General features: G+C 41.6%; 3 protein-coding genes and 1 non-coding gene across 10 annotated transcripts; 3 read left to right on the top strand and 1 right to left on the bottom strand.

Annotated features, from left to right (window-relative positions):
- Positions 10,881–12,412, top strand: GJA8 (gap junction protein alpha 8). Its single transcript, XM_005677754.2, has one exon. The coding sequence runs from the start codon at positions 10,881–10,883 to the stop codon at positions 12,213–12,215; it is 1,335 nt and encodes a 444-aa protein (XP_005677811.1). The 3' UTR covers positions 12,216–12,412.
- On the top strand, positions 23,749–68,798 carry LOC102188370 (Golgi pH regulator). Of its 3 annotated transcripts, XM_005677751.2 has the most exons (14): positions 23,750–23,944; positions 32,596–32,655; positions 34,207–34,310; positions 40,539–40,645; positions 41,198–41,299; positions 47,325–47,445; positions 48,090–48,170; positions 52,543–52,652; positions 54,571–54,659; positions 55,814–55,906; positions 63,634–63,729; positions 65,267–65,356; positions 67,784–67,849; positions 67,982–68,798. In XM_005677751.2, the coding sequence occupies exons 1-14, from the start codon at positions 23,903–23,905 to the stop codon at positions 68,186–68,188; spliced, it is 1,368 nt and encodes a 455-aa protein (XP_005677808.1). In that variant the 5' UTR covers positions 23,750–23,902; the 3' UTR covers positions 68,189–68,798. The 3 variants fall into 3 exon arrangements, with proteins under 3 accessions (XP_005677810.1, XP_005677808.1, XP_017901494.1); XM_005677753.3 differs by lacking the exon at positions 63,634–63,729 and having other exon boundaries at positions 23,749–23,944; positions 67,982–68,637; XM_018046005.1 differs by lacking the exons at positions 23,750–23,944; positions 34,207–34,310 and having other exon boundaries at positions 67,982–68,637.
- On the bottom strand, positions 69,378–121,467 carry PDZK1 (PDZ domain containing 1). Of its 5 annotated transcripts, XM_005677746.3 has the most exons (10): positions 121,320–121,465; positions 120,509–120,632; positions 82,795–83,006; positions 81,788–82,034; positions 79,741–79,877; positions 78,709–78,904; positions 76,331–76,527; positions 72,216–72,440; positions 71,239–71,532; positions 69,378–69,860 (listed from the first exon to the last, which is right to left on the bottom strand). In XM_005677746.3, the coding sequence occupies exons 2-10, from the start codon at positions 120,555–120,557 to the stop codon at positions 69,807–69,809; spliced, it is 1,611 nt and encodes a 536-aa protein (XP_005677803.2). In that variant the 5' UTR covers positions 120,558–120,632; positions 121,320–121,465; the 3' UTR covers positions 69,378–69,806. The 5 variants fall into 5 exon arrangements, with proteins under 5 accessions (XP_005677803.2, XP_005677805.2, XP_005677807.2 ...); XM_005677748.3 differs by lacking the exon at positions 120,509–120,632 and having other exon boundaries at positions 121,320–121,467; XM_005677750.3 differs by lacking the exons at positions 120,509–120,632; positions 121,320–121,465 and adding an exon at positions 118,343–118,361.
- Positions 75,754–75,825, top strand: TRNAY-AUA. Its single transcript has one exon. It is a non-coding gene; the product is annotated as a tRNA-Tyr (tRNA).

A 121,896-nucleotide genomic window follows, 5' to 3' on the forward strand; every position in this document is an offset into this window, starting at 1 on the left:
TGGGAGAAGGCTATAGAAAGAACATTCTGGGTACCAGGACTGAGATGATCAATTCTAGTAGCGGGGGCTACCTCCAGCAGTCTCAGAATCACCTGAAGGGCTTGTTAAAACAGTTTGTTGGACTCTCACCCCAGAGATTCTGATTCAGTAGATCCAGGCTTGGTCCAGGCTTGAGAGTCTGCATTCCAGAAAGTTCGCAGGCAATGCTGATGTTGCATGCTTAAACTATAGTGCTGATGCTAAAACTACAGTTTCAGGCCCACTGCCCTAGAATATCAATAACTGCTCCCACACCAGTGAATTTTAGGCGGCAGCAGCCTCTTTCCCTACCCCTCCGCTGAGATGTTGTCTCTGCGAGCCTCTCTCGGGCACCTAGAATGCCAGGACGCCCCCTAGGCTCACCCCTGGCCAGCCAGTGGCCACTGTCTGCGGCCTGTGCTCGTCTTGCGAAGATGATGGGGCAGCCGAGAAGAGCCCAAGACTTTGAGCAGGGAGGGGGAGGAGATGAAGAGAAACGCCCAGCCCCGACCCTGGCCCGGGTCCTGTCTGCTCTGTGTGCTCAGCACAAGGATGGGAAGTGTGTCCCTCTTCTGCCTAAGCAGATTGGGAAAGATAACTTTGTTAGCAGAAGAAGCCGGTCTGAGGGGTCGTGCTCTACAGAACTGGCACAATCTGCTCTCATGCATGAGCTGCTCTGCTCAATAGAGAGCCCGGCCTTGTCCTGACAGCTCGTCTGTGCGTCTGTGAGGGAAATCCTCTCCCCAGTGAAAGTGCCCCCGATCCACCCTCCACCCAACCCTTTGCCCCTCAGGGCACAGGAGCCCTTGAACTTCAGCCGAATAGCTGTGATGAAGAATTTCTGTCTGATGACCAAGTTCGCCAGGGAGGAGGCACAGAGAGAGCCATGTGGATAACAAGCAGCAGCAAGTATTGATCCCAGTGCTGGTGAAGCAAGGGACCCTTGACCTCATTCCAACAGTATCCAAACCTTCCTCTTAACAGTGGGAATATGTATCCTGATAGCTCAGACGGTAAAGAATCTGCCAGCAATGCAGGAGACCTGGGTTCCATCCCTGGTTCAGAAAATCCTCTGGAGGAGGAAATGGCCACCCACTCCAGTATTCTTTCCTGGGGAATTCCACGAACAGAGAAACCTGGCAGGCTGCAGTCCATGGGGTTGCAAAGAATCGGGCACGACTGAGCAACTAATATATACATTTATCATGAGCTTCCTGAATGCCAAATACTGAACTCAGTTTTACGCACGTTGCTTTATTTGATCACTGCAACTCTTTTTCGGTGGATATGGGTTCTCATTTTTCATAAGGAAAAACTGAGGCGGAGACATGGAAGTCACTGACACAAGCTTAGGCCGTGTGCTAGTGGCAACACTGACACAGTCTCATTCCAAACCTTGGCATCATGGCTAGTCAGTCTCCTACAAGATGGAGGCCCCATCCCAAGGCCTGCTCTGCGGGGTGGGGGCTGGGAGGCCAGACTCCCACGGTCCCGTCTCCTTGAGCAGATCTGCACGTGGTAGCATCCCATCGGGGCCTGTGCCTTATGCATCTTTGTGCTCCCAGCACAATGCCAGGCAGAGTGACAGCTGAGCAAAAAGTATGACGGCTCAGTCACTTTGCTGTACCCCTGACACTAACACAGCATTGTAAATCGGGTATACTATAAAATTTTCTTTAATTTCTTAAAACCTATAAGGGCAGAGAATCAGAAAAAATAGATTTATATGTATGTATGACTGAATCACTTTGCGGTACGCCTAAAACCAACACAACTGTGTAAATCAACTATATTCCAATATAAAATTTTTAAAGTTTTTTAAAAATGTGTAAGGAAAAATAATCTTCAAAAAAATTTATTTATATGTATGTATGACTGAATCATTTTGCTTTACGTCTAAAACCAACACAACCACACAAATCAACTACATCCCAATATAAAATTAAAAAATCTATAAGGGAAAATAATTTGCAAAATATAGATTTATATGTATGTATGACTATGACTGAATCACTTTGCTGTATACCTGAAACTAACACAACATTGTAAACCAACTATCCTAAAATTTTTTAAAAATTGAAATAAAAAAAATTTTTTTCAAGTGTGTAATGGAAAGGAAGGGCAAATTTGCACATCGGATGCTGTGTGGGATCTCGTCTCTTGGTGGTGTTGTAGTTTTAAAGACATGCACGCGAACAAACCATATGTGGACAAATAATTAAGAGACAAAAATTTTCATTTCCCAACAATTTCTGTCCTTGCCTACTCTGATTCAGCCCCTCGGGCCTGTTGCTATGGCTGACAGCCTTCCCTCAATACCCCACAGCTCCATCCCTTCAAAGCAGACCTTTATAGTCTGTTCAAACCTTATGTTCTCAGTAAGTTCTGTGTCAGTACCACCTCCCCTCCCTCTGACTCTCCCAATCCCTCGACTTTGTCATATTTTTTTCATATCTAGTAGCACTTATCAGCTTCTAATCTACTAAGTGATTCCCTGGCTTTTTGTATTTAATGAGTATTATCTGCCTCTCCCACAAAATATAAGCTCTGCTGTGACAGGGATCTTTGTTTTATTCACCAAAGTGTCCTGAACATCTCAGAGGGTAGGAGCTCAACAAACACTTGTTGAATGAATCTCTGAACGTTGCCCACTAACTCAGAGCCAGGCCTAAGATGCTCAGGAAAGGGACCCAATTTACCCACAAGGTCTGGTCCTAGGGTTCTTAGAGGCTCATTCCCCCTCACACCTTAGCAGCTGGAAGGGAATAGATGTGTGTATATGTTCGTTTCTCAGTCATGTTCAACTCTTTGAGACCCCATGGACTGTAGTCCATTCCACTGTAGCCTGTGGAATTCTTCAGGCAAGAATACTGGAGCGGGTAGCCATTCCCTTCTCCAGGGAAATCTTCCCAGACCAGAGATCGAATTTGAGTCTCCTGCACTGCAGATGGATTCTTTACTATCTGAGCCACCAGGGAAGCCCAGAGGGGAGGAGATACATGTCCCCCAATTGCAGTCACTGGGATTGACTGAGGACGATCTCCTCTGGCCCATGTAACCACTTGCCCTTCTACTCATGCCCAAGCTCACCTGCTTCTCCCTAAAGAACCCTCTGCTTATATGAGACACGGAGGCACCAGAGCCATGGACAGTGCCTGAACCTCAGAGCTGCAACAAAACATCAGAGTCATTTCCACACCAAGCCTGAGTTTCCTCATCTGTAAAATGAAGGCAGTTGGAGTCAGTGATCTCTTCTGGTCTTTCCCAGTTCTGACACTTCCTGCAGGAAGAGGGGAGTGTTGGACCTTGATCAAGGTACACTTTGAAACAAACCAATTCAGGTCCCAGGAGTGCAGGACACAGCCATACTCGGAGCAAGAAGAGATCACAGCAAACACGACCAACAAGTGAACAGGGATTCACAGCATTGCATGGGCTAGATAAGCAGCCGCCATCATTATAGAAGGTTCTCTTTACCAAACAAAAAGGCAGGTATTATCCTATTTCACAAATGAGGAAACTGAGACTCGGAGAGGCCAAATAAACTGCCTACAAACAAGAAGCAGAAGAGCCACACCCAGAGCCAGGTCTCCTGACTACAAACCCCACAATCTTTGCACACATGTAACTGCTTCATTATTTCCAAAATGCAGCCTGCTAGAAAATGCCACCATTGAATTATTTAAAATGTTAATAATCTATTCTAAATAATTATGGAATATTAAAAAATTGGAATTTGCATTTGAATGTGGTTATGTGCCGTGTTTTAAAGATTTATTTACATCCAATGAGATAATAGGGCCATCATGAGAAAACATCCCTCTGAAAGACCTGAGAAGCTGACTCTGATTCCTTTAGGATTAGGCCGCCCATCTCTCAGCAACAGCTAAGATGAGTCTCTCTCCCCACGTCTTTCAAAACATTCCTCAAGAGGTTTGGGATTAAGTGTTTATATTTTCAAGGACTTTGCAGCTGCCAACAAATATATTTTAATCAATTGGGCACTATTCGCAGAGTGTCTTCAGTGTCAACAGAATAAATAAGCAAAGGAAGTGCTCGATTAGAAAACTGGATTCCTCCAAACCAGAGAGACTGACTGGTTCAGAGCAATGTGGACATTTTCTGTTTTTCCAGACACGAACACGTGCTCTACTATCATCTCTCACACAATGATGTCAGGAGATGGGGTCACCCCAGCACGTAGCCAAACTGGGCCGGGATGCCTTGAGTGAGTGAAGTTCATTTTGAAAGTTCTGGGATGTCTCAGGGAAAACACAAGCGTCAGGAATCAACAGTTACTGAATGTTCTCTAAAGAAAGAATGATTGGATTTCTTTCCTTCTCTGCTCTATCTTCTTGCCTTACTGATATTGGGAACAACTATGACTGGCTGTTTTCAACAGAGGGATTCCCTGGAGAGCATCATCTCAATCACTGTGGGCCTTAAACCTAGAAGTTGGAAATAAATCAGAATTCTAGAGAAAATAAGGCTGTGGGCTAGTAAACATTTTAATAAAAATAGAAGTTGAGACCCACAACCTTGGTACTGTCCTCCTTCAAACTGCCACCATCAAAATGCAATATGCTGGAGAAGGAAATGGAAATCCATTTCAGTATTCTTGCCTAGGAAATCCCATGGACAGAGGAGCCTGGAGGGCTACAGTTCATGGGGTCACAGTGAGTTGGACACAACTTAGAAGCTAAACATCACCAAACTAAGAATACCTAGGGCAGTGGTTTGTTGTGAGATTAAAAATAAAGTATGCCTGCTGCTGCTGCTAAGTCACTTCAGTCGTGCCCAACTCTGTGCAACCCCAGAGACGGCACCCCACCAGGTCCCCCGTCCCCGGGATTCTCCAGGCAAGAACACTAGAGTGGGTTGCCATTTCCTTCTCCAGTGCCTAGGACTTGAAAAATAAAATGCAATATGCCCATGACACCAGAAAGGACAGGAAATAAGGTACGTGGCTGAGGCAAGTGCCCTTTTCCCCCTGGCTTAATCTCAAAGTTGCCTTTGATTTAGTAATCACACATTGCAGATTTCTTGAAACAATTCCAGTTTCAACTATTTTGCTCTATTTTTCCACAAGTAAGTTTGTAGAATAAAATGCCCCAATTTTTGTTTTGGAAAATGTGGTCACAACAACCATTTTACCATTATACCAGTGCAATAGTGGAAAGGTAGCAGGCTCAGAGAGGCACAGAACATGCACTCAAGCCCTCCGTGCCAGCTTCCCAAGCATCATTCCTCGTTCAGTCATACTCGTGTTTCATGCAACATTCTCTTGGTGAGCAAAACTATCAAACCCTCATTTCACAGATGGAGGCACTAAAGTCTAAAACTCTCACTGACATTTCTTCAGCTTTCTTCCCCTTGATTGTTCAGCTTCTCAAAAGTATTTATACTTATGAGTGAAACAAAGCGGGAAACGTCATTACCTTGACAAATGGTGCCAGAATTCTTTAGAGTATTAAGACTCCTTTCCAGTGAGGGAGACTGCCCTACTGAAAGTTATGAGACACAAGAACAAACCACCAATGGAAGATGAAATATCATCCTTTAAAGGGATCAAGTTTACTCTTTCTGGAGTGGCTTTGGCCCCGTCTGACTCGGTGACCTCTGACTGTCCCTACATCCCTAAGATTCTCTAAGCCCACAATAAGGTGCTGGGAAAATACGCCCAGGGCTTATGTCCTCTGGAGAGAAGTCAAAGATCTCCTGTTGCAGAGGGCCAGTCTGCTGCTAAAAGAAACTTTTGGAGGCTGCAGAAGCCCCAGCTAAGCTTTCCCACATCAGCTTTTCCCCACTCTCCTCCCCTCAATGCCTAACACAGCTCTCCCATTCTCTCTCGCCTATTGTTTTCCAAACATCCCTCCTTTCATAAAAGCTGTCTGGCTGGGAGCTTAAAATATTGCTGGACAGTAAAACCTACCCATCAGGGCCAATCCAGTCATATCTGCTCAGTCGTGCAGCACAGTAGGGGCGGGGTAGAGAAGTGGGAGGTGGGCTTTTAGGCGCCAAAGGAAAGAGGCCAAAGTTGCCATTTTACCGCTGAGCGCCAAGAGACGAAGAGAACACGTATCTCTCCGGGAGACCTACTCCTATTGGCAAGTTTTCCCTGGGTGATATTAGCTTGAAGTCTTCCCAACCCCTCCCATCCCCCACTTCTTTCCCAGCCTAATCTAAGAGCTACATCTGGAATTCTCCAAAAGGAGAAAAGTTGCCACTAATGTTCAGTCTTGGATTAGGATGGCTGGATTTCGAGTTCAATTCCAAAAACCTTGGAATTGGCCTAAGAGTTGGCAGAGGTTTGGAAGGGAAGGAAACGCGAGAATGGAGGGACAAGGTGGGGTGGTGGCAGAGATGCCCAAATTCTAACTACAACTTGACTTTCTAAGGCCTTTCTTTTATCAGAATGAATTAACATGCCTCCAAGTAGCCCGAGGGATCTAAACCATGTATTTGAGGTTATGAAAGTTTTCTGTACTTTTTTACTCAAACTCTGCCATAGAAGTAGCAGTGATATTAATATCTGTTGAGTGCCACGGGGGTAGGAGAGGCTTCATGCTCAGCATTTTCGATGTTGGAGTATTTACTGGAGCACAGGAAAGGGTTTGTAAGCACCGCTAAGATCGTCCTGGGGGCAGGTTCTGACAGCTGGTGGTTAAAGGGAAACGTGGCGGCACATTTACACTGCCTTACCCACCGGAGTGGTGCTTGCTTGCTTGCTCAGTGGCTCAGTCCTGTCCAACTCTGCAACCCCGTGGACTGTAGCCCACCAGGCTCCTGTGTCCATGGAATTTTCTAGGCAGGAATACTGCAGTGGGTTTCCATTTCCTACTCCAGTGGTAACGGCCTCTAATCCTTTTTATGGAACTAGTTAACACGGATGTATATGTGTTGTTCTGCCTCTTCAAAGCCAGAAGAAGGCTATGCTATCCTGAAAATCACCCTGGGCTTGCAGGGCTCATGTCCTGGCTCTGCCTTCACTAGCTGAGCTCCCTTGGGAGACTTACTTAACCTCCCACTCCATCTCCCATCCCGGTAAATGGGGCTGATAATGCCAGGTTCCCTGGTTCTCAACCATCCATCTGTAGACCTGTCAGCTCTGGTCCAAGACGAATTATTCAGCTGCCTGTGACTAAAATGTGACAGTGATGTAGTAAAACAATGGAGTAAATTGTTCACCAGGTTAAACGTGTTCAATTTCAAGGCCTGTCTTTTATTCCAAAATTATGTCCTATCTAGGTTTGTAGTATTAAAATTCCCCTTTTTTGAGATGCTGGTGAAAAAAGACTGCAGTCATAGTAATTTTTAAAGTTTTTTGGCAAAATAAGGAGTCAGTAGCAATATGCTGGAGTCAGTACCCTATTTTGTTGTTATTGTACTAGTCTCTGAAATCCAGGTCTGATGACCACTGGCCTTAGTTCACAGGTTGTTATGAAAACTGAAATAAGATATGCTAAAATGTATCAGTTATAAATAGATAAGGGCTACCCAAACATAAGGTATTATTTTAATCATGACCTAAAACCATAATCCTCTGGTGGGGTGTTATGGTGGATAGCTTGAGGGTGGAGGCTCGAACTCTGTCAGTTTATTTTCCACCTGTAATAGATTTTAACAAGCAAAATAAATGAGAGAGTTGCCTCCTTGAAGAAAAGGGAAATCCTTTGCTTCAGATTTTGCCATTCCAATGAAACAGTTTGCCCAGATTTACTCTTATCTGACTTCCTTTAATTATAATTTTCACTTTTAGAAGTCAAGAACCCAGGGCACCTTTCCTTAGCACTTCTAAATTCTTTTCTCCTTAATGGTATTGTTGGCCTGTTTCAATAGCATGGAATTGGAAAGATCTTGTCCTCAATTATAGTTTCTCTTTTTTCATTATTACAAGAAATTCTGTAACACAGACATTTAGAAAAGAAAGAAAACCAGTCAAACAATCCTAGCATTGCAGGGTAAGGTGTGGAAGGACACAACTCTGTCTGGTTTTAGTTTGGAAATTACGAATGGGGTAGTCAGGAGGGTCTTTATGCATCATGAATATGTGTCATGATACATGTCAAGAATTATTGGCCTTACAGCTTATATCTTTAATTTTATACAAAACAATACCTCAAAACAACTAGTTCTGGATCCATTTACCATCCTTTTTTTGAGTTTACCATTTCTTTGCAAGTTTTCAATCTCCCCACTGCTAGGGGAGGATTGAAGTTCCTTAGGAATTGGAGCTCCCTGTAGGTAAGACTAGTATTACATGCACTCAGAGATTGAGAATTTCAGATTTCAAATGATTACCACTGATCCTATCCAGTGGTATCTATGGAGCTCCCACTCTGTAAGGTCTTTGTTCTGTGTCATGGTGGTTCATAGAGGATAAAGACAAAATGGTCCCTGTTCTCCAAGAGCTTTTGATTCTAAAAGGGGGAAACAAGACTAGTAGACATACAGTCCTGAGAATTGGTGCTCACCACACACATTCATGAGGGTACATGAGTGAAAAACATACAAAATTTCAAAGGGACCAATATGGTACAATACAAGTAAGCTTGTAAACAGAGTTGATGTATCAATGGGGATAAGACACTAGCAACATGACATTTAGAGTTCATTAAAGCCAGACTTGATCTCCCAGGAGTAAATTACATAAATTATTGTTTTGACATGAATTTTAGATTGAACTAATTGATTAAAAAATATTGGATTTTCCCAGCTCCATCACCAGTAGGATTTATGCATAGACTGTTTACATGATTGTTTCCCACCTTCTTCCAGAAGGCAATAGGAATGGCTGCCACTCTTTATAGGGCAAAAACTAAATTTGATTGCCATCTGAGGAGTATTAAAGGCAGTAGTATCACTAGATGCATGTGACTGGGATTCTGAACAGCTAGTTTTGAGTCAAGAACCCTTGCTGCTGCTGCTGCTGCTGCTGCTAAGTCACTTCAGTCATGTCTGACTCTGTGTGACCCCATAGACAGAAGCCCACCAGGCTCCTCCGTCCCTGGGATTCTCCAGGCAAGAACACTGGAGTGGGTTGCCATTTCCTGCTCCAGTGCATGAAAGTGAAAAGTGAAACTGAAGTCACTTAGTCGTGTCTGACTCTTCGCAATCCCATGGACTGCAGCCTACCAGGCTCCTCCATCCATGGGAGTTTCCAGGCAAGAGTACTGGAGTGGGGTGCCATTGCCTTCTCCGAACTCTCTCTACTCTCCACCAAAAAAATAGATAGCTGAGAGCCTAGGTTGGTCACTGTTCACCCCTGCCATCAGTATCTGCCACCAATTCTGTCTGGCCAGGCTCCAAACTACAGTTTGGAAGAAAGCTTTCAGATGTCATTTTGTTTACCCTCTCCTAAAAATGACAATCCCACTTAATTTAAGATACCACATTTCATCACTCATCCAAATGTTTAGCAAATATCACTGTCATTAAATGCAATGGGCATATCCTTTGGCCCCATGGACTTCTGACCCTATAATGTAGGGCATCTCTAGCATGGGCTCTTGCCCTGATCTGAGGGCAGTGATGAGTAAACCCCACAACTCTAAAGATGTTCAAGCTGGAGGAACATAGCCAAGGTGGAGGTTTTGACCAGAGTCTTTCAGAGATTACCAGCTTGTACCACAGGTTTGCACTGGACAAATGACCTAGTTTGCACACATCACCCCCATCAGTTCAATCCCATGTCCATTAGTCATCGCCATTGCTAGGGGCATTGTATACTATCATGTTTAATGGTATTTTTTTTTCTGACAGATGAAATTTTAGCTCTATTAAAGCAGCCACATGTTACAGACCCTAAACCCTTTTCACTCTGTGGGACAGTAAAACCATCTTCATGGATTTTTCTCACCCTGTCACATGATTTCTCCCCAAAGCACTCTCCCCATTCTTTGGATTTAAAAGAGTGATAATAAATAAATATAAATATATATGTACATATATATATCACTCTCAATTTGAAAAGCTATTAAGAAAGGTTTCCAGATTTCAACCTAGAGAAGAGAAAACATAAATGAAGAGCACAGGAGTCAAAGAACTGTACAGCTCCAATCACAGGCAATGAGTCCCAAAGGGGTGGCAAAAAGAACCTAACAGAAAGAACTGCTGCTAGCTATCTGATCTTGGACAATTTATTTAAACTCTCAGAGCCTCAGTTTTCTCATGTGATAGAATCAAATCAGTTAAACATTTATCAAGCTTTCATTATGTGCTGGGCTCTGTAACATGCATTGAGTAGGTCTGGAAGTATCAAATTGAATGAAAAAAATGTCAAAGGTCAGCAACAAAGCAGATATTCAAAAAATATGTTTCCTTCCACTTCCCTTTCAACATACGATCATTGTATACCCCAACACAGTCACAAGTTAAGGTGACTACAAGCAATTTCATACATTGGAAAAAATTTGGCGGGGGGAGGGCAGACACCAACGGATTAGAGTATTTATTCAGCATTACGCCTCATGAATCTCAGTTCAGCTTGTGGTCTTGACTTAAATCCATGAAATCATGAGTTTCTATTTATGATCAACAATGATTTCTTATTTGATACGTAGTTCAAGGCTTATACAGACGCTGCCTCTTTTATCCTTTCAGGCAGCTTGTGAAGTGAATGAGAACCCATTTTACAGATGAGAAAGCCAATGAAAGCAGATTCTTTTATGCCTCTTTTGTTCCCTAGTACTAGTACTAGTCTGCACTGAGGAAACACTCAAAAGATACTGCTTACCCACTGACCGTTTCAGCCACCCATGAAGGGAAGGTACCCCGAGAGTTAGTTTAAAAAAAAAAAAAAAAAGATGGATTGCATTGTAGCCGCTCAGCTTTGCCTTCTCCTTCCTGTAGGTAGGTGAATCATGGGAGACTGGAGTTTCCTGGGGAACATCTTGGAGGAGGTGAATGAGCACTCCACGGTCATCGGCCGCGTATGGCTCACGGTGCTTTTCATCTTTCGGATCCTTATCCTCGGTACTGCTGCAGAGTTCGTGTGGGGGGATGAGCAGTCCGACTTCGTGTGCAACACCCAGCAGCCAGGTTGCGAGAACGTCTGCTACGATGAGGCCTTCCCCATCTCCCACATCCGTCTCTGGGTCCTGCAGATCATCTTCGTCTCCACGCCGTCGCTGGTGTACGTGGGGCACGCGGTGCACCACGTCCGCATGGAGGAGAAGCGCAAGGAGCGCGAGGCGGAGGAGCTGAGCCAGCAGTCGCCGGGCAACGGCGGCGAGAGGGCGCCCCTAGCGGCGGACCAGGGCAGCGTCAAGAAGAGCAGCAGCAGCAGCAAGGGCACCAAGAAGTTCCGGCTGGAGGGGACCCTGCTGAGGACCTACGTCTGCCACATCATCTTCAAGACCCTCTTTGAGGTGGGCTTCATCGTGGGCCACTACTTCCTGTACGGTTTCCGGATCCTGCCTCTCTACCGCTGCAGCCGGTGGCCCTGTCCCAACGTGGTGGACTGCTTTGTGTCACGACCCACCGAGAAAACCATCTTCATCCTCTTCATGCTGTCCGTGGCCTCCGTGTCCCTCTTCCTCAATATTCTGGAGATGAGCCACCTGGGCCTAAAGAAAATCCGATCCGCCTTCAAGAGGCCGGTGGAGCAGCCGCTGGGGGAGATTCCTGAGAAGTCCCTCCACTCCATTGCCGTCTCCTCCATCCAGAAGGCCAAGGGCTACCAGCTCCTCGAAGAAGAGAAAATCGTGTCCCATTATTTCCCTTTGACGGAGGTGGGGATGGTAGAGGCCAGCCCCCTTTCTGCCAAGCCTTTCAGTCAGTTCGAGGAGAAGGTGGGCCCGGGTCCCCTGGGAGACTTGTCCAGGGCCTACCAGGAGACCCTGCCTTCCTACGCTCAGGTGGGTGCCCAGGAGGGAGTCGAGGAGGGGCAGCCCATAGAGGCGGCCGCAGAACCAGAGGTGGGCGACAAGAGTCAGGAGGCAGAGAGAGTGAGCACAGAAGGCGAAGAGACCCTGGCCGTGCTGGAAGCAGAGAAAGTGGAGCCCCCCGAAGTGGAGAAGGAGGCTGAGAAAGAAGAGACGCCGCCTGAGAAGGTAGCAAAGCAAGAGCTGACGCCTGAGAAGACGCCTGAGAAGGCGCCTTCGCTATGTGCGGAGCTGCCAGGGGAAGACACCAGACCCCTGAGCAGGCTGAGCAAAGCCAGCAGCCGGGCCAGGTCAGACGATCTCACCGTGTGAAGCGGCGCCAAAGAGAGAAAGAACACGCCTGAGCTAACACAAGGCAAGATGAAACCTAAAGTTGCCGACACGATTTGAGTCTTCTCTCCCTCCCCTCACACCCACCCTGGTTGGACGGACCCCGTGATGGAACCGTGCAAGCAGTACAACCAGGAAACTGCCTTTCCCGTGTACAAAGGCTGCCCAGATAAACCCATTGTCCCATCAAAGTTCCCAGTCTCGTGACTGCCCTGGCCCTCTCCACAGCCACGGGCAATTCTGCTTTCATCCTCATTTCCCCACAGAAAGCCTTTCAATCAGAACTGATTGCCTCAGAGCTTTTTACCAGCCTTGCGGCAACTTTACAAACTCAGCTGAACTTTATCAATTCAGCACTTCCCTAGCAGACACCGTGTGGCATAAATCAGCAGCCCCAAACTTAACCGCCTACAAGATGCAGGCGCTTTAATTGGTGAAGTGGTTTAAATCGGGGAAGTGCACCTGTTCTAATGCCATGCGAGGGCTGGGGCTGTGAAATTTGGAGAAAAGAGGGCAGCTGCTCGGTTTCAGGCAGCGATTACCAGACAGTGTTACCTGGCCATCTGATTTTTCAAGAAAAGCCAGAAATCCAAACGTTCAGGTGAAGTTTTCCACATTTTTAACGTTGCCAACTAAATTTTAAATATGCCATGTGAGCCTCCCCCCAAAAAAATGTGCAAGCCAAATTTAACCTGCGGGGCACCAATTTGCAAGTTCAGCTTATACTTGTAAGCCCAGCTTTCCTATGGAATTGGTCATATTATTTATGGTCTCAACTCATTTCTGTGGCTTCCAAACCTCATTTTACCATTTTGGAGTGTTTAGTTTAAATCATCAGTCCAGGAGATGTCCAGAGTTCTCACTGGCCTTTCTTTTGGGTCACTGTAGCCCTGGGTTCTGATGCAATTACATCCCTTATATTAGTGGGAATTCTGCACTGGGCACCATCAGAAAAGGAGAACAAGACTCCATACCCTCCCCCTGAACTGCTGCTGCTGCTGCTGCTAAGTCGCTTCAGTCGTGTCCGAATCTGTGCAACCCCATAGACAGCAGCGCACCAGGCTCCCCTGTCCCTGGGGTTCTCCAGGCAAGAACACTGGAGTGGGTTGCCATTTCCTTCTCCAATGCATGAAAGTAAAAAGTGAAAGTGAAGTCGTTCAGTCATGTCCGACTCTTAGCGACCCCATGGACCGCAGCCTACCAGGCTCCACCGTCCATGGGATTTTCCAGGCAAGAGTACTGGAGTGGAGTGCCATTGCCTTCTCCGTCCCTGAACTGAAAAGGTTTTAAAAATCCTGGTTGCAGTTTTCTTCCCTAAAGCAGAAAAGGTCCCTTTCTTTCCTGTCCTCTTATAGGTGCAATACTCAGCCTGAAATCTACACCTCCTTTTGTCAGGGACTGGGAACAAACCTAGCTCTGGGCTAGATGATACCTCCTACTGGCTTGTCTTGAGGAGAATCAGCCCTCAGGCCTTGCTCAGGCACAAGATGTATACCAAAAGAGTCATCAGAGGGCCACCAGGGAGAGCCTCTTACAAACTGGGAACACAAACAGCCAGGGTCCCTGTCAAATCCCAGGTCAGACTTCATCCCTGGAAGGGACCTAGAGGCTGAAGGGAAAGATCTATCCTTTGTGCCCTCAACCAACACTCCGCATATCTAGAGGCCAATTAGAGGAAATCCTCAGGTATAACTACATATTTCTCACACACAGTAATTTTAACTAGAGCCAACCAGTTCCCAAAGCAGAGGGAGAAATTGATAACCAAGATGGTTCATCTAAACCAAAGCTATGCTTCATGGGTTGCAGTGCCAAGGCTAAGGTGGGAGGGATAGAAACCAAGCTGACATCACAGGGAACTGGACAGGAGAACCCCAGAGACCCAGAAAAACTGCCTTCATTGTATCCCCCCATCCAGCACCATCCCCCCCAAAAGCCAAATCCCTTGTGCTGACCTCTGGTTACCACCTTCCTTTTAAGATATTCATTCTAGATATGCCCTCCAGACCAAAGCCTCCTCAAAAACTATTCCTCCCCTGTGACAGTATTTCCACTCCTTGGTGCTCCAACCTAAAGCAAAATGGTCTAAAAATTAAATTCATTCTAATATCTGATTTTTTTAATAATTACTCCAGGGAAATTTTACATTTTAAAAGAGAAAGCCTAAAATGTATTTTGCCTAGGTTAACTCAAAGTGACAAACTTTCAGTGAAGCAATGTATCAGGCGGTGGACAGTTAACAGGTGCATTTATCTTGTGGACCTATGGTTTTCTGGCTACTGCCTGAATCTTCCTTCCCCTTTCCATCAACGCTATTCCAAACAGAACTTCTCCTGGATGGTGAAAGAAATGAAATCCCATGCCTGAGAACTGGACATCATCACACTCCCCTGCCCCCAATGGCTACACTATTTCTCCTACAGTTTTGCCCCTGAAGACCCATTTTAAGAAGATGTAAACTCAGAGCCTGAGAATAGCTCGATCACTACCAGAGTAAAGTATCTATCTCAACTAGGACCTAATCCAGAAAAGAAAAAAAATTTCATCCTCTTCTAAGTGAAAAGTGCTGGTGCTCTTTGGGACCAGCAGCAGATGTGTAGGTGAAGGCTGCTGGTCTCCTCGTCTTGTTGCTTTTTCAGTCGCTCCGTAGTGTCTGACTCTTTGCGACCCCATGGACTGCAGCACCCCAGGCTTCCCTGTCCTTCACCATCTCCCAGAGCTTGCTCAAACTCACGTCCATTGAGTCAGTGATGCCTTCCAACCATCTTGTCCTCTGTCACCCCTTCTCCTCCTGCCTTTAATCTCTCCCAGCATCAGGGTCTTTTCTTCTTATCTTGGCTGAGGCCTAAGTGTGTGTGTGTATTTTCTTGAGTAAAGTGGCATCCTGCTTCAGAGTCTGTACCTACCCCACCATCGTGGAAGTTGCCATTGTCCCTCTCAGGCTTCCCAACAAGCGAGGAAGCCTCTTTCGGAAGAAACAGACCCAGGCATCAAGGGACCACGAATTTTTCTTTTTTTCTCTCTCTGCCACTTAGGAGTTGTGTTATTGTCATCTCTTAACCTCTCTGTACCTAAGTTTTCTGTCTGCAAACTAGAGATAGCATTTGCCACCAACCTACCTCCAGGGGTATTAGAAGGATTAATGAGTTGGCTGCCAACTCTAGCCCCTGCTGAGTGGTGCCTGACTGATTCCTCAAACAGCAGGGAGACTGAGAAGAAGCGCAGGTGGGTAGCTTCTATCCGACCCTCCTGACCTGCCTTACAGTTTTCTGATGACAGCTTTTCAGTGTGGACTGGACACTCTGGAGATGTTTTCTCAGAGAAGACTCAAAACAGAATCTTGACCCCATATGTTTGGTAGGAACTTATCTGACCTTGAGACATAGCTGGGGACAGAAGGGTAATTACTTTCTACCTGGGGAAAGTGTTCCTTCACGCTCCATCTTAAGCTACACACAGCTCTGTCAGATTCCATTCACAGGCAGCAGTGTGTCTGTGGAGGATCTTACCCAGTACATCTGGATCCCTCAGCATCCATTCTGAGGCAAATAATTATGACTGACTCAGGATTATCACCATCCCTGGGGTCCATTAAGGCCAAGCTTTCAATTCTAATCCTGGTCCTGCCTTTGTTAGACTAAATCTTTACGGTACGTGGAACTACCAGTAAAAAGAAGCATTACAGCAGGCCATCAAAGGTGCAGCTCTCTCCAGAAGCAAAGGACTAACTGCCCAATAGCAGTTATACCACCTTCATTAGGAGAGATCTGTGACCAGGAAGGATAGAGTTCTTCAAATCTCAGTGAGAAAGTTTCAAGCTTGGCTCTGGTGATCCCTGGGTCTCATGTTTGGGTCATCGTACAAAGGCCTGTCCGCTTTTCATCATGACTTGGTTACTTGGCACCCACGTGAAGCATGCAACACAGAGTTGGACAAATATTCCTGAAGGTCAGTGCAACCTGGGGATCAGATTTTCCCATAAGGAACACTGAAGGTCAAATAAGAAGTGTGGGCTGTACCTCTCTGACTCTGGGAACCCCAAGATGTCATTTACCTGCTCCATATGACAATTTTTCTTAGGTAAATTGCGGGTAATAAGTTCTGCCCCTCCTCCACGGGATAGATCCAGTGAATTGATATGCAAGAAATACAAGGAGCATACTAGAAGAAATAAGTGGGGTTTTTTAATTCACTTATTGGGAAATGAAAGGGGGGAAGGTCTTATCCAAATCTGTCATAAGTCCTTATTCTAAAATGTTGACTGAAGAAATAACAGTCACCACTTTCAAATGCTTCACAGATTGTAAACTAAGCAACTGGTTAAAATTGAGCCAATGAGTAAAAATGAAAGAAGAAAATGAGGGTGATGGGGGGAGGTAAATTTTTCTGTAGTTTTGAATTCCTGAGAATTATAGTGCAAAAAAGAACATCTTTGATCATGCATGAGATTCATTTTTGAAAGTAGTGCTGAAGGATTCAGCTCACTAGGACCGCTGCGGAGAGATGTACCAGCTCTGGGGCAGTCTTACTCCAGGCGGAAGGAAGTTTATGGAATCAAAAGAGCTGCATATAGCAGCTCTTAGTTAAAGCCGTGAGGAAGGCATGGGGTGAGACTTGGACAGCCGCATTTCCTGAGTTCCTAAGGAGGGTCTCTGAGGCAGCTCCAATACCACTCAGACAGCACCTCCCACCCACCCCCAACTCCTTCTCGCTCCTTCCCCTAACCTTGAGTTACCCCCACCATGTGTATTGTGTGCAAATGATCACACAATCCAAAGTAGCAAAGTGTAGATGAAAAACATTTGCCTGGTTGGATGGAAACTCTTCTAAGCATAAATGTGTAAAGCGAAAAAAGTATGTACCTAGAGGTGATAGTGAAATAGGCAGGGAGACTGTCCCTTCTTGTAATTATTGTATTATAATTAAGCATGTAATTGGGGAAGAAAGGAGAAAAAGGACGCAAATTTCTAGGTTCAACAGTTAAATAGCAGGAAAGATTTTTATGAAAGACAAGTCATTTGCACCATCTTAGACATTGCTGCTCCCAAAGTCTGGAGAGAGTGGTACTCAATACAACCAATGAGGGAACAGTGGGCTACATTGCAAATCTCCAGCCAAGGCGTTCTGAAAGTTCTCCAGAACAAAGGATATTCTGGAAGAATTCATAAAGTTACCTGGAGAGAAAAGTAGATAGCTTCATTCCCTTTTTCTGCAAAATTTCCATCTATGAAACAGGATTAGTAAAGACTCAGCTAAGAAACATAATCAAAACAAACTTCCTGGGGAAAACCTTTGGCAAAGGCATTATTGTGATTGTGTCCTGAATTCTCCAACCTTCCACATCTTTATGTCAGAGCTAATAGTCACATGTTAGACTGTTACAAAACAATAAACCTAACTTGACTTTTCACTGTCTTTGTGTTTTCTTTTGCCCTGTCAGCCACACTACCCTGTCAACAGACTTCCCAGTATCTGGTGTTCTTCCTTTGAAATTAAGGGGTTGAAGAACAAGAGCACTGGGGGGGAAAAGGGAGGGAGGCAGTGGTAAGATTGTAAATGTGTAACAACCAGCTCTTTCCAGGGTAAAGAGGCCCTGGTTTGTAGTGTTTGTCAATTTCCTCGGTGTAAATTCTCCCACCATCTCCAATTTCAACTCACCAACATAATGCCACTGAACATAGAGATGAGATGTACAATAGCACAACTATATAAATATTTCTATCATACAATAGATATAAATAATATCAAGAGCATAAATAATAGTAAAATAATTAAGAAGTGATAAGCTTTGAGTATTATCTTTATATCATTTTTAAATTTATGTAATTTAATTGTTAATAGGGAGGCCTGGCGTGCTGCGATTCATGGGGTCGCAAAGAGTCAGACACGACTGAGCGACTGAACGGAACTGAACTGAACTGAACTGAATGACTGTACTTAGAACTGGCTCACAAAATTCCAAGAAATTTAGCAAATGACTCTTACAAGCCAGTACAAGTAGCTCCAGCACACCACTAGGTGGAATGGAGGAGAATCTGATTCAGAAAGAACAAGAACACTCTCTTTATTAGCTGAAGTTTGGTCAGTCTGTCCCCTCCCTTATTCTACACAAATCTCAGGAAAAATCAAAGTATACTACTTTGGCCATTTGAGAAGAGACAAAAGAATAGGATTTGTTCGCTCTTATGTCATTGACAACTGTAGAAAGAAGTAAAGTTATTCATTACAAATAAAAATACATCAAATAAAATTAGCCAAAATATTCTGCCTGAGATTTATCACGTCACTTCTCTGCCTAAAATCCTTCAGTGACTCAGTTACTTACCTCAAATTCTAAATTCCTTAACATGACTTACAAAGCCTTTGTAAGTGACTACAACCCACTTAGAAAAGACCTCTGTATTTACTTGCCCAGAATCTATTCTCCCTTCTGCTCTAATAACATCTCTATTGAGATTTATGCTTCCTCAATTGGATATAATTTTGGTGAGATTCTTAGTAACATTGTTTTTTCTGCTGTTTACAGCTCAGAGTTTTATTCAGCAAACAAAGGATAGTGCACCCTTGAGGCGGGAGGGCAGGCCGACCCCAAAGGAGAGCCCTCAATCCATCATGGGTCAAGTTTTGTTTGTTTGAACTCAAATGGGCCAATCATACACTCTCTCCCTGGAATGTGAAACTTGAGTGTGGTAACAGAGACTGAAATGTAGTTGGGATTCATTTATCTTGACAGATCCCCTTGAAGAGATTCACAATTAGTTCCTGCTTACCTAGATTTCTGGCAAATGCTTAGTTCCTCTTTTTACAGATCATGGTTCATCAACCTTTCTTCAGTTTGCTAAGCTACTCCAGAGATCCTTTTTCTTTCTAATTTAATGTTGCCAAAATTATTCCTGTTGCTTACAAGCTTCTGACTGATAGGTACACCACATCCTAGCCTCATCTCCCACATTTCTAGCCTCATTTCCCACATCCATCCACACATGCATATGCCCCAGTCTTACAGAGCCATTGGCTGGTCCCCAATATGGACAAGTCTGACATTTAGTGATGAAGGAATTTTTCATAGTATTTCAGGACTCTGCCCTGTCCAGCCTTTTTTCTGTAATCAGCTCCTTCTCATCCTTCAAGATTCAACTCACTTGTCTCCTTCTTTATGAAATTTCACAAAATCCCCTATATAAAGTGAGTTGCTCCCTCTTTTTGATCCCTTAATATTTGTGTACACTTGATCATAGCACTTATCAAAAGCGACTTCAAAAAGAGACTTCATATCATTGCTCCAAATCTTTGTTGTGATGAGACAGAACCGAGGAGAATACACTCGCCTGACAATATTATTATATAATCTATGACTATTCAGTACTTAGCACAGTGACTGGAACATAGTAATGTCTGGGGAATGAATGAATACTACTCCCAGGGCAGAAAAGAGATAATTGGCTAAGTATGCCCCAGCACCAGAGCAGGCTGACACTATAAGGAATGTATCTGAGGAAGAGCTTCCCTGAAGGTCCCAGGAATTCCAGGTTTAAGGTACTGGGCTTGTTTTATCATAATTACAGGAAAAAAGAGAAGTTTTCTGACAAATTGCTGGCTGTCATCACCCAAAGCAGCCTTGGAAGCCATATGTCGACAATGGCAGTCAGTCTTCAAATGACTATAGACTAGAGGATCACTGCCACCCCCACCAACACCTCTTCCAATTCCCATGAATTGGACTTTTGGATTTCACATGAAACAAAAACTTGTGTTGTATTAATTCTCTGAGATCTCAAGATTTATCTGTTATTGGGCCTAGCAGTATCTTTATAGAAACTGAGGTTAGATGTAGATAACAAAACCCCAAGATATGTGGCTTTATCTTGACAGTTGAACAGTGAGTGGTGAAGAAATGAAAATCAAAGGTTACAATGATTGAGGGCTTCCTTGGCAGCCCCGTGGTTAAAAGTCTGAGCTCCCAGTGCATGGGTTTGATCCCTGGTCAGGGAACCAGATCTTACATGCTGCACCCATATACCACAACTAAGACCTGCACATGCAAACCAATAAATAAATAACTTAAAAAAAAAAGTTACAAAGAGCCTCAAACTATGCCATGTAAATATTTAGTAAAAAATGTAGTCTGTGATGAGTCATATATTAGTTATCTATTGCTTTGTAACATATCACTCCAAAACTTCACGGCTTGAAACAGCAATGTGCATGTGTGCCAGCTGCTTCAGTTGTGTCCAGCTCTTTGCACCCCCGTGGACTACAGCCCATCAGGCCCCTCTGTCTATGGGATTTTCCAGGCAAGAGTGCTGGAATGATTTGCCATGCCCTTCTTCAGGGGGATTTTCCCAATCAAGGATCAAACACATGTCTCTTACATCCCCTGCACTGGCAGGTGGGTTCTTTACCACTAGTGCCACCTGGGAGCCCCTGAAACAATAATATGTATTATCTCTTATAGCTTCTGAGGGTCAGAAACTCTGGAGTAGCGTGGGGTCTCTCATAGGGTTGCAGTCAGATATTGACAAAGTCTGCAGTCATCTGAGGCTTGACTGAAGAGGTAAGATCCACCTGTTCACATGGTTATGTGACCAGAAGGTTGGTGCTGACAAGTTAGTATCTCTCTACTTGGGTCTGCTTGAGTGACCTCATGAACCAGTGGCTGGTTTCCCCTAGAACTAGTGAATCAAGAGATCAAGGCAGATGCTTCAATGTCTTTATGACCCAGGTTTGGAAATCACATACCATCACTTTCATTGCATTTTTAGTCACATTCTCTCAGATTGCTCCATCTACTGTGCAGAGAATACACTAGAGAGGAGCAAGATTTGAGGTAAAGATGCCACTTGATTCAGAACTACCTCTGACTCATCTGAACCAATCAAAGCCCTGGACAAGGCGTCCTAAGTGCACACTAGGTCAACACCAGGGTCAACACTTCCAAAATGAGGCTGCTGCTGCTGCTGCTGCTGCTGCTAAGTCGCTTCAGTCGTGTCTGACTCTGTGCGACCCCAGAGATGGCAGCCCACCAGGCTCCTCTGTCCCTGGGATTCTCCAGACAAGAACACTGGAGTGGGTTGCCATTTCCTTCTCCAATGCATGAAAGTGAAAAGTGAAAGTGAAGTCGCTCAGTCATGTCTGACTCCTAGCGACCCCATGGACTGCAGCCTATCAGGCTCCTCTGTCCATGGGATTTTCCAGTCAAGAGTACTGGAGTGGGTTGCCATTGCCTTCTCCGAAATGAGGCTAGATAAGAAGAAAGAACTAACGCACATAGCCAAGAAGGTTTGGAAGAGTGGTGACCAACTTATGAAGAAGTTCAGTCACATGGATGTTTATCTAGTGTGAAGATTTTTGGAGACATTCTAAAATCAAAAGCAGGGGGTAGCAGTTTCTTGGGTCACCCACATCAGTCCTTGACCTGGACACAGGTGTTAACAGTAGGGAGAATTTTGAATTGTTGCTGTTTTTCAGTCACTCAGTCATGTCTAACTCTTTGTGACCCCATGGACTGCAGCACACCAGGCTTCCCTGTCCTTCATCATCTCCTGGAGCTTGCTCAAACTCATGTCCATTGACTTGGTGATGCCATCCAATCATCTCATCTTCTGTCATCCCCTTCTCCTCATGCCTTCAATCTTTCCCATCATCAGGGTCTTTTCCAGTGAGTCAGCTCTTTGCATCAGATGGTGGAAGTATTGGAGCTTCAGCATCAGTCCTTTCAGTGAATATTCAGGGTTGATTTCCTTTAGGATTGACTTGTTTGATCTCCTTGCAGTCTAAGGGACTCTCAAGAGTCTTCCCCAACACCACAGTTCGAAACCATCAATTCTTTGGCACTCAGCCTTCTTTATGTCCAACTTTCACATCCATACCTTATTACTGGAAAAACCATAGCTTTGACTAGATGAACCTCTGTTAGCAAAGTAATGTCTCTTTTTTATATGCTGTCAAGGTTTGTCATAGAATTTTGAATGGTGTCTTTCAAAGCTTTACACAGCCCTGGGGCCAGTGGGATTGTATACCTTTTTCTGCTGCCAGCTTCACTGAGACCCTGATCCCCACCATGCATTCCAGTAAGCCACTAAGGTAAACTGTTTGCCTTGATAGGCTAACACAGCATTCTGCACTATCACACAGCCTTGATAGGTGAGAGTCTAACTCATCATCTGCTTACACAGATGCTGCTTCTTCCCCGATAGATGTAGCCAGGGACACAAAGTTCTCTGGCTTAGACTCTCCCTTAGTATGGATGTCTCCACTGCTCCCTGGCCTTCTGGATTGGGGACAGGACATCTGAGAGGTGTTTGAGCTGCTTAGTATGAGTAGAATTCAAGTCTAAGAAAGAAAGATACATTTCCTTGTGTGTAATAAATCTGAGTCTCAGTTATTCAGACTGTAGTAAACTAAACACTCTGGTCCAAGTTGCAAGTATTGACTTCCAGGTATTGACTGTAGCCTTGAATGCAGCCAGTTTCACATTGGGTGATGGCTGGGGCCAGCTTCAGGATGAGATTATAGGCAATTCATGGACTAGGTAGAGGCCTGGTGGGAAAGGATAAGCCCCACAGCAGTGCATTAAGCCTTCACAAAATGAGTATTGACTGGATAAATTAGTGATTCTGTCTACATTTGAGCAATTCCAACATGGGTGGGGCAATAAAATAACTCATCTTCAGACTCTTAAAGAATTATTCCTTGTTTTGAATTAAATCTATCTTTATTTAACTCCCAGTCCTTTGTCCTACAAATATCTTTTGAAGCCATATCAATTCTATCCATTCTTTCAAATGAAGACAACTGTCAATGTTCCTGAGCCTTCTTTCTTCATTTCCTTTCATCTGTCCTTATCTGGTGACTCACCTCTGAGCATGCTCCAATACATCTGTTTGCCTCTCAAAGAGTGGTAAAAGAATCAGAAATTTATTTGATTAGCTATATGTGCTAAAACCTGCCTTTATATTCTTCCCTCTTTATGCCATTGTTTGTGGACCCAAGCTAAGTTGTGACATGTAGAACACAATGCCTGATTTGTGGTATAGTCCATTATTATTAACTCCTCCATTATACGGACTTCCCTGGTGGCTCAGACGGTAAAGCGTCTGCTTACAATGTAGGAGTGCCGGGTTCGATCCCGAGTCGGGAAGATCCCCTGGAGAAGGAAATGGCAAACCACTCCAATGTTCTTGCCTGGAAAATCCCATGGATGGAGGAGCCTGGTAGGCTACAGTCCATGGGGTCGCAGAGTCAGACACAACTGAGCAACTTCACTTTCACCATTATAAAAGAGAATTAAAATAAGATGTTATCTCAGGCCCCACCTCCGTTAGCCTCAGAAGTGGAAATGCTATCCTGTATTACATCTGCTTTCGAATTTTCAGACCTCGTTGCTGTACTTTGCTCCTTTTAGCCAGGCCCCCTCTAATTAAGCCCCGCCCCCTGAACGTCCCCTGGCCGCGCCCCCTGCTCTCAGCTCCTCAGCGTCCCTCCCACTCGTAGCCCGAGGCGGGAAGCGCTGGACGCAGTTGCTGATTGGCTGGCTGGGGCGCAGCTTGATGGCGTCGGGCTGGCGAACCCAGGTCCCCGGGCGACTGCCGCCTGTGTGAGAGGGTCTGTGGTCTAGCGTGCTGTGGCTTCGGGGAAAGTGGAGGCACGAGCCCTCCTTACTCTTCGCCATGAGTTTCCTGATCGACTCCAGCATCATGATTACTTCCCAGGTGAGCCACCGCGGCCCGCCTCAGGACTCCTCAACCTCTCTCCCGAGTCGTCTTCCCCAGGCCTCGGTGATGCGGGCTGGCCCGGAGTCTCGCCCTTGTCGCCTGCGGCTAGTGCCTGCCGCACCCGTGCTCAGCTCCGAGAGGGTGTGGGATTTGCTGCTGCCTGCTCCCTCGCTGTCAGGAGGAGTGCCGCAGCCGTCCGCGCCCCACTCATACTCCATTTCTCCTCCCATCCTACCCCACCTCCCAGTTTCCTTTCCATTTGGGGGAGAGGTCAGGTGGCCTTAGGGCTCAGAGCCGGTGCCGCGGAAGGGAGCTGTCCCCAAAGCCCCCCGAAGCTCTGGGCTACGCGGCTGAACCATGGATTAGGGAAGAGTGTGGTTCCGGGTGCAGAGTGTGCCACTCGCCAATCCGGCTGGCTCCTGGGGACACGTGAGGGCTTTGTTGGTTAGTTGTCAAATTCTGAATCCGGATGCGGAGGAATTTGTCGCCGTCACTTCAGAGATCTAAGTATCCGTTTTCGTTTGTTAATACCTGCAACGTGTGTCCTCTGTTTGCGGCCACGCTTTCGGATCTTTTTCTGACCCTCTTTCCTTCCAGATTAGCCATCTTCATTCATTCGTACAGTCAACAAACACGTTTATGGAGCATTATATAAAGTTCTGAGGCTACACAGCTAAATAAGACACTGACTTGTCCCTGCTCTATAGAAACTTCGTCTAGTGAGCTTTTTGTTTTTACTATGTAAATTTTTTGAGTTACTCTTATTTTCTCCACAGCATTTATCATAGCACTGATATCATTTATGTATTCATTTATTTATGAATTTATTTTTTCTGAGAGCCTATCTTTTTAATAGCTCTATCCTCCCTCCAGGTGCAGGCGCTCAATAAATATTTATTGGCCAACTGTTAAAATTTGTAGAAGCTCAGACTACCTAATTACTGATCTCCCCCCTACCTCATTTCTCCATTAACTTAAGGTATTTTTCTTTAATTGCTCTTTTTTTCAAGTGGCACATGACAGAAACACTTCCTTCTAGGAGTTTAAAGTAAACTAAATCTTAGGGTTTTTTTTTTTTTTTTCTGTGTTTGTATTACTTTATCCTAATGCTTCTGTCTTTGGAGTGGAGCATTGTCCCTGTTTCTTGAAAAAGTTTTATTGAAATACTTTGGAGTATGAAACAAGTAACATCCCGATAACAATTTTTTTATTTTTACATTTACCAACTTTTGTAAGTTTTCATATTGCTTTTATTGGCTACATAATATTCAAATGTATCAATGTACAAAAATCTGGACATATAATTCTCTTGCTTTTCTAACTTTTCTAAGGCTTCGGGTTTGCCCTTTATGACAACTCAGGGTTATTTTTAGCCCGAGTATCAACTCAGGGAAAATGACAATATTTAAGTAGCATTTTCTTCATTTAGAATAAAAATAAGAACGTCATTGAGGAAATTGGCATTGTATTGTAACCTTTAAGATTTATAGTATGGATATAATTGATAAGTTAAGCCAAGAAAGTGGCTTTCTGATCTTATGTGCCATATAATATTTTAACTTTCACACATGCATTAACATGCAGTATTTAATTCTCAAAGCTGCTCTTTACAAAGGAGGAACTAAGACCCCCAAAAATCCTTTGTGTGGTATGTTCTCTGTTCAAATATTTATGTGGCTACTTCATCATCATTTAGATATCAGTAAAAATGTCACTTCAGGGAGGCTTCACTTGACTCCCTACTCCTAGTCAAGGTTAACATCCATTCCAGCCACCTTCTGTCTCATGTCCTTGTTTTAGTTTCTTCTTCATATCTGTCACTACTGTTTGTTTGTGTTTGTTAGAGGTGAACTTCATGAGTTCCAGGATGCTCTCTGTCCTTGTTTCTGCTGTATTTCCCAGCATCTGGATCAGTTTTTGGCACATAGTAGAGGCCTTTTTGTTGTTGTTGAATCTCTAAATTGTGTCTGACTCTTTGCAACCCCATGGACTGTAGCTCACCAGGCTCCTCTGTCTGTGGGTTTTCCCAGTCAAGAATACTGGAGTGGGTTATCATTTTCTTCTCCAGGGGGTCTTCCCAATCCAGGGATGGAAGCCGTGTCACCTGCATTGCAGGTAGATTCTTTACCACTGAGCCACCTGAGAAGCCCTATAGTAGAAGCCTAATAAATATTTAATAAAAAGCACCTTTCTGGAGAGGTGTGATTGCCTTAGAAACATCTCCCCCTCATTTTTCATGTTTTATATGAACTGAAAGATTTATTTGAAAGGAAATCTGAAATCAGAGATCATATATTGAAGCTGGTTCACCCCAGGCAACATCTTGGTATAGAGATTGTTCATCATTCCACAGGATAAAGTTCACATCCTTAATTGGCTTATGTGGTCTCTTATGATGAGATTCCGCTCTTAACCTCTTCAGCCTTGGCCTTCACCATTTCTCACTTCAGTTTATACACTAGCCTTACTGAACGTCATTTAGTTCCTTAACCTGGCCATGCTGTCATGCCTCCAGGTTTCCGCCAGTCTGTTCTCTTTCTGGACCTTTTTCCCATACTCCTTCTTTCTCCCGACTGGCTCCTACTTAGACTTTGTTTCTCAACATGGATATCCATAAAACCTCTTCCAGACTGGACTAGATATCCGTTGACATGTTTTCCTAGTACCCTTTGCCCACTTCCCTTATAGTAGCACTATAGTAGCACTGTCGCATTGTTTCATAATTCCTTGCCTGTCTCCTCCATAGGTTACAAACCTTGAGACAGTGTCCATGCTGTCTTGTTCACCCTTCTACCCTTAAGACCTGGTACATATTAGATACCAACAAATATTTGTTAAATAAAAGTGTAAATAAATGATCCAAGAAAGGAATCTTCTTCTAGTCAGTTCTTTCAATTATCCTGCTAATGGCCTTTTTTTTTTTTTTTAATTCTGGAGCTAATTTTCAATTTAGGAGTTATCTTTTGTGAAAGCAACTGTTATCTAATCTCTGTTTTCAGTCTTCTCTACAGTTATAAGACTTATCAGTTCAAGTACACTCTAAGTCTCAAGGTCAAGACTGCACAATTTCAAAAATATTCTCTTTTTTGAATAAATGCAGTGCACATTCTTGTTTTATTTGCAAAATGTTTAAAATTGCTTTTCCCTTTTGCATGCTTTTTAGATCCTGTATAATCTTGCCAGAATTTGTATTAATCTTGGACTTCTTGAATTTTCCTGGTATTTTTTTATATTAGTTGTATAAAAGTCTTTTTAAACTTTGTCAATATGAAAGGAAGCCACAATGAAATACAAAGGAGCATATCTCTTTTCTCTTTTTCTCCCATTTCCCGCCCCCTCATAAAGACTTATCAATTTCATTTGTTTTCTTTTCTTGTCTAAAGTCCCATTTCAGAGTGATCTTGGTGAAATATTTTATTTTTTGTTATCCATCTCACCATATATACTACCCTCTAAATGCCTAACTTCAACTGCAGTCATGAGTTCAGAAATCATTTAAATATGGCTTCTAAACTATGAATTTAAATGTCTCCACTGGTGATGATTTAAAATAGCTAAAGGATCTCATAAGTAGTCTAGGGGTATTTTGTCCTAATCTATTTACCCTTTTCCTTTTCTGCTCGGTCAAATCATGTGTCCAAGCTCCTTCATAATCACTTGTTTCTTTGCCTGCATGTAAAGTCCACAATTGGATCACTGCTGTAGTTTGTGTACTGCTCACTCAGGAACCAATACTGATGCAAAGAACTGACTCATTGGAAAAGACCCTGATGCTGGGAAAGACTGAAGGCAGGAGAAGGGGACGACAGAGGATGAGATGGTTGGATGACATCACCAACTCGATGGACATGAGTTTGAGTAAGCTCTGGGAGTTGGTGATGGACAGGGAAGCCTGGTGTGCTGCAGTGCATGGGGTTGCAAAGAGTCGGACACGACTGAATGACTGAACTGAACTGAACTGAACTCAGGAGCCTGAAGGCTTTTGTGGAAAATCACATATGTGCAGATTGCTGATGCCTTGAGTTTATGGACAGCCTCAGGTCACTGATTCTTTTTTTTTTCCCTTGACTTTAATCAGCTCCTTGTTCCCTTCCTTTCATAATTTCTCTGAGTTTTTAATCACTCTTTTCAAAGCCCCTTTTTTCAATTTCACCTCTCCTGCCCTTAGCAGATGACCTCGCCTCCTACTTGATCAACAGAACTGAGGCCAAAAGGTGTGAGCTCCTTCTACATCTTAATCTAAGCAGTTGTCTATGTCCATGACCATTCCCAACTCCTTTCCTCCCATGTCAGAAGATAAGGTGCCCCTTACTCCTGTTTAAAGCCATGTTTTCCACATGTGCCTTAGATTATGGAGCAGCTTATTGTGAAGTGATTATAAGCACAAGCTTTGGAGTCAGCTACACAGACTTCAGCTTGATCTTGATTCTAACACCCACTATAAATGAGTTAACTTCTGTTAAACCTCAACTATCTCTGTAATGCTGCTGCTGCTGCTAAGTCGCTTCAGTTGTGTCCGACTCTGCGTGACCCCATAGATGGAAGCCCACGAGGCTCCCCCATCCCTGGGATTCTCCAGGCAAGAACACTGGATTGGGTTGCCATTTCCTTCTCCAATGCATGAAAGTGAAAAGGGAAAGTGAGGTAACTCGGTCGTGTCTGACTCTTAGCGAACCCATGGACTGCAGCCTACCAGGCTCCTCTGTCCATGGGATTTTCCAGGCAAGAGTACTGGAGTGGGGTGCCATTGCCTTCTATCTCTGTAATGAGGACAGTCAAACCTACCTTGTCAAGTTTTTATGATTTAATGTTAATTGCAAGGCTAAGCACTTAAGAGTTTCTGGAATATACCTTAATGGTCAGTAAAAGATAGCTGTTGCTAAAGATAATAACAACTCACATCCAGTGTTTCTTCTCATATTAGTTTATCTCTTCACTGCTTTCTTCCCCTTGGCCTATAAATTTTTCTCTTTACCCTACATTCTTCTTTAGGCTAATGGTCTAATGTTTTCTGTCTTTCTCATTCTTGGCTGTCCCTTGAGTAATCTGTGTTTATTGTCTCTACTGTGTTACCCCCCATGCACCCCCAACTCAGTGAAGTCTAGTTCCTAGTGCAATCACATTAAATCATGGACGGAGGAGCCTGGCATATTGACATATTGCTCTCTTCATTCTATATACTATTCCTGAATGATCTCATATTCTCTGACTGTTTCAACTCTCAGGTGTATTTCAGCCCTCCCTTCATAATCTTTTATGTCAACTTGGATGGCCCTCAAGCACTTAGCATATCTAAAAGTGAACCCGTCATCTTCTTGTCTCCCATCTACATTCCCAAAATTTTTTCCCTCCAGTAGTCTTTATATAAAGTGGATGGCCTCCTTCTTCATCCTGTATTCCAAACTAGTCATCCTAATTTCTCCCTGCTGATTTTACCTTTGAAGTACTCAAATCCGTTGCCTCCTCTCCAGCCACTGATGTTTTAATTCATTTCAGTTCAGTTGCTCAGTCGTGTATGACTCTTTGCAACCCCATGAACTGCAGCACACCAGGCCTCCCTGTCCACCACCAACTCCCAGAGTTTACCCAAACTCATGTCCATTGAGTCAGTGATACCATCCAACCGTCTCATCCTCTGTCGTCCCCTTCTTCTCCTGCCTTCAATCTTTCCCAGCATCAAGGTCTTTTCAAATGAGTCAACTTTTCACATCAAGTGGCTGAAATATTGGAGTTTCAGCTTCAACATCAGTCCTTCCAGTGAACACCCAGGACTGATTTCCCTTAGGATGGACTGGTTGGATCTCCTTGCAGTCCAAGGGACTCTCAAGAGTCTTCTCCAACACCACAGTTCAAAAGCATCAGTTCTGCACTCAGCTTTCTTTATAGTCCAACTCTCACATCCATACATGACCACTGGAAAAGCCATTTTTTACTGTTTTAATTCAGGCCTTTGTTATCTCTCATCTGAACTGCTTCAGCAACCTCCTGTTCTGTTTCTTTCTCTACAGTGTTGTTGCCTTCAGAGAGCCCCCATAGTTTCTCTGTAAAGTAAACCTAGCCATGTCTTTTCCATCCTTCAATAACTCATCACCTACAGACTATGATTCAAGCTCTTTACAGTGACCTTGGGGCTTTCTGTCATTGGTCCTCTATTCCTCCCCTCTTTGCCTCACTTATTTCTTTTAATTTTGTCTCCCAGCAGCACCAAACCATGTGTAGTTACCAGTATATACCATGCTATTTCTCACCTCTGTGCCTTTACTCATGCTCTTTGCTATCTGAAAAAGACCTGTCCACCCCCACTACCTGTCTTTTACCTGCCTAATTCTTTTGCAACAGTTTAAGAGAGTGTTTGGTTCTTTTGTTTGTTTTAAAATATTTTAGGGACCATGGGAACCTTTGAGTGTATGTGAATACCTTGAAGCCTCTCTCTAGAAAAATGCATATAATCCTCAAATTTGCACGATACCAGGTTTAAACTCTAAATTAAAACCTCCTTTAGCCAAGGTATATCTTCCCCAGAAAAATCTGTCCTAACCCCATACCAGATTTGTTTAGTCTTCCTCTTGCATATTCTTTAACAATATCATGTGCATGTCTCTATCATTGCATGTCCCATCAGTTCAGTTCAGTTCAGTTCAGTCGCTCAGTGGTGTCCAACTCTTTGCGACCCCATGAATCGCAGCACGCCAGGCCTCCCTGTCCATCACCAACTCCCGGAGTTCACTCAGACTCATGTCCATCGAGTCAGTGATGCCATCCAGCCATCTCATCCTCTGTCATCCCCTTCTCCTCCTGCCCCCAATCCCTCCCAGCATCAAAGTCTTTTCCAATGAGTTAACTCTTCGCATGAGGTGGCCAAAGTACTGGAGTTTCAGCTTTAGCATCATTCCTTCCAAAGAAATCCTAGGGCTGATCTCTTTCAGAATGGATTGGTTGGATCTCCTTGCAGTCCAAGGGACTCTCAAGAGTCTTCTCCAACACCATAGTTCAAAAGCATCAATTCTTCGGCGCCCAGCCTTCTTCACAGTCCAACTCTCACATCCATGCATGACCACAGGAAAAACCATAGCCTTGACTAGACGGACCTTAGTCGGCAAAATAATGTCTCTGCTTTTGAATATGCTATCTAGGTTGGTCATAACTTTTCTTCCAAGGAGTAAGCATCTTTTAATTACACTATAATTATTTAGTGTCTTTACCACTATACTGTACCTCCTTGAGAGTAGTAACAGTCTTACTCATCTTTGTGTCCTCATCACTTCGCACAGTACATAGAAGTTGTTACCAAAGAATTGAGGTTGAATGTTCCTGAAGAACAAGCCATCTTTCACTGTGTACCATTTGTCCATTCAGCAAACATTTATGGGGAGCCTGCTATGTCCTGGGCATTGTGCTGGGTGCTGAAATATAAAGATTGGCAAGACAAACATGACTCTTACCCTCACAGAACTTACAGTCTTTTTAAAAAGAATGTGTTTAAATTAGACATTAGAAAACTGTGTGGCAAGTGCTTTGGTAAGGGAAATACAAGGTAGGATAATAGGATTATATAAAAAGAGCAAGTTATCTGTATTTGGGAGGCCAGAGAAGGTCTTCTAGAGGTAATAATAGTTAAGATTTGTAGGATAAGTAAGGAGGGGACTGGAGAGAAGTTCCTGTCAAAGGATAACATCTGGAAAGGTCTTGGTTCCAGGCAGTTCCATGTGGCTGAAAACATGAATTTGGTGAATAGGAGGGACACAGTACGAGGAGGAAGAATCTGCTAAACCATACTCGAGAGTTCACACTTGCTCGTGAAGTGAGTTGGAAGGCATAAAAGAATTTTATTCTGAAATAATGCCACTCGCAGCAACATGGATGGACCTAGAGATTATCATACTAAGTAAATCAGAGAGAAAGACAAATATGATACCACTTATATTTGGAATCTGAAGTATGACACGAACTTACTTATGAAATAGAAACAGACTCACAGACATAGAAAACACACTTATGGCTACCAAAGGGGAAAAGGGGTGAGGGAGGGATAAATTCAGTTTTCAGTTAGCAGGTGCAAACTATTATACATAAAATAAGCAACAAGTTCCTACTGCATAGCACAGTATTGGAAACCATATCCAATATCCTGTAACAAACCGTAATGGAAAGGAATATGGAAAACAATATGTGTGTGCGTGTGTATATATATATATATGTATATGTATAACTGAATACACCAGAAACTAACACAACCTTTTAAAGCAACTATAATTTTTAAAAAGAATTTTATTCTTTGATAACATTCCTAGCCAATACAAGAAGAGGAGTTGTGTCAGAGTATGTGTATGTGGAGAAGGTATTTACCAGTGAAAAACAAATGAGCTTTAGAACAATCAACAGAGCTGTCATGTGGCTACTATCTTAATTTGTGCCCAACTTAAAACATGTTCTAAAACAAGGATAATTTCAAAAATTGGAGAGCATTTCAACATCTGGTCCACTGTTGAGGACTTTAATAAATAGGTGTTATATGAGTGGATGTCACCTTTAATCTCTAAAATAAGCTATTTAGTTAGGCAACCTTTTATCATAAAATAGTCTGTAAAAGGCATTTCTCAAAAGATTATGTATTGACATGCTGATCTTCTATCTTCTTTCTCCCCCAGATACTTTTCTTTGGATTTGGGTGGCTTTTTTTCATGCGACAGCTGTTTAAGGACTATGAGGTGAGAAGAGATCATTTTGATTATGCTAATATGTCAACTTATTGTTTTAAATGGGAAAAGAAAAATACCTCCATTAAAGAAAAAATCATGTTTGAGAAAAACAATTATCATACTATATCACTTATATGTGAAATCTAAAAAAATGATATAGGTGAACTTATTTACAACATAGAAGTCTACTCACAGACATAGAAAACAAACTCATGGTTACCATGGGGAAAGTGGAGGAAGGGGGAAAAGGGATAAATTGGGACTTTGGGTTTACAGATATACACTACTACATATAAAATAGATAAGTAACAAGGGTCTACTGTAGAGCACAAGGAATTGTATTCAGTATCTTATAATAACCTGTAATGGAAAAAATCTGAAATATGTGTGTGTGTGTGTATGAATCACTTTGCTGTACATCTGAAACATTTTAAATCAGCTAGCACTTTCACTTTTCACTTTCATGCATTGGAGAAGGAAATGGAAACCCACTCCAGTGTTCTTGCCTGGAGAATCCCAGGGACGGCGGAGCCTGGTGAGCTGCCGTCTGTGGGGTCGCACAGAGTCAGACACGACTGAAGTGACTTAGCAGCAGCAGCAGCAGCAGCATACTTCAATTAAAAAACCATTTATGCTTAAACTTTCATGACCTGTGATGGTCAAAAAAAAATTTTTAAAGATAATCATGTTCACTCCCAAGATGGGAAGCTTTTGCTACTATAATATATAATTCTTAAATTGGAGAATATAATTAAGCTTAGTTGATTTTTTTTTTTAATGCTAGTCATATATAGCCCAGAAGCCAGGATCAAGAAATATCATGGTATAGTCATATTAGTATACACACCAATAGCAAATAGTTCTTTGGGAGAGAATTTAACTTGTAATGTCTCATAAATGTACTCATTCATTTGGGTATCTGGCATTCAGTGTTAATTATCAGTCTGACATCCTAAGTTAATTCTAAGGCTGGTCTGATTCATATCTTAGGGTCTGAATTCAGAAAGACAACAGCCTACACTGGACATTTCCTGATTAATCTTCCTCATTTAGTAATAAGCTCAATGGTCATGGACTATCTGGGGTCATTTCTAGTATGTTCTCCATTAAACTTCCCCAGGGAGTTTGAGTTGTTGTCTAAAAGAGCCCAGAATTCTAGAGATTCTCTTCTGCTCACTACTGTAAGGCCTCCTAGGAGAGGTTCTAAAACTGTTTCAAGGTCTGTGCAGAATGTTGAAGAAACCCTTTTAGAACTAACCTGTGTATCTAAATCTGTCATTTTTTGTCACTGTACATCAGGAATTCTAAGTGCTACTTCTGACCTTGGCACTTCATCTTGTGCTTTAAATTTTTCATCCACAAGAGGATGATGGTAATAGTGACCTATGAATTAGAAGTACAACCTATTTTCATCTATTCTTTTAGCTCTGGACAGGTTACTGTCATGTCCTGTTTCTAATAACTTGAGAATTTCTTCAAAATAAGTTTTCAGACTTGTAATCATCAACTCAATATTTCACACAAGGAAATGACTTTTAGTCTCTATTTGACTTTTAACAGGTGCGTCAGTATGTGGTACAGGTGATCTTCTCTGTAACTTTCGCATTTTCTTGCACCATGTTTGAGCTCATCATCTTTGAAATCTTAGGAGTATTGAATAGCAGGTGAGTAAGAGTACTAATTATGTCTCCTCTTAAAGAGACCTATGTTACTTTCTTTATGGTGGAAGATTTAGTGGGATCCCGTAGCTGAAAAAAAATCCACGTGTAGTTAGCTTAGTCTCAGTAACTGTAATAATCATAGCCAATATGGGTTCCAGGAACCTAGTAACTGGCTTGACAAAGATTGTAAAATAGCAGGAAAACAAGTCTGAACATTAGTTCTGAAGTACTAATTGAGACTGGGCTGTGAGAACCTAGGTCCCAGGCTTTACTACAAGAAGTTTTATTTTTCTCAAGCTGCTCTCTGATTGAATCCAAGGAAGAGCTCTTCACATTATCCTGCTGATGGAGAAATCTCTACCTGAAAAGATCCAAATTCCTCCGAGCTAGTTAAGGGCTTCTATGAAGACTAAACTCCAGTTCTTAACAATCTAGTTAATTTTGTTTATTTCATAGGCATGTTCAAGTCTGATTGAACTTAAGAGTGTTCTTTAAAGCAATTTTAAAAAGTAACTCCTGTCCTCCAAAAAATAGACCTGTTATGAACAGTCTATCCAAAATGTTTCTTGCTTGTTAAACTGCAAGCTTCCTTTTTTTAAGGGGCCAGTATTTGTGTTTAGAGTACATCAGCTATTCTGTGTAGAGTTTTGTTGTACTTTTTAAAAATCACTACATGGAAAATTCTTAAGAATAAAGTGGCATTGGCTCTGTAGTCAGAAATCAATGCTGAGCTAAGCTAAGCTGTGTAACTCATTATATATAGATCCCTGAGTCTTGAGACTTATAAACAGATTATATTCTCAAATTCCTATTTTGAGAATCAGAGTTGATGATTATAGTCTCTTGATGGATAAATTAAGAACTTGTGAAACAGGAATATGTTCTGACTTTGTGGTTTTTAAATTTGTTCTTTAATAATCCAAACCTTTCTTGGGTGAGCTAAATATAGATCCTGTGACTGTTGAGACTAGGCAAGTGTTATTTTACATGCTAATTATTAAATTTTATGTAAGGGTCCAGAAATAAACCAAAGCATATACAGTCAACTGTTTGACAAGGGAGCCAAGAATACTCAATGGAGAAAAGACTTCACTTATCTTTTCAGTATTGAAGAAAACATCTTCAATAAAAGATGGAGGGAAAATTAGATATTCACATGTAATAGAGTGAAACTTGACCCCCATCTTATATTACTCACAAAAATTAACTGGAAATGGATTCAGTTCAGTTGCTCAGTTGTCTGACTCTGCAACCCCATGGACTGCAGCATGGACTGGTTTGATCTTCTTGCAGTCCAGGGGACTCTCAAGAATCTTCTCCAACACCACAGTTCAAAAGCATCAATTCTTCCACACTCAGCTTTCTTTATAGTCCAACTCTCACATCCATACCTGACTACTGGAAAAACCATAGGGTTGACTAGATGGACCTTTCTTTATCTAGGTTGGTCCTTATTCCAAGGAGTAAGCGTCTTTTAATTTCATGGCTGCAGTCACCCTCTGCAGTGATTTTGGAGCCCCTAAAAATAAAGTCTCTCGCTGTTTCCACTGTTTCCCCATCTATTTGCCATGAAGTGATGGGACCAGATGCCATGATCATAGTTTTCTGACTGTTGAGCTTTAAGTCAACTTTTCACTCTCCTCTTTGACTGTCATCAAGAGGCTCTTTAGTTCTCCTTCACTTTCTACCATAAGGGTGGTGTTATCTGCATATCTTAGGTTATTGCTTTTTCTCTTGGAAGTCTTGATTCCAGCTTGTGCTTCATCCAGCCCACTGGTTCTCATGACGTACTCTGCTTATAAGTTAAATAAGCAGGGTGACAATATACAGCCTTGATGTACTCCTTTCCCTGTTTAGAATCAGTCTGTTGTTCCATGTTTAGTTCTAACTGTTGCTTCCTGACCTGCATACAGATTTCTCAAGAGGCAGGTCAGGTGGTCTGGTATTCCCATCTCTTTAAGAATTTTCCATAGTTCGTGGTGATCCACACAGTCAAAGATTTTGGCATAGTCAATAAAGCAGAAATAGATGTTTTTCTGAACTCTCTTGCTCTTTTGATAATCCAACGGATTTTGGCAATTTGAACTCTGGTTCCTGTGCCTTTTCTAAATCTAGCTTGACCATCTGGAAGTTCACAGTTCACATACTGTTGAAGCCTGGCTTAGAGAATTTTGAACATTACTTTACTAGTGTGTGAGATGAGTGCAGTTGTGCGGTAGCTGGAGCATTCTTAGGCATTGTCTTAGGAGGAGCCTGGTGGGCTGCAGTCCATGGGGTCGCTGAGAGTTGGACACGACTGAGCAACTTCACTTTCACTTTTCACTTTCATGCATTGGAGAAGGAAATGGCAGCCCACTCCAGTGTTCTTGCCTGGAGAATCCCAGGGACGGGGGAGCCTGGTGGGCTGCCGTCTATGGGGTCGCACAGAGTCGGACACGGCTGAAGTGCAGCAGCAGAGTTTGGAGGAGGGGAAATTGAAGGAAGGTGGCTAATTTGCTGTGTGATATGTGGGAAAGTTAAGAGTAAATCCTAAGAGTTCTCATCATGAGAGTTTGAGAGTTTTTTTTTCTTTTTTTACTGTATCTAAATGAGAGAATGATGTTGACTAAACCTTTTTAATCATTTCACAATATATGTAAATCAAACCATCATTGTGGACACCTAAAGCTTATTTAGTGGTCTGTGTCAGTTATTTCTCAATAAAACTAGAAAAAAATTTTTTGATTATCACAACCTGAAAGTTTTACTGCTGACCAGAGGTCAGCAACCATTCCTGTAAAGAGCCAGAGAGTAAATACTTTAGGCTCTGTGGACCACACTATTTCTATTGTAACTTCTCAACCTTGCTATTGAAGAGCCAAAGCAGCCAGAGGCAATATGTAATCAAATGGGTGTGACTGTGTTCCAGGAAAACTTCATTTATAAAAATAGGTGACTGACTGGCCATGAGTAATGTCTAGGTAGTTTAGAAAGGACTTTGACTCAGTCTAAAACCGAAATTACTGTTTTTGGTAGCTGATGTCCCCCAACTTTTGACTCATTTATTGTTAATAATCCCATATAGTAAGATATGTCACTCAGTTACTTGGATTTATATTCCTCAAATAGCTTATCTTAAAGATTATGAAAGTAGCATTGCTAAATCTGGTTCTTCTGTAGGTCCTTTTTGGGGACTGGGTAGGCTTCAGTTATACCTGTTTTTTTATACTAACAATTGGTCCTACAATGTAATAGAATTATGGATTGTGATCATATATTATTAACTGTGCATTGACTATTCAGAATAGTTTTCAAAGGAAAATCTTTGACCTGAACAAGAGTATTCTTTTGGCTCATCTCTAAGCAGAAGTGCTATAGCCTCCTATTCAAATATGTAATCTTGTTGGTATCCTTAATTTTCTCAAGAGACTGTCACTTTACCCTCAGCTCAAATTGCGGTTAAAATATATGGTTTGCTTTTAATGGGCAATATGGATTACACTTGTTATTTCAAACCCACTGCCTCCCAGTATCTTTTAGAAACTTAGTTGAAATACTGAGTACAGTTGCCTGGAGGATGTGCATGTTGTTTCTCTAAATGCTCAAAAGTGGGTAATCCAGATAAGCAAAAGCTGTCAGTTTATTTATACTAAATGGTATTGGCTCTCTGTAGGATAGCCTTTACTAAATAGCTCTGTGTTTTATGATTCCTGCCATATCCACTAAGGAGTAAAAAGTAAGAAATAGCCCACTGAAACTCACTGATGTTTCTCTTGAAAGGATGGTGTGAAGAACATTGTTAATTGCCCTCATATTTTCTTCTTTAAGAAATCTTTGGAGAAATTTCAATATGATCATGGTAATAATTCAGTTATAATTAGTAATAATTATGCTTCCCTTATAATTTGTTTTTCTTACATACTCTATGATGTATCAAACTGATCGAATTTTCTGTTTTACATTGGCCTTTAGAAAATGTAAGCTAAATTTATGACCCACCTGTAGCAAGTTTCTAGAACTCTAAGGTGTGAATTTTCATAATAACCATCAGGCCTAGCCTGATATTCTACATATATTTTGCCATTGTTTTTCCTTCCTTTCATATTACCTTATTGTTTTTTTCATCATCTTGTATTTAATATATACTCATAAGCCATTTAACTACTTAACCTTCTTTGAAACCAGGCCTAGTTTTAAGTAAGTTTAAAATCAATAAATACAAAGGACACCATCAAGAAAGTTTACAGATATCCCAGACATGGGAGAAAATTTTTGTAAACCATAAATCTGATATAAGACTTCTATCTTGAATATGTAAAGAACTCTAACAACTCAATGATAAAAAAAAAAAAACACACAGTCAAAAATAAGACAAAGGAAAAAAAAATGGACAAAGGATCTGAGTAGGCATTTCTCCAAATAAGATATGCAAATGGTGGAAAAGCTAAAAAGTGGAACAACCAAATGTCCACCAGCTAATGAATGGATAAACGAAATGTGGCATATCCATACAATGGTATCAATATTCAGTTCAGCTCAGTCTCTCAGTCGTGTCCGACTCTTTGAGACCCCATGAATCGCAGCACGCCAGGCCTCCCTGTCCATCGCCAACTCTCAGAGTTCACTCAAACTCAAGTCCATCAAGTCAGTGATGCCATCCAGCCATCTCATCCTCTGTCGTCCCCTTCTCCTCCTGCCCCCAATCCCTCCCAGCATCAGTCTTTTCCAATGAGTCAACTCTTCGTATGAGGTGGCCAGAAGTTTCAGCTTCAGCATCACTCCTTCCAAAGAACACCCAGGGCTGATCTCCTTTAGAATGGACTGGTTGGATCTCTCAAGAGTCTGCTCCAACACCACAGTTCAAAAGCATCAATTCTTCGGTGCTCAGCCTTCTTCACAGTCCAACTCTCACATCCATACACGACCACAGGAAAAACCATAGCCTTGACTAGACGGACCTTAGTCAGCAAAGTAATGTCTCTGCTTTTCAACATGCCACCTAGGTTGGTCATAACTTTTCTTCCAAGGAGTAAGCATCTTTTAATTTCATGGCTGCAGTCACCATCTGCCGTGATTTTGGAGCCCCCCAAAATAAAGTCTGACACTGTTTCCACTGTTTCCCCATCTATTTCCCATGAAGTGATGGGACCAGATGTGGTATGAATATTATTCAGCCATAAAAAGGAGTGAAACACTGATAGATGCTGCACATGGATGAACGTTGAAAACTTAATGCTAAGTTAAAGAAGTCAGTCACAAAAGATCATATATTACATGATTCCATGTACATGAAATGTCCAGAATGTGCAAGTCCATAGAGACAGAGTATATTGGCACTTTCCTAGGACTGGTGGTGGTGGTGGTTTAGTTGCTAAGTTGTGTCCGATTCTTGCAACCCCCTGGCAGGAGTCCAGCTAGCCCCCTCTGTCCATGGGATTCTCCAGGCAAGAGTACTGGAGTGGGTTGCCATTTCCTTCTCCAGGGAATCTTCCTGACCCAGGAATCGAACCCAGGTTTCCTGCATTGCAGGCAGATTCTTTACTGACTGAGCTATACAGAAAGCTCCTCTTCCTAAGACTGGGGAGGCTGAACGGAAAGGGGAGTGATTGCTAATGGGTACTGGGTTTCATTGTGGACTGATGAAAATGTTCTAAAATTGATTGTAGCAGTGGTTGCACAATGTGAATATGCTGAAAACCCTTATATTGTACACTTTAAATATGTGAATTATGTCTCAGGAAATTGTTATAAAAAGTCCTAAAAATCAATAAATAAAATAATTTATAAGCAGTAGTGAAAGTAATCATGAAGATCAGATGTTTAGTTATACTGAGGTTACAGAAGAAGTATTTATGTGTCTTTATAATGCATATTATTAACATTTATTTTCTTTTAACTCTTATATTGAAAGATGACTCCCAGTGTTAAGTGAAACAATAGTCATCTACCAGTAATAATATATATTGATATATGTTATTATATATTGCCTATTAATATAACCAGAGCATTAACAGTCTCAATTAAAAAAATGAAATTCTTAGGAGGTTACTATGGCCGTATATACCTTTCAGAACTTTATAATAAATTTTTAAATCTCTATAAATGAGTAGATAGTAACAGCCTAGTTGACTAATGAGAGGAAATATATTGAGTATTGAGTTCAAAGAGCAAGAGAGCCTTTGGAAGACTAAAGAGAGTGAAAATAGCTGCCCTTTCCCCCTCCTAGTGATAATTCTTTGACATTTGTTTTAGCTCCCGTTATTTTCACTGGAAAATGAACCTGTGTGTAATTTTGTTGATCCTGGTTTTCATGGTGCCTTTTTACATTGGCTATTTTATTGTGAGCAACATCCAACTACGTGAGTATTTTACCCTCATATCAGCACATGATTAAGATGAGTGTTCTTAGGGATTGAGGCTGCAGAGAGCTTCATTTCTATATTACTTTCAGTAGCTACTGTTATTTGGGGGCACCTCATATACAGCATCTTTAAAAGGTTAGCACAAAATAAATATTAAATGAATGATTAGGTTATTTGTCCTGCCACAACTTTATTTCTCTTTCTGCTAGAATGTCTTTCCTTTCATTTTTCCAATTCAGGATACTATTTGTACTTGTTGATTTGTACTGGGGATTGTTATTAGTACTTTATCAGAAAATGACTTTTTCCCCCTCTTCAACTGTCATTTTAAAAGACTTCTTCATTCTTAAAAAAAAGACTCCCCTAATTCAACTAGATTTCTCTTATAATGGTAAGAAGTTTAGAAAACAATTTCTAAAACTTATGTTGTTCCACCATTCATTTACCAAGTGAGCAAGGCAGCCAAATATTAATTAGGATGATCCCATAAACTTATGTAAAGAAAACTGTTTTATATATACTTATTTCACCTTGTCTCCTCTTTCTTAGTACATAAACAGCGACTGCTTTTTTCCTGTCTCTTATGGTTGACCTTTATGTATTTCTTCTGGAAACTAGGGGATCCATTTCCCATTCTCAGCCCCAAACATGGTGAGTGTATGTGGTGGGGAGAGGAAAAGGGTTGTTTATCATTTGCTACTTTGAAAAAAATCAATTTTTGTAAACTACTTATTATGGGAAACACAGCAAGTTATTTTTCTAAAAAAATGTCTGGTTTTAAACATGAAAAACTGAATTTTTCTTTCATCCTAGGAGGTATCAGATGTTGGTTTGGGAACAGACTTCTGTCATTTTAGAGCAGGAGTTTTGACTTTAGGTTAGTGAATGAACTTTAAGGGAATAATGGATTGAGAAAGGTATCCTTAACTTCATCCCCCTGGTATTTTATGCAGAATGATGGGAATGTATATGTATATTTGGAAGTAAAGTATCCATAAGCTCTTATGAGATTCCCAAAGTGTTCTGTGACCCAGAAGGTAAATGGTCAGTGGTCAAGTGATAATGAAGATCATCTCTAGGGAGTGTATGTATTCTGGGAAAGAGCAATGACCTAAAACTCTATTAGTAGATGAAAAGCTTTGTAGGAGTTAGTGTCTCTCCACACAAAAAAGTTCATTTTAAATACAACAACCGGTTGTGGACAGAGCCCTGCTTTCTATGCTCATCAATGGGCAAAATCCCTCAACAAGCAAGTTCTTCTAGAACTACTTCAGAAGTAAATACTCCTCATATATATATATATATATGTTAGATTAGAGCACCTGCCTGTAATGGATCTACTGGGACTTTCATATACTGAAGCTTTTTTTTTTTTAATACACATATTTTCATTTTACTGTCCTGCTGTACCTATCAGAGAAGGCAATGGCAACCCACTGCAGTACTCTTGCCTGGAAAATCCCATGGACGGAGGAGCCTGGTGGGCTGCAGTCCATGGGGTCGTGAAGAGTTGGACACGACTGAGTGACTTCACTTTCACTTTTCACTTTCATGCATTGGAGAAGGAAATGGCAACCCACTCCAGTGTTCTTGCTTGGAGAATCCCAGGCACAGGGGAGCCTGGTGGGCTGCTGTCTGTGGGGTCGCACAGAGTCAGACACAACTGAAGCAACTTAGCAGCAGCACCAGCTGTACCTATCAAGGTTCTTATAGCAGAAAACAGATTCTACTCTGTTTAAAGCAGGAAGTGGTTTATTACAGTGTATTGGGAGTTTTCAGAAATTCTGGTAAAGCAGGGTATCAAACTTGAGTGCTGCACAGTAAAGAGAAACACCCAACCACGTAGTACTAAATTAGGAGGAAAAAGAAAACCATAGAAGTTGTCACCTGCCACTTAGGACCTATGATCGGGGACCAGACAGTAGAAATGGCTCCAGCTGCTCCAGTTCCCAAGTGCTCTCTTCACTCCCACTTTATTCATGTCTGTGTTTGAGGTCTTACATGGGCAAGTGAATATGAGGCAACCCAGGTGACATTCAGAATCTTAGCTTCAAGGAAATCTGGGAAAGAGCTTTTGGCTTTCCAGATTCTATAGGAAAAGAAGTCATGCTAGAAAGGCATGGAAATGAGTGGTGCCTAAGCCAGTATCTTGAATCTGCCATACCTTCCAGGTGCCCTTTCATGTCTAGTCATTGCCTAGAGCAGGGATCTGGGGGAGAGAGGTTTTAAGACTCTTCTCCAGGAGTGTCAGAGGAAATGTGCAGTTTTTAAAAGCATGTGCAATGTCATAAATAACTGTGTATTTTTTTTTTCATAAAAATAGTTATTTTGAAATTTCACATAACATCAAAAAGTCCCCAAAAGTTAAGAAACACCAGCATACCAAAATCCTTTATATTCTTATCGTGTCATACAAGACTTCCCGCGTCCTGACTTCTCTTTCTCTATCTGTCCTCCAGTCCTGCCAAATTACTTAAAGTTTCTAGAACTGTTCCATCAGGCTGGATAGTCCTTCACCTCTGTTCTGCCTGGAAAATACCTATTTATGCTCTCAGTGTTCAACTCTTGTCAGTTCCTCTAAGAAGACTTTCCTGGCCGTCATTAGGAGATGTCAGTTTCTCCTGCCTCAGTGCACTTATATCACCTTTAAAACTTGTGATTACTTGTTTCCTTATCCAACTTCCTCATTAACCTGTGAGCTTCTTGAGGTCAGAGACTACATCTTATTTATCATTATATCCTTAGTGCCTGTCATGGAACCTAGCACATAATAAGTGTTTAATACGTATCTATTGAATTAGTGAATGAAAAGAAAATTGGTTCTCCAAGGTGGTAGATCAGTTCAAGAATCTAACACTCTGGGTAGGAACTTAAGATTTGCTAATGTGATCAGCATGCCCATGTCATTGTATGGAAAAATTTGGAGTAGAGAGGCCCTGATGATATACTTCTCATATAAACAGTTTCAAATGAATGCCCAGAGAGAGATTTGTCTGTGATACTAGAAATGAGGAACACCAGTGGTAAGAGGACCCCAGGGCTGCTAACAGTGATAGTGCAAGCTCACGTGTCGTTCAAAGGTGTGACGGATGCCTTTTTCCAGCCTTCTGGAGAGCAGTCAACTCACGTGACCAGTGCAACCAGACAGTGCCTGAAAGGAGATAAAGACTATCACATCTATTGTAACTTCGTCCATCCCTTTTTAAAATTCTGTGGGGATTTCCTGAAGAATACACCCAGAAGAAGAGCTAAGGAATAGTTTCAGTGTTAGTCTTTCCTTTGTGCTCCAGTAAATAAGCATTTTGGTTTTATTTCGGAATGTTCAAGTATCTAATTTGATCCTGTTAGAGAAATAAGGAGGAAGTAAAGTTTAGGCAAAGCTGAGAAGCAGCGAGGCTTACACTGCCTTTTTAGAGCTTTCCCCAAAGTGGCCCAACAACCAGTATGGTTTGTTGCTATGGAGACCATGGGAAAAACTATAGATGCAATCTTGGCTTATGTGAAAAAATGTCTGTAAAAGTATTCCTTGTGCAGTGCCTGCACCTAGGAAGGTTGGAAGACATTCCATGGTAGGAAAGAGTAAGAGAAACTAGGAAGTCGTATGAAGCAGCTATAAGGAATCTGTGTGAGCAAATAGCAGCAAATCACTTAATCCATCTGACTTTCCATTTATGAAGTAGAAAATAAGAATTATAATGGTTAACCTTTACTTCATAGAAATACTGAGATTAAGTAGATAGTATTAAAAGTACTTTAAGCCAGAAAAAGATACTTAATAAAGGGACAGTACCTTAAAGAGAATAAAAGAGAGGGCACATTTTTCCAGTTTTTTTATAACCTATATTAATCCCTTAGGGTTTTTTTTTTAATGTAACTTGGTGATAATTATGTATCACAGTCAACAAACATTTGTTGAACACCTTTCATGTGCCAGGCAGTAAGTAAAGATCAATAAGACATGATTCCTTCCTGTAAAAAGGATACAAATTAAAGAGATATGTGAAGAGTACGTTCAACAGAATTTGGATTTATTCATTCACTTAACATTTTACAAATATTTGTTGAGCACCTAGTTTATATTAACTGCTAGAGATACAACCATGAACAAAAACTATCATAGAAAATAATGCAGATAAGGATATCAAATTTATTGTAAGCCCTTAGCATCAGCCTTTCTGAGGAAGTGATATTCAAGCTGAGATTTAAAGGACAAAACCAAAGGTATATTCAGCAGGAAGTCACAAGAGACATCATGTAAAGCCCTGAAGTGTATTCAAGACTGAGTAAGAGACCAAATAGAAACTAATGGTATAGATTTTTTTTATTGGGTGACCAGATAGTTGATGATGTCATTTGCTAAGAAAAGTAATACAGAAAAACAAAGATAATTTTAGTTTAGGATATGTAGAATTTGTGTTGCCTGTGCACATCTAAGTGATATTCAGTAGGTAATTAGATATACAAATCAGGAACTTAAAAGTACAGATTTATCTGTCCTCTTGGAGATAATCCCAGGAATCTAAAAAATTAGATATCATCAGCTAAATGCTATTAGGTGAAACTGGGGAAACAAGCAAGATCACCCAAGGAAAATGTATAGACTGAAATGAAAGAGGGAATTCTGGTCCATGGAGAGCAAAAACAGACCAAGAAAAAGCAAGTTGAGAAGGAAAACAGAAATGGTAGTATAAAAGCCAAGAAAGGAAAATAATGTAAAATAGGAACAATTCAATGTCATAAATGATCAAATAAAACAAGGATTGGAAAATGTTGAATTTTGCAATCAGAAGTAAATTCCTGACCATATTATGATAATGGCTAAGAGTCCAGGCTCTGGAGCTAGGCTGTTTGGGTTTAAATCCTGACTCTGCCACTTATTAGCTATGTTAGCTTGACTAAGTTACTTAACTACTCTGTGCCTCCATTTCATCATCTGTAAAATGAGATCTTCAATAATATCCACCTGAGTTGTTATGAGAATTAAGTGAATTAATACAAGTAGAATACTTAAAACAATATGTAGTATATAATAGGTGCTTGGTGAATATTACCTATTATATTGCCATTGTGATTTTTCTTGAAAGCACTTTCATTCAGTGTAGAACAGTGGTATGAAAGCTGAATTGCAGCCAGTTGAAGAATAAACGGACGTGAAAGAAGCTGCTCCATTTAAGGGGTAAATAGAGAGGATTGGTAACTAGATGTGCATTCAAGGCCAAGGACAGACTTTTTCTTAGGAAAGAAACTTGAAACTGAAAGGGAAAAATCAGCAAAGAAGGAAAGATTGAAGATGAAAGGGAGGGGGAGAGAGAGAGTGGACAGGCAGTAGAACAAATTTTAGAGGAGGTAGAAGGGACATTAGATCAAAAGCACAGGAAGAGAAGCCTTAGCTGTGGACACCATCTTGTTCTGAAAGGGGCAAGTTAGAAGGATGATTGCAGATGTAAATGTTTCAAGGTAGTTGATGTCTAATAACTTCTTCCTTATATGATAAGCACATTAGCTAAAAAGAACAAAGATTGGAAAAATGGGTTAAAGTATATCTGCTAAGGGGTAGAGGGAGAGATGGCTGATCAAGGTCAAGAAAAGGATTCCTTAGTAGCAAATGATTTCTGTTAAGACTGTTATAATGGCATCAGTGTCAGCATGCATTCTAGTAGTTTTGCACAGCTCAGGCATGGGCACTGGGAAGGCAGAGTGTCAGGTTGATCTAGGGTTAGGAGTTTGCAGGATCGATGCTTTAGGAGAAGAGTAGGGGCTGAGGGTCCTGACAAGAGAAGTTAAACAAGCTTGGAGTCCAGGTTCAGCAAAGAAGGAATTGGAAGGTCAGGGATGCAAAAGACTAGAAACCAGAGGTCACAGTGAGCTCTAAAATGGGGTAGTGGAAATACAGGCACAAAAGGACTTAAATATTAGAAGTACCGCTTCAGAGCCCATAGAATTCCTGAATGGTCCCTCTGGTGTTAGGCCACAGGAGTGGATGGCTGAAGTCGACTCTATCCTAGAAATAGGAAGTGAGACCAAATTTAAATTAGTTTTTTCCTGTGACACCAGACTTCCTGAGTTACTCTTAGCATTGCTTTCTTTTACTTATTCCAAATACATCAAAAATAGCATTTAACTACCATGCTGATTTTCAGCATTCTCAAAGAATAGGAAACAATTGATAATTGGAATAAAATTGAGTATCTAAAACTCACATACTTACTCATTCTATAAATTCAGCCCATTTATTAGATGCATTATGTGCTTATTGGTGGCAAAAATGAATAAGACATAGCTAAAGAACTGATGACATTAGGGGAAAATATGTAGACTGAAGGTAACTATAGTGGAAAGTATTGCTTCCTATTTATACTTTTCCAGCAGATTTGCTTTCCTAAAAGTACTACTTTGTTAGAGTTCACGTTACCTTGGGTAAATAGTCAGCAAATGTTATTTATTGTTCTTTTACCATTACCCAAGAATAGAGATGATTCTGGAAGCATTTGGGATAAGAAGAAAATCAATAGACTTTTATATTTATTAGAGAAAAATCCACATATTAATAATTAATTTAGCTTATGTAAGTTAGCTAAAAGTAATGGTTGTTGTTTTCAGTGATGTTTCCTTTTGCTGTGAGATGAAAGCCGGTTTATCTGTATCACCTGGCATTAATGTGCTTTCATATTTTTAGGGATCTTATCCATAGAACAACTCATCAGCCGGGTAGGTGTGATTGGGGTGACTCTCATGGCTCTTCTTTCTGGATTTGGTGCTGTCAACTGTCCGTATACTTACATGTCCTACTTCCTCAGGTAAGGAGAATTTTGTTTTTCTTTTCTTCTCATTACTTCTTGAATATATATGTAACATCATGCCCCCATCATTAATACTTAAATATTCGATTTATGATTCTGCCTTTTTATTCTTCTCTGTTCTTTTGGATATTGGCCTAGAAATCTTTCTAAATGAGTCTTATTACTTATATATTGCTTGCCCTTGTTATTTATCCTACATTTATTTTTAAAATGACAGTTTCAATCTGACCTTCTTCAGCCCCTTTCATTCCTACTTTTTAAAGCACATTTCTAGTGGACAGCAATGTGAGCCAGTCCCAACTTCAGCAAATTGGTTCCTCCCAAAAGTAAAACAGTAGACGACAATGCCAAGTTGAAAGTGTAGATACACATATATCCTCAGTGTCACTGGATCAAGTCCAAGGAAATCTATAAAATAGCTAGTTACCTTCTGCTCCCCTGAGGCCCCAGGAGTATTAGCTATTAAAAAGTGACAATAAAAGCATTTTTTTGCTTATTATACTTATTTTAATATTCCCCAGGAAAAGTACAGTTCCTTAAATTACTGGGTAATGATTGAGATTCCTCTGTTTCTCCAGCTGCCCTGTATTATGCCCAAAGATGGAACCCCAAACTCTGCTAACAGCTTATGCTTATTATAGGAATGTGACTGACACAGATATTCTAGCCCTGGAACGGCGACTGCTCCAAACTATGGATATGATCATAAGCAAAAAAAAAAGGTGAGCTATCGGCATATTAAAAACTTGTGCTGTTCAAATTCCTCAACAAGGAAATTTGACATGACTGGTGGTAACAGGGAATTTCATCTCATTTATTTTTAAGTTAGGGAACCACCAGAGACTTTAGTGTCTAATCTTGTGTGAAGGAAAATTTTCAAATCAACCTTACTTCCTAACTTCAAATATAAATTCTCTTAGATAAGTTATAGAATATCTTTTATATTTGAAGGTATTCTACATTGAGTGTTTTACCAGTCTATTGTCCTGCATTTTTATAAAGTTTACTTTGTTTCAACCTCCTTTTCTCCAACTACTTTATAAAATCCTTCAGATCTTCCAACTATTGTTGTTTTTATTATTTAAAAAGTACTTTTAAAATGCTTGTTTTCAAAGTGGCATTTCTAGAAATTTGTGTCTCAGTGGGTAAAAGCACAGACGCTAGATTCAGACTATCTGGATCTGAGTCCTTGGCCTACAGCTCAGTGTGACTTTAAGGTAGTTGCTTTATTTCCTTATGTCTTGATTTACTTATCTATAAAATGGAAATAATAATAATGAGTTGACTGACATGCAGACTTCTTAGAATAGTGAACTATAAATAGTTCAGGGAAACTATTAATAATCTTGGCAGGACAATCATTTGATTTTAATATTTTGCCTTTATTCATTCATATGAATGAATCATTCACTTAATTGTAGAAAGCCTAGTTTATGTTGGACACTGTACTAAATGCTGAATAGTACATGGAGATAGAATGATGAGCAAGGTAATCAATTTCTACCTTCGTGAAACTTATTAGTCTACTGTTTTTATTAGAGTTAATATTACTCATATAAAAATGGTGTCATAGAAGTTTTAAGTTGATGAGTGTTTTTCCATTTCATGTGTCTTCTTTTGACACTTTCCTATAGTAAGATACATAATCAAGTCAGAAGACAACGTAAGAGAGAACAATAGATATTGGAATGATAAAGAGGTCCAGATTCACCAACTAATTCTTTATCTCCATTTGTATACATCTTCACTAGGGGACCGGAAGTAGATACACGTGTATACGTTTATTTACTTGTACATGTTTCATTCATATTCAAACTATACACTTTATTTTATATGAATGAATATGAATGTTGATTTTTAGAATACAACAATAAGAGCAATGTTATTCAGTATTAAAACATACTGTTTTTTATAGAAACATACTGTTTGGATTTCCAGGATTATTCTCCCTTTGACTATATTTACTTTATTCATGTAGAGAGATGAATATAAAGTCATGACCCACATCAAATGCGGATGTGTACTTTTAAGCCATTTCATCACTAATCTTTCTTAAGATTTGGCTCTGATCTATACATGAACCCCTATAGACCTTGAAGTCAGGATCTGGGATGCCTTGTGGTCCTGCAGCATGTCTTCATAATTTGAGTTGCTCTCAGAAGAATCAGCCTCCCAATTTGAGCTAGTTATCACAATTTTCTACCTGGTAGAGCTAACAGTTAAAGTACAGCTAGATAAACTGCTTGCTAGAACAAAAAAATAACAGTCCTCAGAAAAATAAAACAGATTACAAAGTCAGTGAAACATAATATCTACAAAGTCAAGTCTTCAGTCAAAGCTTGCTGGGAATACAAAGAAACAGAACTGTGCAACCCATATTCAAGATAAAAAGCAACTAATAGACATTTAACTCCAGGTGGGCGCAGATAATAGCTTTAACAAACAGACTTGAAAACAGCTATTATAAATACATTTTAAAAAATGAAAAAATATACAATATTAATTAGTGAACAGAAAAGGAGTCTCAAAAGAGAAATAGAAACTATTTTTTTAAAAAGAAGCAAAAGGAAATTCAAAAGCTGAAAACAACAGTAACTAAAATGAAAATTTTACTAGGTAGGCTTAGCAGAGTTGAGATGGCAGAAGAATCAATTAGTGAACTTGAAAGTAGGTCAGTAGAAATTATTCAGTCTGAAGAATAGAGACACAAAAGATGAAAGAAAAATGAATGAAAATCTCAGGATGAAGCACTATCAAGCAGTTCAACAGGTACCTGTAGCTGGAGTCCTCTAGGACTAAGGAGCAGAAAAAAGTACTTAAATAATGGCCAAAAGCCTCCCAAATTTGGTGGAAAACATTAATTTACAGATCTAAGAGGCTTAAGTCAAACACAAGTTTGACTAGTTTTATATAGTCAGATTGCTAAAAAACAAAGGTAAATAAAAACTGATGAATGTAGTTGTTTGTTGTTCAGTCACTAAGTTGTGACCGACTCTTTGCAACCCCATGGACTGCAGTACGCCAGGCTTCCCTGTCCTTCGCCATCTCCTGGAGTTTGCTCAAACTCATGTCCATTGAGTCAGTGATGCCATCCAACCATTTCATACTCTGTCACCTTCAATCTCCTGCCTTCAGTCTTTCTCAGCATCAGGGTCTTTTCTAATGAGTCTGTTCTTCGCATCAGGTGGCCAAATTATGGGCGTTTCAGCTTCAACATCAATCCTTCCAATGAATATTTAGTACTGATTTCTTTTAGTATTGACTGATTTGATCTCCTTACAGTTCAAGGGACTCTCAAGAGTCTTCTCCAGCACAATTCAAAAGCAACAATTCTTCGACCCTCAACCTTCTTTCTGGTCCGATTCTCACATCTGTACATGACTGCAGGAAAAGCCATAACTTTGAATGATATATGGACCTTTGTCAGCAAAGTGATGTCTTTGCTTTTTAATATGCTGTCTAGGTTTGTGATAGCTTTACCTCCAAAAAGCAAGCATCTTTTAGTTTTATGGCTGCAGTCACTGTCTGCAGTGATTTTGGAGCCCAAGAAAATAAAATCTGTCACTGTTTCCTCTTTTTCCCCCATCTGTTTGCCATGAAGTAATAAATCTAGGGGAACCAAGAAGAAAGTAATACAACTTGGAAACTACATTCCATTCACTCAGTATCCAGGTAAAGGTCATTTTAAAAGGAAACAGTTAAGTCAGTGTGGCCAATACACTTAACGTTCTTTTTTTTTTTTAAGGCTTTTTAAAATTTTTGTTTATTTATTTATTTTTGGTTGCACTGGGTCTTTGGTTGCTCTGCACAGGCTTACTCTAGTTGCAGCGAGCAGGAGCCACTCTTTGTTGTGGTGCAAAGGCTTCTCATTGCAGTGGCTTCTCTTGTGGGGCATGGGCTGGCTCTAGGGCACACGGGCTTTAGTAGTTGTGGCACATGGACTTAGTTGCCCCAAGGCATGTGAGACCAGTCCCATGTCCCCTATATTGTCAAGCAGATTTTTAACCACTGGACCACCAGGGCAGTCTTCTTTATTGTTATTATTTTAGCCAACGGCTTAGTTTAGCCTACAGAAATGCCATATGGTATTTGACACCATTGGTACCATTTGTATTGGTCCTAACCATGAACACCAATGCTGCTGCTTTATCCTTACCACTTCTATCTCTTGTCACTCTTTAGAGGTTAACGTTGAGTTAAATTCTTCTTTAGTTCTGCAAATCTACTTTTATTAAACTCATCCTGTGTTTGTTTTCTTTTTTAAGCCAATAGGCCTTGGTCTGTTGTACCCTTCAAGTAACCATTTATGAACAAATGGTCTATTTTTTCTCACAAGGACCCTGTTCTTAATATCTGTGTGATAGGCTGGAACATGCCAGCTGCCACCACTGATGTGGTAGGCCCTTCCATAAACTGATAGGAAGGACAAATGTCCCACTGATTTATTCAGTAGTAGGAAGAGATTAACATTAGAGAGAGAATGGTGCTTTAGAAGAGGCCAGGTTTGTGTGATTTTCTGATTTTTTTTTTCTCTTGTCAGCTTCTGAAAAGGAAGGGAAGAAACATTTATTGAATTCCTACCCTGTACCTGATCCTTTATCTAGGCATGTTAGCTATTATTTTATTTTGTTCTTAAATGATAATGGTAATAAGTAAATACATTGTTTCATTGATCTTCATAATCATCCAGAGATGAGGACTTGAGAACTCTAAAGCCTCACAAGTGGCGGATCCAGTCTTCAGATTTATTGCCAACTCCAGTTCTGTGCTCCTTCACCTATTCCACATTCCTTCTGGGAGTGTATAGTTTCCCCTCAGTTGTAAGCAGTAGAAAAGTGGGACTCCAGAATTCAGTCCTTCCCTGAACAGCTCAGCAAATGAAAGGAGCAGCTATGAGACGACAAGAATGGACTTTGAGGATCCATGCTCCTTTGCTGAGGTTTTACATTTTCTTTTTTTAACAGTAGGTCCTTCTTGGTTATCTATTTTAACTGTAGCTGTGTGTCCATGTCCATCCCAAACCCCCTGACTGTCTCTTTCCCACCATTCCCCACCCCCGGCAACCATAAGTCTTTACATTTCTTTTTATTTCAGGATGGCAATGACACGGAGGACTATGTTCCAGAAGGGGGAGGTGCATAACAAACCATCAGGATTCTGGGGGATGATAAAGAGCGTTACCACTTCAGCACCAGGAAGTGAAAGTATCCTTTATCCATTGGCCTGTTTCTTTTTCTCAACTCTGCACCAAGGGCAGAAGAAAAATTAGTGTTGGGACAGGGACATTCTCTTCTAAGATACCTGACTGCATCAGAGTTCAGCTGGCCAGGACTGGGCAGGAAATAGAAAGCCATAGATAATCCTAAAATAATAAAACCATTGTGTTTGAGCTGAAGGGATCCAAACAAATCAGTCTTTCCATTTTACAGATGAGAAAATAGACCCAGAGAAGTTAAGTCACACAGTGGCTTGTGGCAAAGGTAAGACCAGAACTGTGGTCTCCTTAGTTCTTTCCACTATACTATTTTATTTCCCAACTCCAAAAAACCACCACAAAACAGTGGCTCCCTAAAGTGACTGGTTTGTATATCAATTGTAAGGGCCCATTTCTAAAGCAGTCAGTTTTAGAAACAAATTTTAAGCAGCTCTTTATCTCCAGTAACTTTTTGGTTTAAAGAATCAAGGAGATTGTGTTAAAGAATTTGTCTTGTCCCAGCTGCTTGCAGTGTTAAACTAATTCCCAAATTGAGTAACCACATCTCTTTGTGGCTACCAGGCTGTCAAGCCAAAATTTGGTGTGACGGACTAGAGGTAAGATTGCTTATGCGTTATTCCTGCCATCTCTGGCCTGAGGAAGAACAAATTCCCTTTTGCTTCAATTGGAGGAAAAAAATGTAACCTGTTCTTGCTATAAATTATGACATACCTTTTTAGTGTGAAATGCAGGTAGGAATTAGAACAAACAAAATGGGATGACCACAGGAGAGAGGGAGCGGGGGGGAAGGTGACTTTAAATGTATTTAAACATTTATTTCACGTCTCCTATTTCCAGACAGAGGGCTAAACTGATGAGCAGAAGATAGCCTCTCTCCTCAAGGAACTTACTGCCTAATCATAGGGGAGCCAGACATGTAACTGAACCATGGTATTCAGTGGCCTGAACTGTACCAACAGCAGCCACTACTGAGGAGGGAGCTGAAGGGCACTTGCTGATTTGGGTAATAGAGGGAAAAATCACAAAGAGGAGGGAGGATTTGGATTAAAACCAATTAAACTTCCATTTTAGAAAGGGCTATCTTTACTATTTTTATTACTTAAAAATTCATAAGAGCCAAACTTTAGGTTTAAGCTATCTTAGCAACACTAAGCCAAGTCAAAAAAGTATCAGGGTTATTTAACCTCTCTGAGTCCTTTCCTAAATGGAGAGGATAATCACACAGCCTCACTGAGTTCTTGGAAGGTGGCATACAGTAATGGAAAGAGCAGATCTTGGAGTAAGGCAGCTCTGACTTTGCTTCCACGCCCATTAGCTGTGTGACTTTGAGCAAGATATTTGACTCTCTGAGCTTTACTTTCCTTATCTGCAAAAGGGATAAGGACACCAATCTCATGGGATTGTTGTGAATAATAGAAGATAAGATCTGTAAAGAACTGAAGAAGGTAATGTCTATAAATCCCAGCCTGTATTAGAACTCAGTAAACATTAGATCCGTTTTCCTAGCATCGTATTTATTCAACATAATTCAAGAGAAAAGTTTGCTGTATATTTTAGGTGTTTTTCTTACTATGTAACCTTTTGAGATTTCAAAAATGACATTTGACTTAAGCTAACTAGATAAAGCAAAAATAAACAGAACCACCTACCCAAGCCACTTTCAAGCTAGTGTAAAACTGAGTGGTAGGTGTTTGGTTGTGGTGCTCTTAATGGTAAAGCTTTTATACACCTGTGTCTGAGATTGGAAAAATAGTTCTGAAATAGTACTGCTGGCTATGAAGCAGGAAATTGAAAATATGGGCAGTTCCTAGGACCCGCTATAGAAGAAACCAAAAGCATGTGCCTTCTTCATTGCTATTCCTTGAAACTTCTGTGTGATTTAAACCTTGATGCCCATTTTGTGCCAGATCTTACTCTTATTCAACAGGAAGTGGATGCTTTGGAAGAACTAAGCAGGCAACTTTTTCTGGAAACAGCTGATCTATATGCTACCAAGGTACAGAGCAAGGAAACTGAAGTGTGGTTTTTACCAATGTGATTGAAGAGAGAGCAAGACTAAATAGGCTTTGTAGCATCCTCTGTGGCCAAGCCATGTAAGAGGCACCTCAGTAGCTTCAGGATCAGTCATGAAGCATTGATACCTGGATTCTTTGTGACATTGCTCCTACCAGTAGCAAAACCCTTAGTGGAACACTCTCAAAAATGGAAATTATTGGAATAGTCAGAAGAAGCTTTTAATCATCTAGAAAGGTTGCACACATCACTTCCTACTGATGGCCAAGATCAAGAGGGTGGTTCCTATGGTAGCTCCTGTGATTGTTTTTTATTCTCTTGCAAGTTAGTGATATTGTAAGAGGAGTAAGACATCCATCTATTATTGTTATTGTTTATCCCCTAAGTCATGTCTGACTCTTTTGTGATCCCATAGACTATAGGCCGCCAGGCTCCTCTGTCCATGGGATCTCCCAGGCAAGAATACTGGACTGGATTACCATTTCCTTCTCCAGGGTATCTTCTTGACCCAGAGATCAAACCCAAGTCTCTTGCACTGGCAGGTGGATTCTGTACCACTGGGCCACTAGGGAAGCCCTTGCTGTGGTCTAGCTCTATTTTAAAGGAGCCAGATTAAAACTACAAACTACAAAAAGAAACTTTCCTACTACACCTAAAATGCAATATAATATAAACATGCAAAATCTGTTATTTAAGGTTGTTCAAACTATTTTAATCCTTTTTGAGGATCACTTCACAGGAATAGCTGCATAGGATAGAGATAAACATAGGCTTTGGAGACAGGTAGACCTGAGCCTAACTTCCCTTACTCACTAGCTGTGTGTCCTTAAGCAAGTTATTTAACCTTTCTAAGACTTCATTTTCTCATCTGCCAAAATTAAAAAGGACATACCTCATAAGAGTTGTTATGAAGATTAAAGTAGACACTGCATGTAAGATGTTTATCCTGATTTTTGGTTTAAAGTAATCATTCAATAAATTTTCCCACTACTACTATTATTGTTATTTTAATATTATTATTGTGTGTGGTTTTAATCCTTAGCCTGAACAGTGATTCATAGAGGCAGAAATATTTTTATAGAATGTAAATATACATTTTGCTAAGACTAACCATGTTTTGTGTTTGTTCTCCCTCAGGAGAGAATAGAATACTCCAAAACTTTCAAAGGGAAATACTTTAATTTTCTGGGTTACTTCTTCTCTATTTACTGTGTTTGGAAAATTTTCATGGTAAGTATATTTTTTTTAATTGTCGAGGTTTAGATAATTGCTCTAGTAATGGCAGAGAGAAAATTGGGTTTGGTTGAGGCCGTAAACTAAGTTCCAAATCCAACTGCATCAACAGAGCATGTCATCTTTCACATATCTGAGCCTCTTCCCCCTCTTCTTTTTGGGTCACCTAGAAAAGGGAGGTTGCGTTTTTCTTCTGTCAGAAATTATTAGTGAGTTCTTAGGTTGTGAAATATATGAAGTGACGATAGAAGTTTCGTGTTTTACACCCTACTCTTCTTAGTACTCATGAGTACATGACTGTATTTAACACAACTCCAGCCTTCAGCTCAGAATAGAAACCACCTGTCCTTTTTAATAATCTGTATATGCCCCAAAAAATAAATTCTAAAACATATTCCTACAGATAAATTCATCTTCTGTGCTTCCAGCTTTTACTCTTTTGTGGCTTGCCCTCCCGCTCTATTGTTCATGTGCATTTTATGCACTGCTTTATTTGTCTTTACTTGTGACCCATCTGCAGGTATTAATGGATTTCAGTGTGATTATAAAAAAGGCTGATTTGACTTTCTGGTTTGATGACTTTCCCACTGAGGCTATGCTTGCACAAAGAGAAGCTTTGTCAGCTTGTTAGTTAATTTTGATCAGTGTAGATGAATGGAGGATTCTAGATTTAACAGATATAAATGTTATAAAAAATTGATGTTAATACCCATGCAGATGACATTTTTAAATCTTGACTTTTTCAGTGGGAGAGGATAAATGAAGATAGTGCATTCAGTTATCAAGTATTCATATTATTAAGCTACTAAAGGTTTTCCCTGAGATGCAGGCATTAGGAGCGTCTAACATGTTTTAACAGCTTTATTGAGATAGGATTGACATTCAGTAAACTACATATTTAACATATACAATTTGGTAAGTTTTGATATATACATATACCTGTGCAACAGCCATCACCCAAGCAACATGGAGAACATATCCATCCATCACTTCCAAATGTTTCCTCAGGCCCCTTTGTCTCTATACTTTGTAGTATTTCCACTGTATGGATGCACCACAATTTGTTTTATCTGTTCACGTGCTGATCAATAGTTGTTTGTTTCCCATTTGGGAATATTAGAAATAAAGTTGCTGTGAATATTCGTCTACAAGTCTGTGTTTGGACATGTGTTCTCTTTTCTCTTGGGAGAAAGCATTTGCTTGTAGAATGGCTGGATCATATGGCAGACATGTTTAACTTTTGAAAAAATGGCCCAACTTTTCCAAAGAGGTTGTACCATTTTACATTCCTACCTGCAGTATTTGAGAGTTTCAATTATTCCACATCCTTGCTAACACTGTGTAGTCAGTCTTTTAAATCTTGGATGTTTTAATAGATATGAGGTGGTACTAAATCATTTTAATTTGCATTTTCCTAATGCCTAATGATGTTGAACAACTTTTATGTGCTTTTTTGCCACCTGTGTATCCTCTCTGGTGATTTATCTATTCAGATTTTTTGCCAGTTTATTAATTGTGCTCAGTCGTTCAGTCATGTCCAACTCTTTGCAGAGCATGGACTATAGACCGTCAGGCTCCTCTGTCCATAAAATTTTCCAGGCAAGAATACTGGAGTGGGATGCCATTTCCTCCTCCAGGGGATCTTCCCAACCCAGGGATTGAATCTACATCTCTTACATCTCCTGCATTGGCCTGCAGATTCTTTACCACTGGGCCACCTGGGAAGCCCATTTTTTAAATAGGTTGATTGTTTTCTTTTTGTTGGGCTTGAGAGTTTTTCAATATAATCTGGTAACCTTTTATCAAATATGTGATTTTAAAATATTTTCTCCCATCAGTGACTTGGCTTTTCATTCTGTTAGCAGTATCCTTCAAAAATCAAAAGGTCTTAATTTTGATGGTGTCCAATTTATCCTTTTTTTATTATAGATTATGCTTTTGTGTTGTATCTAAGAAATCTTTGTCTAACCCAGGGTCACAAAGATTTTTTTTCATATGTTTTCTTAATATGAAAAATATAAAATAGAAATTTTATAGTTTTAGGTTTTACATTTAGGTCTGTGATCCATCTTAAGTTTAATTTCTAATATGATATTGGAGTATGAATCCAAGTTCACTTTTTCCACATAGATATCCAGGTGTTCTAGCACCCTTTGTTGAGAAGAGTATCCTTTCTCCATTGAGGCAATTTTGCAGTTTTGTCAAAAACTAATTGACCTTATGTATATGGGTCTGTTTCTGTTCCCTTTTTTCTATTGAGATTTATATGTATCTTACCACACTGTCTTGATCAATGTGTCTTCCAATCCATGAACATGATACGACTCTTCATTTATTTAGATTTTCTTAGTTTTTCTCATTAGTGTTTTATAGTTTTTGGTGTACAGATCTTTCTCATCTTTCATCAGATTTATCTAAGTATTTAATTTTTAGATGCTATTATAAATGACAGTGTTTTTATAATTTTCATTTTCAAGTGTTAATAGTGTATAGATATACAATTGATTCTTATATATTGATTTTATATTCTGTTACCTTGCTAAACTCTCTTATTGTTTTCCTATATAGACAGTTCCATCCTATCTTCTCCTCCTCTTCAAGCCTTACTGCACTGACCAAATCCTTCAGTAACAGAATTAAGTAAAGCAGTCACCCTGATCTTGTTCCTGATCTTAGGGGGAAAGCATCCAGTCTTACAGCATTAAGTATGGTGTTAGCTGTTGGTTTTTCCTAGATGCCTTTATCAGATTGAGGAATTTTCTTTTATTAATAGTTTCTTAAGTGTTTTTAATCATGAAAGCATGTTTGATTTTGTCACTTCTACATCTATGGAGATGATCATATGGTTTTTCTTTTTTAGTCTGCTAATACAGTAAAATTAATTTTTGAACATTAAACTGACCTCACATTCCTGGAGTAAACCTTACTTGGCCAGGTGTATTATCCTTTTAATGTTTTGTTAGATTTAATTTATTAATGTTTTGTTGAAGAGTTTTTATATCTATATTTATGAAGAATGTCAGAGTGTAGTTTTCTTGTTAATGTCTTTGGTTTAGGTGTCTAACCTTAAAGAATAAGTTGAGAAGTATTTCTTTCTCTTCCAATTAGTAGAGGGGTTTGCATGGACTATTAATATATTAATAAATTAATGAATGTGATATGTAATTAAATTCTATAATTGAATATTAATATATAAATATATTAATAACTTTATTAAATGGAATCATGCTATGTGATCTTTTGTGGTTGGCTTCCTAACATAATGTTTTCAAGGTTTATCTATATCGTAGCCTCTAACTATAAATACTTCATTCCTGTTTATGATCAAATACTATTTATTCCATTATATGGCTATGCCACATTATTAGTTGATGAACATTTGAGTTGCTTTATTGTGACAGTCTTGGCCACTGTAAGTAATGCTGTTGAGCATTCATGTATAAGTCTGCTTGGGGGCTGTGCTGGGGCTTCGTTGCTGTGCAGGCTTTTATCTAGTTGCCGCGAGCAGGGGCTGCTCTGTTGTCGCAGTGCACAGTCTTCTCATGGCGGTGGCTTCACTTGTTGCAGAGCACAGGCTCTAGGATGTGTGGGCTCAGTCGTTGCAGCGCATGGACTTAGCTGCCCTGCGGCATTTGGGACCTTCCTGGACTAGGGATCAAAGCTGTGTTTCCTGCATTGGCAGGTGGATTCTCTACCTCTAAGCCATCAGGGAAACCTCATGTATAAGTTTTTATGTGGACATGTATTTCATTTCTCTTAGGTATATATCTGTAGAAGTAGAATTGCTGGGTTATATGCTTACTATATGTTGAACCTGCTAATAAACTGCCTAACTACCAAGCTGTTTTCCAAAGCATCTGCACCATTTATATTCCTGCCAGCAATGTATGACAGTTGGAATTTCTCCACATCCTCTCCAACACTTATTATCTATCTTTAATTATAGTCAGTTTGTTGTTGTTCAGTCGCTGAATCATTTCCAACTCTTTGCAACCCCATGGACTGCATGCAGCACGCCAGGCTTCCCTGTCCTTCACTGTCTCCAGTGTGGGCTCAAACTCATGTCCATTGAGTTGATGATGCCATGCAACCATCGTACCCTCTGTTGCCCACTGCTGTTCCTACCCTCAGCCTTTCCCAGCATAAGGGTCTTTTCCAATAAGTGAGCTCTTCACATCAGATGGCCAGAGTATTGGAACTTCAACTTCAGTATCATTATCCCAATAAATATTCAGGGTTTATTTCCTTTAGGATTAGATTGGTTTGATGTCCTTGCTGTCCAAAGGACTCTGAAGAGTCTTCTCCAACACCACAATTCAAAAGCATCAATTCTTCAGTGCCCAGCTTTCTTTATGGTCCAGCTCTCACATCCATACATGACTATTGGAAAAACCATAGCTTTGACTAGACGGACCTTTGTCAGCAAAGTAATGTCTCTGCTTTTTAATACTCTGTCTAGGTTTGTCATAGCTTTTCTTCCAAGGAGCAAGCATCTTTGAATTTCATGGCAGCAGTCACTGTCTACAGTGATTTTGGAGCCCCCCAAGATAAAGTCTGGTACTGTTTCCATTGTTTGCCCATCTATTTGCCATAAAGTGATGGGACCAGATGCCATCCATGATTTTAGTGTTTTGAATGTTGAGTTTTAAGCCAGCTTTTTCACTATCCTCTTTCACCTTCATCAAGAGGGCCTTTAGTTCCTCTTCACTTTCTGCCATAAGGGTGGTGTCATCTGCATATCTGAGGTTATTGATATTTCTCCCAGCATCTCGATTCCAGCTTGTGCTTCATCCAGCCCAGCGTTTCTCATGATGTACTCTGCATAGAAGCTAAATAAGCAGGGTAACAATATACAGCCTTGACATACTCCTTTCCCAGTTTGGAACCAGTTTGTTGTTCCATGTCCGGTTCTAACGGTTGCTTCTTGACCTACATACAGGTTTCTCCTTACAGGAGGCAGGTCAGGTAGTCTGGTATTCCCATCTCTTAAAGAATTTTCCAGTTTCTTATGATCCATACAGTCAAAGGTTTTAGCATGATCAATGAAGCAGAAGTCGATGTTTTTCTGGAATTCCCTTGCTTTTTCTATGACTCAGTGGATGTTAGCAATTTGATCTCTGATTCTTCTGACTTTTCTAACCCCAGCTTGTACATCTGGAATTTCTTGGTTCATGTACTATTCATGAACTAGGTTCATGAAACGTATCTTGAAGGATTTTTAGCATTACCTTGCTAGCATATGAAATGAGTGCAACTGTGCGGTAGTTTGAGCATTCTTTGGCATTGCCTTTCTTTGGGATTGTAATGAAACTGACCTTTTCCAGTCCTGTGGCAACTGCTGAGTTTTCCAAATTTGCTGGCATATTGAATGCAGCACTTTAACAGCATTATCTTTTAGGATTTGAAATAACTCAGCTGGAATTCCATCACCTCCACTAGCTTTGTTTGTAGTGATGCTTCCTAAGGCCTACTTGACTTCGTACTCCAGGATGTCTGGCTCTAGGTGAGTGACCACACCATAGTGTTTATCCAGGTCATTAAGGTCTTCCTTGTATACTTCTGTGTATTCTTGCCACCTTTTCTTAATATCTTCTACTTCTGTTAGGTCCATGCCATTTCTGTTTTTTATCGTGCCCATCTTTGCATGAAATGTCCCTTTGGTGTCTCTGATTTTCTTGAAGAGATCTCTAGTATTTCCCATTCTATTGTTTTCCTGTTTCTTTGCATCGTTCACTTAAGAAGGCTTTCTTATCTCTCCTTGCTATTCTTTGGAACTCTGCCTTCAATTGGGTATATCTTTCAATATTTTGGTGGATGTGAATTGATATCTCTCATTCTTTTTTTTCCTGATCAATTTGGATAGAAGTTTATCGATTTTATTAAACTTTTCAAAGAACCAGCATCTGGGTTAATTGATTTTTCTCTATTTTTCTGGTTTCTACTTCATTGATTTCTGCTCTGATCTTTATTATTTTTCTTCTGCTGCTTTTTTGGGTGTCTTCTTTTTCTGATTTCTTAAAGAGGAAGCTAAGATCATTGAACTTGAAACTTTATTTAAATATAGGCATTTTAATGCTACAAATTTCTTACTAAGCACTATTTTATTTGTATCTCACACATGCAACTTTTTTGATAGGTTTATATTTATTTTCATTCAGTTCAAAATACTTTCTGATTTCTTCAACTCATCGGTTATTTAGAAGTACATTATAAAATATTTGGGCATCTTCTGAATATCTTTCTGTAAATACTTTTCTAATTTAATTTCATGTGGTCTGAGAACATATTTTATATGATTTGAATCTTTTTAAGTCTCTTGAGGCTTGTTTTCTGGCCCAGAATATGGTCAGCCATGGTTAATGTTCTTTGTGCCCTTGAATGGAAAGTGTATTCTACTCTGGTTGGGTGGAATAGCCTACAGGTCTCACTTAGGTCAAGTTGATTGATAATACCGTTAAGTTTTTCTCTACTCTTACTGATTTTCTGATGCTTGTTTATTGAGAGAGGGGTGTTGAAATTTCCTCCTATTGTTGTGGATTTGCCTTTTTAAAATTATATCATTTTTTTTCTTCATGTATGTCATGTAGGGTCACTATGTACCCCTTGATGAAATGATTCTTTTATTATTATGAAATGACCCTTTTAGTCTCTGGCAACATTATTTTGCTATGAAGTCTACTTTGTCTGATATTAATATAGACATTCCAGCTTTCTTTTGATTATCATTAGCATAATAAATCTTTTTCCATGCTTGTAGTTTTAACCTATTTGTATCTTTATATTTAAAGTGGGCTTCTTGTAAACTGCTTGCTTTTATATCTAATCTAATGGTCTCTGCCATTTATTTGTCATATTTGGACCAGGAGTCAGCCATCTACAACCCCTAGGCCAAATCCAGCCACCACCTGCTTTTATCAAAAAAGTTTGATTGGAACACAGCCAAATCCAATTATCTACACAGTCATATGACCGTGGCAGAGTTTGCCAACCTCTGGTTTAGACCATTTATATGTTTTTTAAACTTTTTATTTTGTACTGGAGTATAGCCAATTAACAAACAATATTGTGATAATTTCAGGTGAACAGCAAAAGGACTCAGCCATACATATACATATGTCCATTCTCTCCAAACTCACCTTCCATCCAGGCCACATAATACTGAGTTCCATGTGCTATACAGTAGTAAACCACTTATAGTCAATGTGTTATTGTTATGGTTGAGCAACCCTGTTGCTGTATGTTTTTATTTGTTTTGTGTTCTTTTTTCCTTTTGTCTTTCTTCTTTTGGATTAATCGATTGTTTTTCATAATTCCATTTGATCTTTATTGGCTCGTCAGCTATAATAACTCTCCTTGTTGTTTTAGTGATTGCTATTAGAGCTTTCAGAAAACAACCATAGCGAATGACCCTGGAATCACTTGATCCTCTTACCTTGTGTTTTACCAGAATGTTACCTTTCTGGATCCTAATAAATTGAGGTGTATATGTCATAGCCTTATCCTCCTTTACACTATACAGAAAAGAAAGATAGCGTAGATAGGGACTTTTGTTTGCCAATGTATGAATAGCCAAAATAGATTTCTTATGTATGATTTAGATTGAAAGTAGAATTGCACTTTTAGGAATATCCACCTGTAAGAAACACTTGGTGATTCATTATTTTGAATCATTTTTTGAAACTGATTTTTGAGATGCTCTAATGTAAAGGTCTGTGTCTCTGTAGGCAACCATCAATATCGTTTTTGACCGAGTGGGGAAAACTGATCCAGTCACAAGAGGCATTGAAATCACTGTGAATTATCTGGGGATCCAATTTGATGTAAGAATTGTATCAAAATCTTTGTTTGTTATGTTGAGATTCTATGTCCTTACTCTAGGTACTTGTTTCTGCTTTCATTCTTCTTCCTCTCCTATGTTTTGGAATATTCACATGGCAGATTCATAAAGGGCCTGAAACCATAACTAATGACTGGCGATTATTATTTTCATGGGTAGTGATCATTTCTACAGTTCCTTCTCTTCTCAGTCACAGCTACCACTCTCCAGCTTCTCCCTACCAAATATTCAAATACTTCTGTCTGTGATACTTGATGTTATCTTCAAACATATAACTCACCTTTGATTCCTCTGGTATAAAATTAACTACTAATTAGTGGTTTTGTGTTAGAACTAAAATGATTTCTGCTATAAAAAATTATCTATCAATTCATATGGGCTTTGAGCTAAAAATGGTTAACTCACCTGTGCACAAATTTTTTTTTAATCTTCTTCCTGTTTTATAATTGGGACAGTCTTGTCCCAATTTAATGCCTTTATTTGTAGAATAGTGTATTTTCCAGGTATTTATATGGCCAGTGATTCTAGCTGCACTTTGGTACTAAAACCAGTGTCACATTCTTAGTCCTTATGAGTTCCATTTAGTTGTTCTATGATCCTGGCCATAGTTTGTATGATAACCCTCAGATGGACATGCCCCTGGTAGCTGGATAAAATGAAAATACACCAGAGCAAATTGAGCTCCAGTCCTTGAGAAACAACTCAAGGCACACATTTCTTAGATGATAAATCAACAGTATATCCTTTTTCATGTGAAGGAGCATGGTTTCTTTCCTTAATGTAGTATATAAATTATATGGTAAAGCATGCTTCACTCATATTTCGTATGTATTTTCCTTTAAAAATTTTTTTACTGGGGTGAATTTTTAGAAATGCCCTTCCTGTTAGTGCTTTCTAGGGCTAGTTTCTGTGTATGTATATGTGTTCTTTCTGTAGCCCATCTACACATCACTCCACATTTCATAAATCTGAATAACATCTCTCAGATGTTGGCAGTACAGCTCCCCTCTGATGCTTTTCAGCCTTGAATCAAGCACAGGGTATCACAGCTGCTTCTCTCTCTGAAGCAATCCAAGAGAAGAAAAAGGTAGCATCCTGTGATTCAAATAAAGGTCAACTACTTCCTAGACCATAGCTGAGAATGTCTACATACTCTATTATTATTTAAGTTTTGGGTGATCAGAGAACTGTCATTCACAAATATTAAAAATTATCAGGCTGCTATTTAGTTTCTTTTTAATTCATGCTTTTTACTTGAAGCTATGTTATTGGCTTTGTGTTTCTTCTGATTTATTAGTATTATTTTCATCACTTCACTGCACTTGCTGTCTTCTGTCTTAAGTTTTAGGTCTGCTAATTAAGATACCCACTGAAGTCTTCGTATACGTTTTTATTGCCACTTACTCGCTAATGAAGTTCCCTCTCACAGTTGCATAAGTGATAATAATGTATCATCTTAGCTTTCCCATCTCTCTGAACAGAGATTTAACAAATATTTTTTCTTCCTCTTGCCTTGACAGGTGAAGTTCTGGTCCCAACACATTTCCTTCATTCTGGTCGGAATAATCATAGTCACATCTATCAGAGGACTGCTGATCACTCTTACCAAGGTAGGTTGTATCATGGAGTTGAAAAGTAGTTAATTACGTTACATGGCACTGTGAGATAACTTTACCTAATTAAGATTTCTGCCTTCTGAGATCTTAAACAACAGCTACAAATTTGTAAAAGACATGCCACAGAATAAAAGAAAAAGTTAGACTAGCACATAAATTGATGATAATGTATTTACATCATATACCAGACAGATAAGTAGTTACCAAAAGCCACAGAATGAGATCACAGTATGTTTCATGCACTGATGTGTCACTAGCATCTGGAACAGAACCTGGCGCATGGTAGACGCTGAGCAGATGGTTGGAATGAATAAATGAGGTAGTGTTTGAGGTGAGACGAATAACTGGGAGAGTTGCTTGTGAAGAGAATATGGAAGTAGGAGAAGCTGAATGTTGGGCAGTTTTCTGATCAGCATAGGAAGGTTTCATGGAACTGGAAGGTAAATTCTCTGGTAGAAGAGGTGGGATTTCAGAATCCAAGAGCTGTTGAAATGAAAGGAGTGAAGAGGTTGGGAGGGGGAAAGGGCTCTGCAAGCATTCAGCACAATTTTAGGAAGAGCTCAGGAGCCCAGAAACAACTACAGGGGCTTGGAGTGGCCTGTTATAATTTGCTTTAATGTTATATAATGATGCTAAAATCATATGTATCACATGGTTTCTGGTAAGTGGGAATCTTTTCACATTATAATACTTAAACCCACCAACTTACCCATATCAGTTCAGTTCAGTCGCTAATTCCTGTCTGACTCTTTGCAACCCCATGGACTGCAGCATACCAGGTTTCCCTGTCTTTCGTTATCTCCTGGAGTTTGCTCAGATTCATGTCCATTGAGTCGGTGATGTCATCCAACCATCTCATTCTCTGTCGCCCCCTTCTCCTGCCCTCAGTCTTGCCCAGCATCAGCGTCTTCTCTAATGAGTCGGCTCTTTGCATCAAGTGGCCAAAGTATTGGAGATTCAGTTTCAGCATCAGTCCTTGCAATGAATATTCAGGAATGATTTCCTTTAGGATTGACTGGTTTGATCTCCTTGCAGTCCAAGGGACTCTCAAGCATCTTCTCCAACACCACAGTTCAAAAGCATCCATTCTTCAGTGCTCAGCTTTGTTTATGGTCCAACTCTCATATCCATACATCACTATTGGAAAAACCAAAGCTTTGACTAGATGAACCTTTTTTGGCAAAGTAATGTCTGTGCTTTTTAATTTGCTGTCTAGGTTGGTCATAGCTTCTCTTCCTAGGAGGAAGCATCTTTTAATCTCATGGCTGCAGTCACTCTCTGCAGTGATTTTGGATCTGTTTCACTGTTTCTCCATCTATTTGCCATGAAGTGATGGGACTGGATGCCATGACCTTAGTTTTTTGAATGTTGAGTTTTAAGCCAGCTTTTTCACTCTTCTCTTTCACTTTCATCAAGAGACTCTTTAGTTCCTCTTCACTTTCTGCCATAAGGGTGGTGTCATCTACATATCTGAGGTTATTGATATTTCTCCCAGCAGTCTTGATTCCAGCTTATGCTTCATCCAGCCTGGCATTTTGCTTGATGTACTCTGCGTAGAAGTTAAATAAGCAGGGTGACAGTATACAGCCTTGACGTACTTCTTTCCCAATTTGGAACCAGTCTGTTTTTCCATGTCTGCTTCTAACTGTTGCTTCTTGACCTGCATACAGATTTCTTAGGAGGCAGGTAGTGTTCTGGGTATTCCCATCTCTTGAAGAATTTTCCAGTTTGGTGTGATCCACACAGTCAAAGGCTTTGGTGTAATCAATAAATCAGATGTTTTTCTGGAACTCTTGCTTTTTCTATGATCTGACAGACGTTGGCAATTTGATCTCTGGTTCCTCTGTGTTTTCTAAATCCAGCTTGAACATCTGGAAATTCACAGTTCACGTATTGTTGAAGTCTGGCTAGGAGACTTTTGAGCATTATTTTACTAGCGTGTGAGATGAGTGCAATTGTGCAGTAGTTTGAGCATTCTTTGGCATTGCCTTTCTTTGGGATTGGAATGAAAACTGACCTTTTCCAGTCCTGTGGCCACTGCTGAGTTTTCCAAATTTGCTGGCATATTGAGTGCAGCACTTTAACAGCATCATCTTTCAGAATTTGAAATAGCTCAACTGGGATTCCATCACCTCCACTAGCTTTGTTCACATGATGCTTCCTACAAAGCATCACTAGTAGTGATGCTTCCTACAAAGCATCTGGTCGTGATATTTTCCCATACTTACCCATATGGGAAAACTAGAAGTGGATCCTTTTGGGGCAGTCTGTTTAAATGTCTTATTTATAGCCTTAATCTTATGAACAGTTCTACACAAGATGGTGGCATGGAAAAAACACTTTTATTTACATGCTACTTAATGTTTTTGACACAGGAATCTAGAAGTACTGTATAATCATCTTTCCTCCCTTTCTTGACAGTTCTTTTATGCCATCTCCAGCAGTAAATCCTCCAATGTCATTGTCCTGCTATTAGCACAGATTATGGTAAGTTTAATGAACTAGCTTTATGTCTAGAGCTGTAAAATACCAGAAATGTTTCATACTTTTTAATATTTTAACTATTTCCTTTGTCTGTCACTGCATTCAAAGTCCCTTCTGGATTCATTTGACCTACAGGGCATGTACTTCGTCTCATCTGTGCTGCTGATCCGAATGAGCATGCCTCTGGAGTACCGCACCATCATCACTGAAGTCCTTGGAGAGCTGCAGTTCAACTTCTATCACCGTTGGTTTGATGTCATCTTCCTGGTCAGTGCTCTCTCCAGCATACTCTTCCTCTATCTGGCCCACAAACAGGCACCAGAGAAGCATATGGCACCTTGAACTCATGCCTATTATAGACTGCTACAAGCCAGTGGTGTCAGAATTTGGATATAAGAGGGAAAAACTGGAGGGGCCAGGGCCTAACATTTTTAAAACAACATAGTGCTGTGGTAGCATATTCTACCTGCAGCTTATGCCTTCGTCCTCAGATGATACTGTAATCATGAGTAGCTTCAGCTTCTCATTTGTATGAGAGAGAGAGAGAAGTAACTCAAGCTAGCACTCAACCAAGAGTACCCTGTTTGGTTTGAGGCTGGTAGAGTATGCCAGGTGGTAGGGCTAAAAGGAGCCAAGAAGCTAAAGGGAGAAAATACACTGGAATTCTTGGGTAAGAGAAATGTAAGGTAGCTGGTTAAACACTTGAGATTCTGTTTAAATCAAGGATCCCATGGAGGAGGTTATGAGTTTCCCTTGAGATTGACTATCATTAAAATCAGAGATTGTTAACACTTGGGCCTTACTGTCATTCTGTCAAGGATAGCTTGGTATTATTGCTTGTGTGGTCTAAGTCAGCATCCCAGCCCTCCTCCCCATCCCCTTCACCCTTCAAATAACCAAAAGTTCATCTATGCTGGGGAAGGAGTGGTATGCAACTGAAATAGAGTGTACCGAGACAGACTTCAGAGTATGACATTTTTCTTGATTTCCCTTCAGCTTAGTTCGATCCCTGGGTTGGGAAGATCCCCTGGAGAAGGGAAAGGCTACCCACTCCAGTATTCTGGCCTGGAGAATTCCACGGACTGTATAATCCATAGGGTCACAAAGAGTCGGACACGACTGAGCAACTTTCACTTTCACTTTACTAGTATTATTTAAGAGTGAATTACTCTAAATTCAAGTCACTGATGATATTTCATTTTTTCTTTGCATCTGCCATTTGTGGAGTTGTGGGGTAAAACAATGAATAACTTAACTGGAATAGGTCACTTTCCTATCCTAGGGCTCAATGTCTTCATCTGTAATAGGAAGCTTTTGGAAAATTTGTAGGACACTCAGAAATTCAATATAAGAAAATCTTGAATTTTATTACCAGGAAGTCTCTCTTTGTTATTGAGATCTTATTCTGAGTTTTGTTGTGTTGGGGGTTTCTAGAGGCAAAATGAAGGTTAAAACATAAAAAGTTTACCAGAAACAAAAGCACTGTTAAGGTTCTATTAGCCAACAGAAAAAATTCAAGCATACTCAAAAGGCATTTTTAATGGCATTTATTTCAGCAACAACATTCTTACAAAAGCATAGTTTTAATAGGCTTATCTGCTCAGATACGTTAATTAGCAGTTCTCACATATACAGATTTATGAATCATCTTTGGTGCTCTGGGAACCTATAGAAGAAATAAGATCAAACAGAGAAGAGTAGTTAAGTTGAAGGTTGGAAGAGATCGCATGAAAAGCATCTGGCTCGTATATTAACTTTTCCTAAGTTGGCCATAAATAAGCTCTTTGCAGTAGCCACCCCTGAGACCGGTGACAGCAGAAGACAATCACATGTGATGAACTGGTTTCCAAGGAGTTCTTCTCAAACAAAGACAGTAAACGGATGTCAGCTCATTCCTTGGGAAAGGATTCCTATTAAATACCCAGAAACAGCTGTCAGCCAAAGCCAGTGCTGGCTCTCATCACATCTCTGTGTCTTCAGAATTGGAAGAAGAATGAGAGGCTGTACTGTGGGCCTGTGCAAAAGAAAACAGAGGATGTGTAAGTGGTAAGAGTGTGAGCTTAAGGAGATGGATGGTCTGTTTTAGATTTGCACCTCTTGAGTCAGGAAGAAGAGTCACTCACTAGAAGCTTGGTGACCAGAATTTTGCACTTTATATATATATACATATTTCTTTTCTATAAACTAGCATAGTACAATTGACTATATAGAGTTATTATAGAATTTTTTTAAAGACATCTAGAATACTTTCTCTGTGAAACAATACAGGATACAAGATCAATGGCAACATGTATGCTATGGTCTGCATGTTTGTATCTCCCCAAAGTGCAGAGGTTGAAATCCTGTTTCCCAAGGTGATGAGGAGGTGATTAGGTCAGGAGGGCAGAGCTCTCATGACTCAGATTAGGCCTTTATAAGTGGCCCCCAGAATCCTTAGTTCCTTCTGCCCTGTGAAGGCAAGCCAGAAGTCAGCAGTCTGCAACCCGGAAGAGCACCTTCACTAGACCCTGAATCTGCCAGTGCTGTGATCTTGGGCTTCTGAACCTCCACAACTGTGAGAAATACATGTTTGTTGTTTGTAAGCCACCAAGTCTATGGTATTTTGTTTAGCAGCCCAAACAGACTAAGACAGCTTGTATTCATTAAAACTGAGTATTTGCTTTTTAGATTACCAATATGCAGAAATAATGTAATGAAAAAAAATGTAAAACTTTTATTTAGAGTCTTGGCTTTGTCATGCATTTCCTTTATGCACTTGGATAGTTTACTTTCAGACCTCAAGTTCATCTATGAAGAGAAATTGAGACTTGTCAAGGAATTTATCTAAATGAAATACAAACAGAATAATGTTTATTCTTCCCCAGTAATGAAACTTGAATACTTGCCAGTTATTTTAAAAAGAATATTGTCTCTAACCACCACCATTCATTCTCATGCTCACCATGAACCAGGCACTGTTCAAAGACTTAAAAGTCTTAATATATCCTGATAACAATCCTACAAATTATCTTTGTTTTATAGGTGGGGAAACTGAGGCACAGAGAATAAATCCATTATTTTCTGTTACCCAAGGCTGGCACGTCACCCAGCCTATTACCCAAGAGTGATAAATGGCAATTCCAGAATTTGTATGTAAATAGTCTGATTTGGGTTCTTCTGGTGTTTTCATTATAATTTTGATAAGTTACTGTCAACTCCATGCTGTGAAAAATAAGTTTATTCTTAAACTACCTCCTCTCACCCGTGGTAACTGAATTTGCTAGTTCTCTTTACACTGTAATTTTCTAGTGTTTTAGGAAACCTGTGGTAAACGTAGATACATGGTGCACTTGTTAAGGACGTTACCATACTCTGGTTAGTTAGATCACTATAAGCAATGTATCACCACTCACTCGTTCTCGTTCTGCCGTATGTGAGTCTTGCTCTGATTCTTCCAGCCTGCCTTCATCAGGATCAGGGTCGTCATCCAGTGGATCAGCCATGGAGGAAACGATAGGGATTTTCTCAGCCTGAAAATAATCATAGGCCTTCTTTCCACAGACTAACAGTGTGACAGTCTTGCCACTGCTCTGGATTCTGTCCACCACCTTCTCATAGGGCTCATCCAGCATGTTCACTCCATTCACCTCAATGATGACGTCCTCGTCCTCCAGCCCCGCCAGGTCAGCAGGGCCGCCCTTCTGCACCTGTGAGCAGAGTTCTGCGTTACCACTTCCAGGCGGAGACCACAGAGTGTTAGGCTAGCAGTTTTTCAGAGGAGAGGTGAGGGCTTTGAGAATTTATTCTCAGTCATGTTGAGAATACAGACATTTCCCCTTGAGGTACGGAAGTTTAAAATGGTGCCCTAATGCTTTCTGCTTATGAAAGCTACAATTTCACAAGCGCTACTCAAAAGAATAGTGTTCACAATGGTTGAATATCCTATTGTGTATCTTTCATACAGTGCTTTCCAGGGTGAAGGCATTAGATTCCATAGGTCCCCCTTCTTCATTCCCAACTTGAGAGCTACAGAGATAGTTTTCTGTCAGTCCCTGCAGGGTGGCATTATGCCAGCCACACAGAAGCAAACAAGTATTACTCCCAGACGAGTTATTAGTAGTGACTATCAACTACAGTCATGTCAACTCACTCTGTTTAATTTGAAATGTCTAAAGAGACACACAGATGTTTCAGAAACAAATGATGTGAACTTTGATGTACTCTTAGCTATCTTAAAGGGTATGAGACCAGTATTTACGTGAACCCAAGTGAGACACTCAGTGTAGGCCTTTGGTGTAATCTTTTTCCTGAGCCATTAGGGAGTGGGAGAAACCGAGGCTCTCCTCACTGTGGCTGTGTTCACTGGGCTGCTGCAACCAGCTCACCATACCTCTTTGACGAATGAGCCTGGCTGACCCCGAACCGCATTTAAGTGAAAGCCATAGCCATCTTCACCTCTAGCCAGCCTGCAGAGTTTAGGCTTATGGTCTCCTACTTCCTCGGTAGCTTCCGGGCTTGAGACCTCCAGAGGAGCAGGAGTAGGAGCTGGAGCCTCCTTGACAGAACCATTAGGCAGCTCTTGGCTTTGATAGTAGAAGAACGGAGAAAAGCCAGCCTTTTGAAAATAAAGTGGAAAAAACATTAATGATAAGTATGAGAATTTACACTTTATTAAATGTGCTGGTTTAATTTATAAGGCATCCTCTATGTTCCACTCCTCTCCCAGATACATCTGGTTGAGAGCTGTAAAATATCTCTACTACCCCAAACAGAAAAGGTATAAAGGAAGATTGAACTTAGTTACAGAATAATAAGCATAAACATGTAAGCAAATGTACATACACATAAAATAAGAGCAGTACAGAATGCTGTACAAGGATCCAAATCTAACAGAACTGCTAGTTTATTCTGATTCCATGATAGTGACCACATCTTCCTTTCTAAACAAGAGTAGCACCAGCACAGGTCTTCCCTGATGATACAGTGGATAAGAATCCTTCTGCCAGTGCAGGAGACATGGGTTTGATCCCCGGTCCAGGAAGATCCTGCCTGCCTCAGGGCAACTAAACCTGTTCATCACAACTACTCAAGTCTGTGCTCTCTTGAGTCCGCAAGCTGCAGCTACTGAAGCCCGTGTGCTACAGCCTGTGCTCCACAACAAGCGAGGCCACCACAGTGAGAAGCCCGCACACCACAACCCAGCACAACCTAAAATAAAAAAATGTTAAAGAGTAGCACCAGCACAGAACCTCCTACTTACCCAATTCAGTGAACCTCAGATCTTTCAATGCTATACTTGCAAATCTTCCCACATTTCTTTCTCTTTAAAATGTGGGAAACTGTCAGAATGACTCATCACATGCAAAAATACTTCTGCTATCACTACAGATCAACTGTATCTGACAGTAGCAGCTAATCTTGAGGCAGAGGACAGTGATGAGTCTTTACTCATTCTTCATTCAAATATTTGGGTGTCTGGTATGTGCCAAGAACTGGTCTAGGTGTTTGTTTTATTCACTGATATATATATCAAAGATCCAACCATCATGCACCTACCCACCTATGGAACTTACTCCAGGAGAGAAGAGGGAGGAAGAGAATGGAGACAGGCATCTTTTTAGATCCAATTTCTCTCATATTAATCAAAACATTAAAATTATAGTTAAGTCATTGGAGGCATTGGAAAGGACTTGGGACTTTCCAGGTGGTGCTAGTGATAGAGAACCTGCCTGCTTGTACAGGAGACACAGAAGACGCAGGCTTGATCCCTCGGTTGGGAAGATGCCCTGGAGGAGGAAATGGCAACTCACTCATTTTCTTGACTGGAAGATACCATGGACAGAAGATCCTGGCAGGTTACAGTCCATGGGGTTGCAAAGAGTCGGATGCAACTCAGCAAGCACATAAAGGAGCATGCATGAAGAGGACTTGATGCCTGAATTCCCTTTACAGCAGCTACTGTAGTAACCTTCTGACTTCTGTTTGATTTTTTCCTCCATCTGGGAGCTTCCCACTCTGCAAAGCTTTTTCCTGGTACCTTTGGTTGTCTTTAAGCCAAAAGCTAGCTCCTTATGCCTTCTCTATTTGGTGAAGCTGTGCCCCGTAGGACACCTCAAAATAAGTCTATTTCCCACATGTAATAGCCTTTCAAATTCGTGTGTGTGTTATTTGTGTTAAATCCATTTATCTGTCAATGGACACTTGGGTTGGTTCCATCTTTTGGCTCTTGTGACTTGATTTGTGGCCTGGCACATGGTCTGTTCTGAGGACTATCCCGCGTGCACTTGAGAAGAATGTGTATTCCACTGTTGGGTAGAGTGTTCTGTGTATGACTATTAGATCTAGCTGGTTTGCATTGTTCAAGTCCTCTAGTTCCTTACTTCTGTCTGGTTGTTCTATCCAGTATTGAGAATGGGCTATTGAAGTCTCCAGCTATCATTGTAGAATTGTATTTCTCTTCAATCTCATCAGCTTTTGCTTCATGTATCTTCCCAGCTCTAACAATGTATAATTGACAGTTACAGTTGCATATGTTTGAGGTGTACACATCATGATTTGCTAGACATATACATTGTGAAATGATTACCACAATCAAGTGAATTAACACAGATCCGTTACCTTACATAGTTACCATTTAGCCTTTTAAATTCTTGACAGTGTTTTCCTTTCTTCCCCCAAACCTATGGTTATTCAAACTAAATATTCACATAATGTCTTACAAAACCTATTCCCTGGTTACCTTTCTTGACACTGGCCTAAAGTGAGGTTGCCAGGACTGGGCTCATTGTTGATTTACTCATATAACACTTAATAACTACCCTTTGCCATAGATACACCTACCTTACAATGAAGGAAACAGGCACAGGGAGGGTTATTTACCCAAAATTACATTACTGGTAATTTCAGGTATAGTCTGATCAACTCAGAACAGTAATACTATCATCAAAAGCCAAGTGTCAATTAATGTAACTTTAAATTGAGTTTTTTGGGTAGGGGCAGCTACTTAGAGTGTCATCAAGTTTTCTGTACTTTTTTCTATAGTCATCAGTTCAGACCTCACCATTTGGTATTTATACAATTTACTTTTAAGTTAGTTTAGTACTTGAAATATATTCCTGATTAAACTTTAAACTTACTAGTTTTTATTCTTCTGTCTTGACTATTCTTCTATCTTGATATTTTAAATACTAGTCTCTAGTAATTATCTATCAACACATTAAGTCATCTGTATGATTTAAGTATATTAAATATGTTTTCCATGTCTCCATCCACATTTAATAATATGCTAGCTTAGGAACAAACAGCATGCTATTAGAGTCTGTTCGGGTTGACATTTGGTCCAGTATCAAGTACTCTTAGGTATGGTTGTTCAACTAGCTAAAAACCCATTAATTTTTCTATCATCCAGTTCACTCGTTAGTCTTCTTTACACAAATGTCTTGAAATATCTATTCAAAATGTGCTGGGAGAGAGTATGGCATAATTAAAACTTGCTTTCAAATACTGACTTCAGTCTTTGCTAAAATGAGTGAGTTTAGCCAATCACTTAGTCTCTCTAAGCTTCAGGATTTTTTAATCTGAAGGAGGCTAATTCTACCACCCATAATATTCCTCCCTCTATATCATTTATATGCCTTTGGATGCTTCTATTGTATATCACATAGAACAAGTTCATCTTGGTTCATTTTTGTGACCAACACCCAACAAGGCAGATGATACTTTAGAAGGCCCCTGAATGTCTGCTAAGCTAGAGTGAACCTCAGTTCTTGTGATCAAAGTGTTATTAAAGAAAAACTTTAAAATATGCAGACAATAGCTATTGTGACTAAGAGATAAAAGGAAATAAGGTTAGTTTGACACAGCTTGGTCTTGGTGAATCTATGTTTCTACTCCCTTGCTAAGGGTTTATAAACTAGTCCCTGTGGACTTCCCTTCTGGCTCAGATGGGAAAGCATCTGCCTATAATGCAGGAGACCCAGGTTCGATCCCTGGGTCGGGAAGATCCTTTGGAGAAGGAAATGGCACCCCACTCCAGTACTCTTGCCTGGAAAATCCCATGGATGGAGGAGACTGGTGGGCTACAGTCCATGGCGTCGCAGAGTCGGGACACTACTGAGCGACTTCACTTTCACTTTCTTTAGGCTTTTACATGGGATTGGTAGAACACATTGGTCTACAGATTAAAATCCAGTCATTCCCTATTTGGGAAAGTTAGGACTACATCTGTTTATTTCCAGGCTATTGTTCATAGATTTTTCCTAGGTCACCAAGAGAAATTCTGCAGTTACATTTGCAAATTCTTTCAGAAATCTTACTTCCAAGGACTTAAACCTCATGAACCCATCACATTCTCTTATCTACCAATTTGAGCTTCAGTACAGCCTTAATGATGATTGTTATGCCTCTTCCAGTATGAAGATCAAAGTGGTAACTTAACCAAAGTTTGAGGGCGTGAGTGAATGGACCCAACCTTAATTCATGAATATGTGACCTTGTATTACTTACCAGTTTATATATGTTGTCTGTCTCTTTGTCTACCACCAGCAGAGAGGTCTGATCTCCACCCTTTCTAATCATTTCCACCACAGTGTCATGATCAAGGGACTCCACAGACTTGCCATTGACAGCAACCACCAGGTCATTGTTCTTCAAGCCAGCCTTTTCTGCTGGACTTTTGGAATCTATGTCCTTGATGATTTGACCTACCCACCCCCCAAAAAAAATTTAAATAGAATTACCAGAAAGATCCATAGAAAACAAACTGGGGGATTTCTGCTGGGGCCTAAAGCCCTTGTAAAATAGATATAAAAGGCATGCTGAGTACAACTCCTGTCCTTCCCACTAGGATATCTATACACATCCTATCCGCCTCGCTCTTTGGTCAGAACTCATTCTAGGAATAAACCCAGTCATTAATAATGAAAGAGTCTTAAAGAAAAGAATGTTATTACTAAAACTGTTTGGGATTCAATCTTGACAAAACAGCATGCTAAGCAGTAAGGGTCAGCAAAGTCCCAGGAAATCAGTGTGCATACTTGTATGCTTATGCAGAAGCTAAGCCATAAAAAGGGGGAGGAGAGGATGGGAAGAATGGTGAACAAAACCAAAGAATTCAGACCCCAGGAAACCCAAGCTAGCCTTTTAGTAGCAGTTGGGCAAATTCAGTTGTGAATGGATCTGTGAGTGCGTGCCACACAGATGGGTGTTGAGTCTTCAGGAATTGAACCATCTTCACCAGAATCCTTCAGATCTCTCACCCTTAATTTTTTTTTTTTGACCCTCATACAGTTTTAACAAGCTCCAATTTCACTTTTCCAGCTAGTTGCTTGGCATCTCTTGGTCACCCGTTAGTGGGAGCACCATCCTCCTGTCACTGACAGGTAGCATGATTCTTCCTCAGCATCCACTCCCTGTGTCTAATCAGCCAAGTCCTTCAGTGCTACCTTAATATTTTTACACATCTCTCCTGGAGCCCTAGTTCCTCTACCTAAAATGCAGTTTGTATTCATTCCTGCCTTGAATTCTTCCTAACCTGCTACCTTACCAGTTGCTCTCCCCTCCTTGTTTGCCTTCTCCAGTATAGACCTGCCTTCAGATTCATCTTGATGCACCGTCTGAGCGAGTCACTCCCCAGCATGACAGCGTGAATGTGAGCTTTGGAACTAAACAGACCTAATTTTGATTCTAGCTGTACTAGAACTATTTGACCATATAAAAATTGTTGTATCTTCTTCAAGTCCCCAGTTTCAGCAATTCTTACAAAATTATTAGGAGTAATTGAGATGTATAAAGCCCGCAAGACAATGTAGGTTTAATTTTTCTTCTCTCTCACACTGTTCAAAAAATAACTCCCCACTAACTCTGAAAATAAGTCTAAACTCCTCAGCATGCACTAACAGTCCATCATATGTCTCTCTGACTGACCTTTCTAACTTGATTTTCTGTGCTACACTTTAAATGGCAGTCAAACTGAGCCTGTGTCTTCCTGCTTTATTCACGCAATCATATCTTCATGGATTGGACTTATTTGTCCCTACCCCATCAACTTGCCTAAATTCTATTCATACTATAAAGCCAGAGCTCAAGTGCTACCTTTACTTTGAGGCCTCCCAATACTTTTTTAGTGAGGAAAAACTCGCTCCAGCATTGAATTTCCATAGTATCTTACCTGCCCTGTTTTAAGATGTTTCTTACCATCTACCTTCAGTTATGGACATATGTGTCTTATCTCCTCTAGTAAATAGGGGTCTTCTTGACTGAAGAATTCTTATCACATTCATTTGATATTCTCAAAGATCCTGAGGATGTTTTTATACCATGAGTCAAATTAATGTTTCATAAATTAATGTAAATATATATGATGGAAAGAAAATGGTAATTCTGGGTGAATAAGTTTTCATGGCCTGAACCTACATTTTTTTTTTCGTAATATATTCAGCTTGTGTAGGAGGACCTTAATTCTTATTGAATTACAGGGAATCAGAAAGACTCCTGGTTCTATTCATGTCCCAGATCCCCACCCACACCCCTGCCTCAGATCTAGTGGGATGTTGGCGCTGTCACACACCACACCAGCTCATGAGAATACTTCTCAACTTCGCGTTCTATGACAGCTGTTATAGCTTGAAATCAGACATGGTGGGAGTATTTACACCACAACGAAACAACACATACTACAAATTAGGGCTTTTTTTTAACCCCCCAGAGAGCCAATTTACTGGCATGCTACTGCTCAGATCCAAAATTCTGCTTTATAATTCTGCTATGAAAACCTAAGGATACCCTGATGGGGGCCTGGGGGGCCTAATGGAACTCTGGAGTCAGACTGGGATGAAGAATTGGGTGGTTACACTGCCAAGTTTTCTGCTCTTCAAGTGCCTTACCTTTCTGTTCTGGGCTTTCCCTCAGGTAGAAACCGTAGCCATTGCTTCCCTTCTTCATCTCTACAACACGGGGCTGGCAGGGTAGCAGTTTCAGACTGGCTGTTTCTCTCTTGACTTTTATCTTCTGCTCGCTATGGTGCTTGTCAGTTTCCTTGTCCACAAGCAGGAATGTGATGCGGCTTCCAGACTTCTTCACCTGCAACAACACTCAGGTGAGGACCAACATCAGTCTCCAAGAAAGATGCTGGGAAATAGGAAAGTTTCTGTGTTGAGGCACACAGTCTATAAAAAGGATATATAGGATGTAAGTCCTGAGCTTAATTAAGCTGTAATACTGTTTTGTACCACCTCACTGGTATTTATTTATCTTCCCTTATATAGTTGTTTTTCCCTTTGTTAAGTATGACGTCACCCACACAGATGCTAACTGAACCCAAGTGAAAGCCAGAATTCAGAAAACCCAGAAAGGTACTTAGGTGAAGACTAGGAAAGGAATTTGGAAAAGAAAGTAAAGGTCTACTTTGAAATACCATTCTACCAAGAAAAGATACAGTTGGTCAATTTTCAAGGTTCCATATGACCCCAAAGAAAAACCTCTGAGTGTTTTCCATGCATCATGCTGGGGCATAGGACTTGGGGTATAACACATCAGATACTCCCCATGTAGAACTCGATATTCATCACCCACACTGGTCATCTTCCAGCTTATATTAAAACACTTTAGTAACATTGATTCAAGATCGAATTTACTACAAGTTTAGAGAGTGATTCCAGTAACTTACACATAAGATCCAGAAGATAATGGTTCTTTAGAACACTTCTTCAAGACAACATGAAACTAGCAAAGGCCTCATTCCAAAGCCCTATGTTAACACTGCTTACACCACTAATGAGTCTGTTGGCTCTTAATACGAAGGTTTAGCTTCCCATATCACAGTCTTCCCATCATAAACTACCATTCCTGTCTTCCTGTCACTTCCAGTGAGAGCAGAGTGAACGTTAAAGGCGAGAAAGTGCTCCTTTGGGATATACCTTTTCAACCACCTCCTCGTGGCTGGCATCCTCTACATTCTCTCCATTCACTTCAATCAAGTGGTCATCAACCAGCACTCCAGCTTTCATAGCCACACCTTGAGGTTTTATATCAGTCATGTACACTCCAGTTTTACCTGAAAGAGAGTAGGGGGTAGACAGGTGTCACAGCTCCATTACACTCAAAGTCTAACGGCAAAGGGTTTTCTCCCAATAATATAAAACTAGAACATCGCATTTTAGGACTAACTCAGATAGACTTTGATACAGAATGACAATTAGAGCTCAGCACAAACTTGACACAGCCATTACTCAGTTGGTTTTTATTGATTTGAATAGGATTTCTGAGCCCAAATAAGTACAAAGAAGGAATCTCAAGTGGCACTGGCCTCTTGAACCAGAAAGCAGCGAATCGTGCCCACTCAGCATCGCTGTGTCATACTCCCTTTCCTTTGCATTTGTAGAATTAGACGGCATCTGCTCTGTTCTGTCCTCTTTAAAACTATCACCAACTACCACAGCCCAGTGGACTGAATAAATCTCACTGATGCGAGCTGAAGCAGACGGGCACAGGAAGAGAGGAAAGCACAGACACGTACGGTCAGGCTGGATTAGCAGGGAGGAGGGTTCAGGTGCTTAAAGCAGTGCTGTCAGTGCTGTCAAGGTATTGATATTTCAGCCCAGGCAAAGGGTACCTTCATTATGACTATATAGACCATTTGTAAATAATAATTTAAACTCTGCTTTCTCAAATACTTGGCATTTCTCCTGTTACCTTTTTATATGTTTGTCCTGAAGAAAACATTTTCTTCATAAAGCTAATTTAAACCTTTCACCACAGACATTACACAAAGGCCAAACAAATAGTCTGAACTGCAATTTCTTTCTTTCTTTTCTTCTTTTTACCATATTACTGATAATAAACCTCTGAGAAATGCCAAGCTTCCCTTGACCACCTATATCACTGTGTTTTAACAACTGGCAAACTCAAGAGATATCTCTTATAGCTAGTCTGTTTCTCTTGCTAACAGGTTAAATAAGCCTTAGAAACCATGTGTAGTATTGGTCTGCTCTTTCCAAGCCAAGCCTTAGTTGCTCAGTCGTGTCCGACTCTTTGCAACCCCATGGACTGTATATAGCCCACCAGGCTCCTCTGTCCATGGAATTCTCCAGGCAAGAATACTGGAGTGGGTTGCCATTTCCTTCTCCAGGGGATCTTCCTGCCCCAGGGATCAAACATGCATCTCTTAGGTCTCCTGCAGTGGCAGGGAGATTCTTTACCAATAGAGCCACCTAGGAAGCTCTTTATCACTTAAGCAAATTATGACCCACCACCAGTGCCTTTCTAGTACAGAAAGAACAGGGAAGGAGCAACATTAGAGGTGGAACCAAAACCCTGACCAGCTATGGTTCCAATCTCAATCCCAGTGAAATCCAAAAAACCACAGGCAACTGTTCATGGGTCAGCCTGCAACTCTGAAATTCTAGGAACAGAATCTAGTACTTTCTGATGGCTGGGGTTTCTCAAATCACTGGACCTCTCAGCTAGAGGTCAGGGAGACATCTCAAAGCATAGCCACAGCTGAGGGTACTACCTTGATGCCACTGGAGGGTGGGGATCTTGGCCGTGCCTGTGGCAACTCTAACAGCAGCTGATACATAAATAAGTGCTCAAGGATTTTTTGAATAAGTGACCACCTGGACACTCAGAGATATCATTCTAATTCAAAAGTAGCTCATGGAGAACCACCTTTTTCTTGCCTCTTATTCTCCATTCTCTCCTCCATCCTTACCCCCAGAGAAGCATCAACCCTCTAACCCTCTGGCCTTGAGGACTCAGCTTAACAAGCACAGGCAGACGCGAGCGCCCAGTGTCCCTCCACAGTGCTGTTGCCCACCATCCTGACCCCTCTTTGCACAGCTGTACAAAGGAAGGGCCAGGGGAGAGAGGCTGCTGTTGAATCTCCGTAGCAATTGATAGTTAGTCAGCAAAGTCATTAACAGATACCAATCTCTCTGCTTGTCCCTGCCCCACCTTCAAGCTCACCTTGAACAGTTTTCAGAGAGAAGCCATAGCTACCCCCCTCCTTCACTAGGTAGCAGAGCCGTGGCTGCGTCCACATCTGTGCTCCTCCGTTCATCACAGAGGGCGGCTTCTTATCGTTCAAACTCGACTCCTGACTTTGACCCAGCGCTTTCAAGTCTACTTGCTTTTTCACGGCTTTCTCGTAGGAATCCCCATCCAGAACTAGTAAAGTCACTGAATTCCCACTCTTTCTGACCAGATCCACAACCTAAGAGGAAGAAAGAAAAAGATTAACTTTAACCAATAACCCTCTATCAACCACCGGGGTTGTGGGTGAGAGAGCAGTGCTCACCATCTGACTCTGCAGATTCTATCAACTGGCCCCTGACATCCGAGTAGTCAGCAGATCATCCCCCAGCCGTCTCCACCTGGGCCCCACCAAGATCCAGGGACAAATTAGGCTGGGTCTTTAGCACCACTGGACTCTATAGAGTGCAGCCCAAGCCCAGCCCAGGGAACTTTTACTAGGACAGGTCTTCTCCCGGGATGAATGCTGCCCCGAAGTACAGCAGGTCCTCCTGAGTCTACGGAGACTGCACAGTACAGTGAAAGGAGTACCCACTTAGAGGCAGATAGAATCGGGGTGAGGTCAGACACTCCCACATGTTCACTGTGTGAACACATTAGCAAGCTAAGGTGTCTGAGCTTCCACTTCCTCGACTGTGAAATGGTACCTCATGGGTTGTGCCAAGGATTTAACAAAATAATGAATATGAAATTGCCTAGTATAGTCCCGTTCACATAGCAAATATGCAATGCACATTAGACCTGACACTATTCAAACCTAGGAATAACTTTTACAGTTCTTGGTTAATCATAGGACAGTTGATTAGCTGGCAGAGTATAGCTGTAAAGGTGTCCTGCCCTACCAGTGGCAGCCAGGAAAGCTCCACTAACACCCAGAACTAAAATAATCAGAGATACAGGGGCTAAAGAGATCCTCGAAGAACTCCAAATGTCCTACTTACCTGCATATGCTCTTCCTTATCCACGAAGACACCATTAATCCTAAGAACTCTGTCTCCATCCTGGAGACCCGCCTTCTCTGCTGGGCTACCCTTCTCAATCACCCGGACCAGGTGGCCATCAGTGTCCTTCTCAATTCGCAGGAAGAAGCCATAGCTTTTCCCTTCCTGTTTGGTTAGCTTACATTCTCGGGGGTTGAAGGTGGAGGCCATTTCTGTGATGAAAACCAAATGGGTGAATCCTCGAGAAAGAGTCTAACTGGGGTGAGAAATCTGTACTCCATCTCCTACACATCTTTTCTTCTAATCACACCAGCTCCCAGCTGTTCAGGTAGCAACATTTGGGGTATGGGAGGTCACCTTCCAGGACTTGCTAGTGATTTCCAAATCTGTTCCTCCCCAAAGATGACCTTTCACTTGAGTTTCAGACCCATGTATTCAGCTAGGTACTGGACACAGATGCTTCAATTTCAGTAGTTCCAAAACCAAATTCCCTTTTGTCCCATGACCAAAAGAAATTAGTTCCAAATTTTTAAGAAAATCCAAGTCCACTTTCATTTAAATATCTGAAGAGCTTGCCAAGTTCAAGGCATTGAAGATAAATCTGTGGACAAGACAGATCTATACTTTTCTTCTTGTATCAGGGAGAACATGTTTTTACAGAAACGTGGTGAATGATCTACTAGGGAAGAACAGAGTGATAAGGGAGAATATAAGAGTCTTGGGAGCAAGGAATGGGGTGAGAAGAATAAAGTACTGCTTCCTAGAGAAATGACTTTTCCAAGACCTGAAGAATTAGTCAGAGTGGTGAGATGGGACAAGATAAGGAAAACCTCAAGCAATTAAAAATCAGAGAAGTCAGACCTTAGAGCTGACATGACACATTGGAAACAGCAAAGTGGTTTCCACAACCGTGGAGTTCTAGTCAGAGAGGAGTAAGGATTTCCCCACAGAGAGAGGGCCCCCACTGCCAGGTCAGGTTTATCCCTCCTGAAGCCCCTTCCTTTTCCACCCATCCTGCTACTTCTTTCACTCCATGTAGGATCGAGGTCCTGGGCCACAGGATGAGGAAAGGGAAAGTGTAAAAGCTTGGAGCCCTGTCACCCAGTCATTAAGTGTAAGATTCCTGCCAGGCACAGGAAGCTATATTCACTATCCTGTGATAAACCATAAAGGAAAAGAATATGAAAAAATATGTATACATGAATCACTTTGCTGTACAGCAGAAATGAACACAACGTTGTATATCAACTATACATCAATAAAATTTTTTTAAAAAGTTCCCTTCCAGGGGTCCCCAACCCCTCCTGGTGGAAGCAGTTTTTTTCCATAGGAGATTGAGAACAGAGGCCAGAACTGCTGGTGTGTGTAAAGCAGAGGCTAGACTCTGCTGGGCCAACTGCCTGCCGGGCAAACCTTCATGCTCCCCTCCTCACAGCTCCCCACCAGCAGCTCAGAATAAACCATCCGTCTCTCCTGGAAGGACAGGAGCCGAAGACTGCACAGGGCATGGGTGGGGGTGGGGGGGCAGTGAAGGAGAGACAACAAAGCGCTCCAGGCTCCCTGGAAGCCACGCATGATGTTTCCAGGTGGCCATCTCTGGCCTCCATGCCCACAGAGACACACAGGACACGTGGGGCAGAAAGCCTCCAATGGCCTGACCCCTTGGCTACCTCACTTGGTCTCTGCAGAGTCTGGCAGACAAGCCACCAGGGGCGTGGATGACTAAGCAGCCAAGGAAACAAGAAACAGTGTTTCAAGTAATGTCTTACAAGGGCCCAAACGTAAGGCTGAGCTCACCCCACTGAGGACCAAGGGCAGAAAAAAGTGAAGACACAATCCCCAAGGTTGCCACCCACACTTGGGAGAGTGTTAGCTGCTCTACTGTATCTGGACCAGCCACCAGGAAGATGCTGCTTTGGAAGGAAAGGGGGGAAGTAGGGAGTTAGGGGAGAAGAGGGCAGCACCAGAGTGGGGCTTCTCACACACAGGCACCTGTGTGTGGTCCCTCTCACTCTGACCTTTGGCTTCTCTTTCTGCTGATCATCTATCCCACAAGCATCGATTCCATTTTCCAACTTGAATCCACATCTATGTCCAAACTTACCCCTAGATTCCTATCAGCTCTCAATTTCATAGGCCTGCAAACTCTTGAAGGAAAAGAAAGAAAATCCCTCTGAAATTTGGAGGTAATTAATAGAGAAACTTCATCCAAATCCTACAAAATTCTAAACATGTCCTTATAATTATTCAAAATAAAGACCATTAGATGAGATATTTTCATCAAGAGATGAGGCTATTTGTGACCAACATATGAATGCTCATTTCTAAAGCTGTTTTTTTCAACAATAAGTGCTGGAGAGGGTGTGGAGAAAAGGGCACCCTCTTACAGTGTTGGTGGGAATGCAAACTAGTACAGCCAGTATGGAGGACAGTATGGAGATTCCTTAAAAAATTGGAAATAGACACCATACGACCCAGCATTCCCACTGCTGGGTGTACACACTGAGGAAACCAGAATTGAAAGAGACACGTGCCCCAGTATATATCACAGCACTGTTTACAATAGCCAGGACATGGAAGCAACCTAGATGCCGGAAAATGGATAAGAAAGCTGTGGTACATATACACAATGGAATATTACTCAGCTATTAAAAAGAATGCATTTGATTCAGTTCTAATGAGGTGGATGAAACTGGAGCCTATTATACAGAGTGAAATAAGTCAAAAGAAAAACACCAATACAGTATATTAACACATATATATGGAATTTAGAGAGATGGTAACGATGGCCCTGTATGAGAGACAGCAAAAGAGACACAGATGTAAAGAACAGACTTCTGGACTCTGTGGGAGAAGGTGAGGGTGGGATGATTTGAGAGAATGGCATTGAAATATGTATGTTATCATATGTGAAACATCACCAGTCCAGGTTCAATGCATGAGACAGGGTGCTCAGGGCTGGTGCACTGGGATGACCCTGAGGGATGGGATGGAGAGGGAGGTGGGAAGGAGGGTCAGGATGGGGAACACATGTACACCCATGGCTGATTCATGTCAATGTATGGCAAAAACCACTGCAATATTATAAAGTAATTAGCCTCCAATTAAATTAATTTTTTTTAAGTAATAAAATTGTTGTTTAGTCATTAAATCGTGTCCAACTATTTGCAACCCCCTAGACTGTAGCCCACCAGGCTCCCCTGTCCATGGGATTTCCCAGGCAAGAATACTGGAGTAGGTTGCCTTTTCCTCCTCCAGGGGATCTTCCCAACCCAGGGATCGAACTAGAGTCTCCTGCATTGCAAGCAGATTCCTTACCACTAAGCCACCAGGGAAGCCACACATTTCTAAGGTACACACCCCTAAAATTCAGCCATCTCACACTCTGCAGTAGCAACCACAGGATCCTACTCTCTCAAGGATGGAAAGTGAAACCTCCTTGACAGAAGGACAGTCTAGTGTTTGGGGAGAGGAGAAGAGCACAGCTTTCCTGTATCTCAATAGAGACCTGAAAGTCTGAAATAAAGGGAGACACAAATGCGTTTCTGGGCAAAATCTCAAGTTGTTTTGTTTGTTTGTTTGTTTCAAGTTTCAAACAGAGAGTAATTACTCGGATCTGCACTTATGTCTTTGAAGGGTCAGGTGTTCAAGATCAGAGTTTCTTTTCAACATCTATGGTTAAAGCCCAGAGAATTAGAGCCAGTTCACAATGATAAAAATACTGATAGAAACGCTACCACATTGATGGGGAAACAGCCACTGCTCCAAGCCCCGGGTTACATCCTTTCACTCTGTTTGCCCTCCCCACAATTCAACCACTAAAGGATTAATGCTGGTGCCCACCTCAAACTGATGAAATATTTAACACTTTCAACTGTATCAATGCAGAAAGCCAATCAAAGCCTGGACTTACATAGAGCCCTGCAACTATTTGTCTCCTTTGCCATCTTGTAGAGATGGTTCAGCTAGGAGTCAAGAGGACTGGGCTCTGGTACAGATCCAGCCCTGGTGGGTCCAGTCCACACACACCCTGGTGTTCCACTGGCCCCTAAGGCAGGGCTGGGATCCATCACTTTAGCAAGAATGTCACTGACTGCTCCATGATGAGGCTGCCTGGGACTCTGGAACCTGGGGCTGAGCTAGGAAGGACCTTTGTATTCAAGAATGCTGTTTCCTCACATATCATATATTAATGCATATATATGGAATCTAGAAAAACAGTACTAATGAGCCTATATGTAGGGCAGCAATGGAGACACAGACATAGAGAACAGACCTGCGGCCACAGTGCGGGAGGGAGAGGGTGGGGTAAATTGAGAGGGTAGCATTGAAACAGATACATTACCATATGTAAAGCAGAGAGCCAGCGGGAATTTGCTGTATGATTCAGGGAGCTCAACCTGGTGCTCTGACAACCGAGAAGAGTGGGATGGGGTCGGGGGTGAGAGGGAGACTCAAGAGGGAAGGGATATATGTATACCTATGGTTGATTCACATTGATGTATGGCAGAAACCAACACAACAGTATAAAGCAATTATCCCCTAATTAAGAAATAAATTTTTTAAAGTACTGTTTCCTGTTTCTTCCTCCTTTTCTTGCAAATCAAAACCACAGTGAGATATCCCCTCACATTCATCAGAATGGCTGTCATCAAAAAGACCACAACTAACAAGTGTTGATGAACATGTGGAGAAAAGGAAACCCTCGTACGCTTGTTGGTGGGAATGTAAATGGGTGCATGGAAGACAGTCCTCAAAAAATTAAAAGTAGAATTATCATATGACCCAGCAGTTCCACTCCTGGGTATATATCCAAAGAAAATGAACCCTGATTTGAAAAGATACACACCCCAGTGTTCATAGCACTGTTATTTACAATAGCCAAGATACAGAAGCAACCCAAGTGACCATGGACAGATGAACGGATAAGGAAGACGTGGTACATACATACCATGGAAAACTACTTAGCTGCAAAAAAGAATGACATTTTGCAACAACATGGCTGGACCTGGAGGGTTCTATGCTTAGTGAAATAAGTCAGACAGAGAAAGACAAATTCTATATATTATCACTTATATGTGGAATCTAAAAAATAAAATGAATATAACAAAACAAAATAGACTCACAGATATGAACAAAAACTAGTAGTTACCAGTGGTGGGAGGGAGAGGGGGAGGGAAAAGACAGGGGTCAGGGATTAAGAGATACAAACTACTGTGTATAAAATAAATTAGCTACAAGGATATATTGTACAGCACATGAAATATAGCCAATATTTTATAATAACTTTAAATGAAGTATGTACGTGCTCAGTTGCTCAATCCTGTCTGACTCTTCGAGACACCATGGACTGTAGCCTAAAAGGCTCCTCCATCCGTGGAATTCCCCAGGCAAGAAATGCTAGAGTGGATTACCATTTCCTACTCCATTAAATGGAGTATAGACTATAAAAATTTGAATCAGTATGCTGTACACCTGAAACAGAATAGTGTAAATCACTATACTTCAATTTTTAAAAATTAAAAACAAGTAAAGGTAATGATTTTTAAAAAACAAAAAAAAAGATCCTGTTTCTTTAGTCCCCCACCCCATCTTCCACTTCCTGAGAATACAGGAATCAGAGCCCTATGGTAGATAGATATGTAATTAGTGAAGGCCCATGGATTTCTACAACATCATAAGAGCAATCGTCTGAAACTGGAGTCCATCAAACCCTCAGTCGGCTTTATTCCCCAGTTTAAATAGCCAAAATAAAGCACTGGAAATGAAAGAAAGCTCTAACCATTTCTGAGCTCTGAGAAAAGTCAATTCTTGGCAACAAAGTTGCTTGTCTGTGGGAAGGAGAACAAAGTGCCAGCTGGCAGGAAGGAAAGACTCCAGGTAAGAGCCAAAGAGATTTTTTTAAATCAAACTTAATTATTAATTGTACCTTTAGACCCCACCTTCTAAAAGGATGAGATCATTGCTACCAGGAAAGGGAATAATATGTCCTTGGTCAGGGAGAAAATGCAGGTACATCTTAGAAGTTAGGAAGGCTAGGTAATGACAGCAAGGAGGAGGGCAGGTAGGCCCTATGAAGGTGGCCAGAGAAAGAACTGAAGCCACCAAGTGGTTTTCCACAGGAGAGAAATATCTGGTAGGACCCAGGAGACTCTTCCAAGGCCAAGGCAGACAAAGGTCTCCCAGGTCCAGGCAGCCATCAACATGGGCCCATTCCTGGTCCCAGGGGAACACCCAGCCTCCCGGCAGGGCCGGGTGGAGCCACAAGTCTGAGCAGGAGCTGCTCCTGAGAGGATCATGACCACAAAAGTGAGACTCAAACCACCAGAAGGGTTCAGCTTAGCTGGCCAAAGCTAGCAGGAAGCCTCATTTTCCCCTCAGTTTGTGTGTTTGCGTCTGGAACCTGCAGGACTTCCCCCGACAAGGCTAGTTTGTGAAAAGAGTGAGACTGCACTTTAACTGATCCCCAGGTCAGCGGGATCCCCAGCAGTAAAGCACCGCTGCCTTGTCACTGGCGCCTCAGAAAGCCCTCCGTTCCGTGATAGTTGCTGCAAGTGGAAAGGCCCAGTTAAAAAATACCATGGGCGTAAATGCTCCTGAGCCCCCACTTCCACTCAGTGCAGGGGAGGACTAGAAGTGAGGGGATTTAAAAGGTACTTAGTTTATCAAAATCCCTTGTCTCCTGAGAAATATTTGAGCATCTCAAGATCAGTGGGAACCTGACAAGAACATAAAGCATCTCCCAGAACAAAGGAAACAGGGTTTTCCGAATTACTTCCTGCTCTAAAGCAGTTATCTAACTCCTGTTAGTTTCCAGGTATTATTGTATGAAAGAATCCTGAAAACAGAAACAGACCCACAGATCTTGAAATCAAACTTTTGGTTACCAAAGGAGGAAAGTGAGGGAAAGTGATGAATAAGGAGATTTGGACTGACATATACACACTACTATATATAAATATATATATATACATTTACATAAAATAGATAACTAATAAGGACCTATTGTATAGCACAAGGAATTCCACTCAATATTTTATAATAACCTATATGGGAAAAGAATGGATATATTATATATATATATAACAATGAATGGATATATACTTTATGTGTATATATATATAAGAACAGATATGTATATTATATATACAAGTATATAAGATTCACTTTGCTATACACCTGAAACAAACAAGACATTATAAATCAACTATACTCCAATAAAAGTTTTAAAAAAAGAATCCCCAAACTGCTACAGATCAGATCAAACACAAGTCGGGGAAGAGCAAATTTTTCTGGGGAAGGAAAGGAAGGAAAATATAACTCCTGGGTCAGCAAGAATTAGAGGATCTTCATTCATCTCCTCAGTCCTGGGAGTTGTCTGCCCAAAGGCAGCAGCTGGTTTCCTCTGACAGAACAGATGTACTCAGTGGTTAGCATAAATCTATAGACCGTTTAAAATCACTTTACTGTTTAAAACTCACCATGCTATATTCACGCATGCTACATGATCTCATTAATCCTCACAATCACCTCAACATATTTAATCTCAATCCTAGCTGGCCCTCAGAATCACTAACAGAGACTTATAAAAACATGCTCAGTTAGGCCCCACCTCAGACCTACTGGCTCAGTCCAGGCCTGAAACCGGAACATGGGCATGTTTAGAATCCCCGCAAGTTTAACAAGCTCATGCTCCAAACCACTCTTTCTGCTCCCAGCTCCCCTTCTCTCCCCCTCAGCCTTGGGATAACACCCTCACGGGTCAGAGGAGAACGTCAAGGCTGGGTGAACTATTAACAGCTACCTTGCACTCACCTTTACTCAACTTGAGAAACCAAGGTGGCAGCCTAGTTAGGAGAGGTTCTCAGGATCCCGCTCTGCCCACGATTCTGCCTGACCTGCAGCATAGGAGTGTGTGGCAACCTAAAGCCTGTGCCTCTGCTTCCCACCACATGCTAGTTCTGACCCAGGCAAACAGAATCCAGCAGATGAAAACAAACTTTGATAGCTGTCACAGGCTCTTTGTTCTGTGAATTAAGTCTGAGGGGACCCTTTCCAGCCCCCCTAAACCTAACCACCTTAAGAGCTGAGGCTGGGACTTCCCTGATGGTTCAGTAGTTAAGAATCCACCTGCCAATGCAGGGGACAGGGGTTCAACCCCTTGTCCAGGAAGATTCCACATGCTGTGATGCCACAACTGCAGAAGCCTGCCTGCCTTAGAGCCTGTGCGCTATGACAAGAGAAGATAGCACCGTGAGAAACCCGAGCACCACAGTGAAGAGCAGCTCCCTCTCATCTCAGCTAGAGAAAGCCCACATGCAGCAACAAAGACCCAGTACAGACAAAATAAATAATTTTAAAAAAAAAGAGTTGAGGCCATTTCTCTTCCTCCATCATCCAATGGGTGGAAACCCAAGTTCCATTCCTGTCTGAGGCCAAACAACTAGATTTTCCAATCAGCATCCTGGAGTACATGCAACTTGCTTGGGATCATGAACAAATATCCCTCAAAATTCTACTGAACATCAAGAAGACATACTGCCCCAAATCTGATTTCATAAGTCCAAGCCACAAATATTTGCCTCATACTGTGGATGGTGATTGCAGCCATGAAATTAAAAGACACTTGCTCCTTGGAAGAAAAGCTATGACCAACCTAGACAGCATATTAACAAGCAGAGACATTACTTTGCCAACAAAGGTCCATCTAGTCAAGGCTATGGTTTTTCCAGTAGTCATGTATGGATGTGAGAGTTGAACTATGAAGAAAGTTGAGTGCCAAAGAATTGATGCTTTTGAACTGTGGTGCTGGAGAAGAAAGACTCTTGAGAGTCCCTTGGACTGCAAGGAGATCCAACCAGTCTATCCTAAAGGAGATCTGTCCTGGGTATTCATTGGAGGGACTGATGTTGAAGCTGAAACTCCAATACTTTGGCTACCTGATGTGGAGAGCTGACTCATTGGAAAAGACCCTGATGCTAGGAAAGATTGAGGGCAGGAGGAGAAGGGGACGACAGAGGATGAGATGGTTGGATGGCATCACCGACACAATGGCCATGGGTTTGGGTGGACTCTGGGAATTGGTGATGGACAAGGAGGCCTGGTGTGCTGTGGTCATGGGGTTGCAAAGAGTCGGACACGACTGAGCGACTGAACTGAACTGAACTGATGTGCAAAACACTGTTAAGTGGTTGAAGGAATAAAGTAAAACAACACCTCTATCCTCATGGACTTTATAGTTAAATAGGAGTGAAGAAAAGTTCTAGTACAGAATGAGCAACCACTATGAGCAGAGTATAAATGCTATAAGACCTACAACATGAGACAAATTAAGGAAAGCTTCGCAATTTACATAGGATTTGATTTAGACATTGACAACAGATGGGTAGGACTTCAGTAGGACAGAGGTAGGAAAAGAATATTCTAGCCACAAAGAGTAGTATGAACCTCAGGCATGGAAGTGGCAAAGTTCTTGGGGATGGTCAAAGAAGAGCTAAAACCCAAAGTGACTGCAGAACAGCCAACAGGACAGCCAACACATCCTTTTGTCATGGGTGACAAGTTAGGCTGTAAAGGCCTCTAATAACAGTCCAAGGGATCTGGCCTTAGTTTGGTGGTCAGCAGGGACCAACCAGGGGCTTCCATGGTGGCGCTAATGGTAAGGAATCCACCTGCCAATGCAGGAGTCGCAAGAGATGCCTGGTTCAATCCCTGGGTCAGAAAGATTCCCTGGAGGAGGGAATGGCAACCCACTCTGGCATTCTTGCCTGGAGAATCCCATAGACAGAGGAGCCTGGCGGGCTACAGTCCATAAGGTCACAAAGAGTCGGGCACGACTGAAGCGACTCAGCACACACTCAGGCATGCACCAAGCAAGGCTTATAAGCAGAGGGAGGACAGGAGCAGAGCTGGGCTCCACGGGTGGTAGGAGGGATGGCTGTTGTACTAATCCTCCGCACGTGCAGCCTGACCCCGCTCCTCTGCCTGAGAATAGAGGTGAAAGAGCTGGAGGAACTAGAGAGGACTAAGCCACACGTGGTACTAAGTCTTCGATCCTGCCCTCTCAGATTTCTCCATACAGAGATGGCCTCAGACAGGACAGGTACAACAACAGGTGTACACTGACCACGAGACACTCCAGGTCCCTGTGACTCTCCCTAATTACTGCCTACGTCACTCACACACCATTTTGTTGTGGATTTGAGAGGGTAACAGGTAGGAAGGCCAGAGGTCCCCAAGCGGCAGGAGGAGATAAACTGCAAGTGGCAGTTTTTTTCCTTCTCTACACAAAAGTAAAAGCGGCTTCTTTAAGTTCTGCATAGACTACACCTGATTCTGCCTTGAGCTAACCCATGCATTTTTCTTATGGAAATGTTCTTCTTAAGCTATGTTAATGAAACTATGTATTTGCCTTGGAATCTGCCTTTCTTCAAAATTTTTCTTAGACTTTTTTTTTCTTTTCTCAAACTTTGAGCTGATAATGGCTTAACAAACCAGTATTCATATCAATCGTTTTATGACCAGGAGATAAAACTCATATTGTGGGAGAGGGGCCTGATGAAACTCCCTCAGCCTTAAGGTGTCTCTCTTATCTGATTAAGAGCTTTCTAACAGACATAAACACCTTGCTAAAAACTAGCAAGGGGGCATTCTTTCTGCTCCCTTCTGATGTCTATGTCAGAAGCTTTTTCTCTCTCTCTCATACTTTAATAAAATTCTGTGACACAAAAAGCTCCAGTGGTCAAGCCTGGTCTCTGGCCCCAGATCGAAATCCTCTCCCCCAGAGGCTGCACAGAGAGGTACGTGCACAGTTCTGTCTTCTGAGGTCACTGCCCGATGTGAACACAGCTGTGCTTCTGACTCCTCTCAGCTCTGAGTTGCAGAACACCCTAATTCTGTGGTCGTTTTCTCATTCTGTCTGCTTCCCCACAAGTGGCATACTTTCCCTGGACTTATCACCCTTGTTCAGTTTTTGCCTGGGCTTCCCTCTTAGCTCAGTCAGTAAAGCATCTACCTGCAGTGCAAGAGACCTGGCTTCAATCTCTGGGTCAGGAAGATCCCCTGCAGAAGGAAATGGCAGCCCACTCCAGTATCCTTGCCTGGAAAATCCCATGGACAGAGGAGCCTGGTGGGCTGAAGTCCGTGGGGTCCCAGAATTGGGCACAACTGAGCGACTAATACTTCACTCTTGATACTTTTTCTACTTCAAGCTTTAGACTCCCCGTCTGTTATGGACTCAATTGTTTCACTCCCAAAATTCATATGTTGAAGCCTTATGACTATTTGGAGATAGAGCCTTGTAAAGAGATAATTAAGGTTAAAAGAGGTCCAAAAATGTGGGTCTGGCATCTTTATAAGAAGACACAGAAAAGCATATATGCAGAGAAAGGGCCACATGAAGAAACAGCAAGAAGGCTGCCATCTGCAAACCAACAACAGGGGCCTCAGGAGAAACCAGCCCTGCTGGCACCTTGACTTTGGACTTCTAGCCTCCAGAACTGTGAAGAAAGAAATTTCTGTTTAAGCAACAAGGGATTCTGTTTTGTGGTATTCTGTTATGACAGCTAGGAGACTAATGCATCTTCCAAGTAACACTGCCTACTTGGACTGAGTGTTAGAAAGGAAGAAGTCAGAGAAAGAAAGAAAAAGACCCACAAGTTCATGCTTTGGTGACTGACAGATAAGTTGTACCATTGAAAGATGGTATAGTCATGAAGAATGATATGGCAAAGCCAGTTTGAGATGGTTTTAAATCAGAGGACTGAAAAAAAAAAGGGAATTGAATATCTACTTCACTTTACAGACAAAAATTAATTCAAAATCAAATAAAAAATTAAGAGCTAGAACTGTTTCTTCTAAACTCTTAGAAGAAAATATGGGGATAAATCTTCAAAAGGTAAAAATTTTTTAAAATCAGAGGACTTGGCAGAACATCCTGCAGGTAGACAGAAGTGTGGACCTGGAGCTTGGGCAACGGTGGCCTAGAATCCTCATAGCAATGCTCCTGTGACACCCGGGAGTAACAACATGAAAGGAGGGGAGCCAAGGATAAAGCCTTGGGTAATAGTGATATCTAAGTGACAGGAAGGAAGCTATGAAGGAATCATCAGATGGCCAAGATTTTACAGTCCAAGCTAAAGAGGAATTTCAAGACAACAGCGTTAACAGTGCAAAACCCTGCTAGGAGGTAAAGAGGATAAACACAGAAAATGCCACTAAGTTTAGAAAATGGAAGTTCAGGGCAGATAAGGGACTAAGAAGCAAGTGAACCCTAGTAAATAACAGAGGCAAGGAATATAGATACATCCTGAAACAGATACATGAGAGGATTGGGACAGCAGTTTGAGGGGGAAGTAGGGTTAGTGGATGGGTTTATTTTTAACGTTTGTATATCAAGGGATGATAGAGACAGCATGGAAAATGGGTTTGGCCTTGATGAAATGGAACACTTCTACTGAGGCAGGAGAAGAGTGGGAAAAATGAGACAAAGAGGAAGATAAGGTCAACTTAATGAGACAAATGGGGAACTTTGAGAATGTGGACCATTCCACATTCTCCACATTCTCCACTAGGCCCGACTGATAAATCGGTGAAGGTGGCTAGGAGAGGAGTGTGGATTAGCAGTATGTACCTCCAAAGGCCACTGCGCCAGTCCATCCTAAAGGAGATCAGTCCTGGGTGTTCATTGGAAGGACTGATGCTGAAGCTGAAACTCCAGCACTTTGGCCACCTCATGCAAAGAGTTGACTCATTGGAAAAGACCCTGATGCTGGGAGGGACTGGGGGCAGGAGGAGAAGGGGATGACAGAGGATGAGAGGATTGGATGGCATCATCAACACAATGGACATGAGTTTGGGTGAACTCCGGGAGTTGGTGATGGACAGGGAGGCCTGGCGTGCTGCGATTCATGGGGTCGCAAAGAGTCGGACACACCTGAGCGACTGAACTGAACTGAACTGAGGAAGAAATCAGAGCCCAGCATGCTGGATCCTCCAGTCTCAAGAGAACCCAAAAGTCCAGACTTATGTGAAATGTCCCCATATTTAAAAACAGGCAGCTATTTCAAAGTTGTAAAAAAACTTCATGTAAAGTAAACAGAATTGGACCCCTGGGCTGGCAGTTTATAATCTAGGCAAAAAGGCTATCCAAATTAGCACTGTTTCACTATAAACAGGCAACATGTTGAATAAAAATTTCTAAGTAACAACTTAGGCCAAAATATATTTTTTTCATTAGACAGATAAATATAGATCTCATGAATTTATACAAGACCAATCAGCATGATTTCTCATGGCTTTTTCTCACTATGTATTGGGTTTATCAAAAAGTTCATTCCGGATTTTCCATAAGAGCCTATGGGAAAACTCAAACTTTTTGGCCTACCCAAGACATCAAGAATAGAAAAAGAAAAGTGGTCACTTTTACCCCAGGTTGGAGCATGACATGTTTAAAAACAGACGGCTAGGAGGTGAGGGTTTCTATGTTTACAATGAGCTCTGCTGCAGCTTGCTGCTAAGTCGCTTCAGTTGTGTCCGACTCTGTGCGACCCTGTAGATGGCAGCCCACCAGGCTCCCCCATCCCTAGGATTCTCCAGGCAAGAACACTGGAGTGGGTTGCCATTTCCTTCTCCAATGCACGAAAGTGAAAAGTGAAAGGGAAGTCGCTCAGTCATGTCCGACTCTTCGCGACCCCATGGACTGAAGCCCACCAGGCTCCTCCGCCCGTGGGATTTTCCAAGCAAGAGTACTAGAGTGGGGTGCCATTGCCTTCTCCGTACAATGAGCCCAGCGTTAAATTAAGACGTGAGACTATGAGGCTGGTGTGAATTGTGAGGAAGAGAAACTGCATGAGGGCTTCCCAGGTGGTACCAGTGGTCAAGAATCCACCTGCCGATGCAGGAGACACAAGAGACTCAGGTTTGATCCCTGGGTCAGGAAGATCTGATGGAGTAGGAAATGGCGATGCACTCCAGTATTCTTACCTGGAAGATTCCGTGGACAGAGGAGCCTGTTGGGCTACAGTCCATGGAGCCACAAAGAGTTGGACACAACTGAGCATGCATCCAGCACTGAGCTACAAAGATGGAGTGATGGAAAAGATGAAGGGTTCTAGCTTCTGTTCCAGTTCTAGCTTCTATTCTAGTGTTCTGGCTGGGCAGGATGAATGGGGAGAGGGAGGAAGCGGGCACTGAGGGAACAGTTTTGAAAATTAAGCTGCTGACATAGGAAAAGGCATCTTAAACAATGTTTAGAACAGAGTAGTTTCCAGTAACAAAAAGTCTAAACATAGGTATATGGCTGATGTAACGGGAGTTTGTCTTTATTTTCATCTTCCCTGAGCATTCTAGTCTGGATAAAGTACATCGGAAAGAACCAGAGTTTTACAGCCAAACCCAATTTTAATTCCATTGTCACCACTTGCTAGCTATGAGAACATGTGTGGCTTCTTAATTTTGACCTGGAGCTAGAAATACACCAGAAGTAGGAAATGCACATGGATCAGTGCACCGGGCCAGTGTCACAGAAGATGGACGGTCTAGAGCAACCTGAGCACAGCGTCTGGAGCAGAGGAGCCCCTCCAGGTGGACCATATTCCCTGCTCTCTGGTGGAAGTCCTGAGACCATGGGAATCCCGTTCCCTGTGATGGCATTTGAGCAGTGTTTCTGATTTTCCTTGTGAAGCAGACAAGAGATTGAGCGATGGACTAGGGATGAGCAGGCCTCTTGATTGTCAGGTCAGAGATTCTCTGTCTCCTCACTCTGGACCATCTCTGCAAAGTTAGTTTTAGCTGCTGAAAAGTTGGCTGAAGATTTTGTTCCCCCATGAAATCAAGCTCAAATAATGAACTCAGATTTCCCTAAGAACTATCATGTAAGACTGAAAGCTAGGGAATTACCAAAATGGAATCAAATGCCATGTGTTAAGGAGCTAAAAGATTTTACAGAGCTAAGCTGACCAGAGAGTCCAAACATCTGGAGAAAATGAGTTCTAACAGATGTGAGTACAAGATAGAGCAGCCAAGGGACCCACATACAAGGGTGGAGAAGATGGATTGAGGGAGTATACTGAGGTGTGGATGATCATGGTCACCAGAGAGTGACCAGGGAACAGATTCACTCACTGGACCGACATCACTGGATTTCCAAAAGATTAGAGAAAGGATGTGGGATGAACAGCATTCTGCTTGGAGGGGGAAATCAGAAAGGGGCTGTGAGCAGTGACAGCCAGGTGCAATAACTACTGTCAGGAAAGAAAATACCCAGTGCTATCTTCTTCGTCTTTCTCCTCAAATCTAGGATGTAGTGGATCATTCTATCAATACAGTAATCTACTACCATCAGTCACGAGTGCTTTGGACCAACCACCATCTTATCTAGATAAGATGGAATGAAATAGATACTCCATCTATTTTAGATAAGAGGAAAATAGTTAGGAATCAATGGTGCAGACACTGTCAGACTGCAAAGAAAACACAACCTCTCCTTACAAGGTGCTTATGTAAACAACACCCAAGGCATAAAAAACTCAAAGAACAAAAACTGAGCAAGACAGTGGGGAATAATGTTTAATCCTAGTTACTGCAACTGTAGGAGGATATTCGTATAACCTAGGATGCAACCAGAATTTCTGTGTAATGAGTTAGACAAAGAAATCACTAGACTTTTGTTGGGCTTCCCTGGTGGCTTGGTTGGTAAAGAATCTGCCTGCAATGCTAGGAGACCTGGGTTCGATCCCTGGGTCGGGAAGATCCCCTGGAGAAGAAAATGGCAACTCATTCCAGATTTCTTGCCTGGAGACTTCTATGCTCAGAGGAGCCTAACAGGCAAGTCCATGGGGTCACAAAGAGTCGGACACAACTGAGTGACTAACACAGACTTTTGCTGGAAAACTACGACTGGTAGAGACTGGAGATGTTATGTCAGCACCTAAGGGCTTCCGTGCTGGGCCAGGTGTGTCTGCCTTCTTTCACAGCCTGCCTAAGAGCCTTGGGAGACACTTTCTTCCAACAACATGAAAGAAATCCTATTGTATCTCAGTTGGTGTTGACAGATGTCTCAAGCAAGGAGGAGATAAATGAAATTCAATTTCATCCCTCTTCAAAAATATTTTACCTAGAGCAAATCCAGTATCTTTGCTGCAGATTACATTTAAGCCAGCTGGATTCCTCCTTTAAAAAGCAAGAGGTGTGGAAATTCAAAACACTCAAGTGTATTAGTTTTAAATTAGTATCAAAAATAGAAAAATAAATGGGGCCCCAAGATATGTTTTTGCCAACTGTGCTTTCCCACTGTAAAGATTACTGTTTGGTCTTCAGTTCAGTTCAGTTCAGTTCAGTCGCTCAGTTGTGTCTGACTCTTTGTGATCCCATGAATCGCAGCACACCAGGCCTCCCTGTCCATCACCAACTCCCGGAGTTCACCCAAACTCACGTGCATCGAGTCGGTGATGCCATCCAACCATCTCATCCTCTGTCTTCCCCTTCTCCTCCTGCCCCAATCCCTCCCAGCATCAGGGTCTTTTCCAATGAGTCAACTCTTTGCACGAGGTGGCCAAAGTATTGGAGTTTTAGCCTCAGCATCAGTCCTTCCAATGAACACCCGGGACTGGTCTCCTTTAGGATGGACTGGTTGGATCTCCTTGTAGTCCAAGGGACTCACAAGAGTCTTCTCCAGGGCCACAGTTCAAAAGCATCAATTCTTTGGCGCTCAACTTTCTTCACAGTCCAACTCTCACATCCATACATGACCACTGGAAAAACCATAGCCTTGACTAGATGAACCTTTGTTGGCAAAGTGATGTCTCTGCTTTTGAATATGCTAGGTTGGTCATAACTTTCCTTCCAAGGAGTAAGCTCTTTTAATTTCATGGCTGCAATCACCATCTACAGTGATTTTGGACTTAGGCAGACATAAATTTCAAATATGGGAAATTAATGAAATGTGTTCCAGTAGAGAAGAGTGCTCAGAGGCTTGGTGAATGATTCTTGTTTCTCTTTTATGATAAGGAATGGAATCTGCTTATCTTGAAATTCATTTGGCCTGCTGGCACTGAATGCCCCTCCCCCCACCCACCCATCATACTTTGTCCTAGAAGACAGGACTCCTGGTTGGAGTTCAAGGCCTTCCCCACTCTATTTGCTGATCTAAGAGTTCTGCAAGTTGGGAGAGAGACGAAGTCAGTATCATGTGGAAACAAGAGTCGCCCTTGGAGAAAGGATACTTTGTGCTGCTAACAGAACTGGTACCTGAAAATAGCCAAACTATCCAGAGGATTGGCCAGAATGAGAGTGTCTCCCAAAGTAGGTATCTTGCTTTTCAATATCTTTTGAATCTGCATTTCTGCCCCCTGGCTTTTTTCCCTATAACTTAAAGTCCTCTGGCCTCTCCCAGTCACTGCCTCAAGACAAATTGCCTGGTCTTTCTTTCACTATGTTAGTCTCTAAAAATAACACTTAAGAACCTAAAATCCACTACAGATTGTCATACTGAGAGAAGTAAGTCAGACAGAGGAGAAATAGCATTTGACATCCCTTATATGTGGAATTCAAATGATACAAACGAACTTACTTCCAAAACAGAGAACAAATTTTTGGTTGCAAGGAAGTGGGGAAGGATAGGGGGAAGGGATAGTTACGGAGTTTGGGAAGGTCATACACACACTGATATATTTTAAATGGATAATCAAAAAGGACGTACTGTATAGCACATGGAACTCTGCTCAATGTTATGTGGCAGTCTGGATGGGAGGAGGGTTTAGGGGAAAATGGAAACATGTATATATATGGCTGAATCCCTTCACTGTTCACCTGAAAATATCACAGCATTGTTAACTGGTTAACTCCAATACAAAATAAAAAGTTTAAAAAAAGAAAAAAGGAACCTAAAAGTCCAAACATCTTGATCAGGCTTTGAGGCACAACACAGTCAAGCCCAACTTTATCCTCCTCTGCTCCTCAGTGTCACCTTTTGGCACACATGTAGTCACCCACACCCAGCCCGCCCTTTGCTCACCCCACATGCTCTGCCTGAAACACCTCCAGCCCCCACCCCTAATTATTTATTTATAGTAGGTCACATTTTTTTTCCAAGTGGATGAATTAAAGACCTAGCCATATTCAAGGCTCAGTTCAAATTTTAAAAGTGAAAGTGAAGTCTCAGTCATGTCCGACTCTTTGCGACCCCGTGGACTATAGCCTAATACTCCTCCATCCGTGGGATTCTCCAGGCAAGAATATTGGAGTGGGTTGCCATTTCCTTCTCCAGGAGATCTTCCCAACCCAGGGATCAAACCCGGGTCTCCCACATTGCAGGCAGACGCTTTACCATCTGCACCACCAGGGAAGCTCAAATTATAGGTCATATACAAATCCTTGCCTGACCACTACAGTCTGAAGGAATCACTCCAGCCTCTAAATTTCAACTAGAAAAGAAAATTGTTATACACATTTATTGAGCTCCTACTAGGCTCCAAGCATCAGCCTAGGTTACATTTTATGAGTTCTCACTTAATTTTTTTTTTTACTTTACAATGCTGTATTGGTTTTGCCATACATTGACATGAATCCGCCACAGGTATACATGAGTTCCCAACCCTGAACCCCCCTCCCACCACCCTCCCCATATCATCTCTCTGGGTTATCCCAGTGCACCAGCCCCAAGCATCCTGTATCCTGTATTGAACCTAGACTAGCGATTTGTTTCTTACATGATAGTATACATGTTTCAATGCAATTCTCCCAAATCATCCCACCCTTTCCCTCTCCCACAGAGTCCAAAAGACTGTTCTTTATATCTGTGTCTCTTTTGCTATCTCGCATACAGGGTTATCATTACCATCTTTCTAAATTCCATATATATGTGTTAGTATACTGTATTGGTGTTTTTCTTTCTGGCTTACTTCACTCTGTATAATCGGCTCCAGTTTCATCCACCTCATTAAAACTGATTCAAATGTATTCTTTTTAATGGCTGCATAATACTCCATTGTGTATATGTACCACAGCTTTCTTATCCATTCGCCTGCTGATGGACATCTAGGTTGCTTCCATGTCCTGGCTATTATAAACAGTGCTGCGATGAACACTGGGGTACACGTGTCTCTTTCAATTCTGGTTTCCTCAGTGTGTATGCCCAGCAGTGGGATTGCTGGGTCATAAGGCAGTTCTATTTGCAGTTTTTTAAGGAATCTCCACACTGTTCTCCATAGTGGCTGTACTAGTTTGCATTCCCACCAACAGTGTAAGAGGGTTCCCTTTTCTCCACACCCTCTCCAGCATTTATTGCTTGTAGACTTTTGGATCGCAGCCATTCTGACTGGTATGAAATGGTACCTCATTGTGGTCTTGATTTGCATTTCTCTGATAATGAATGATGTTGAGCATCTTTTCATGTGTTTGTTAGCCATCCGTATGTCTTCTTTGGAGAAATGTCTATTTGGTTCTTTGGCCCATTTTTTGATTGGGTCATTTATTTTTCTGGAATTGAGCTGCATAAGTTGCTTGTATATTCTTGAGATTAGTTGTTTGTCAGTTGCTTCATTTGCTATTATTTCTCCCATTCCGAAGGCTGTCTTTTCACCTTGCTTATAGTTTCCTTTGTTGTGCAGAAGCTTTTAATTTTAATTAGATCCCATCTGTTTATTTTTGCTTTTATTTCCGATATTCTGGGAGGTGGATCATAGAGGATCCTGCTGTGATTTATGTCAGAGAGTGTTTTGCCTATGTTCTTCTCTAGGATTTTTATAGTTTCTGGTCTTACATTTAGATCGTTAATCCATTTTGAGTTTATTTTTGTGTATGGTGTTAGAAAGTGTTCTAGTTTCGGTATTTCACAAGTGGTTGACCAGTTTTCCCAGCACCACTTGTTAAAGAGAGTGTCTTTAATCCATTGTATATTCTTGCCTCCTTTGTCGATAAAGCCCAGAGATAAACTCACTTAATCTTAATGGTCCGCTTCACAAGAGAAAAGTCCCTGAAAATGTAAGCTGATTTTCCATGGCTGTTTGGAAAAGCAGCAGAATCTGGATTTAAACTTGGTTGAATCTGGGTTCCTCCCACCATCTGCCCAGCCTCTCAACCATGAGGGCTGTGTTAAGGAACCCAAGTAGTTAGACTGGGAGGAGGAAGGCACTCCAGGCAAAAGGAAAAGCAGAGGCATGTTCCCGAATCGGGTTGCGGGCTGGTGGGGGCGGGGTGGCGGTGCTTCCTTGGTAGCTCAGCAGTAAAGAGTCTGCCTGCCAATACAGGACATGTGAGTTCGATCCCTGGGCAGGGAAGATCCCCTGGAGGAAGAATGGGCAACCCACTCCAGTATTCTTGCCTAGGAAATCCTATGGACAGAGGAGCCTCAAGGGCTACAGTCCATAGGGTAGCAAAAAGAGTTGGACACAGTTTAGTGACTAAGCAAGCACACATGTTCACGAATGGTGAATCTTGGACCACAGCTGCCATGGAGTTGAGTAGGAGCTCTCTTTCATATTTATCAAAACTCCTCCCCACCGCCTGGGTTCCTTCCTTCCTTGGGGTCATGCCCTTCATAAAACTGTCTGATGATCATCAGAATAGTAGCACTTAAGGTGCAAGAGGCACTATGTGCTTCTCCAGTCTCATTCTCATAACATTAGGAACTAGGTTCTATTACACCCATTTGACGGATGAGGAAATAAGCAATTTCCTCATTTCCTCATGAGAGTAAGAACACATCTGTTCTGTAATTCAGGTTTCTAATACTTAATCATTTAGTGATGATGCTCACCAGGCAAAGAGATTATCATGAAGGGCCAAGGAAAGGAGATGCTGCACTCTTTAGGAAAATATGTCTAGTTCTGGCTCTGCCTTGCCACTCTCATCAAATTCCTGTGCAACAAATGTGAAAATCATTTAACCAAGATCTCCAGAGACGTCCATTCCCATTCCATCAGACTTAGGACCTTAAGGGCCTCCCAGGCGGCACTAGTGGTAAAGAACCCGCCTGCCAATTCAAGAGCCACAGGAGTCACAGGTTTGATCCCTGGGTCAGGAAGATCCTCTGGAGGAGGGCATGGCAACCCTCACCAGTATTCTTGCCTGGAGAATCCCATGAGCAGAGGAGCCTGGCAGGCTACGGTCCATGGGTCACACAGAGTTGGATACAACTGAAGTGACTTAGCACACATGCAGGCAAGGACCTTACGTGCCTGAGAGAGTATCAGAATTCTTCAGCCTCCTCCATCTTGATAAAAAGGATTATCCAAACATACTGACTCTATTCTTGCAGCTCTCTCCCTGCCACACTAACTTCCAATATCAACGAAGCTAAGCATCTACTGTATGCCAGGTATTGTTCTAAGAGCAGGTAACACAAAAGTCAAGACCCCTGCTCTCTAGAGCTTAACATCTGCCAAAGGTGACAAAAAGTAAACAAGATGATTTCTGATGATAAAGGCTACAAATGATGAGATCTGGTGGTGAGGTAGAAGGAGGAAGCTGAATTTAAAAGCCATTCCTGGGAAGGTAACATTTCCATTCATACCCAAATGACAAGCAGGACCCAGCCTTCAAAGCTCCAGTATCTATCATATTTCGGGGGTTGAAAAGGACACCAGCAATCATCTAGTCTCAGCCCCTTACTGATGGATGAGTAAACAGAGACTCAATGAGATGATATGCAAATTCGTTCCACATTTCTGAAGGACTTCCCTGTTGGCTCAGACGGTAAAGAGTCTGCCTGCAATGCGTGAAACCCGGGTTTGATCCCTGGGTTGGGAAGATCCCCTGGAGAAGGAAATGGAAACCCTCTCCAGTATTCTTGCCTGGAGAATCCCATAGACAGAGGAACCTGGTAGGCTACAGTTCATGGGGTCGCAAAAAGTCAGACACACTGAGCGACTAACACTTTCAACGAGATTAAAACACAAGATCTCGCAGCTGACAGCAAGGCTGCCCTACTGCTCCACAGGGCCTTTGGAGACACATATTTGAAATGTAAGCACATTTGTGGTTATGCTTGAACACATATTTCTAATTTTATTTTCAATACACCCTTGCGGAAAAGATGAGAGGCTTTGATAGGCAATAAACTTGAGGCTCCAGTTGGCAAAGGGACTTGTCTAATGGCCTGTCACTAACAACTGAATCAAAGCCCAAGTTATTTGTATTCCAGTCCCATGTTCCTTCCCTGGGATAAGAAAGAGTTGTCTAACCAGTGGTCTATGAAAGTAAGACATCATTACTAGCAACTTCATAGTTTATGGTGCAAAGAACAAACAAAAGAGTCAAAGATAAGAACAATTTACTTTGTCATAACACAGAGACTCAAAGTCCCTGAGTTATTTGCTGCAGGGAAGAACATGTGACTCGACAACCATGGCCTGAGACAAAGAGCCCTTGTGCCTTTTGGAAACGGGACTGAGAGTTCACTCATCGGTGCAACGTTGCAGCACCTGTAACTGAGGAGATGTGTGCTCCTGCAGAGCCAGCCCAGACCAAGAATCTCCTCCACTGGGGAGCCCCGAGACGACAGTCACACTTAAGCCTCTTGACCACTTCCGCTTAGGAAATAAGTTACTAAGTAGTGGCTCCCAAACGTCCCTTCCCACAAGAATCATCTGAAGGGATGTTGCAGAAGGGAAAAAAAAACCAAGATTTTTCATGGCCTCACAAGATCCAAAGAACTAGACACTCCAGAGGGTAAGGTGGGGATCTGTTTTAAAATTCGGTCAGCCTAAAAATCCACGGACTTTTCTTATTTCTCAGAGCTATAACATGATAAAAAGCATTTTTATTATCCAGTGAGAAAGTTGTTAGGTTGTATCTTTTAATGGCTGCTTACAAAAGAAAATCTCTACTACCCAAAGCCCTTGAACAGTGGGAAGGTCTGTGAGAGAAAGAATCTCCCTGGAAATCTGTGAAGTTTGTTGTCTCCCTCCCTTCCCTCTGGCCGGTGCAACCCTGGGAAACCTTGCTCTGAGGGTCAGATTACCTATTCTCTTGTGAAGCAGACTCTAGCCTGTGAGGGTCCGGGTGTCTCATGCACAGAGAACCTCAGAGTGTAGAGAATCCCTCATCCCCCAATCCCACCATCACCAACGGGGCCTGCCTGGCTTCTTCCCCACCAGGCTCTCTTCTGCCCTGGACAGCCAGCTACTGCATAGAAATGGAAAAAGAAAAAGAAAGAAAGGGGGTCTGGGCCTAGGTGGTCAGGGCCCTCAGTCACAGGCACCCCGAGTCAGTTCTTACCTAGGTCCCGGAGGAAGAAGAGCCACTGGCCTCACCAGGAGGTTCTCTCTCTGCTGGTGAGCTCTAGTTGGAATTCACTGGACTTTGAACAAAGGTTGATTTAAAAGCTGATATATTTAACAGGGATCTGTGGTCTGAGTTCAAATGACCTCTGTCCAGCTTGCTGTCAGCTGGCTGGGCTCTGAGCTGGGCAAACCTGGAAAACCCTCAGCAAACCCAAGGCTCAGGCCCATCTGCCTAGAGAGGGGCGCAGAGGAGGGAGAGGAAGCTAGCCAGGGGGCGGGGCCTTCCGCTCGGCAGATGCCTCAGTCACACCCAAGCAATACCCAAGCCTCAGAGCCACCGCTGTCCCCCAGGCCAAGGGCAGCGGTGATCGCCAGCACCTGAGCACCCTGAGGTCTTCCTGGGGAGCAGTGCCTGTGCCACCTCACCCGTAGGAGGCCACAGGCCAAGAAGTCCCGGTAAAAGGAGCAAAGCTCCGTGTACGCCCATCCTGCCTCCTCTCCAACTGGCGTTCTTACTTTGCAAGCTGAGCCAGTAAAGCCCCTGCTCTTATTTCTCAACTCCTTTGCTTTCCTCATACACTCTCTCCTCTCTCTCTTTCCTTTCTCTGTCTCACCTGAGGGTGCTCTGTTTCTCTTCTCCAACAACTGGTTTCCCCGTCCACGCTCAGAACCTCTCGGGCAAGCCCTGCTGGGCAGGTGGAGGCACTTCCACAAGCTCCTGGGCCGGCTCCTGGGAAGCACAGTGGCGTCCTGAGCTCAGCCCCTAGCCCTGAGCAGCTGATCCCTATCAGCAGCACCCACACAAGCAGACCCAGTGCTGGGCTTCTCACTGACCTGGATCCTCAGCCCACACTAGAAATCAGGGCAAGAGATTGCTCCGAGCAGTGAAGCAAAGAGAACCACAGGCTGAGGACAGGGTGGCCTCGCCCTCCTCCACCTACATTCCAAAAGCGCCTCTTGTCTTTGCTGGGCCTTGGCTGCTCTCAGGTGAAGGCACGGCAGGAGCCAGAGGGTAAATGGTCAACAATGACAGACATCTGAGTAGCTAGTTCATATCAGGTCATCTCCACCTTCACATCTACCTGGGCCTCCTAAATGTCTTCCAAAGCGGACAGTAGAAGGGGAAGATCTGGATGTAAGATCAGAACACCTAGATTCAAATTCTGACTCCATCACTTACCGAGTGTTTGATCTAGAGGAATTTATTTATTTTGACTGTCCTGGGCCTTCGTTGCTGCAGTCAGACTTTCTCTAGTTGCAGTGATGGGGGCTACTCTTTAGTTGCGATACGTGGGCTTCTCTGAGGTGGCTTCTCTTCTCTTGTTATGGAATTCAGGCTCTAGGGAGTGTGGACTTCAGTAGTTGTGGCACACGGGCTTAGTTGCCCTGCAGCATGTGGGATCTTCCTGGACTAGGGATTGAACCCATGTCCCCTGCATTAGCAGGTGGATTCTTAACCACTGGACCACCAAGAAACCTTGAGGAATTCATTTTTAACTCTGAGTCTCACTTACTTTCATCAGGTAAATGGTTGTTATAACATTGTTTTTAGAAGTTTTTTTTATATTGAATCAAAACATCTCTCACTTCTGCTCCTGAGTTCTCATGGCTCCCTCTGAGCTACACACTAAGTGTACTCTATTTCTGCACAGAAGCTCTTCAGATATTTGAAGGCTGATGTATTTCCCATGTGTGTGTTAGTTGCTCAGTCATATCCAACTCTTTGCGACCCTATGGAATATAGTCCGCCAGGCCCCTGTGTCCATGGAATTCTCCAGGCAAGAACACTGGAGTGGGTTGCCATTTCTTTCTCCAGGGGATCTTCCCAACCTAGGGATCGAATCCCGGTCTCTTGAACTAGGCAGATTCCTTACCACTGAGCCACCAGGGAAGCCGAATCCCCCATAAGCCTTCATTCCTCTGGGAGTCAATGGATCCCTCCATTCCTTCAGGTGGTCTGCCTTTGCCATGACTTCAATACTTCTTGCCCTGGATCCCAGCCTGTCAACATCCCTCTTAAAATCAAAGGCCTGAAGGGGAAACTTGGAGGGGAGGGAATTAGTTCTTTATCTTGAGTGTGGGTTTTGTCTACAATGCCCAACGAAACTATACACCAACAAGTGGATGAATTGTGTTGTATTGAAATAATTCTTTAATTTTTAAAGTAGCCAAAGTCAGCAGAATTATTCTTGAAATTTCTAAAATTAAAAAAAAATGGAATGATTAAAAGAAAAGGCAGTTTCACAATGCAGTTTACCCTTGGTCTGTATTCAAAGACTTCTCAGACTTACTCTTCACCCCAGGCCAGATGGGATAGATAGCAATAGCCTGAAAACTGGAAATAGAAGAGGCCTTGATATATAGAGACACTATTAGTTCAAAATTAAATAGAAATGAGGAATTGTTTGTTTTAATGACAAAACTCTTCCCCACTGTTACGTGGAACTGAATGAGATTTGCCCTCACTAAAATTTGGATTTAAAAAAATTTCATGGCAATAACTGGCTGTGATTTGGTTAATGCAAAGCAGAGTAGGTCTTTTTGCTGATTATTTAAATCAATTACTTAGATCTAGACATTAAAGACAAGGGAAAATCACATTGTCTATTGTGTGTGCCTGGTAAGCCTTTATATCCATTATTCTGTTAACCCTCAGCATGATCTTATGAGACAGTATCCCCATTTTACAGATAAGTGAAGTGAAGTTGCTTAGTCGTGTCTGACTCTTTGCGATCCCGTGGACTGTAGCCTACCAGGCTCCTCTGTCCATGGAATACTCCAGGCAAGAATACTGTGGTGGGTTGCTATTTCCTTCTCCAGGAGATCTTCCCGACCCAGAGATCAAACCCAGGTCTCCTGCATCGCAGGCAGACGCTTTACCAGGGAAGCCCCAGGATAAGCCCCTTATCTTAATTTACAGATAGAAAGAGAGAAGTCGCTCAGTCATGCCTGACTCTTTGTGACCCCATGAACAGTAGCCTGCACCAAGCTCCTCCGTCCATGGGATTTTCTAGGCAAGAGTACTGCAGTGGGTTGCTGTTTCCTTCTCCAATTCTATTTCTTGTCTTCTTATTTTACAGATAAGAAGCTTTTAAATCCATCTGGTTAATTATCTTATCAGATCTCCTGGCTCAGAAGGCTTACAGAGCCTGTCTGTCTCCTTAGGTAGAATTGTTTTTCCTCTACAATAAGGCCTCCCACTATCCAAGGAATGTGCTGTCCTTCCCTAGAGGTACTCAAGAAGAGGCTGACGATAACCTGTGTCATGTTACAGAAAGAAGTCCTGCATTGTTAGGGGATTGGAGTAGGTGATTTCTTGGGTTGCTTCCAACTCTGAGATTCTGTGAACCTAAATGCTGTGGGTCCTGCCCTGGTGTGTGTAGGGGCAAGAGTTATGAGCATGGAATTTGGCATCAAATAGATGCTGAATTGAATCTTAAATCTGCCATTAACAATTTTATGTTTTTTATTGTGAGCTTAAATTTGCCTGGGCTTTATCTATGGAACACCTGGCAGCTTGGGTGGAGGGTTTTCTGTTTTGTTTTTGTCTAGCAGATCTTCTCCATACACATAGAATGGTGACGAAAGACACGAAAAACCTTGGGTCAATTTATGTTGGTTACTTGCTGTAGTGCTTCTAGATCATGCAAAAAATGAACGTCAGTTACAGCACCAGCACCTCCTCAAAGCAGATACATGGTCAGGAACTTGCAAGAGAAGATTCTTTTTCTTCTCAGAGTCCAGGCCAAGACAGGTGGTTTCCTTCTTATTCCTGATCCATTTTACCCTGTTCTGTTTTTTCCATAAACCTATCTCCTTTCATCATGTTTATACAATGTTTATTAATTATATTCTGTCTCTTTCCCACCAGAATATTATCTCCCCAGGGATAGAGATTTGTAATTGTTTTGTCACTGTATTCCAAGAGCCTAGAATATAAGCCTAGCTTATAGCAAGCTTTCCAAAAATGAATGAGTGAGTGAATAAATGAATCAATCTCCTTTTGCTAACAGGGTTGGTTTTTACCCCACCCTTTCACTGAGATTGTAGCCTTCTGAGATTCTGGGCTCCCTGCAGGGTCTCAGTTCCTAGGTCTTAAGTCCTGTCCCAAAGTGACCCTGGGAAAATAGACTACTTGGTTACTGGTTTTCAGCTTTCTCCTCACTTTCTTTCACTTCACTTTCTCTTCACTTCTGGACCTTAGCAATTTCTTCCCCTTTTTCCAAGTTCAACTATGTAGTTGAAAACAATTTTCTTTTTATATATTTTACCCAGTATTTCCATGAACTTTGTAGAGAAAGGGATTTCAGGTTTTCTAGTCTGCCATGTTTCCAGAAATGATTCTATCACTTAGCATTACTTTGCCTCTCAAAATGTCAGCTTTAGACAATCCTGCAAACATACAGCGGAGAAGGCAATGGCACCCCACTCCAGTACTCTTGACTGGAAAAATCCCATGGATGGAGGAGCCTGGTGGGCTACAGTCCATGGGGTCGCGAAGAGTCGGACATGACTGAGCGACTTCACTTTCACTTTTCATTTTCATGCATTGGAGAAGGAAATGGCAACCCACTCCAGTGTTCTTGCCTGGAGAATCCCAGGGATGGGGGAGCTTGGTGGGCTGCCGTCTATGGGGTCACACAGAGTCGGACACGACTGAAGCTACTTAGCAGCAGCAAACATACAATAATCAAAACAGTGTGGTATTGGCACAAAAATATATATGGACCAAAGGAACAGCCTAAAAAGCCCAGAAATAACCCACACACTGATGGTCAATTAGTCTTTAACAAAGGAGACAAGACTATACAATGGAGAAAAGACAGTCTGTTTAGAAAGTGGTGTTTGGAAAGCCAGGCAGCTGAATCAGTGAAGTTAGAACACTTCTTCACACCATACACAAAAATAAACTCAAAATGGCTTAAAGATTGCAATATAAGATATGATATCATAAAACTCCTAGAAGACAACACAGGCAAAATATTCTTGGACATAAATCATAGCAATGTTTTCTCAGGTCAGTCTCCCAAGGCAAAAGAAATAAAAGTAAAAATAAATAAATAGGACCTAATCAAACTTATTAACTTTTGCACAGCAAAGGAAACCATAAACAAAGTGAAAAAACAACCTACAGGCCGGGAGAAAATAATTGCAAAGAATGCAAACAACAAGGGCTTAATCTTCAAAATATACAAACAGCTTATTTAGCTCAATTAAAAAAAAGGAGGGGGGGGGCAAAAGACCTAAATAGACATTTCTCCAAAGAAGACATAAAGATAGCTAAACAGCACATGAAAAGATGCTCAACATCACTAATTATTAGAGAAATGCAAATCAAAACTACAATGAGGTTTCGCCTCATACTAATCAGAATGGCCATCATCAAAAAGTCTACAAATGATAAAAGCTGAAGAGGGTGTGGAGAATAGGGAACCCTTCTACACTGCTGGGAGGAATGTAAATTGGTACAGCCACTATGGAGAACATTATGAAGGTTCCTTGAAAAACTAAAAATAGGACTTCCCTGGTACTCCAGTGGTTAGGAATCTGCCTGCCAATGCAGGGGACATGGGTTTGATCTCTGGTCCAGGAAGATTCCACATGCCACGGGGTAAATAAGCCCATGCTCTAGAGCCCACGTGCCACAACCACTGACGCCCATACTCTGCAACAAGAGAAGCCACCACAGTGAGAAACCCACACACCACAGTCAGCGAGTAGCCGCCTTTCGCCGCAACTAGAGAAAGCTTACAAGCAACAACAAGGACGCAATGCTGTCAGAAAGAAACTGAAAATATAGTTACCGTATGATCCAGCAATCCCTCTCTTGGGCATTGACTCCAGAAAAGACAAAAAACTCTAATAAAAAAGATACATACACCTCCTCCCCCTCGAAGAAGATACATATACCCCAATATTCACAGCAGCACTACTTACAATAGTCAAGACATGAAAGCAACCTAAATATCCATCAACAGATGGATGGATAAAGATGTAGTACATATACCCAATAGAATATTACTCAGTCATAAAGTAAAAATGAAATAAGGCCACGTGCAGCAACAAGGACGGACCTAGAGATTATCATACTAAGTAAGTCAGACAAAGACAGATATCGTATATGACTTGTATATGAAACCTAAAAAATGATGCAGATGAAATTATTTAAAAAACAGAAACAGACCCACAGACATAGAAAACAAATTTATAGTTACCAAAAGGGAAAGGAGGGGAAGGATAAATTAAGAGGTTGGGAGTACACTACTATATATAAAATCAACAACAAGGTCCTACTGTATAGCACAGGGAATTATAATCAATATCTTATAATAACCCATAAGGAAAAAGAATGTGAAAATTATATATGTATAACTATATAGAGATAGAGATATATAACTGAACCACTGTATACCACAAACTGAAACAACATTGTAAATTAACTATACTTCAGTTCTTAAAAACTCATTAAAAAAAAACAAACTCCAGTTTTTTCTTCTATGAAGTACAGATACTAACAACGTTAGAGTATTTCTTGGAGACTTAAAAAGACATTTGTAGAACACCCAGAGCCTGACGAACCCTCAATAGAAAATAACATTATTGTGGTTTTTGCAAGAACAAGACCTCTTAATTTATGGGCACATGTTGTACAAGCAAGCTCATGGAAATAAACGGGCTAGACATACACAGTGGGCAACTCTGTTCAGGAGTTCAGAATGTTTGGGGCATCATGGATGGCATTTTTGCCCACACACAACACAGCATTTTGTGCAAGTGGTCAGGAACAGAAAAGTAAAAAGACATCCCAATGCTTTCCATTTTTTTTCCTATCATGTCACATGGAGAAATTGGTAACAGTTGCATAGCTCATCACTAGAGTAAACAAATGAAGCTTTTTAAGGCTGGAGTGACCTGCCTAGGGCCAAGTGTCCCAAGCTCTGCCCACACTCCCCAGAGGGGAAGGGGATCAATATTTGGATATGCTTGAATAAAACAAGAAAACATCATTGAGGGCTTCCCTGGTGGCTCAGTGGTAAAGAATCTGCCTGCCTACGTAGGAAACAGATTGGATCCCTGATCTGGGAAGATCCCACGGGGCACAGAGCAACTAAGCCATGTGCCACAATTGTTGAGCCTACGCTCTAGAGCCCAGGAACTGCAACAACTGAGCCCACATACCAAAGCTACTGAAGCCCACACCCTCTAGAACCTGAGCTCTGCCACAAGAAAAGCCACCGCAGTAAGAAGTCTGCGCCACAACTGAAGACCAGCCCTGCACTCTGCAAACAAGAAAAGCCCAGGCAGTAATGAAGACCCAGCACAGCCAAAAAACAAATAAAAATACTTAAAATTCATTGAGAGCAAATAAATAAAATTAAGCAAATGAAGATTTTACCATATCCATTGATTGAAACTTAAGCACTAAAATAGTTCTCCAAACTGATCTACAGATTATTGTATTTCTAATCAAATTTCCCACAGGGATTGTTTGTTTTTTGGTGAAACTCGACAAACTGGTTCTGAAAAATAAGAATAAGGAAGGAGTTGTTCTCCTGGGTAGCAAGATACTAGAGAGACAATAATTACTACAATATGGCATGGCCGCAAGGTAAACTGTAACACTGGAACAGACTAAAAAGCCCCCAGACAGACTCATACAAATAGAAGCAATATGACAAAAACGGAGGAAAAGGCAGGTCTTTTTTCAATAAATTGCTCTGCTGTATTCCTTTCAGGTCTGGTTTATTTCATTCAGTATGATATTTGTGAGATTCATCCATGTTGTTGTTGTAGTTGTAGTTCATTTGTCTTCATCCTGGGATTCTGTTATGTAATGTCCAAACAACAGTCAGAACTTGGGGTGATGCCTGCCCAGGTGGCAACACAGTATCCACATTGGAAGGGATCTATATCTTGGCATTGGCATACGTCAAGAATCTTGGATCTCTCCACCTCAATTGTTTTTATTGTGGTAAAAGTATACGTAACATAAAATTTACCATTTTAACCATTTTTTAGTGTCAGAGCATTATGTACTTTCACATTATTGTGCAACAATCACCACCATTCATCTCCAGGACCTCTTTATCTTCCCAAACTGAAACTACACATCTATTAAACAACTGTCCCTTGTCATCCCCTGGGGCTCTGGCAACCAACATTCTACTCTTTGTCTTTATGAATTTGACTACTCTAGGTACCTTGTACAAATGGAATCACACGATATTTGTCTTTCTGTGACTGGCCTATTTCACTCAGCAAATATCTTCAAGGTTTATCCATGTTTAGCATGTATTAGAATTTTCCTTTTCAAGACTGAATAATATTCCATTGTGTGTATACACCATATTTTATGTATTCATTCACTCAGTGTTGAGTGGATTACTTTTGGCTATTGTGAATAATGCTGCTATGAACATGAGTGTACAGACATCTGTTTGAGTTCCTGCTTTCAGTGCTTTTGAGTATATACCCAGAAGTGTAATTGCTGGATTATATGGCAATTTTATGTTTAGTTTTTTGAGGAACTGCGGTACTGTGTTTCCACAGCAGCCGCTCTATTTGCATTATCTTCAACAGTGCACAAAACTTCCAGTTTCTCTGTATCTTCACCAACGCTTGAGAGCTACATGCAAAAGAATGAGAATATAACATTTTCTCATACTTTATATAAAAATAAACTCAAAATGAATTAAAGACCTAATTGTAAGACCTGAAACCATAAAACCATAAAACTTGTAGAAGATAACATAGGCAGAATACTCTTTGACATAAATTGTAGGAATATTTTTTTTTATCTATCTCCTAAAGTAAAAGAAAGAAAAAAAAATTTTTTAATGAGACCTAACTCATCTCTCACGCTAGTAAAGTAATGCTCAAAATTCTCCAAGCCAGGCTTCAGCAATATGTGAACCGTGAACTTCCACACGTTCAAGCCGGTTTTAGAAAAGGCAGAGGAACCAGAGATCAAATTGCCAACATCCCCTGGATCATGGAAAAGCAAGAGAGTTCCAGAAAAACATCTATTTCTGCTTTATTGACTATGCCAAAGCCTTTGACTGTGTGGATCACAATCAACTATGGAAAATTCTGAAAGAGATGGGAATACCAGACCACCTGACCTGCCTCTTGAGAAACCTGTATGCAGGTCAGGAAGCAACAGTTAGAACTGGACATGGAACAACAGACTGGTTCTAAATAGGAAAAGGAGTAGGTCAAGGCTGTATGTTGTCACCCTGCTTATTTAACTTCTATGCAGAGTAACATCATGAGAAACGCTGGGCTGGAAGAAGCACAAGCTGGAATCAAGATTGCAGGGAGAAATATCAATAACTTCAGATATGCAGATGACACCACCCTTATGGCAGAAAGTGAAGAGGAACTAAAAAGCCTCTTGATGAAAGTGAAAGAGGAGAGTGAAAAAGTTGGCTTAAAGCTCAACATTCAGAAAAAGAAGATCATGGCATCTGGTCCCATCACTTCATGGGAATTAGAAGGGGAAACAGTGGAAACAGTGTCAGACTTTATTTTTGGGCTCCAAAATCACTGCAGATGGTGATTGCAGCCATGAAATTGAAAGACGCTTACTCCTTGGAAGGAAAGTTATGACCAACCTAGATAGTGTATTGAAAAACAGAGACATTACTTTGCCGACCAAGGTCCATCTAGTCAAGGCTATGGTTTTTCCTGTGGTCATGTATGGATGTGAGAGTTGAACTATGAAGAAAGGTGAGTGCCGAGGAATTGATGCTTTTGAACTGTGGTGTTGGAGAAGACTCTTGAGAGTCCTTGGACTGCAAGGAGATCCAACCAGTCCATTCTAAAGGAGATCAGTCCTGGGTGTTCTTTGGGAGGAATAATGCTAAAGCTGAAACTCCAATACTTGGCCACCTCATGTGAAGAGTTGACTCATTGGAAAAGACTCCGATGCTGGGAGGGACTGGGGGCAGGAGGAGAAGGGGATGACAGAGATGAGATGGCTGGATGGCATCACCGACTCCATGGACATGAGTTTGGGTGAACTCCAGGAATTGGTGATGGACAGGGAGGCTTGGCGTGCTGCGATTCATGGGGTCACAAAGAGTCTGACACGACCGAGCGACTGAACTGAACTGAACCAAATAAAGCTTAAAAGCTTTGCACAGTAAAGGAAACCATCAACGAAATGAAAAAATAACCTACTGAATGGGAGAAAGTATTTGCAAATGATATGATTGATAAGGGATTAATATCCAAAATAGATAAACAGCTCATACAACTCAATATCAAAATAAACAATTCTGATTCAAAAATGGGCAAAAGACCTGAATAGACATTTTTCAAATAAGAAGAAATATGGATGGCCAACAGGAATATGAAAACGTACTCAACATCACAAACCATCAGAGAAATGTAAATCAAAACAATAATGAAATCCCACCTCACACCTGTCAAAATGATTATCATCAGAAATTCTATAAATAATAAATGCTGGAAAAGGTGTTGAGAAAGGAGACCCTTCAGCTGTTGGTAGGAATGTAAACTGGTGCCGCCACTATGGAGAACAATAGGCAGTTCCTCAAAAAACTAAAACTAGAACTACCATATGATACAGCAATTCTCCTGTTGGGCAAACATTTGGAAAAAGTGAAAAGATTAATTTGAAAAAATATATGTATATATAACCCCATGTTCATAACAGCATTGTTTATAATAACCAAGATATGGAATCAACTTGAGTATCCGTCAACAGATGAATAAATGAAGAAAATGTGGTATATAAACTGGAACACTAGCCATAAAAATGAATGAATTTCATTTTTCTGCAACAGTGCAGATGGACCGAGAGAGCATTATGCTTAGTGGAGTAAGTCAGACAGAGAGAGACAAATTGTGTGTGTTATCACTTATATGTGGAATCTAAAAACCAAAACAAATAAATAAATATAATAAAACAGAAACAGACTCACAGATATAGAAACAAACTAGTGGTTACAGGTGGGAGAGGAAAGGGGGAGGGGCAAGATAGGGTATGGGATTAAAAGTTTAAAAGGACTATGTATAAAATAAGTAAGCAATAAGAATATATTGTATAGCACAGGGAAATATAGCCATTATTTTGTAATAACTTTAAATAGCATATAATCTATAAACTTATTGAATCACTATGTTGTATACCTGAAACTAATATTGCAAATCAACTATAGTTCAATAAAAAATAAATCCAAGGCCAATGTCCTTCTACTACACCAGTCTGCCTGGGTTAGTACAAGATTCTAGCCTCCACCCTTTACATTTCAGATAAATCCCTGATATGTTCATATTTTTACCCCAACTTCAGATCTGATTATCCTTGTCTTTTTAGTAGCTCATTAACTTACGTGGAGCCTGATATTTTAAGCTCCAGCGGTTTTCTGCCCCTGACTGTCAATGTTTATGACAATCTCCTCTGTTACTCCCTAGATTACTCTGGCCTCATCCAACACCTGAAGAAGCATTCTGTTTAGTCTGCATACCTTTGGAGGAATTTATTAGGCCAGGGTCCAGATACAGAGTTGAGATAAATGTTTTACAGCAGTACCAGGCAATGGGCAGGAGGAAGGGCAAAGTCATGGTCCTCAGCTGGTTCACACACTGTGGCTCCACATGATTGCTGAGTTAAACTTTCTAGTGTTTTTTCAGCAACCAGGTAACAGGTCAAGGCAGGTCTGAGGACCCCTAGAGAGCTGTGACTTATTAATACTTGGAAGTTGGCTACAAAGGACACTTTAGTAGTTATTTCCTCCCTCTTCCTTTTCCCAGCTGAGGGGTCAGAATACACAGTACTTTTCCACTGGTAGGGGCGGGGGCGAGAAACAGGTGCCAAGCAAGAGCAGGCCATGTCCTCGGTTCCTGAATGCATCAAAGTCTGGGTACTCTTGGAATACCAATTAGGGTCTATCTTTACCTCTTTCTGAAAGACACAAAAATGGAGGATCAATGGTCCTTGGGGAGTTTCCAGCTTCTCAGGGGCCCCAAAGGGACAAGCTTAGGGGCAGGTAAACAAGGAAAGTGCCAGAGACCTCAAGGCCTCAGCCTGACTCCAGCCCTCACAGGGAGACTGAGGACCATCCCATTCAGGAGTGAAAGGCCAGTGAGAGAGAATCAAGACAAAGAACAGATTAATGGACCCAAGTCTGTGGCATGATTTAAAAGACACCCCTCCCTCAAAGTACTGCCTCCTTCAGGATGGTCTCAGGACTTCTTGACACTCTAGTTAAGAGAACCAACTAATTCATGTGCATGCTATTTTCCCCCATTGCTTAGAATTTTAACATGCCAGAAACACAAACACATACATTACTCACCTTCATTATCCACTGAAGAAAGTACCTCTTCTCAGAAGCCCCAGTCAGATTAAAGATGATCCCAACTGATATGCCATGAGGTGGTATACAGCCTCTATGCCCCCAGCTACAGGACTGCTACAGTGGATCCCTTGCTAAACAGTATCTTTTTCCTTTCCCCTAGATCAGCCTGGAAATATTCCAGAGGACAAAATGTTAAGTCCCTGATTCAAAGGCTTGGGCATCAGGAGGCCTGGGATTCCTAGGGGCTGTAGGAAGGCTGAAGAAGTGCAGATGTCACAAAATGCAGGAGGCTAGTTTCCTCAACCCCTTTGGCCAAAGACAGAGCTCGGCAGGAGACTTACAACAGAGCTCAGGACTGGAACTCACACCTGCCACTTGTGGGGCAGCTGTCAAGAGGCCATAAGCAGAGAAAGATAGGGATCTGCAGCTTCAAAGCCACATGCTGTGTGACTCTGCTGTCTAATAGGCAGTGAACTGCAGAAAGGAGCCGTCTTCCTATTTGCTCACATGGCACAGTGTGGCTTTGTGGTGGCAGTGAGGGGGCACCCCAGCCCAGAAGACACACAGAGCTGTGACTGCAGCCATTTCTGCCACCAGGCTGCTGTATCCTGAAAAAACCTGGAATATCACCATATGGATCAGCATGTGGAGCAGGTGGCAGTGTTCAGCCTGCCGAGCCAGCAGTTCTGCAGGAGGGAGGCCTGGCTGCAAAGGAACTGGTGTCCTCTGTGACCAGGAAGAGGTAAGACACTCTCCTGTACACCAGTGACCTGGGCAGATTTTTTCTGCCTTCAGTTTAAAACTTGAGGTCATTATTCCCAGTAAGCCATTCACTACAGACTGGAAATTGGGATTGAAACTGTGAGAGGCATTGCTCCCAGAGCCTGCCTTGTCACCCTAATACCTACACCCCTGAAGCTGCCACGCCATCCCCATAAAAAACAGCCCTGACTCTCTCCTCATGATGTTACCAAGGACTCTGGGCAAGAGGCCAGTAGAGACAGAGGCAGGGGGTGGGGACTGAAATGCCTACACAGCTTTGCTCTAAATGCCCTCTGGCCCTGAAGTTTGTTTTCCTTCCAGAAAACTATTGGCTGTACCAAAGGGGTCAGTTCACCCTTCCCCAGGGGAGACGCTGGGTCTCCCACCAGGCCCATGGAGCCAGGAGAGGCAGAGGCCAAGACAGAGAAAAGAAGTAGATCCCTTTTCTCTGGCAGCCTCTGACATGCTTCTTCACATGGCCTGTTGTCCGGGTTGCTCTCACAGCAGTCACAAAGCAAGTGTAAGCCCCAGGTCAGACCCAGGATCAGAGTGATCTCCCCAGCCAACACCCCACACACAGTAAGAGCCCCATGCGGAGGCAGCCAGGGAAGCTTCAAGGGGAAATGTGACAGAATAACAAATTTTCCCTTATGTGCAGATGTGGCCTCAGGAATTTCATTGCCTAAAAGTCTGATGGGGTCAAGTGAAATGTGGAAATTAGCCACAAAAACTAAAGTGATCTTTGGCGGCAGTGAGTATACTAGGCTCCAACTATGCTGAGGCAAGCGGCAGGTCTGAGCCCCATGCACACTTGACAAGGGAACTTTACAAACCAGACTCTGTTTGGAGCAGAGTAACAAAAATGAAGGAAATATTGACACTGAGCCAGAAGGAATAGGTGAAGAAACTAAGGATATTTATCCCAGAAAGAAGAAATGTTAGCTAAAATGATTAACTTTCTTCAGTGATTTGATGAGATCCCACATAAAGAAGGGTTTCCCTGGTGGCTCAGACAGTAAAGAATCCGCCTGCAATGTGGGAGACCTGGGTTCAGTCCCTGGGTTGGGAAGATACCGTGGAGAAGGAAATGGCAATCCACTCCAGTATTCTTGCCTGGAGAATCCCATGGACAGAGGAGCCTGGTGGGCTACAGTCTATCGGGTCACAGAGTCAGACATGACTGAGAGACTAACACACACATGTGGAGAAGGAATCCAGGTAGTGCTAAAACTCAGCATTTATTGAGTACTTACTATGCGCCAAAAAACCAAGCTAATTATTTTATACACACTTCCTCATTTAATATAAACATCTTATTTAGATATTTTAGAAACATATTATTTCCATTCTATAAATCAGGGAAATTCAGAAAAGCTGAAAGACTTGCCCAAGGTCACATACCTAGTGGGAGAGGAAGGAGATGAGCCCAGGCCTGTGACTCAGCCACCATCCACAGACATGTTCTGTGCGGCGCTCTCAGCAGAATTAGGAGCAATGGTTGGGTGGAAGTAAAAGGAAGGCAGTTCTGAAGGCAACAGGAGGGAGAATTTACAAACAACTGGAGGGTTCAACAAAGAATAGTGGGTGGATGCTGTGAGTGGTCATGAGCCACACACAACTAGAGATGGAGGCTGAGGATTCAAGAAGTATTAAATAACACAGTTGTCAAGAATTACAGCAACAGCAGCACCTGGGAACTTATTAGGATCCCAGATCCTTGGACCCCACTGCAACCCTACTGAATCAGAAACTCTGTGGCTGGGCCCAGACATGTGTATTTTACCAAACCGTCCAGGTGATTCTGATACACACTCAATTTTGAGAACCACTGACAAGGAAGCTTCTACACTGTGCCAGGGACTGGACTAGATGACTGTGTTTGTCCCTTCCATCTCTAAGACATCACAGTTCTACAGAAGTGAGATACAAGTATGACTTAACAATTAACCAGATTTTAACACAGAGCACTTTATAGTAATATCCTGGAAACAATATATCAGCTGTTAAATTGTGTTATTGGACTCAGTTACCTCAGCCACGTGAAGGCTGACAAGATAAATATCTGGGAGACTGTGGACAATGGGGCTGCCCCTCCAGCCAGCAAGCAACCTACATTCTAGCCACCTCAGCCACTTCACTGGTTTCCAAACAAGCCCCGAGTGGCCCCACTCCTTGTTCATTCCTATTGTTCTTCTATCTGAAAAGCACTTACCTTTTGAAATTCTCTCTTCTTTAAAAGCTCAATTCAAATGTCACCGTTCATGAAAGTGCCCAATAGTGTCTGGTGCACGGATTAGTCTCTCTTCCGGCTTTCCTTCTCGGGTGTCCTCTCACTTCTGGGTGATTTGCAGCACCTGGTGCAGTCGGTCGGCTCTGGCTCACAGGGGTGGGGCCTCAGCAGAGAGTGTTCTCCTGAGAGGAGGCCAGCACTCAGGCACGTCAACCCCCCAGTGCCTACCATACAATGATTCTCAGTGAGGAGGGATCAGAAGCGGCATCTTAGGAAAATGATTTAGGCAACTATTTACAAGATGCACAGATGCCGCCTCACTGTGAGAAAGAAGCCCTCTATGATTCAGTTTCTAGCCCTGAGGTCTTTGCAGAACTTTGAGGTTTTTGCAGTAACCAGTGTGAATACATGGCTATGCCGTTGGGGCTCAGGGGGCCCACCTTCGTGCATCTACAGCCCTGTTATGTTCAACTCCTCTTCATGTTCATAACAATCTGTGTTATATAATCCCTGGATGATGAGAAATGCTGAATGCCCTCACAGCCAACCTTCTAAGTAC

The sequence above is a fragment of the Capra hircus genome, chromosome 3 (genome assembly GCF_001704415.2).
Source record: "Capra hircus breed San Clemente chromosome 3, ASM170441v1, whole genome shotgun sequence".
NCBI lineage: Eukaryota > Metazoa > Chordata > Mammalia > Artiodactyla > Bovidae > Capra > Capra hircus.

Coding starts and splice junctions, on each gene's coding strand:
- GJA8 (XM_005677754.2), top strand. CDS start 10,881: ATGGGAGACTGGAGTTTCCTGGGGAACATCTTGGAGGAGGTGAATGAG.
- LOC102188370 (XM_005677751.2), top strand. CDS start 23,903: ATGAGTTTCCTGATCGACTCCAGCATCATGATTACTTCCCAG. Junction 34,311..40,538: donor TTAGGAGTATTGAATAGCAG/GTGAGTAAGAGT, acceptor CATTTGTTTTAG/CTCCCGTTATTTTCACTGGA. Junction 63,730..65,266: donor ATCTGGGGATCCAATTTGAT/GTAAGAATTGTA, acceptor TTGCCTTGACAG/GTGAAGTTCTGGTCCCAACA.
- PDZK1 (XM_005677746.3), bottom strand. CDS start 120,557: ATGGTGGCTGAGTCACAGGCCTGGGCTCATCTCCTTCCTCTCCCACTA. Junction 72,441..76,330: donor CAGACAACATATATAAACTG/GTAAGTAATACA, acceptor TATTTTCAAAAG/GCTGGCTTTTCTCCGTTCTT. Junction 71,533..72,215: donor CAGGCTCATTCGTCAAAGAG/GTATGGTGAGCT, acceptor CTCTGCTCACAG/GTGCAGAAGGGCGGCCCTGC.